Below are 144,179 nucleotides of genomic sequence, written 5' to 3'. Positions count from 1 at the left end.
TGGGAACAATTGTTAACTCCAGACTGGACTATGCAAATGCCCTCTACCTCGGACTCCCAAAGTACCAAATCACTCGTCTGCAAGTCGTTCAAAATACGGCTGCTAGACTGGTGACTGGGAAAAAAACACGGGAATCTATCTCCCCTTCACTGAGATCCCTTCATTGTTTACCAGTAAAAGACAGAATTACTTTTAAAGCACTCTGTCTGACGCATAAGTATATTCTGGGAAATGCCCCCCAATATCTATGCGAAAAACTAAAAGCTCACAACTCCAATCGCGTTCTGCGATCCACCAATGAAAATCTACTCCAAATACCCAAAGCCAGATACAAGTCCAAGGGGGAATGAAGATTTGCGCTCCAGGGCCCCAGACTATGGAACGCTTTACCAACCAGCATTCGGTTGGAGGAGCATCACTTGACCTTTAGGAGAAAGATCAAAACCCATCTCTTTTGAGTTCAAAGGAGAAATGGACAAACGAGCACCTAGAGGCGATTTATTTTGCATGTGCAGCGCTATATAAGTTTTTCACTCACTCACTCACTCCCTAGGGGCAGCCTCCGGATGCCCACTTGGGCTACACTCTCTGGGTAAGAGCGATGGAAGGCTTGTATCAGTCTCTGGGCATGGAGATTGGCCTCTGGTTCCCAGGAATTTTCTTCTGGGCCGAAGCCCTTCCACTTAATCAGATTTTGGTTGAGTCCTTGGGCTAGATTCAGAGAGGTAAGCGGATCTTTAGATCCGCGTAACCTATCTGATTTACGTTATGCCGCCGCAAGTTTTTGAGGCAAGTGCTTTATTCAGAAAGCACTTGCCTGTAAACTTGCGGCGGCATATCGTAAATCCCCCCGGCGGAATTCAAATTCCGTGGCTAGGGTGCGTGTAAAATTTAAATCAGGCGCATCCACGCGTCGAACGAACTGCGCATGCGCCGTCCGTAACATTTCCCAGCGTGCATTGCTCTAAATGACGTTGCTAGGACGTCATTGGTTTCAACGTGAACGTAAATTACGTCCATCCGTATTTGCGTACTTTCTGAATCTGCCCCCCTGTCTTTTCCAATGGCCCAGAATAAGAATTGCTTCAACCTCAAACTCTTCTTCCTCATCTATCATTATGGTCTCGGGGGGCCCAGTTTCACGATCCGGAAATGGGTTTGCAACGCCGGTTTTTAACAGCGAAACATGAAATACAGGATGTATCTTAAAGGAATCAGGAAGTTTGAGTTCATAAGTTCCACCGTTTTAAGCTTTTTCTTTGATTGGAGAGGGTCCCAAGTATCTGGGTTTCAAATTTTTTGGAGGGACAGGCAAGTTTCAGGTTTGCTGTAGACAGCCAGACATGGTCACCTACTTTTAGATCCAGTACCCCCGCTTCTCTTCCTATCGAAGAATGTTTATTGCTCTCTTGAGCCTTATGCCGCGTATAGACGGTAGTTTTTTGTAAAAAAAAAACGTAGTTTTTTGTGATAAAAAAAAACGTAGTTTTTTGTGATAAAAAAAAACGTTTTTGAAACTTAATTATAAAAAACACACCATCGTTTTTCAAAAATCTCTAGCAAAGCGCAGTTACGTACAGCACGTACAACGGCACTATAAAGGGTCATTTCCATGCGGAAGACGATTTTGCTGATATCGTGTTGCTGCGTGTTAGTAAAAGTTTGGTGAGAGACGATTCGCGCTTTTCAGTCTTCGTGCTTTAAATTTCCTTTTTTATTTTTCCCAACATCCACTTAGAGAAAATCGTAATTGGCAGACACCACCGCCATCAGCACAACGCTGATTCTATGAATCAGGCGCATAGATACGACCGGCCAGACTCAAAGATACGACTGCGTATCAGGAGATACGCCGTCGTATCTTCTCTCTGAATCTACCCCAATGTTTTTTTTCTTTGGTTAATTTATACAAATTTTTGTTTTGTTTTTGTTTTCCATTCAAAAATACAAATATAATCTGTTTTTTTTTTTTTTTTTTTTCCCAATATAATTTCTTTCCTGGTCGTCCTACGGCGGCACACAATGGGTTAAGCTTTCTCCTAACCCCAAAAGGAAGAAAGAGTTAAACTAGCAGTGAGACAAGTTAGATTTAATTGATTGCCCATAGTGGGACCACCTGTCCCTGCCCTATAAACTGCCCCCAATAACACCAACACACGTATTTTTTTTCTTTCTTCATACCTGGAAGAAGAAGAAGAAGTCGTGAGGCAAGTGCTCACCCCCGGTGCTTCCGGGTTCTTGAGCGGAGGGGAGGTTGTATACCGGGTGCTATCTCCGGTCCCTCAGCCTGTGCCCCATCATCCTCTGGTCCGGCAGCAGGAAGTATCTCCCGAGAGGCCGCCATACTTTCCCCGTCCAAACGGCTACATGGATACCAGAGGCTTGTTTGCGCTCCACAGGCCGGAAACGTCACAGTGGACCGCGCGTATTGATGACGCACTTCCGGGAGTTCCGGAGATCGCGTCTAGAGACCGGAGGGACGGTAAGGTAAGCGCCTGTGGCGACCGTTTACCTCTCTACACCCACTCGGGGACATACATTATCGGTCTCACTACTAGTTTAGCTATGGTATGGATAACAGAGGGGTCTCAGCTCTGGGGGGTTTCCCACATACCGCGGCCGCGTCACTTCCGGTCTGAGTGTCCACACTATTTCTGGCCGGCAGGGATCTGCTATGGCTACACTCAGCCTTAGGCAGCAGATCCCTTGGCCGGTCAGAGGTAAGCCAGTGTGGAGGCTTTGGCAGTTCTAAAGAGGGATTTCTCTATCTCTTGTCTTTTTCCCAGATGGCGTCCTCTGGTAAAGCCAAGAGAAAGTCCAAACACACCTTTTGTAGCAAATGTGAGCAGCCCATGCCGGAGTCTTATACAAGTGACACCTGTGCATCATGTTTAAACCCGTCTGACAATACCAACTCATTTCTATCGTGGTTTAAAGGGGAAATGTCCAATACCTTTAAAGAAATTAAGGACTCTTTGGTGCCCAGGAAAAGAAAGAGAAGTTCCAGGGGTATTTCCCCCACTGCAACTATCTCCTCTGGGGAATGTAGTGCTTCCTCTTCGGATCAGGAGATACTATTTGAGGACCTAGATGACGATTTGTATTTATTACCCAAAGACAAAGTTCCCAAGCTGCTGTCGGCGGTCAAGGACACTATAGAGTCATCCAAGGATGTGTCGGCTAGGCCGAAGAAAGACCAATTATATTACTTTCCTCAAATCCCAGATATGAAGTTTCCGTTTCACCCCATTCTTGCTGACTGGTTCAAGAAGGATTGGCCCAACCCTGACAAAAAAACTGATGCAGGAGCCCGCTTTAAAACCTCTTATAGGTTGGATTCTAAGGTTTCGTCCGAATGGGAAAATCCACCCAAGCTGGATCTGGCGGCTGCCCGGATGGTAAAAAAATCGCTGTTTCCCTCTGACGAATCCTCCAAATTGTCCGACCCTTTAGAACGCAAGGCGGATAGCTTAGCCAAAAAGAATTATCTGGCTGCAGCCTCCACCTCAAAAATTGCAGCCTCCTCAATTCCAGTAGCTAGAGCACTAAGGGTCTGGCTGAGTCAATTATCATTAGATATAGAAGAGGGGGTGTCTAGAGAATCTTTGCTAAAAGATGTTCATATGATGAAGTCTGCCGCGGAATTTTTATGTGATGCCCCGGTAGATGTTCTAAAGTTTTCATCCAGATCCCTCGCTTTATCTAATGCGACTAGAAGGGCGCTTTGGATAAAGCAATGGACGGGTGATTTATCCTCTAAATTCAGTTTTGTTAATATGCCTTTTCACCCTTCATCCATGTTTGGCCCTCATTTGAAAGACATCCTTAAATCTTACAATGAGGAGAAGGACGCATCTTTTCCCGTAGAGAGGAGGAGGCCTAATAGACCTTTTTATGGAAGATCCAGATACTCCCCAAAGAAGAATTTTTCCTTTCGGGGCAGAAGACCGTTCTATAAGAAAAAGCAGGATGCAACCGCGGCCAAAAAGCAGCCTTTCAACAAGCCCAAAGAAGCCTGACGCCACCAACGCATCTCCTCCTGTAGGAGGCAGGCTGAGGTTTTTTTCTCAGGTCTGGCAAAGGACATCATCGGACTCCTGGGTAACAGACATCGTCTCCAGAGGGTACTCCCTAGAGCTGAGTTCTTTTCCTCCGCAGAGGTTCACGCTCAACAAACCCTCCAACCCAGTAGTTCTAGAGTTAGTGGAGGATTTTATAAAAAAGCATGCTCTAGAAGAAGTTCCAGATCGGGAGAAATTCCAGGGCCTCTACTCCCCAATTTTTGCAGTTCCCAAAGCCTCCGGGGGATGGAGGCTAGTAATAGACCTCTCTTTCCTAAACCAGTTTTTCGTGAAACGCAAATTCAGGATGGAGTCGATTCGGTCTGCCATTGCAAACATAGAAGAGGGAGACTTCCTAGCGTCAGTCGACCTCCAGGACGCATACTTGCACATCCCTATCCTAAGATCTCACAGGAAGTATCTACGGTTAGCTCTGATTTGCAACCATCAGATTCTCCATTATCAGTTTACTTGCCTACCATTTGGCATCACCTCAGCACCTCGAGTCTTCACAAAAGTCGTGGTGGTCCTGACAGCAGCCCTTCGCCTACAGGGGATATATGTGACACCCTATCTGGACGATTGGCTAGTCAGGGCTCCCTCGAAAGTTGTGTTAAGACAACATCTTCTCGAGACCCTCCGAATGCTGGACTCTCACGGGTTCATCGTGAACATAAAGAAATCCTCTCTGATCCCTACTCCAGTCATTTCCTTCCTTGGGTTCACAATAGACACCCTTCAGATGAAGCTGTTCCTTTCTCCTCAGAGGGCTTCCAATGCCCAACAGGCAGTGCGGGATCTCCTACAATCCAATCACTGCTCAGTGAGGAAGGCAATGAAAGTCCTAGGTACGATGACTTCGTCCCTGGAAGCTGTTCCATGGGCCAGGGCCCACTTCAGGATGCTTCAGAACTGCATCCTGTCCCAATGGGACAGGAGCCAAGACTCTTTGGACAGGATTATCATCATTTCTCCCACAGTGAGGAAGGACCTCGTCTGGTGGATACACCCTCAACGTTTCCGGGGAGGCAGACTCCTCAGGACTCCGATTCAAACAGTCCTCACCTCGGATGCTTCAGGCTCAGCCTGGGGTGCCCATGTAGGGGACCACTGGGTGCAAGAGGCCTGGTCTCGGAGAGAGCTTCAGATGTCGTCGAACTTAAAAGAGCTTACTGCGATCAGGAAGGCACTCATTCACTTCAAGTCCGAACTTCTCCACAAGTCGGTTCAAGTACAGTCAGACAATTTGGCGTCAGTCTTTTACCTGAACAAACAGGGAGGAACACGGAGCCCCTCCATGCAGAAGGAGTGTGCCCGCATCATGCTCTGGGCGGAGGAAAACCTGTTTTCCCTGACGGCCACCCACATCAGGGGTGTAGACAATGTGAGAGCGGACTGGCTCAGCAGAAACTCGATCCTGCCAGGGGAGTGGGAATTAAACCCTCAGGTTTTCAGGAAGATCACCTCCAAGTGGGGTTTACCCGAGATGGATGCTATGGCGAATTCCCAGAACAAAAAGCTCCCCCGGTTCTGCTCCCTGTCCAGTATGGGGGGTCCGCTAGCAATAGATGCTCTCTCAATGAGCTGGAGGAAACTTTTTGTCTATGTCTTTCCCCCGACTCCGCTGATCCAGAAGGTACTGCAGAAGATTCGGGACGAGAAGGTGAGAGCAGTAGTAATCCTACCATTCTGGCCCAGGAGGGCATGGTTTCCGCTAGCCTTGAATATGGCAAGGAACCAGATCTGGAAACTACCCATCCAGAAGGACCTTCTTCTCCAATCAGGGATGCTACATCCGGACCTCGAGAAACTCCAGCTTGCGGCTTGGAATTTGAACGCAGATCCTTGACAGCTCAAGGCCTGTCGCAGGAGGTTATAGCTACCCTCATGGCTTCAAGGAAGCCCGCTACCTTGAAAGTCTACGGCAGGATATGGTCCCTCTACTCCGCCTGGTGCGCCAGGACTTCATCCTCTCCTGAACAGGTAGCATCTCTCTTACAATTCTTACAAGAGGGCTTCCAAAAGGGCCTGAAGCCAAACACCCTAAGGATCCAGCTGACTGCTATTAACTCCTGCCTGAACGGAATATTTTCAAAAACTCCTCTCGTCAGCAGGTTTTTCAAGGCAATTAATAAAATAAGACCAGTCTTCCAAGAACCATTGCCAGCTTGGAGCTTGCCCTTAGTACTAAGAAGGTTAACATTACCTCCCTTCGAACCTCTGGAGAGTTCATCCTTAAGGTTCCTCACATTCAAGTGCACTTTTCTGGTAGCAATTACGTCCGCCAGAAGAATAAGTGAACTGCAGGCCCTGTCATCCAAGGAGCCCTATCTCAGATTACTTTCGGACGCAGTAGTCCTTAGAACTATGCCGGGTTTCCTCCCCAAGGTTTCCACCTCCTCAAACATCAATCAGGAAATTGTGTTGCCTGTATTCAAAGATAGATCTGAAGATAACATACACCTTTTGGACGTAAAGAGGATCATCTCTGCTTACTTGCAGAGAACCTCGATGTTCAGACAGTCTGAGGCCCTGTTTCTACAGTTCCAAGGCCCAAACAAGGGGAAAAAAGCAAGTAAATCTTCACTGGCACGGTGGATAAGAGACACTATCAAACACTGTTACCTTTTGGAAGGCGAAGATTCCCCTCTTCTCCTTAAGGCTCACTCTACAAGATCTACAGCTGCGTCCTGGGCAGAGAGGTATCATATTCCAATGGACCAGATCTGTAAGGCGGCGACGTGGGCTTCTCCGAACACCTTCATAAAGCACTACAGAATAGATGTAGTATCGTCCGAGGGATCGGCCTTTGGCTCAAGAGTGCTTCAGGCGGCTTTAAACCATTGATCCCCCCCCCTTTTTTTCATTGCTTTGCAAATCCCATTGTGTGCCGCCGTAGGACGACCAGGAATAGGAAAATTTATTCTTACCTGAAATTTTCTTTTCCTGTAGTCCGTAGGCGGCACAGCTCTCCCTCCCATTAAATTTACTCTATTGCTGCATAAAATACGTGTGTTGGTGTTATTGGGGGCAGTTTATAGGGCAGGGACAGGTGGTCCCACTATGGGCAATCAATTAAATCTAACTTGTCTCACTGCTAGTTTAACTCTTTCTTCCTTTTGGGGTTAGGAGAAAGCTTAACCCATTGTGTGCCGCCTACGGACTACAGGAAAAGAAAATTTCAGGTAAGAATAAATTTTCCTATTTTATTTTTGTTTTGTTTTCTATTCAAAAATACAATCTTGTTTTTTTTTTTCAATTCAAAAATACAATCAAACCCTCCCCAGAACATCAATAATATTTTTTAACTTCATTTCCACCCTTCTGGTTCTCTGTATGATTTCTCTGCTGGCTATATTATCATCAATTTCTGCCCTGCACGCCAACACATCCAAAATCATCAGCTGGGCGCTGTAGCTATCAAATCCACCAACTGCTCCTGAAATGTGGGACAAAAGCATTTATTAAAATTATTCAGGCCTACATCTAGATTACCTGAAGCTGTGGTATATGATACTTTACCGGATGTGGTGGCAGGCTCATTTTCATCCAGCGGGGGTGTGGCTTGCCTGTTGTCTTGCTGCTCTGCTTCATGTCGCCCTACGAGAATGAAGAAAAGGTAAACATGCTTTAAATGCCTCGCTGGACAGGGCGGTCAGTGGTGAGGTGCATATTACCGCTGACTCATGGTCCAGCAGGCATGGACAGGGACGTTACCTATCTTTCACGGTGCATTGGGTAACTCTGCTGGCAGCTGGGAAGGATGCAGGACAAGCTACAGTAGTGTTGGAGGTTGTTCCGCCACCATGCCTCCAAAATGCTACTACTGGTGATTGTGACACACCTCTCTCTTCCACCCCTCCTCTTCTTCTTCCTATGTGGCCTCTTCCTGTGCTGATTTGTCCTCAGAACCAGCGGTGCTCCATAGGCATTCAAGGGGCTACGCAGGTACGCAGGCAAAAAGATGCCATGCGGTGCTTGAGCTGGTCCGCTTGGGGGACAGGAGCCACACTGGGGCAGAGGTTCTTTCAGCTCTGCAGGGGCAGGCTCAGAGGTGGTTGACGCCATGCCAGCTTCAGCCAGGAATGTTGGTTAGCGTCAATGACACCAACCTCCTCTCCGCCCTCCGACAGGGACAGCTGACCCATGTGCCCTGTTTTGCTCACGTCCTTAACTTGGTGGTGCAGCGGTTATTGGGCATGTACCCGTGTTTACAGCATTTCCTGAAGCAGGCCAGGAAACTCTGTGTGCATTTCCGACGGTCATATAATGCCATCGCTCGGCTGGCTGACCTCCAAAAGGGATACAACCTGCCCAAGAACCGTGTAATCTGTGGCATACCCACCAGATGGAAATCTAGGTTGGCCATGCTACAGCAGCTGCACATGCAGCAGAGGGCCATCAATGAGTATCTGTGCCAATATGGCACCAGGACAGGGTCAGGGGAGCTTGGGTTTTTTCCCCACGCCAGTGGGCCATGATCAGGGATGCATGCACTGTCCTATCACCATTTGAGGAAACCACGAGGATGGTGAGCAGTGACAGTGCATGCATCAGTGACACTGTCCCTCTTATCCGCCTGTTGGAGCACACGCTGTGTGGAATAATGGACAGGGCACTTGAGGCAGAACAGAGGGAGGAAGAGGAGGACTTCCTTACCTCTTAAGGCCCCCTTTATCCTGACAGTGTTCCTGCTTGCCCGCCTAACACACAGGAAGAGGACGGTTCCAGCAACCATAGCCAGCGTCTGTTTTACATGGTGCGGGAATACCTAGGGGCAAGATCAGACTTGGACACCTTTCCCACCGAAAATCATCTGGGTTACTGGGTCTTGAGGATGGATCACTGGCCAGAGCTTGCACAGTATGCAATTGAGCTACTGGCCTGTCCTGCATCCAACGTTCTATCGGAACGCACATTCAGTGCTGCTGGAGGCTTTGTAACCGATCACAGGGTGTGCCTCTCCACCGACTTGGTCGATCGACTAACCTTCATAAAAATGAATCAGGCTTGGATCACCACCAGCTACCAAGCACCTGATGCTGATGTAACAATCATTTTTTTGGAAATGTCAGATCCCTTCAAGACTGCCTATGCTGATGCTGAGTGACTATCCTGTCATGCTGAGTGACTATCCTGTTATGCTACGTGACTATCCTTTTCCTCCTCAACGATCATGCTGATAGCTTGTAGAACATTTTTGGCTCTGGGCACCGCCACCAGTGGCTTTTTCTGCCCCTGTTTAACAAGGGTGTGTAATTTAAATTTCTGATGCAATACTTTGCAGCAGGGCTCATTCCTGCGCTCTAACTAGAGTATCTGTTAGGGGTTGCAGTGTTGTGGCACCAGCACCAGTGCCTAAGGCCCAATTTGTTTGCCCCTGTTTAACAGGGGCGTGTAATTACAATGTTTGTGCAATACTTTGCAGCAGGGCTCATTCCTGTGCTCCAACTAGAGTATCTGTGAGGGGTTACTGTGTTGTGGAACCAGTGCCTAAGGCCTGATTTTTCTGCCCCTGTTCAACAAGGGCATGTTATTACAATTATTTATCTAATATTTCACAGCAAGGCCCATTCATGCGCCCACCAAGACTAACTGTGAGGGCTTTCAGTGTTGTGGCACCAGCACCACTACCAACAAAGGCCCAATTGTTCTGCCCCTGTTCAACAGGGGCATATAATTACAATTCTTGATCTAATATTTAACAGCAGGGCCTGTTCCTGCACCCACCAAGAGTAACTGTGAGGACTTAGAGTATTGTGGCACCAGCACCAAAGGCCCAATTTTTCAACCACTGTTCAACAATGGCATGTAATTACAATTCTTGATATAATAGTTCACAGCAGGGCGTTCCAGCACCCACCAAGACTAACTGTGAGGGCTTACAGTGTTGTGGCAACACCAACACCTAGGGCCCAAATGTCTGCAGAGTATATACGGCAGGCGCCTACTTTCAAACATCCAACTTACAAATGACTCCTACTTGCAAACGGAAGATGACAACATGAAGTGAGAAAAAAACTACCCCTAGGAAGGGAAATTCTCTTCTGTAAGAGGGGTTTTCTGTCCACTGATGCTTTATCACTAATCCTTGTTTCACTAAAAAAACACATTTGTCATTGGGACAGAAAGTGAGGTGAAATTTTCTGAACAGATGCACAGACAGCAAAACAAATGTTACAGGGATGATAACCCTTCCCTATGTTTTCCAAAAAGCTTAAAAATAGATTTTTTGGCTGGAGCTACACTTTAAAAATGGACCAGTTCAAAATTACAAACAGATTCTACTTAAGAACAAACCTACAGTCCCTGTCGTGTTTGCACCGCCTGTTTACTGCTGTTCAGAGTATATAGGGCCTGGGGGCCCCACACCCAGGGCAGGACTTAGGGTGGTGGGGGCCCCTGGGCTTGAGTGTTGAAGGGGCCCCCTGGAGCCGAGAATTGGGGGGGATCGAAGTTGTTGAGCGGGGGGGGGGGGCGAATTGAAGTTGTTGAGCGGGGGGGGAGCGCATTAAAGTTGTTGAGCGGGGGGGGATTTTGCAGTTGTTGAGGGGGGGAGTGCCTCTCACCTGTGCCAACAGCCGGGGCCACAGACTGTCATTAGCCCGGCTCTCGGCTTTCTTCCCTTCAGCAGCCACAGTCCTCCACACACCACTCCGGTTCCTCCTGCTTCCGTGCTGCCTCCTCTTGCAGTGCGGGAAAATTAACCCTTTTGCGGGACTGCGGGAAGAAGCTGTCTGTGCGGGAAAGTCCCACAGAATCCGTGCGTGTTGGGAGGTATGCGCAGGGCCGCCATCAGGAATTTTGGGGCCCCTTGCACAGCTTAAGGCATGGGCCCCCTGAAGCAGAGAACCTAGGGGGGGTGGGGGTGCTGCCGCCTGAAATTGAGAAGCGTGGGGGCTGCCGCAAATTGAGAAGCGGGGGGGCCTTTACAAAAAAAAGAAGAAATAAAGAAGAAAACAAATATATATAAATATATGTAGCCATCCGGGGCCCTGGGGACCTCTGGGCCTTTTAATAAAAAGAAAAAATAAACCTCTGGGCCCTTTAATAATAAAAAAAAAAACATTTATAAAAAATACATAAAAAAAGGGAGGTTGCCAAACCCGGGGGCCCTGGGGACCTCTGGGCCCCTGGGAACCTCTGGGCCTTTTAATAAAAAATAAAAAAATAAACAAAAATAAAAAAATAAACATTTATAAAAAAATAAAAAAGGGGGGGTTGCCACATGGGGCCCTGGGGACCTCTGAGTCCTTTAATAAAAAAAAAATATATATATATATATAAAAAAAATGTATTTTTTTTTATAAAAAAAATAAAAAAGGTGGGTTGCCATCCGGGGGCCCTGGAGACCCCTGGGCCCTTTAATAATAATAATAATAAAAATATATATATATATATATATATATATATATATATATATATATATATATATATATATATATATATATATATATATATATAATATAAAAATAAAAAATATATTAAAAAAAAACATTTTTTTACAAAAAATAAATAAAAAAAGGGGGGTTGCCGTCCGGGGCCCTGGGGGCCTCCGGGCCCCTGGGGACCTCCGGACCCCTAAAAAAAAAAAAAAAAAAAAAAAATTATTTTTTTTTTTTTTAAAGGGGGCCCCCTATTGGGTGGGGCCCCTGGGCTTGAGCCCAGTCAAGGCCAATGGTAAGTCCGGCCCTGCCCACACCTTTGCTTTTTTTTTATTTGGGTGCAGGGTTCCCCTTAATATCCATACAAGACCCAAAGGGGCTGGTAATGGGCTGGGGGGGGGTACCCATTCCATGTTTCTCAATGATTTTCATCCATATTGTAGGGACCAGACATCACATTAAAGCCGCAAGCAGTTTTAAATGTCTTTTTTCCTATAGAAATGTTATTTGTGCAGGGACTTCTAAACATGGGAACATGCACCACTTCACAGGCATACTATAGACACCCCCAGGTACAATATTTAAAGGAATATTTTTTTTTTCACTTTAAGCATCATTAATATCACTGCTCCGGAATAAACTGACGTTTTAAAACTTTTTTTGCATTGATACATGTTCCCTGGGGCAAGACTCTGGTCCCCAAACCCATTTTAGGATATAACTTGCATATTAGCCTTTAAAATGAGCACTTTTGATTTCAAACGTTCGAGTCCCATAGACTTCAATCGGGTTCTAAAGTTCACGCAAACATTTGGTCCGTTCGAAGGTTCTGATGCGAACCAAACCCGAGGGTTTTGGCTCATCCCTAATGGAGAGGATTAGTGTCGAATGAACCCCTTTCTGATGTTTTTGTTGATGTACTCTTTAACCACTTCCATACCGTAGGACGTCATATGACATCCTGGACTTCAGTGGGCGTATCTGAATGATGCCTGCAGCTACAGGCATCATTGAGATATGCTTTTTTCATGCGGCGGTTGTTCGTACCATAAGAACGATCATTGCTTGAGCTTGATCGTTCTTACAAGCGGCGGGAGGGGACTCCCCCCCCCTCCCGCCGCCATCCGGTGCTTCTCCGGATCTCCCGTGCCATCGGAGGCCTGGAGAACAAATCGGCCGCCACTGAATGAAGAGCATAGACACCCATAGACACCCATGTGAGAGCAAAATAGAATAAAAAACGTCTCACTTAACCACTTCCTTACTGCTGGACTTTAGGGGGGATATCTGAATGATTCCTGCAGCTATAGGCATCATTCAGATATTGCTAGCCTTCTTTTCATCCGGCGATTCTGTGCACCATAAGAACGATCATAGAGGCAGTTCCACCGCTTGATTGTTCTTATAGGCGGCGGGAGGGAACGTCCCCCCTCCCGCCGCCATCTGGTGCTCTCCCGCGCCATCGGGGGCCCAGAGAACGAATCAGCTGGTGCCGGATGACGAGGATAGGTCACCGGTCATCTCTATGACCGTCAGAGGCTCTGGCACGATGTTATGACATCACTCCCGGGTACATGGAAGTAAACAAAGCCGCAATCGTGGCTGAAAGCATGGGATCGTGAATTATTGACCCTGCATCTCTCCATAAAGAGGACCTGTCGCACACTATTCCTATTACAAGAGATGTTTACATTCCTTGTAATAGGAATAAAAGTGTAAAAGTGCTAAAAAATGTAAAAAAAAAATTGCAAAAAAAAAATTAAGTAAAAAAAAAATATATTAAAACGCCCCTGTCCCCAGTAGCTCAAGCTCAGAAGCAAACCCGCACATAAGTCCCGCCCACATTTGTAAACGCCGTTCAAACTACACATGTGAGGTATCGCCGCGTGCGTTAGAGTGAGAGCAATAATTCTAGCACTAGACCTCCTCTGTAACTCTAAAATATAATTAAAGTGACGCCTATGGAGATTTTTAAGTACCGAAGTTTGGCGCCATTCCATGAGTGTGCGCAATTTTAAAGCGTGACAAGTTAGGTATCTATTTACTCTGCGTAACATCATCTTTCACATTATACAAAAAAAATGGGCTATTTTTACTGTTTTGTTATTTTTTAATTCAATTAAACTGTTTTTTTTTCTCCAAAAAAAAGGCGTTTGAAAAATGATTGCGCAAATACCGTGTGAGATGACTGACACTTTATTCCCTAGGGTGTCTGCTAAAAATATATATATAATGTTTGGGGGTTCTGTGTAATTTTCTAGTAAAAAAAATATGATTTTTACATGAAGGAGAGAAGTGCCAGAATAGGTGCGGTATGGAAGTGGTTAAGGACGAGAAGTTCAGGAACCGAGAGAGGAAAAATCCTTCGATAAGGGATTTCCGCTCTTGGCAGAAATTCAATTGGGCAATCTTACACTGAATGCGGGGGAAGAGTGTCTGCTTTTGTTTATCAAATACATCCAAGAAGTCATGGTATGCTGGTGGAATGAGTTTCCGGGTCTCAGATACGGCCTTTAGGCAGCCGATGACCGGGGCTGTAAGATGGGAGGACTTGAGACAGTTCTGGAGGCAGTAGGCAGACTGGAAGGTCACCTGGCCAGTGGTCCAATCAATGTGGGTGTTGTGGACCTGTAACCATGGGATTCCCAGGATGATTGGGAATAACAGGGACAGAATAACATCCAAACGTAACAGTTCTTGGTGGTCTGGTTGAATACGTGCGGGTAGACAGGGCCGGCCTTTGTGGTGTGCGAGTTGTGCGACCGCACAGAGCGCCATGGGCAACAGGGGGCGCCATGCGGCCATCACAGCTCGCAGCAGAGATCCCCGCCACCAGCACAGCGCTGGTCACGAGTGAGAAAATTAGCAAGGGGATCGGAGCTCACCGAGAGCTCCAGACAGAGAGAGAGATGAGCTGGGCGTGTCACAGCCAGCTCTAACATTTCTCCCCTCCCCTTGCTGCCCATACAACCAGTTAAGAGGAGAGGAGCTGCTTCTACTCCTCCCCCTCCTCTCGTCCTTTGCTCCTGTGTCTGCCCCGCCCACTCTTCCCGACAGACATTGTTCTGCTGCCTAAGGGAATGTGGGCGGGAAGATTCAAGCCCAGCAAACAGAAGGGAAAGATGGAGGAGTCTGATATCCATCCATCCAGTCCCTCCTGGCAAGTGAGTACTGTACGCTGATGTAGGGGTGCCCTTCTTCATTCCCTTCTCTCTCTCTCTCTTCACCTTTCTTTCTCTCTCCCAATTATCTATCTATCTATCTATCTATCTATCTATCTATCTATCTATGTATGTATCTATCTATCTATCTATCTATCTTCCTTTGTTTATTATCTATATATCTATATTTCTATCTACCTCTATCTATCTTTATCTATCCATCTTTATCTATCCATCTTTATCTATCCATCTTTATCTACCCATCTATCTATCTTCATCTATCTATCTATCTATCTATCTATCTATCTATCTATCTATCTATCTATCTATCTATCCATCTTTATCTATTTTTCTATCTATCTATATTTATCTATCTGTCTATTTATCTATCAATCCATCTACCTGTATCTATATATCTATCTTTATCTATATATCTATCTATCTATCTATCTATCTATATTTCTATCTACCTCTATCTATCCATCTTTATCTATCCATCTTTATCTATCTATTTATTTATTTATCTATCTATCTATCTATCTATCTATCTATCTATCTATCTATCTATCTATCTATCTATCTATCTATCCATCTTTTTCTATTTTCTATCTATCTATATTTATCTATCTATCTATTTATCTATCAATCCATATATCTTTATCTATTTATCTATCTTCATCTATCTATCCATCTTTATCTATCTATCTATCTATCTATCTATCTATCTATCTATCTATCTATCTATCTATATATCTATCTATCTATCCATCCATCCTTATCTATTTTTCTATCTATCTATATTTATCTATCTATTTATCTATCAATCCATCTATCTATCTATCTATCTATCTATCTATCTATCTATCTATCTATCTATCTATCTATCTATCTATCTATCTATTCATCTTTACCTATTTTTCTATCTATCTATATTTATCTATTTATCTATCAATCCATCTATCTTTATCTATTTATCTATCTATCTTCATCTATCTATCTATCTATCTATCTATCTATCTATCTATCTATCCATCTTTATCTATTTTCATCTATCTATCAATCCATCTATCTTTATCTATCTATCTATCCATCTTTATCTATCTATCTATCCATCCATCCTTATCTATTTTTCTATCTATCTATATTTATCTATCTATTTATCTATCAATCCATCTATCTTTATCTATTTATCTATCTTCATCTATCTATATATCTTTATCTATCTATCTATCTATCTATCTATCTATCTATCTATCTATCTATCTATCTATCTTTACCTATTTTTCTATCTATCTATATTTATCTATCAATCCATCTATCTTTATCTATCTATCTATCTATCTTCATCTATTTATTTGTCTATCTATCTATCTTCATCTATTTATTTATTTGTCTATCTATCTTCATCTATCTATTTATCTATATCTATCTATCTATCTATCTATCTATCTATCTATCTATCTATCTATCTATCTATCTATCCAACTTTATTTATTTTTCTATCTATCTATATTTATCTATCTATCTATTTATCTATTAATACATCTATCTTTATCTATTTACCTATCTTCATCTATCTATCTATCTATCTATCTATCTATCTATCTATCTATCTATCTATCTATCCATCTTTCTTTCTTCCTTTGTTTCTATCTATCTATCTATCTTCCTTTGTTTCTATCTATCTTCCCTTGTTTCTATCTATCTATCTATCTATCTATCTATCTATCTATCTATCTCCCTCTCTCCCTCTTTCTGCCTCCTCTTTCTTTCTTTCTTTCTTTCTTTCTTTCTCACTCCCTCTTTCTTTCTTCCTCACTCCATCTTTCTTTCTTTCTTTCTTTCTTTCTTTCTTTCTCTTTCTTTCCTTCTTTCCTTCTTTCCTTCTTTCCTTCTTTCTTTCTTTCTTTCTTTTTCTTTCCTTCTTCCTCTTTCTTTCCTTCTTTCTTTCTTTCTTTCTTTTTCTTTCCTTCTTTCTCTTTCTTTCCTTCTTTCTTTCTTTCTTTCTTTCTTTCTTTCTTTCTTTCTTTCTTTCTTTCTTTCTTTCTTTCTTTCCTTCTTTCTTTCTTTCTTTCTTTCTTTCTTTCTTTCTTTCTTTCTTTCCTTCTTTCTTTCCTTCTTTCTTTCCTTCTTTCTTTCTTTCCTTCTTTCCTTCTTTCTTTCTTTCCTTCTTTCTTTCTTTCCTTCTTTCTTTCCTTCTTTCTTTCTTTCTTTTTCTTTCTTTCTTTCCTTCTTTCCTTCTTTCTTTCTTTCTTTCTTTCTCTCTTTCTTTCTTTCTTTCTTTCTTTCTTTCTTTCTTTCTTTCTTTCTTTCTTTCTTTCTTTCCTTCCTTCCTTTCTCTCTCCCCTGACCACGCCAGTTCTCCTTTACCCAATCCCCATCTCCTACCCATTCACCCCCTTTTTCAACCCTCCTCCTACTCCCCTACCCCATGGTTCCCAGCCCCTCACTCTCATTTTTGCAGGGGCTAAGAAAGAACCCCAAGGCAGAGCATCTTACTATTGCTACTGCTTGTGTGGGTGGGATATGTGCTGCACCAATCCCTGCTGACCCTCCTCTCCTATTCATCCCATGTGATTGGTGCAGTACACATCCCACCTACACAAGCAGCAGCAGTAATAAGATGTTCCAACTCGGGGTCCTTCCTTAAGCCTTGCGGCACTCGCAAGAGAGCAAAAAACTCTGGAGGGGAAAGTCATTCCAGTGTGGATCTAGCCTCTCTTTCCGTCGGAGGCTCCAGCATTCAGAGCGGAGGAGGGTTTACCTTCTTCCTCCTCCGTGCCTAGTGGATTTGGGATGGCCGGCTCCACCCACCTCCTCCTGTCCCCCCATCTTCTAATCTCATCTTCTTCTCCAGCCCGCAGCATGGTGTTGAGAAGGCCCGGGAAGACAGACAGTCAAGTGTTGGTGAACTTGTGTGCCAGTGAGTCAGTGCCAACTGCCGTGAAGTTAGATAGGTAGGTCACAACTGATTTGACAATTGTATTTGAATTTACACCTTTGTGACAGTGACATTCTGGTAGAAACATCAAATGTAAAAAAAACACATGTAATGCATAAACTAATGTATATTTAGGGCCGGTTCACACATATGCGATGTTTGACATTGGGACCAAAGTCACACAGGACCCTTTTTTTGGTCCGCAGCAGAATCGGATTTGCATGGGTGTTCAAACCTATGGATCCGATTCTTGTCCAATCTGACAGATCGCACTGCAAACTGATGTATTTTCCTCTATGTGTATGTTTAGGTGACCAGGGGGCGAGGAGTGAAGATGGGGGGGGCGCCACAGGATTAGCTAGCACAGGGCGCCTGAACACCTAAGGCCGGCCCTGCGGGTAGAGGTTGGGTTTCATGGGTAATAAGCCCTGATTTTAAGTTTGATCCATCAGCAAGTCGCACCGAGAGTCGCTGTTGCTAGGGTTGCATGTGGAATTTTATGTTGCTGGGCAAAGGCATGGACTATGAATCAGCTGCAGGTACCTGAGTCAGTTATGGCTTGGACCTGGAATGCCCCTTCTGGAAGCTGTAATGAAACAGGAACAGAAATGTGAGCAGATTTGGTTAAAGTCAGGGGACCAGAGTCATGAGGAGGAGGATCAAACTTACGGATCTTGTTAGGGCACATGCTGGCACATTGGCTCGAGGACTTCAGTGACGGCAAGACAGGAACCATCGGGTTGCTAGGTACTCTGGGTGCTGAATTGGCTGGTTCTCTCAGATCTATGTTCTCTTAAGCGGCGATCTATCTGGATGGATAACTGGATCAAGTCCTCCAAGGAACTGGGAACTCCAACTTGAGCTAATTCGTCAATAAGTGCCTCCGAGAGGCTTAGGCAAAATTGGTAGCAGAGGGCAGCATCGTTCCACTGTGTGTCTGAACTCCATCGTTTAAAGCATTAAAGTATGTTACATAGTCTTCCACTGGTCTACATCCCTGCTGGAGGGCACGAAGACTGGCCTCTGCTGTGGCGGTACGCTGGGGATCATCGTATAGTTTAGCCATCTCGTCCAAGAAAGAGTCCAAGGAATTCAAGCAGGGACTGGCCTGTTCCATCAAGTGATGAGCCTAGGTTTGGGGTTCCCCTGTTGAAGCGAGACAATGAATCCCACCTTGGTGCTTTCCAGGGAGAAGGTGTGTGGCTGAAGCAGGAAGTAAAGCTGGCAGGCGTTCTTAAATTCACAGAATTTGCTGCGGTCCCCTGAGAATCTCTCTGGAGAGGCGGCTCAGGGGGTGGCACCACTACTGCGGGTGCTGGTGCTGATGCTGTTGGTGCAGGGGATGCAGGTGCTGCAGTAGGTTGCTCTGAGGTACCCGGGGATAGGGACTCCACTCTTTGCTCGAGTCAGTGATAGCCCTCCCGAAGGCCCTGGACTGCCTGGGTGAGGCTTATGATTTGCTGGCACAGCGTGTCCAGAGACAAGGCCCCCGTCTCGGACTCCATATGGCTGGATTGTACTGTCAAGTACCTTACAGCGGAGCAAAGAGAGTGAGGGTGGCCTCTTGCACAATCCTGGTCCCAGCACCCCCTGGAGGTGGAGACCTCCAGGGTGCAGGTGCCTACAGGTTCAGGTAGAGTCTTGGAAGCACTGGGACTTCTTAGGTAGAGAAGATGCAGCAACCAGACACCAGATCCGTTCAGGGAGAACCAGGTAGGATAAACAGGTAAAGGCAGAAGTCGGCAGCAGGCTGGCAGAGAGGTACAAAATCTGAGTGCAAGATCGTAGTCAAAGTCAGAGCCGGGGTCAGTATAACAAGCAGAGGCAGGGGGAATCCAAAGAGTAGTCAAGCAAGCCGGATATCTCAGGAGCAGGTCAATCCAATAACAGGTAGCAGGAACACAGGAACTAGCTGAAGACAATCACTAAGCACTGACACTAAGCAAATCCGCGTTTAAATAGGGCACCATGCGCCGGTATTCGTAGAGGCACACGCATCTGCACGAGCAGGCACTCAGGAGTCTAGGAGCCTGTGCATGCGCATTAGCGCTAGTAGGCCGGGAATTCACAGCTGGCGCTTGGAAATGGGTGCTTGCTGCACGAGTTCTCTGACATTGTTCCTGAGGTACTGTTTCTAATATACTTCAGGTATGCGGTAGCAGGAACACAGGAACTAGCTGAAGACAATCACTAAGCACTGACACTAAGCAAATCCGCGTTTAAATAGGGCACCATGCGCCGGTATTCGTAGAGGCACACGCATCTGCACGAGCAGGCACTCAGGAGTCTAGGAGCCTGTGCATGCGCATTAGCGCTAGTAGGCCGGGAATTCACAGCTGGCGCTTGGAAATGGGTGCTTGCTGCACGAGTTCTCTGACATTGTTCCTGAGGTACAGTTTCTAATATACTTCAGGTAGGCGATTCAGTTAGCTGCAGTGTATTTAGTGTGTATATATATATATATATATATATATATATATATATATATATATATATATATACACACACACATCCCAGCTTTGTATGTATGTATATATATATATATATATATATATTGTGACAGGAAGTCAGGTAAATCTGTGGGTGTTGTCACAGACGGGACATACATTTCTGCCTCGTTTAGACAATACGCCAATTGTTATTAGGCGTCGGCTGCAAATGTAGCCAGAAAAAGGTCTAAGGGCGTTGGAAGACTTCAGCTGTTCAGAATGAGGCAATTAAGGCCTCTATAAGTAGTCCAGAGGATTACCACTGATTGGCTGCATGCTGAGGCTTTCTGAGTGAAAGAAAGCAGTACTGAAAGTCTTCTGAGGAGGTGAGGAGAGGATTGATTTTTCTGTGTGATAAAAATCAAAAGACTATTGTTTTTCTGCTGTATGACCAGCACTGTCTACCCAGCAGTAGGCTGTGCTAGACTCCATAGATAGGTTCCTGTGTGGAAGGTAGACAGCCAAAGTGGCCAGGGTTTATTTTATGTTTGATTTTGTTTATGCTGTTTGGATGCTTGCACTTGTTTCCAGCAAGATGGAAGAATAAATCAAAATCTTTGTTTTCAACCGTCTTCGACTGCCTGTCTGTATAAATTCAGTGTGTGGTGAACCTATCCAAGGGGTCACACAACCCGCTACCGAGCTAACCCCTTACAATATATATATATATATATATATTTATATATATATATATATATATATATATATATATACACTGTATCCAGTTTAGCTAGATCTCACTGCAGACCTTTCCTGGTGTACTGAATATAGACAAAAAAGTGTAGCGCTCTGATACAAAAAAGGTATGACAATAAAATCAAAAACCGTGCGTGGTCAATAAGCAACAATATGAAATGCACATGTGTAAGAAGATACAAATGTCATAAACAAATATGTAAATGTCCAAAATGAACCGAGTGATGAGTGGATACAAAGTTCAAAATTGGAATGTGAGATGAAATCTTCAAAAAATAAGTGAATATAAGTGAATTTCCAAATGAAGAAATATCCCGTCACCAGTGCGGATGCAGGCTTACCGGAACGTGTGGACTCTGCGAAATATATATTTCCAGAGTCGATCAGGATTGGCATAGACTGGAAACCACGGTGTGGAGTTGCTTCAGGAAGGGGTCCACGAATGATCTTAATACCATAACCTGGGGAGAACTGGAAGGTCTCTCGCTCAGGAAATGCAGGAGATGGTCATCCGTTAGTGAAGGTCACATGTGAACGTAAAAAAGAAAAGAGGGGACGCCATAGTGTAATACCGTCAAAAATCAGTTTAGGTTTAATTAAAGGTTGCACTTACATGTCAGTTGAGAATAAAGCGCACTTCAATAAAATGATGGCAACATTGGAGTCATCCCTGACGCGTTTCGTGTGAGTACACGTTGTCGAAAGGGTATCCCTCTCATGTGGCCAACAGACAAATTTATAGTGAGCCCCCAAACACATACAACTCACCATCTGGGAGGAGTCACTCAGAACAGCAACACTTCCGGGTGGGAATCAAATCTGAACAGAATGTGAATTTGGAATAACACTCTGAACGTGTGATGGGCGTATGGGTGGCGAAAAAAATAATAATGAAAGGAGAAAGATAAAAAATCAGAACGTGTGTAGTGAACAAGTGCTTAGAACAAGCACTTCCTGGATGTGGCAAGATGGCGGCGGGGCGTGCGCTCCAAGCCTCGTCTTGACACAGTATTCTGATAGGGTGTATAGGAGAGAGGAGGCGCTCTGAACGGGCGCTTCCTGGTTACAGCAAAATGGCGCCAGAGCGTGCGCTCCAAGCCTTGTTCTGACTGCATATACTAAGCAGGGAGTTCCGCAGCACGTAACGGCAAAGCCGATACAGACTGAGAACGTCAGAATGGGGGGCGGATCAAAATGCAAATCTATGCTGTTCAACCCTCGCTATGGTTACCGCTGTGCGTTTCAAGTGGACCGAAAGTAATGATTCTGGTCTGCATAATGCTGCACAGTAAATAAAAAGAATAAAAAAGGAAAGATATAAATGCAGTGGCGAACAGAGTGGCCGGGTGATTGTTTCATGGCTGAAGCACCAAACTATAATTGGAAGTGTGACTTCCAAATACATCGGAAAGCCAAAGTGCATTAATAGATAATGAGTCATTAATAGAATAACCTAAAGAAAGGAAAAATTCTGATTGAGAGTCTAAAAACATAAGTAAAAAATCATGTAAATGACATACATATAAAAACTGGCCTTTATTATTAAAAAAGGAACAGTGACAGAAATCAACTGTAATAAATGTTGCAGAGTGTGGAATCTGATAAGAGGAAATTCTGCAAACTGCAAAAGGTAATTAAAAATGTTTAAAAATCGGAATATGTCTGTAAAGCAATGCTGAGTGAGTCATCCAGATGGTAAGTTGGAAATACGGACAAAACATGCGTTAACAGATAAAATAATCCAATATATCGACTGTATGTTTAACAATAAATATAAAAATTGTTAAAAAATGTCAAGTGAATGAGCAATGTTTTGAATAACAAAAAAAAAAAAAAATATATACTTCAGGCAGGCAGGTGACTCCTCAGTGAGCTGCAGTGCATTAAATATATATATATATATATATATATATATATATATATATATATATATATATATACACACAGGCTTGTATATATTTATATCTCCGCTGCATTCTAGTCTAGCCAAGCCTGTACCTGACTGTAGGCCATTCCTGTTGTACATGTTCAAATACACTTTTATGGAAGGCAGGCATGTGACTCCGTGAGATGCAGTGCATTTAATATATATATATATATATATATATATATATATATATATATATACACACACACACATACATGCTTGTGTGTATATATATATATATATATATATATATATATATATATATCTCCACTGCTTGTCCTTTTTTCCAAAAGCTGGCCATATTGAGCAACAACATGCAGAAGAGTTGGTAGAGTGGATCACAAAGTTGTCCTCATCCTCTGTCACCCAGGCTCAGAGTACTTTGAGCCAATGAAATAGGCTGCTTTGGCAGCTGCATTGCCAGCCAATGTCATCAGTTACTCCTTCCCTAGCCCCACAAACATGCATGGAGGAGTACCCCGAACTGTTCGACCACAGTGTTGGGTACATGATGCAAGAGGATGTGCAGTGTTTTGAAGGCTCTGGTGATGGTACCCAGTTTGAGGAAGGCAGTAACGTGAGCCCAGAAAGAGGGGGTGCCCAAGAAGGACAAGAAACTGGCAGTCATGTTCCCCCAGCTGCAGCATACTGCCAGGTTTGCTCCAGTGACAAGGAGGGGGGATGATGAGGTCACTGACTCTACGTGAATGCCTGATAGGAGAGAGGAGGAGGAGGAGGCACATCTACAAAAAGGCAGGATGCCCTCCAGGGGCCAGCTTAAGGGCAGCCAACCGACTGTGTCACACCGCAGAGCTATGCATGTGCAGGGCGCATTTTCCAAAAGTTCTTTGGTGTGGGCCTTTTTTGAGACATGTGCAGCAGATCGCACCATTGCTGTTTGCAACATATGTCTGAAGCTTATCAAGCATGGCCAAAGCAGCAGCCGCTTGGGCACCACATGCTTGACCAGACATATGTCAAGCTCCCATGCAGTCCGTTGGCAACAGTACTTAAAAGAGCCACACCAAAGAACAAGGCGGACCTCTCCTTGCTCCTCATCATCTGGGATCTCCAACCCCACTATACCTTCAGTCCTCTCAGAAACCTGCACTGAGAGGAATGAAAGTGTAGATTTTGTGTCCCAAGCACTTGCGGGCAATCTACTAGGGGTACACCTAAATCCGATTGTAGTAGGCAAATTTCTCTACCCCAGTTGCTAAACTATCTAAAGAAATTCAGTTCCAGCCATCCACATGCCCAGCAGCTGAAAACTAGCTTGGCTAAATTGCTAGCACTCCAACTGCTGCCTTTTCAGCTGGTAGACTCTGCCCCCTTTCGAGAATGTGTGGAATGTGCGGTACCTCAGTGGCAAATACCATTTTTTTTTCGGAAGGCCATTCCGGCTCTCTACCGGCATGTGGAAGGCAATGTCTTGGCCTCGTTGGACAGGGCGGTCAGCTTAAAGGTGCATATTACCGCTTACTCATGGTCCAGCAGGCATGGACAGGGATGTTATCTTTCTTTCATGGCACACTTTGTAACTCTGCTGGCAGCTGGGAAGGATGCAGGACAGGGTGCAGTATTTTCTGGAGATTGTTCTGCCACCACGCCTCCAAAATGATAGAAGTGTTGATTCTACCACATCTCTCTCCTCCACACCCCCTCCTCTTTTTCTTCCTCTATGGCCTCTTCCTGTGCAGATTTGTCCTTGGAACCAGCAGTGCTCCATAGGCATTCAAGGGGCTACGCAAGCACTCAGGCAAAAAGATGCCATGCAGTGCTTGAGTTGGTCTGCTTAGGGGACAGGAGCCACACTGGGGCAGAGATTCTGTCAGCTCTGCAGGGGCAGGCTCAGAGGTGGTTGACGCAACGCCAGCTTCCGCCAGGAATGGTTGTTTGCGACAATGGCACCAACCTCCTCTCCGCCCTCCGACAGGGACACTTGACCCATGTTCACTGTTTGGCTCACTTCCTTAATTTGGTTGTGCAGCAGTTCTTGTGCAGGTACAGGGGCTTACAGGATCCCCTGAGGCAGGCCAGGAAAGTCTGTGTGCATTTCCACTGGTCACATAATGTCAGTGCTCGGCTTTCTGATCTCCAAAAGTAATGCAACCTGCCCAAGAACCGCCTCATCTGTGACATGCCCAGCAGGTGGAAATCAACGTTGGCTATGCTGCAGCGGCTGCACATGCAGCAGAGGGCCATCAATGAGTACCTGTGTGAGTATGGCACCAGGACAGGGTCAGGGGAGCTTGGCTTTTGGCTCGTGATCAAGGATGCATGCACTGTCCTGTCACCATTTGAGGAGGCAATGAGGATGGTGAGCAGTGACAGTGCATGCATCAGTGATACTGTCCCTCTTGTCTACCTGTTGGAGCACACCCTGCATGGAATAATAGACAGGGCACTTGAAGCAGAACAGAGGGAGGAAGAGGAGGGCTTCCTTACCTCTCGAGGCCCCTTTTATCCAGACAGTATTCCTGCGGGCCCGCCGATCGAGCATGTCGGGTCGGCCGATGTTGAGCCTAGCACTCAGCATCAGCAGTAGTCTTTAAGGGATCGTTTTCAGTCCTCAGAAACCCATGGACTTGTACGTGGCTGAGAGGAGGTGGCTGCGGATCATGTCGTCCTTAGTGACCTAGAGGACTCCAGACCGAATGCCTCAGAAAACCTATGTTGCATTGCCTCCCTGATACTGCAAAGCCTGCAAAAGGACCCTTGGATTCGTGGTATCAAGTAGAGGGAACAATCCTGGCTGGAAACCCTTCTTGATCCACCTTACAAGGGTAAGGTTGTGGAACTTATCCAGCCGTCGCAGAGGGAGCAGAGGATGAAACATCTTTGGTAGGCCTTGCAGAAAGGTTTGTGCAATGCGTTTCCAGAGCCTGGGAGGGTACAATATCCTGGTCCTCCTGGACAACGTGTTGCTGAGGCTTCAGTCAGTCACAGAAGGAGCAGTAGAGAAGGTGGCCATCTGACCGATGTGTTCAGACAATTTTTTAGTCCGCAGCCCCAAGGTCTGATCGATTCGAGCAACCATCGCCAGCATCTGATTTACATGGTGCAGGAATACCTAGGGGCAATATCAGACTTGGAGACCTTTCCAACAAAAAAACCACTGGGTTACTGGGTGTTGAGGATGGATCACTGGCCAGATCTTGCACAGTATGCAATTGAGCTACTGGCCTGTCCTGCATCCAGCGTTCTTTCGGAAACGCACATTCAGTGCTGATGGAGGCTTTGTAACTGATCACAGAGTGCGTCTGTCCACAGACTCGGTTGATCAGCTCACCTTCATAAAAATGAATCAGTCACCAGCTACCAAGCACCTAAAGCTGATGTAACTGATAATTTTTTTATGAATGTGAGATCCCTTGAAGACTGCCTATGCTGATGCTGAGTGACTATCCTATTCCTCCTCAATGTTCATGTTGATAGCTTCTAAGAACATTTTTGTTTCTGGGCACCACCACCAGTGGCTAAGGCCCAATTTTTTTGCCCCTGTTTAACATTGTAATTGCAAATTTTACTGTAATATTTTGCAGCAGGGCTCGTTCATGCGCTCAACTAGAGTATCTGTGAGGGGTTGCAGTGTTGTGGCAACAGCACCAATGCCTAAAGCCAAATTTTTCTGAACAGGGGTGTGTAATTACAATTTTTGCTGTAATATTTTGCAGCAGGGCTCATTCCTGTGCTCAACTAGAGTATCTGTGAGGGGCTGCAGTGTTGTGGCACCACCACCACCACCACCAAAGGCCCAATTTTTCTACTCCTGTTCAACAGGGGCATTTAATTACAATTCTTGATATATTTACAGCAGGGCCCGTTCCAGCGCCCACCAAGAGTTTGGCCCCATGTACACATGGACGCTGCTAAACGTACGTTCAGAGGCAGTTGGATGTTTTTTACAACTGCCCCTGAACTCATTCACAACCTTTTAGGGGTCACGTCTCCTATGGTCCACCCAATAGGGATAATTTTCAATATCAGAGTTTGGATACACGTGGGAGAAATAATGGATACCCAAGAGGGGAGGAATCATACTATGAGCCCCCCTCTGTGCCAGTTCAGAATCGCTTTGCTCCCTTATATGAAGACAATGATCAAAATGATGTTTTTTTTAGGATAGCGCCCGCTTCACTGGCAGGAACAGTGGGGCCAAACTCCAAAGGGGAACCAAAGGCAAAAGAAGACAAAAGAAGACAAAGAGAGGAAGAAGAGCAGGGAGAAGAATTCAAAAGGCAAAAACGGTAGTAGGAGCTGGCGTTTTTAACATTAGTGGTTCAGAACTATCTAGTGATGAACTGAAGGTTTTAGACAAGGGACTTAGGTTTGCTCCGGTCCGCAATTTTAACAAATTTCAAACATATATCAGTTTGCAAAAATTTGTTAGGACCTTAAACATTAGGCAGTATTTTTTGTCCAAACCCGGGGCTCCTCGTCCAGTTCCTATTTCTGTCCCTGGCCCAGTTGTTCCCCAGGAGGTTCACTCTAACCTGTCTAACAAGTCAATTTTTAACCCTCCTGAACATGACCATAGGCATATAGAAGTGTTTAAAAACATGGTTGCAAGCGATTTGAAATCCATGAAAATTAAAAAAAGTTAGGCCTTGTACACACGATCAGTCCAAACTGATGAAAACGGACTGAAGGCTGAAGTCTGATGGTCTGATGGACTGATGGTCTGATGGTCTGATGTGCCTACACACCATCAGTTCAAAATCTGATCAAGTCCAACACGGTGACGTAAAACACGACGACGTGCTAAAAAAACGAAGTTTAATGCTTCCAAGCAGGCGTCGACTTGATTCTGAGAATGCGCGGGTTTTGAACCAATGCTTTTGCGTACTAACCATCGGTTTCGACCGATTGGTCATCAGTCCATCATTCCGATTTTAAAGCAAGTTTTAAAACTTTAGTCTGAAGGACAAAAGTCTGATGGGCCATACACACGATAGGTTTGGACTGATGAAACTGAACTTCAGTCCGTTTTCATCAGTTTGGACTGATCGTGTGTACAGGGCCTTAGGGATCCACATTATTTAAAATTGGGAATCGCATCCCTGGATAAAAATAAAAATGTTGTGGTCAGACCCGCCTATAAGGGGGGGGGGGTTCTGGTGGTAATGAGCAAAACATATTATAATGAGGAAATTAACAGGTTGTTGTCAGATCGGTCCACTTACAAACTGCTGAGCAACGATCCTGTCCTTGTTTATAAGAGTGAGCTTCAGTCATTGACTAAGCAAGGTTTTACCAGAGGTGTACTAAATAAAAAGGAATCGCTATACTTGGATCCCAGTGCGTGCAGAAGGCCTATTATCTATTTTTTGCCTAAAGTGCAAAAAAATACCTTGGCCCCTCCGGGCCGACCCATTGTGAAGGGATGGATTTGGTCACTGCACGCCTGGGACAATATATCGATAATTTTCTTAAACCTCTGGTCTCTACCACTACTGCTTTTCTCAAGGACACTAGACATGCCATTCAAATAATTGAGTCTACGCTGGCCTGTTACAATAGTCTTCTTGTCACGGCTGACGTGGGCTCATTATACACCATCATATGACATCAGGATGCTATTAAATCTGTCAAATGGGCCCTAAGTTCCTCCAACTTACCTGTCTCATTGCAAAGCTTCCTCATTGAAGCCCTTGAGTTTTGTTTGTCTAGAAATTATTTTTGGTACGACCATAGATTTTTCCTACAAACACTCGGCGTTGCAATGGGTGCAAGGTTTGCACCCAGCGTAGCCAATCTATTCATGGCTTTGTGGGAAGAAGAAACTGTTTTCAAAGACAGACCAGCCCAATTGAAACTGTATTTTCGCTATATCGATGATCTTATCATCATTTGGGAGGGCAATCTGAGTAGTTTACAGCTCTTTATGTCCAGGTTAAATGGGAATGACAAAAACATCAGGCTAACTTGGAGCTTCGATGCCTCCAGTTTGTCGTTTCTTGATCTGGGGATCTTCAGAGCTGGTTCTGGCTACAAAACCAGGAATTTCTTTAAACAGCCCGACAGAAATGGTTTTAAACCCCTAGACAGCTGCCATCACAAATCTTGGTTGTGCAATATCCCCAGGGGCCAGTTTATTCGCCTGTGGCGTAACTGTACCCTGGGGTCAGATTTGTTTGCACAATCAGACATCCTTGCGGAACGTTTCCTGCAAAAGGGATATACAGTAATAAGGATGAGATTGCTAGCAGAATCAAAAAGGTTGGGGATATGGATCGTGTACCCTTGGTAGCCGGTCGGTGTCCTAGGTCACCACCAAAAACAGACAGTACTCAACTTCAGATCATTCTAGATTACAATGTTCAACATAAAAACATTGAAAAAATGTATTATGGAACATTGGAATATCTTACAGAAGGATCAGGTGTTGGGTACTATTATACCACCACACCCCAGGTTCATCTACCGTAGGGCACCTACACTGAGGGATGTCATAGCCCGGAGTGTTGTTGACCCCTCTGTGGTAAAAGTCAGGGGGATTTTCCCACTTCTAACTGGTTTCTATGCATGTGGGAGGTGTCCACCGTGCAAGAAATGCAGACAAACCGTTAAAAAACAGAAGGAATTTGTAGCCAATACCACAGGGAACACTTATCCTATCAAAAGGATCATCACTTGTAACACTGTAGGGGTTGTGTATGCTCTCCAGTGTGACTGCGGATTACAGTACATCTGGAGGACATCTAGACCTCTCCATGTGCGCATTGGAGAGCATGTTAACAACATTATTAAAGGACTAAGGACTCATAATGTATCTAAACACCTCCGATATTTTCATAATAAGGGTCCAAGGTGTTTGAAATTTTGGGGTCTAGAGAGGGTCCAGTCACACTGGAGAGGGGGGAACTTCATCCGCCAACTCAGCCAGCGTGAGTCATTTTGGATCCATGAGAGCCAAGTTTTGGTGCCGAGGGGGTTGAACGTTGAGTTTGATCTCAACTGCTTCATCTCCAATAAATGATTATATATGGTCTTTTATATTTTATTATTATGTATTTCTTCTGTTTGATTCAATGCTCTTTTTGCCATTTCCCTATGATCTCTTCTCAGTGTGTTCAAATGTGATGCATTATACATATGAACTTTTAGATTATTGTTTTATAGTTGTGATATACATCTAGGATGTGTTAGTATACATAGGAAAGGTCGCGGGAGTACGTTTATGCTTTATAATATAATGGCCGTGTATACTCCTAATTGGGGGTGTATTTTATAATGTTAAAAGTCGGCGCGGTGTATCCATGGGTGTTGTTACCTTATGGCTGGTTTGCCGAGTATCCATGGGTGTTGTCACCTTATGGCTGGTGTGCCGAGTTTCCTCTCACTCAGGCTTCCTGTTACGGCCGAGTTTCCTCTCACTCAGGCTTCCTGTCATGGCCTGTGCAAATGTTCGGGACTCTCACCATGGTTACCGCGTCTGTATATCTAGAAGGCGGGTGATGCCTTGGCTCCACCCACCGCTGACGAAGTCCAATCAGACGTAACATGCGTACAGGGGGAGGAGCTTTGTGACATCACCTGCGTCCTTTCCATTGCCGTTTGCGGCTGTACACCACGGCTACATGCCATGCTTTTTTATGGTTTTAATCTCATTTGCTATACCAGACGGTAGGCCTCAGTGGATTTCCCTGTGTCTATTGTCCAGTCCAGGATTTTTGCCGTATAGTGAACTTTTTTACCCTTGGAATAAAATACAAACAGTCTACACTGAGATCGTGTTTTCTGTTTTTTCATATCTGATCGGATTACTTACCACTCTGCTGGATCCATCCGCATCTTCTCTCCTATGGTGAGACCAAGCTGTTTTGACCAGTTGATAATGCTAATGGCCCATCCCATCTGATCGGATTACTTACCACTCTGCTGGATCCATCCGCATCTTCTCTCCTATGGTGAGACCAAGCTGTTTTGACCAGTTGTTAACGCTTATGGTCCATCCCATCTGGTAAGGAAGCATTTCTCTTTTTGGTGGAGGTTACATCACTTTCGTTTGAAGAGTTTTCGCTATATCACTGGGTGTCATCTTCAGTTATTTTTATACAGACTTTCATTGCGCTGCACTTACATCTTTTTTCAATGTTATCCTATGTGAGCATGTACACAGTCTTGTTTATTGCTGTTTTTAGGCATTTGCGTTTAACAGTGTTTCTCTGAAAGCAAAAAAATGGGTTCAGACTCAGACAAGGGTTCAGACAAGATTTGCACGTTTTAAATGTGACTAAACGTGACTAAGTGCGGTAACCCGCATTTAGCCGCGTTTTGTTTATAGGCGTTTTTTGTTTTTGGCCATTTAACCACTTAAGGGCCAAGCCTGTTTTTCAGATTTGGCGTTTACAAGATTAAAACATTATTTTTTGTTAGAAAATTACTTAAAACCCCCAAACATTATATATATTTTTTCTAACACCATAGGGAATAAAATGGCGGTCATTGCAATACTTTTTGTCACACCGTATTTGCGCAGCGGTCTTACAAGTGCACTTTTTTTGGAAATAATTCACTTTTTTGTATTAAAACAGTAAAGTTAGCTAATTTTTTTTATATATTGTGAAAGATAATGTTACGCCAACATGTCAAACTTTGCGCCCGCTCGTGGAATGGCGTCAAACTGGCGTCAAACTTTTACCCTTAAAAATCTCCATAGGCGACATTTAAAACATTCTATAGGTTGCATCTTTTGAGCTACAGAGGAGGTCTAATTATTGCTCTCACTCTAACGATCGCGGTGATACCTCACTTGTGTGGTTTGAACACCGTTTTCATATGCGGGTGCTACTCGCATATGCATTCGCTTCTGCGCGCAAGCTCGTCGGGACGATGTAAACATCCCTTGTAATAGAAAAAAGCATGACAGGTCCTCTTAAATATGAGATCTGGGGTCAAAAAGACCTCAGATCTCATATTTAGACTAAAATGCAAATAAATAAAAAAAGCAAGAAAATATTGATTTAAGAAGCATGGGCGGAAGTGAGGTTTTGACGTCGCTTTCGCCCTGCTATGCTATGGGCATGCCCTCACTCGTATTCCAGCCGAGCAGGGGAGAGGACCCGATCCCCTTCGACGCTGCTGGCGGAGGGCGCAGGAGAGCGGCAGGAGGGGGGGGGCCTCTCCCGCTGCCGATAACTGTAATCTTGCGGCGAATCCGCCGCAGAGACCACGGTTATCGTTGACAGGACCGCTCACTGAAATGAAAAGATGGATATCTCGGTTGTGGCTTACAGTATTCTGGTACCACCAACACCTAAGGCCCACATTTCTGCAGAGTATATAGGGCAGGCCATATAGTATGTACATGTGGTCCCCTACTTTCAAACATCCGACTTACAAACGACTCCTAATTACAAACGGAGGGAGACAACAGCAAGTGAGAGGAAATCTGCCCCTAGGAAGGTAAATTCTCTCCGTGTAGAGTTAATATGGGAAAAAGGTGTCTCCACTGATGCTTTATCACCAATCCTTGTTTCCCTAAAAAAAACAAATTTTCAAAATCCAATTGTCATTGGGACAGAAAGTGAGGTGAAATCTTCTGAACAGGGGCACAGACAGCAAAACAAATGTTACAGGGGTGATGATAACCTTTCCCTATGTTATCCAAAAAGCTTAAAAAATTATTTTTTGGCTGGAGCTCCACTTACAAAATGTACCTGTTCCAAATTACAAACAGGGCCCCGGATCCAGATAGAATTGTCTATCGGCAGGCGTAACGTATCGTAACGCAGATACGTTACGCCGCCGTAAATTAGGGCGCAAGTTCCGTATTCAGAAAGGACTTGTGCCCTATGTTACGGCGACGTAACGTATGTGTGTCGGCGTAAGCCTGCCTAATTCAAATGTGGATGATGTGGGTGTGTTTTATTTAAATTACATGTGACCCCGCGTATTTGACGTTTTTTTTACGAACGGCGCATGCGCCGTTCGTGAAAAAATCCCAGTGCGCATGCTCGAAATTACGCCGCAAATCGTCAATGCTTTAGACGTGAACGTAACTTACGTACAGCCATATTTGCGAACGTCTTACGCAAACGATGTAAAATTTTCAAAATTCGACGCGGGAACGACATCCATACTTAACATAGGATACCCCTCATATAGAAAAACAAACAATGCGTCTCTAAGTGCAGAAATATAAAACTTTTAATATCCCCTAAAGGGGTTAAAAGCACTTACAAGATGGTGGATGAAGCAGGCATGTAGCAGGTAAGTGTGTCCAGAAAATGTTCCAGTGGCAGGGCAGTCCCAGTCTCATGATAAAGCTTCCAGGGAAGTCCACAAAATAACAGCCAACTTGTGCTGTGAGTGTTTAGGGAACACAATGGTGCTGGAGCCTGGGGATGATGTCAGAGGAAGCGAGACAAGAACCAGCATGGAACACAAACAGGAAGAGGACAGGAAGTGTGTCATAGAGGCGGTGGAATATCTACGCCGGAAAAAGACTGGCCGCTGCTAGTATAGCGGCGGCCAGCCCTGAAGGAGAAGGCACCGGACAGCGGGAGGAAGAACCGGGGTCAACAGCAGAGAGCGGCGAAAATAGAAGAAATGATGGGGTGAGTATTACCGCGCTTACTAGTGTTGCTCACGAATATTCGCATTGCGAATATTCGACTCGAATATAGCATATTCGAGAAATCGCGCTATATTTCGAATTTCGCGGTGAATATTCGCAATTCCGAATATTCGCATTTTTTCAATTTGATTTTTAAAACAGATCACATCCTATCGACGTCTAAAAGCATTGCTGGTATGATTAGAGACCCTGGGCCGAGTAGCTAAGCTGAGGCGATCCTTTTATGTTGCCAAATTGAAAAAAAAAAATTGCGATTTTTCGCTATTGCGAATGCGAAAATGATTGCGAATTTTCGATAACTGTGGTAGGAGAACTCTGATTGTCTCTGATGCAAAAGGGGGGGGCTTTGTGTATGTGTATGTTATGAATATTTGTATGTTTGATATTATTATTTTTTGTAAGAAGGAAAAAATTGCGCATGCCTTAAAAAAGGGGAGAATACAGCAGCAACTCAAAAATGTTATACAACATAAATTAATACAAGACAGAAAATGGAATCGCTCTACAAGAATAAAAAATATGTCTAGTGACAAGACATGTGGGCAAATTATAAAATAAGCAAGCGCAAATAACTTATGAAATACACAGTGAAACAAATATATAAAGAAATATAGTCCCAATAATAGAAAAATAATCTTTCATAAAAATGTCTTTGATATGTGAAGTGAAAAAAAGTCCAAAGCATGCAGCATGAACGTGTTCAATCTTCAAGGTGTTTGATTGACAAACGGCTGTGACAGATGGATAGAGTAAAGAATCACCACCAATGCAAAACACTTTTTATTTTGCATTGTAAAATATCACGAATATTCTGAGCCAATCAGAGTGCTCCTTCCGCATTTGCCGAATATTCGCAATTATTTTGTATTGTAAAATATCAAGAATATTCTGAGCCAATCAGAGTGCTCCTTCCGCATTTGCCGAATATTCGCAATTATTTTGTATTGTAAAATATCAAGAATATTCTGAGCCAATCAGAGTGCTCCTTCCGCATTTGCCGAATATTCGCAATTATTTTGTATTGTAAAATATCAAGAATATTCTGAGCCAATCAGAGTGCTCCTTCCGCATTTGCCGAATATTCGCAATTATTTTGTATTGTAAAATATCACGAATATTCTGAGCCAATCAGAGTGCTCCTACAGCATTTGTCGAAATTGCGCAATAAATATCGCATTCGCATGTTGCGATATTTCGATAAAATATCACGAATATTCTGAGCCAATCAGAGCGCTCCTTCAGCATTTCTCTAAATTGCGCAATAAATATCGCATTCGCATGTTGCGATATTTCGATAAAATATCACAAATATTCTGAGCCAATCAGAGCGCTCCTCCAGCATTTCTCGAAATTGCGCAATAAATATCGCATTCGCATGTTGCGATATTTCGATAAAATATCAAGAATATTCTGAGCCAATCAGAGTGCTCCTACCGCAGTTATCAAAAAAATCGCAATTATTTTCGCATTCGCAATAGCGAAAAATCGCAATCATTTAATTTCGATAAAATATCACGAATATTCGAATTTAGCGAATATATCTCGAATATTCGAATATATATTCGAGATATATCGCGAAATCGAATATGGCATATTCTGCTCAACACTAGCGCTTACCACAAGAGTGGGGGAAGGGGAGAGAGAAGGGGTACAGCTGCTGCACTGGATGGTGTATCAAACCAGGAACAAATAAAGAATAAAGGGGTAGTGCTGCGCTATGAATGGGGAATGGGGTAACGTGCAAAGGAAGTGTGGCAAATCCTTATATATGGAAAAAAATATACTCTGACTAGTGATCATAAGTAACAATAATAAAGAATGGTAGTGGTAAATTCTAGTAAGTAAATAACATCAAAATAAATGTGCTACAATGCAGCCAAGGCTAGCTGCCAAAATGTGAAGTATTACAAAGTGACAGTGCAAGTGTCATATAAAGTAGTAAAAAATTTACTGATACACAATATGGTGTACAACGTGCCAAGTACAACACACAACGGTGATTGTAATAGACTAGATTATAAAAGTGTGGGGGTGCTCTCGCGCCTACCAAATAAAACTTGAGATGAGAAATAATATAATGAGATGAGTGATAATGCTTCTCAATCTAATAATGTATAAATAAATACAGTAGAGTAATGAAAGATGAGGTGATGAGCGCAATAATAGTGACTGTGTATCAAATGTGTTGGTCAGTGAATCAAACTGATGATTAACTAGGAATAAAACACAGTGCCAAAAACATAAATAATAAATGGTTAACCTAGCCAGCATGTGGCAAGTGAAAAAAACATGCACAAACAGCTATGATGCTGCGAAATGTCAGCAGACAAATATAATCTCAATAAGTCCTGAGAAACGTGGGCTAATTATGAAGCCTTTGAGTAACATGTGCATGAATAAACAAACAACATTCAATGTGATTGAAAAAGTTCCATAAAACAAAAGCTCTCCAAAAATAGTGATGTGGTGATTTCAGGGATCTTCCAATGTAGATCTTCAAATAATATGTGCTCACAAAGCGCTTACCTTCCCAAAGAAGTAATCAAGCCTTGATTATATGGATGTCCATAAGGGGTGCTATTAGATCTGCATCTGGCTATAGATGTCCAAGACGTCCTGTATAATCCTGTATTTGTGAGCTCCACACTTCTAGTGGGCAACGATGGTGCTCAGCATGGAAGAATAAAAGAAATAGCTTCCCATAGTGTAGTAAACAAGGGCTGGTTTATTTGTAAAAAACGCTACATTTGCATTTCAAAAACGAGGTAAAACGAAAGGAAAACAGCTGATCACAGCTTCCTGGTCAGACCAGGAACTGGGGGGGATGTGTCTATGTTCAAACCTAGCAGGGCCAACGCAGGTCCTGGCCGAGTAAGAACTCCAGAATAGAGGATATACACCTGAATACACTATTCCAGAAGCTTGTTAAGTGTTTGCACTTCCAAAATACATGCATAATGTTACCCACCTCACCACAGTCCCTCCAGCACAGAGGAGAGTTGTCTTGAGAGAACTTTGACATCCTGTATGGCGTAAGGTACCATCTTAGGGTAATCTTCTGGGCAAGTTCCCAGTGGTTAGTACATTTGGAAGCCTTATAAACAGAGTTAGGAGCAACTTGCCACTGAGGCTCTGTGAAGGTGGTGCCCAAATCCTCTTCCCATTTCAAGAACGGGGGGGACTTGACAAAGGAACGTCTGTGCTGGAGAAGACTGTAGAAAAGGGGGATCCCCTTGGCAGAGGGGGTAGTGGACTTGTAGAACTTCCAGACCTGGTCAGGGAGGAATACCCTATACTCACTGACAGATTTAAGAAAATGTGATACTTGGCGGAACTTGCACATATCTGCCTGAGTGAGGTTGTAAGTAGCTTGAAGGGCTTGGAAAGTGGAAATATGGTTTGCACTAAAAAGGTGGGAGACATGAGTAATACCCATGTCTCTCCTTCATCTTGAATTTTTGATATTTGTCTTATATATTAATACATTTGTAATTTTTTACGATTACTTTTTGTGCTCCGTTTAAAATCCCATCTTAAGGAACTTGTTTTTTACTCTACCATAGCAGGAAGTCAATAGTTTAATGGCAATAATACTAGGACCACTGAATTATAACTTCCCACTGCGCAGGCTGCACAGCATCATTGGTTTCTAGGATGCAGGCAAACTTCCATTGACTTTGTGCTGTTCTGAATATGTAGTTTTAAAATTTCATTATCACTATGTGAGTTCTTCTGAAAAACTGTAGGTGATAATGGTGTCCGTTTAATAAACTGTGAAGTTTTTTCTCCGTTCAGTTCACAGCAGTTCACGGCAGTTCTCATGAGGAGAATTATCTCCTCTGCAGCCGGTTTAATAAACTGAGAACTTCAGTTCTCAGATGGTGAACAGAGGTGAAGTTTTTTCTCTGAAAACAGCCGAGATCTGTGTAAAAGTGGGTGGACTGCCTGTAATCTCGTGAGATATTGTGAGATTATGGTGCAGCCGAATTCAAACAGTGAAACTAACGTTTAAAAGAACATGTAATTAATGTTTTCAGACATGTGATAATATATATATATATATATATATATATATATATATATAAAAAATTACATATATATATAAATACTGTATGTATATGCATGTGTGTGTGTATATATATATGTGTGTGTGTATATATATATATATATATATATATATATACACACATATATATATACCATATTTATCAGCCTATTGTGCGCACCCGCGTATAGAGTGCACCCCTACTCTGGACGTGAAATTCCTGAATTGTATTTATTTTTTATTACTTACAGTTTTGGTGTCTTGCCTGGCGTCCATCGGCGGCCTTGTCCGGTCTGGCGTCCGTCTGCGACCTTCGTGGTGTCCTCCCCGCTGCTCCTGCGCTGTCTCTGAGCCGATCCCTGCTTCCCGCGCTGTGTTTTAACGCCGCCGCCGCCGACATATACAGAGAGCAGTACACTCGGGCACGCTCAGCTCCTCTCGCATAACCTAGAAGGGAGCCGAGCCTGGCCGACTGTACCCGAGTATACTGCGCTCGGTATATGTCTGCGGCAGCGTTCAAACACAGCGCGGGAAGCAGGGATCGGCAGCAAAGTTCAAACACAGTGCGGGAAGCAAGTATTGGCGTATATCGCGCACCCACAATTTTGCCCTGATTTTAAGGGGAAAAAAGTGCGCGTTTACGCCGATAAATACGGTATATATGTGTGTGTGTGTGTATGTGTATATATATATATACACATACACACGTGTTATATAGATACTGTATGTGTGTATATATATATATATATATATATATATATATATATATATATATATATATATATATATATATATACACACATATACACACACACACACGTATATTGTTGTTAATATTAATTTTTAACCCACTGGTGTTGAAATTAGGAAGAAATAAGCCTTCTTCCTCTTATCACACCAGCTTCTCTCCCAGATTCTCCACCTCTGAGCTGGTGAATCTGGAAGGGATATATTTCAGGTGAAGAGCTGTGAAATCTTCAGATCACGGTTTATTAAACTGGCCGTTTGTGACAAAACATCCATGTGCTGTGATGTGAAGTGAAGAATGTGTTCTCTGCTCCTTATCACAGTTTATTAAACCGGCAATGCTCTGTGATAAGCAGTGATCAGCCGTGATCATCATGATCTCCGCTTATCACGGTTTATTAAACGTACACCATTGTGTGAAGTAGACAGCTTATGGGACTGTGATCATGACATGCTTATTGAGTTTGTCCTTGTACCCTTCCAGGCAGGAAGGGTACAAGGACAAACTCAATAAGCATTTTGGTGCCATGGATACTCAAGCTTAGAGGAGAAGTTACAAGCTATGTAATTAACTCCATCCCACAGTATGAACGGTTGATTCACAGACAGAACAAAATACATATTTACAATATTAACAAAGCCAACAATTATATACTGTATATTTTTATATTGATTACATTTTTTAAATTGAACCACCTGCATATTGTATTTCCATGTTCTAATGCGTTATTTTATAGACTACCACAAAAATGATTTTTTCATGTCATGATTATGTCTTTTCCCTTTTTCTTCTTCGTAGCAATGAATTTCCTTGCATGTCATTCCTCACACTGACCATGATGTTTGCCGAACATTGAACACAGTAAAATAATTGACATTACTAGCCCTCTAGCATTGTGAATGTGTCCCTTCAAAGTGATAAGATGACACATAGCACAAAAAGAAAAAAAGAGTGACCTCAGAGTAGACAGAGAGGTCCTGATGACAATGAGTCCTAGTGACACATCATTAGCCCAAAGCAATGTGACAGTACTAGTCCTGACATAAATTTTGATTGGCTTCTTACACTCCCTCTGATGTTCTTAAGCTAATCCGTAGGCTATAGTGACCTGCATGTCATATCTAAGGGTAAAGAATAGCAGGTTGTTAAGTCGTCTTATACTTTAAATCATAAACTCTTAAAATGAACTGCTGTATTATCGCTGATGATGAATACTTTGTAATAAGTTATTACATGATTTAAGCATCTTCAAAATATACCGCAAAGCTTAGAACACAAACAATGAAAAACCACATACTTGTAGGAATATTAAATGCCCTTATATTGATTCAACTGTGTAAAACTTAATTGAACATTTTTATTTTTTGAAATGGTGAAACTGCTAAATCCACCAGATATATACAGTACAGTATATAGTGAAAGTCTATGATATAAATTAAATGGTGCACAGGTTCAAACTCCTTACAAAAAACAAATACAAACTATAACAGTAGTTAGAACAAGAATATTAAATGGTGGGACTTTGTATGAGGCACACAACTAAGTAAATGGACCAATCAATATACACATTATATTTATTGCAAAAGGGGCGTACATACACATATGGGGAAACAGGTAAAAAGGTAAAAGGGTAAATTGTTATATTGCTGGGTCTCAATGGATATAATCTAGACATTTCGTTAAAGTACACAATTATCTCAACATATTATACAAAAAAAGGTAAAAACAATATATTGATGGGTTTCAATAGATACAGTCTAGACAATTCATGATGGTGGCAGTTGATCTCAGCATAATATACATATTGGTAAACCTAGGATATGCAAACCAAAATTGCACTTGTAGCATAAAAATATGACGTTTTTAGTTTACGCAGTGCATTGTGAGGCGTTCCGCTTCGCTCAAATTTGCCACAAACGCCCCATAATGTTAATTTTTTGACGAACGGGCGAACACCTGATGTTCGGGTCGGGGCCTATGTTTGACCCAAACATCGAGCTCATCAAGGAGCAGAGAATAACAAGTGCTCTACACAGATGGAAGTTCCCCAGTGGCTCAGGGAACCATCCAAAGAACACCAGGTCCCAGGATTGAATCCTAGACACGGCATGATAGTACCCCCACACAAAGATGCCCACCAACTTATTTTAGTTTGGATGAGTGCCTATGGAATATCTTGACTAGCTGTGGAGCATGAACATCACAAGCAGGCACTGCAATGGAGTAGCCCTTCCAGTCCACTAGATTCTGCGATTGTCTACCCCTAAGTTGGGAATCCAGAATTTTACTAACTTCGTACTCCCGATGGTCATTGTAACGGTCACCACCGTTTACGATATTCCCATTCCATCGCCCACGTCAGCTTATCTGACACTCCACAATCTAACAGACATGATCCATATGGATTTCCCCAGAATAAACGAGACAAGCTCCGTTCTCTGAGTCAAAATGTATGAATGAACTTTAATGGTATCTTAGCTCTCTTATATACAGTACAGGCATGTTTACAGTAATCAAAGGAACAAATGAACTCTCCACCCACACATCACACAATGGGGGGGCTTCAATCACATTCTTTTAGAGAATGACATTCAGAGAAGTTAATTATTCCCCAGACGTCCGGACTCTGATACTGAGTGATTCACCTGCATAATACACATTTCTATGTCAGACGTTTTGGCACCGATTTAACATGACCTAATAACTACAGCTGAGAAGTCACATTCCTTTACTAAACATAATTGACATGCTAATTCCCTATCCCTGAAAGGAGACATCTGACCCTTAGACTGCTAACTCACAACACATATCTATCATCAATAGCATCTTCACACAAACAGTGTTATTAGCATACATAATGAAAGGTCTTGGAGCAGACCCAATTAACACATCAAAAGCATGTGTTCTCACATTGAATGAAAACACTCCACTGACCTGGTGTGGGTCAGAATAACCACCTGTAATATCTCAAGATATCCTGCAATATGAACCATCAGTTATCAGTCACATCTCATGTAATTTATAATTAATCTTTCTCAGTCACCCTATGCCCAAAAGGGGCACATGATGACCCTAGACCCAAGAGTTATTAGTGACGCTGGCACAGGAGTACCCCTCATCCTTCAAAAGTCTCTAGGTGTCATGGGTCATTCTGTTACAGTCATCCACTGAGACAGGAGAAGGATGTCTAGAGCAGTGTTTCTCAACTCCAGCTTGGAAGGGAGAATATCTTAGTGCACAATTTGCAATGACATTCTTTTCTAATTCAGCTAGAGGTAACATCTCGCCACAATTGTCATGTTCAGCATTGATATAAGCCCGTAGATAGATCTCCAAATCTTGATTGACCCTTTCCGTCTGGCCATTAGATTGGGGGTGGTATCCTGAAGACGTTTGAAAACAGCCCTCCAGAATGAGGATATGAATTGAAGGACAGCAATATCGACAGGAAGGCAACGGATGACATTTTCAATAAAGGACAGTGCTAAGCTAGGGGCATAAGGTAGTGTGGGCATATGAATGAAGTGGGCTAACTTTAAAAATTGGTCTACTACAACCCAAATGACCGTATTGCCACTGGAGGTGGGTAAGTCCACAATAAAATTCATGCTAATATGAGTCCAGGGAGCACGAGGGACAGGTAACAGTTGTAGTAGACCTTGTGGAACAGATCGATGCATTTTAATGGCTGCACAAACTGAACAATCTCTAACAAAGTCCATCACATCTCTCTTTAGGGTAGGCCACCAAACCAGGGATTCCAAGCATAGGAAGGTTTGATTGATACCAGGGTTTCCGGATACCTTCTGCCCATGGGCCTATTGCAAAACGTCTTTCCATAATTCTTGGGGAACAAACAAAGTATTGGGCAGAACAGAAACATTAAAAGGTGCTCAAGATTGTGCAGCCAACAAGTTCCTTTGTAGAGTCAATGATTCTCTCAGGAGGAACAATATGATCTGGAGGCACTTGCAGATTCTCGCAAGGAAACTGCCAAGACAGGGCATTGGCCTTGGTGTTCTCGGTGTCTGAAATGTATGTTACCACAAAGTTAAACCGGGAGAAGAAAATTGCCCAGTGGGCTTGTCTGGAATTCAGTCTTTGGGCCTTCTCCAAGTAGGTCAGGTTCTTATGCAAATTAGTAATTTTTCTTCATATGTTTTTGCCAAAATTTATACTGCTAAATATCTTTGGTAAAAATAATCCAAATTGGTGTATATTATTTGGTCTTTGTGAGAGTTATAGAGTCCACAAGCTATGGTGCCAATCTCTGAAAATTTATCACACCTGAAATACTGATGGCCTATCTCATTTTCTTGAGACCCTAACATGCCAGGAAAGTACAAATACCCCCCAAATTACCCCTTTTTTGGAATAGAAATTTCAAGGTAATTAGTAAGAGGCATGGTGAGTTTTTTTAAGTTGTAATTTTTTCCCACAATTCTTTGTAAAATCAAGATTTTTTTTATTTTTTTCACAAAATTGTCATATTAGCAGGTTATTTTTCACACACAGCATATGCATACCACAAATTACACTCCAAAACACATTCTGCTGTTCCTCCTAAGTATGGCGATACCACATGTATGACACTTTGTATGTGGCCACGCTGTGTAAGAGGACCAACATGCAGGGAGCACATTGAGGCATTCTAGGAGCATAAATTACACATCTAATTTCCTGACTACCTCTTGCACTTTTGAAGGTTCTGGAGCACTAGGACAATAGAAACGCCCCAAAAATTACCCAATTTTGGAAAGAAAACACCCCAACGTATAATCTATGAGACATTATGAACATGTTATTTTTTTTCCAGAAGTTTTTGGAAAATGTGGAAAGAAAATGAAAACGCTTTTTTTTTACACAAAGTTGTCCATTCATACAACATTTCTAACACATAGCATGTACATAACAAAAATTACACCCCAAAATACATTCTCCTACTCCACCTGAGTATGGTGATACCACATGTGGGAGACTTCCACAGCCTGACCACATACAGAGGCTGGGTACTGCTGGGTACTGCCGAGTATGGTTGGGTACTGCAAAGTATGGCTGGGTACTGCTGAATACGGCTGGGTGTCGGCGAGTATGGCTGGGTACTGCTGAGTATGGCTGGGTATGGCTGGGTACAGCTGAGTATGGCTGGGTATCACCAAGTATGGCTGGGTATGGCTAAGTATGGCTGGGTATCACAGAGTATGGCTGGGTATCACAGAGTATGGCCGAGTGTGGCTGGGTATCAAAGAGTATGGCCAAGTGTGGCTGGGTATCGCCGAGTATGGCTGGGTATCACCGAGTATGGCTGGGTATGGCTGAGTATAGCTGAGTATGGCTGGGTATAGCCGAGAATAGCTGGGTATGGTTGAGGATGGCTGAGTATGGCTGGGGGTGGATGGGATGGATGGCAGAGTATGGAGGGATGGCAGAGTATGGTGGAGGGATGGTGGTGGAGGGATGGTAGGGATGGCAGAGTATAATGGCGGAGGGATGGCATGGTGGAGGGATGGCAGAGTATAATGGTGGAGGGATGGCAGAGGCTGCAATGGGCACAGAGCAGCACTGTGGGCACTATACATCCAGCCCACAGCCCACTGCTCCAGGAGGGAGTACACATACTAGATATGTGCATTCCCGTTCGTATGAATGTTATTTTCGTACGAAAATGTTCATTTTCGTACCCGCAGAATAATGTGTACATACGAAAAAATGTAAGCACCAAAATACGAAAACAACGGGATTACGAATGAGTCGCATAACGAACAACCGCAAATACGAACTAACGATCCAACGAAAATACGACAAAACGAAAACGGCAAAAGAACGAATATGACATCTATAACAAAAGACTTGCATTCTGTATTTTGTTTGAATCCTTGTTCTGTTCATATTTTGATTTTCAGTCATATGTTCATATGACATCTAACAAAAGATTTTCATTCCGTATTTTGTTTGAATCCTTTTTCTGTTTGTATGTTCATATGACATCTTATAACAAAAGATTTGCATTCTGTATTCTGAATTCCTTTTTTCTGTTCGTAATTTGGTTTCAAAATACAGAATGCAAATCTTTTGTTATAAGATGTCATTTTCGTTTTTTTGAATGGGCAGTGAGTGTAGTTAGTTAGTGAAGCAGCTTCTCTTTTGTGCTGAGTACAGTAGTACAGTAAAGCCTAATAAACTTTTCTGTGGATTTTCGTCTGAAGGGAGATCAGTTGGCCAGACTTTTGAACCTGGAACCCAAAAATGGTTTTCTGATGGAGTTTAAAAATGGACCGTTTCGAGCGAGATCCCCTCGTGTGTACGGGGCCTTACACTCTCACCATACGCTTCATTAGTTGTATAAGACACAACCAACCACTACTACTCTCTCCAAAAGCATCATTTTGTGATTATGTGTATCTAGAAGCCAAACATGGCTTTTAATAGTAGCAGACATTTGCAATATTAAGACAAAATAAAAACAATTAATACTATACCAATACAACCTTAAAATATATATATATATATATATATATATATATATATATATATATATATATATATATATATAAATTATATAGTAGTACCCGTGTCTGAGAGATTTAATTAACTTTGATCAAATACTTTTAAAGTAAAAATTAATTAATTAATAATCTGAGATGAAACAGTTTAGGTCAAACTCAACGTTCAACCCATTCGGTGTTAAAGATCTCATTTTGTGTATCCATCTAGATTCATTTTTACCAAGTTCACGCACCTTGTGACTACCCCTCCAATGAGGTGTGTATTTGGCAATAGCCCAAAACTTTAAATCTTTGGGATTCTTTTGATGGTATAGCTCAAAATGTCGCGATACATTGTGTTTCGGGAATCCCTTTTCAATGTTTTGTACATTCTCCCTTAAACGCTTCCACATCGGTCTCTTTGTGCGTCCAATGTATTGGAGGGAACATGAGCACTGAAGGGCATACACTACTCCCTCCGATAATCAATGGAATTCAGTCCATTAATTCTAGAATAGGGCAATATGTGGATAAATTCATTCATCCACTAGTCCCGCAAACATGGGCATATCTGAGGGATACTAAGCATCTAATTCAAATATTGAATACGGTGAGGATTGACACAGCGGGGGGCTACTTGTTAGTATACAATGAGGCTACATCAGCAGTAGCTAACATCAACCATTTGGAGGCTATTCATGCCTCCAAATGGGCTCTGAATGAATTTGGTTCATTGGTACCCAAACAAAATCGGTTTGTACTCAGATGCCTGGCCTATGGACTTCAACATAATTACTTCTGGCACAACCAGGAATATTACAGGCAGCTGAATGGCATAGGCATGGTGGCCAAGTATGCCCCAAGTGTGGCTAATGTTTTTATGTCAGAATGGGAGGAAACAGCTATCTATTCTGACATACCTGATCAATTAATTCTTTACAAAAGATTTATTGATGACTGTATCTTGATCTGGAGGGGTGTTAATCAATCACTGACCCAGTTCCTTGACAAATTGAATGAGAACCAGAGAAATATCAAACTTACATATACTATCAGTGACAAAATGATTCAGTTCCTGGATTTGGAAATTACACTAGAAGCACAACGATTAACAACCAAAACTTTCTTTAAACCAATGGAGAGAAATAGCTATGTACCGGTTGATAGCTGCCATTTTGACCCTTGGTTAATTAACATCCCTAAAGGGCAAATGGTGAGAATTCGCAGGAATTGTACTGATCCACATACATTCCTTGAGCAGGCCAATATGATTGGAACCAAGTTTGTGAATAAAGGCTATAATAGCAAGTTCATCCAAACACAAATACAAAATGTACTAGAGATGCAGAGGGATTCTCTTATACAGGATAAAGTGAAAAGTAAGGGTCTAGATGATCAAGTACCCATTATCCTTGATTTCAATGTTCAACACAAGCAATTGGAGACTATCTTTAAGAGGCATTGGCCTATACTACAAGCAGATAGACAGCTCCAAGGCATATTACCGAGTATGCCACGAATAGTCTACAGGCGTGCACCCACTTTAAGGGACCTGGTAGCAAAGAACATACCTGATCCGCCAACTAAATCCAATATGCTAACCTTCCATCAGGGAAACGGTTTCTTCCCATGCAGTCGATGTCTAGCATGTAGGAGAACAAATTTTGGGGGTCAAAAATGCTCAAAGTTTATCTCCAATGTCACACAGAAGGAATACGAAATTAAGGACCTAATTACCTGCAGGACTGAGAGAGTAGTGTATGCCCTTCAGTGCTCATGTTCCCTCCAATACATTGGACTCACAAAGAGACCGATGTGGAAGCATTTAAGGGAGCATGTAGAAAACATTGAAAAGGGATTCCCGGAACACAATGTATCGCGACATTTTGAGCTATGCCATCAAAAGAATCCCAAAGATTTAAAGTTTTGGGCTATTGCCAAATACACACCTCATTGGAGGGGTAGTCACAAGGTGCGTGAACTTAGTAAAAATGAATCTAGATGGATACACGAAATGAGATCTTTAACACCGAATGGGTTGAACGTTGAGTTTGACCTAAACTGTTTCATCTCATATTATTAACTAATTAATTTTTACTTTAAAAGTATTTGATCAAAATTAATTAAATCTCTCAGACACGGGTATTACTATATCATTTTATAATTTTATATATTTATATACATATATACACATATACAGTTGTATTCAAAATTATTCAACCCACACTGAAATTGATTGTTTTGCCCAGTTTGACACTGATTTTCATCCTGTCATCCTGCTTACAATTAAATCAAAGAGGCACGTGTAGGTCAGACAAATATAACATAACATTTATAATGAAATAACCACAAATGTCTTTTCTGTGCTCACATCATAATCAGTTTTATCCAACCCCCAATTGACATTCAATCTTAGTACTTAGTACAACATCCTTTTACAGTTATAACAGCTTTTAAACTTGAAGCATAGCTTGACACAATTGTCTTGCAGCGATCTACGGGTATCTTCGCCCATTCGTCATGGGCAAAAGCCTCCAGCTCAGTCACATTCTTAGGCTTGCGCACTGCAACTGCTTTCTTTAAGTCCCACCAGAGGTTCTGAATCAGATTTAAGTCTGGTGACTGCGATGGCCACTCCAAAATATTCCAGCCTTTAATCTGCAACCATGCTCTAGTGGACTTGGAGGTATGCTTGGGATCATTGTCCTGTTGAAAGGTCCAACGTCTCCCAAGCCTCAGGTTTGTGACTGACTGCATCACATTGTTATCCACTATCTCCTGTTACTGAAGAGAATTCATGGTACCTTGCAGACGCTGAAGCTTCCCTGTACCTGCAGAAGCAAAACAGCCCCAAAGCATGATTGACCCCCCGCCATGCTTCACAGTAGGCAAGGTGTTCTTTTCATCATAGGCCTTGTTCTTCCTCCTCCAAACATAGCGTTGATCCATGGGCCCAAACACTTCTAATTTTGTTTCATCAGTCCAGAGAACACAATCCCAAAACTTCTGAGGTTTGTCCACGTGATTTTTGCATACTGCAGTTGAATCTTCTTATTCTTTGGAGACAGCAAGGGTGTGCGCCTGGGAGTTCTGTAATGGAGGCCTTCATTATGCAGTGCGAGCCGTATTGTCTTAGCAGAAACTTCAGTACCCACATCTGACAAATCTTTTCTCAGTTCCTCAGCAGTCACAAGGGGACTTTTCTCCACTCTACGCTTCAGGTAGCTCACAGCAGTCGAAGTCAGCATCTACTTTCTGCCACGACCAGGTAGCGTTTCAACAGTGCCCTTTGCCTTTAATTTGCAAATGATGCTTCCTATGGTGTCTCTTGGTATGTTTAACATCTTTGCAATCTTCTTATAGCCATTGCCCTTCATGTGAAGAGTAAGCACCTCTTCTCTTGACTTCCCGGACCATTCCCTTGACTTCACCATGTTTGTAACCACACTAGTAAATGTCTAGAAGGAGCCGAGTATCAAAGTCATTTGAAAGCTGCCTGATTGGTGCTTATTAGGCTTTATTGCAGCTCCCTGACATCCACAGGTGTTTTCAAGACCTGATTGAAAACACTTCAATGAACCTCTGTTCTTCAGAGAAGTAGTCTTTAAGGGCTTGAATAATTGTGTAAATGAAGAATTCACAAAATAAACATTTACTGCTGTATTACAAAACCAATTGATGTCATTTTAGTTGCATATGGTTCTTTAAGAAGTCCTTGTAGGATTTCATTCTGAATACAATTACAAATGTACACTAAATTCACTTACACCCTTTACAGCATTGGGGGGTTGAATAATTTTCAACACAACTGTATATATTTTTTAAGGTTGTATTGGTATAGTATTAATTGTTTTTATTTTGTCTTAACCTCCCTGGTGGTATGATTCTTTCAGAAAAAAGATGCTGAAAGCGGTACCATTATTTGCAAGGAAATTTGGCGTTTTATACTGTAGGCCTGTAATTCTTAGGAATAACTCACTTAAATCTGACCAAACCAGAGGGAGGACGTGTGGAAGCTGAGCTCCACACAGGCAGAGCGAATCCACTGCCATCCTCGCCTCAATTAATGTCCAAATCCGCAGATTCTTGCAGCACCTACCTCTAACAGCTGTCGGTGGTCGGCCCAGCACATTTGGCCTACACCGCCAGCCGAGGTGCCCCCGGAGGTCGCGGCCTGCCCGCTCTGCCGGTGGTAAACCCCCGAAGTTCCGGCCTTGGATTGCGGAGCCCCGCGGCGCCATCTTGCGGCCTACGCCTGGGCCCCTTCTTCCATCAGGACACAGTGAGTAGCTAGGCCTCGGCCTTGCCCTATCTAAGTGTCTTCCCGAGCTGTCACCAATTTGCAGCATGATCGCAACCTGAGGGGGAGTTACCAGGCCCACGCGAACTCTGAGAATTACCAGCCGGCCCCCCCTCTCAGGAAAGTCCGCGGCTTCAGCCTACTCCTGGAGGTCGGCGGCCATCTTGCTGCTCCAGGCACCCCCGGCCTTCTCAATCAACCAAATTTCCCCTCATCTCTGATCAGTGCCTTGTTGGAGTCACCTGTACACTGCTGGGCTCATACATTCATACACTGCTGCCTCACTTAGCTGCAGAAACGCTTGCATCTAGACCAACTGCTATGTAGTATGCCGCCTTAATGGGCTCAGGGGGAGCGTTAATGCCACACAACTAATGGCTTTGTGACCCCGCTGCCCTGCTCCAGACGCAGGAACCGCTGACAACTGTAGCGACATCGCCGCTTAATAAGTGACCCTCTCATCTCAGGTGTGCTTGTGGGCTTTTGGAGAATGACCCGCAAACGTAAAGAGACGCCAAACCCAAAGAAGTTAGATGACTTCTACCCGCCGAAGAACAGAGGACTACTCCAAACTGTTGCCGGCTCCAAGATGCCTTCACCTACTTCCTCAGATGGCTCCCAGTCCAGCTCATCTAGCCCCTCAACTCTGACTGGCCCTGCTCAAGGTTCTCCTGGGATCTCCACCCCGACAACCCGCAGCCCAGCCAAATCCAAACCTCGCCTGGAAACAGATGTAGAACGGGCAGGTGAGGGCCGCGATTCCCTGGAAGACACGAGAGAGCTGGTGGATCCTTTCACTGCGTTTCCTACCACGGGTAAGGCTGTCTCTGACACCACTCTTAAAGACATGCTTGTGTCCCTCCGTAGTTCAATGCACACAGACCTAATGCAATGCATGCAGAACTTTAAGTCAGATATAGGAGAATTGGGAGGACGGGTATCCCACATCGAGGAGAAAATGGGGGACTTTGCAACATCTCACAATACTCTCATAGATGCCCATGCTGACCACTCCGATGAGATAGCCTGGCTAAGAGCAAAAGTCGCTGATTTGGAGGACAGGTCGAGGAGGAACAATGTAAAAATTAGGGGAGTTCCTGAGACTGTGCTCCCCGCACAACTCCAGCAGTATGCTAGAGACCTTCTACAACAAATCCTCCCGTCTGTTTCCGAATCTGAGCTTCAGATTGACCGTATCTATAGGCTACCCAAGCCGTCTCATCTCCCTGACAATATCCCTCGAGATGTACTGATGAGGATACACTTTTACCAGGTGAAAGAACAACTAATGCTTACCTTTCGAAGAACCCAACAACTTCCGGAGAAATTCTCACATATCCAGCTTTTCGCTGACCTGTCGCAATTTACCATGCAGAAGTGCAAATCGTTGGTTCCAGTGACAAAGGCTCTCCGTAACTACAACATCCCGTACCGCTGGGGCTATCCGGTGAAAATCACCGTCACTCACGATGGTAAAAACACAGTCATCACCGACCTAGAGGCTGGGCTTCAGCTACTCCGCTCCCTGGACATCATCCCAGAACAGCCCTTCGAGGACCCATCCCCCCCTGCGAATGGCAAACAGTGAAGAACAAGAAAGGGCCCAAGAAGCGATCGTCGTGACTAATCTCACAATTCAACGAGTTTTGCTATGTTCAAAGTTCCTTGTGTTCTGGGGCAATTGCTCTGAAGTTTGATTCCCCCCCTAAGAATGGGCAAAGATTCTGCCCTCTGGTCCTTGTCTGAACAAGCTTTTTTATTACGTTTTTTGTTTCTCCCCCTGTTATTTTTTTCCCTGCCTGAATCCATACTGACTTTGCTTTTACTACCCACTTCTTCATTCTCTTGTGCATGCTGCTCTGACCGCCCTTCGGGGTCCCGTGCCCCTTCTACTGTGATGAAGAGTTACCCTGCCTTGTACGCCCGACGCCATGAGGATGGATGGACTGTCCGCCGAGTCGTCTCTGCAAGGTACTATTATCTTTTTTACCTTCTGACTGTGCTATGGCGCTGAAAATAGTATCCTTTAACGTTAATGGTTTAAACCACCCTGCTAAACGGGCTTCGGTTTGGAGAGAGGCTAAGACTCTCCAGACGGACATCCTTTGTATCCAGGAAACACATTTTTTGGTGGATAGCCCGCCCAGGTTCCAGAACAAGCACTTCCCACACATCTTCATGGCCTCTGCCCCTATTAAGCGCAAGGGAGTCTTGATTGCTATAAGAGATTCGGTTGCATTCAAGCTAACGCAAGCTCTCACAGACCCAGAAGGGAGGTATATTATTCTGGTAGGAGAATTCAACAACAAGCCCTTCACCATTGCCAACTTATATGCACCGAACTCCCACCAACTTCGTTTTTTGAGGAAGTTGTACTGCAAAATTACTTCCCTTCGGCAAGGCTCCTTAGTGATTTGTGGTGATCATAACCTGACGGTGGATCACTCCTTGGACTCCTCGTCTGTGTCGAGGCGCCCAGTTTCCCAACTTCAACACTTGCTGCATTCCGAGGACGTTTATGATGTATGGAGATGCCAACATGCTGTGGAAAGGGACTATACCTTTCACTCTGCCAGACATAATTCTTATTCAAGGATTGATTTTGTTTTTGTTGACAAAGGTTTGCTTCAGGCGGTGTCATCCTCCACCATCCATAATATCTCATGGTCTGACCATGTTCCTGTGTCAATTGTGGTGATGGAGGGTCACACCCCCAGTCCCGCCTATATATGGAGGGCAAACTCCCGTGTGTTCCATATGCCTCCACATGCTGCTACTATTAATGATTCCTTATCAAACTTTTTTGCTGAGAATGTGGGCTCGGTCTCCGACCCTGCCATGTTATGGTGTGCCCATAAGGCATTTATTAGAGGTATTATCCTACAAATTTGTGCAAGGGAGAAGAGGCGGAGGACACAAAAAATTGATCGGCTACTTGACGACATCAAAGCACTAGAAGCTCAAAACAAGGCCAATCCTACTACACTCCTAGCTCAGAAACTTTCTAAGTGTCGTTTTGATCTCAGGCTCCTGCTGATTGAGCAGCACGATAAGTATATCCAAAATCTGAAGCTCACCCACTATTCTGCGGGAAACAGAGCAGGTACATTTTTGGCCCAAAGACTCAAATCTGCTAGAATTAAGTCCAAGATCCCCTATCTCCTTCACCCTGTAGATAAGCACAAAATTATTAATCCTAAAGAAATAGCTGATTCCTTTGCCCACTATTACTCAGACTTATACAACTTGAAAACAGATGCCAACACGCCTCAGCCCTCTGAGGAAAGTATTCAGGCGTTCTTGTCCCACATTAAGCTCCCGTCTCTATCACAATCCCAATTAGACTTGCTAAATGCACCCATATCGGAGTCAGAGATCAGACGAGTAATTAAGCTATTACCAGTGGTTAAGTCCCCGGGACCTGATGGTCTACCTAATGACTACTACAAGTTCTTTCAAGACAAATTAATACCAGCTCTAGGGGATGTGTTCAAAACCGCGGTGTCCTCTGCCTCATTTCCCTCCGAAATGCTCAAGGCCTATGTAGTTACTATCCCCAAGCCGGGTAAGACTCCTGATAGTCCAGCAAATTTCCGGCCAATATCGCTGTTGAATTCTGATGTAAAGTTGTATGCGAAGATATTGGCCCACAGGCTTCTGCCTATTCTGCCCTCTCTTGTTCGTGCGGATCAGTCTGGCTTTACTCCTGGGAGGCAGGCCTCAGATGCTACGAGACAAGTGATTGGGGTGATGCAGCAGGCTAGGGCCTCTCGGACGCCTTCTCTGCTCCTGTCCCTGGATGCAGAGAAGGCGTTCGACAGGGTACATTGGGGCTACATGAAGAACACTCTTCAGAAATTTGGGTTTACCGGGCCTATCCTCTCTGCCGTGCTAGCTCTTTATTCCTCCCCTTGTGCTCAAGTCTTTACCTCCAATCTACTGTCTAGTACGTTCACAATATCGAATGGCACCAGGCAGGGGTGTCCCTTGTCCCCCTCTATTTTCAATCTATTAATAGAGCCTCTGGCGGAGAGGATCAGGTCCCACCCGGGTATTGAGGGATTTAACATTCAAGGCGAGGCCCACTCTGTCAACCTGTTTGCGGATGACATAATTATTTTTTTGACCTCCCCAGAAACCTCCTTACGTAATGCCCACCTCACCCTGACGGAATTCAGCCAGGTGTCATATTATGAAGCTAACTTCTCAAAGTCTATTATCTTAGACCTGGGGATCCCACCCTCATTGAAATCCCAGCTACAGGCGGCCTTTCCATACTCGTGGAGTAAATCCACCATCACATATTTAGGACTGAAACTTACGAGCGACCCCAATTGCTTAGCTGACGTTAACTACCCCCCACTGATTGACAAGCTGCGCAAGGATGTTGCTAGATATACCAATGTGGAGCTTTCTTGGTCCGGCCACCTGGCTACCTTTAAAATGTTACTCCTCCCGCAGATCCTTTATGTCTTTAGGACCCTCCCAGTCCCCGTCCCGCCTATTCACATTAAAACCCTGAAGTCACTATTCACTAAATTTATTTTGAAAACTAGTAGGCCTAGATGTTCCAGAATATTGCTACTTAAACATAGGCGGGCAGGGGGTATGGGTTTAGTGGACATTCAGAACTACCTGCGTGCCTCCATTCTAACACAACTGAAGTGCTGGCTAGACCCAGGGTCCAACCCGATATGAAAGGGAATTGAGCAGGAATTGTGCCCTACACCTAACCTTAGCAACTTTCTACTTTTGGACGTCTGGAAGCCCTTTCCCTTGCGAGACTTACCTCCCACTCTCCGGGCCTCCATCCTTGCATGGAGAGACCTTCATAAAGCAATGTCCCCTTGTTCTGACCTTGTGGAGATTCCAGTTCCTATTAACATCCTTTCCCAGGCCGTCCCCGACCTCTCCACTACCAATTGGAAGGGTAAAGGAATACGCCTAGTTAGTGATTTGTTTAACCTCTTGACCACCGCCCCATGTCAAAAAGACGTCCTCCTTTTTAAAGTTGAATATCTCGATAACGGCAGCAGCTGCTGCCACAACCGAGATATTCATCTTTGCAGGGGGCGGTGGTGTACACGATAACGGCGGTCTCCGCGGCGGATTCGCCGCGAGATCGCCGTTATCGGTGGCGGGAGAGGGGCCCCCCCCCCTCCCGCCGCTCTCCCGCGCTCTCCGCCGCTTACCGGAGCCGTCGGTAGCGGCGGAGGGGATCCGATGTGTCCGGCAGCTGAGCGGGGACGGGACTGAAGGAGAAATCTCCTTCACCCGTCCTCATAGCTCTGCTGGGCGGAAGTGACGTCAAAACGTCAGTCCCGCCCAGCCTCTTAAAGAAACATTTTTTTTTTTGTCATTTGAAAAAATGACATTTTTTTTTTTTTATTTATTTTTTTGCATTTAAGTCTAATTATGAGATCTGAGGTCTTTTTGACCCCAGATCTCATATTTAAGAGGACCTGTCATGCTTTTTTCTATTACAAGGGATGTTTACATTCCTTGTAATAGGAATAAAAGTGATCAATTTTTTTTATTTTATTTTTTTCAGTGTAAAAAATTATAAAACTAAATAAAAATAAATAAGAAAACCAAAAAAATTTTTTTTAAAGTGCCCCGTCCCGACGAGCTCGCGCGCAGAAGTAAACGCATACGCGAGTAGCGCCCGCATATGAAAACGGTATTCAAACCACACAAGTGAGGTATCGCCGCGATCGTTAGAGCGAGAGCAATAATTATAGCCCTAGACCTACTCTGCAACTCAAAAAATGCAACCTGTAGAATTTTTTAAACGTCGCCTATCGAGATTTTTAAGGGTAAAAGTTTGACGCCATGCCACGAGCGGGCGCAATTTTTAAGCGTGACATGTTGGGTATCATTTTACTCGGCGTAACATTATCTTTCACAATATATAAAAAAATTGGGCAAAATGTATTGTTGTCTTATTTTTTAATTCAAAAAAGTGATTTTTATCCAAAAAAAGTGCGCTTGTAAGACCGCTGCGCAAATACGGTGTGACAAAAAGTATTGCAATGACTGCCATTTTATTCCCTAGGATGTCTGCTAAAAAAAAATATATAATGTTTGGGGGTTCTGATAAATTTTCTAGCAAAAAAATTGTGATTTTCACATGAAGGAGAGAAGTGCCAGAATTTACCTGGTGGGCAAGTGGTTAAGGATGGTTCAATTTACCCCTTCAAATCCCTTCAGGAAAAGTTTGCTCTAACTTCCTCCGAACATTTTAACTACCTGAGAATTTCTCATTTCCTCAGCTCTCTCGCTACATATCGCATTTTTCTACCAAAAGCTATTTGGTGTTTTTATTCGACTACCCCCTCCCCCCAGAAAGGCATCGCCCTTTTCTACAACTTTTTTCAAGATAAAATGACATTCGTGAAATCTCGACCCTTTATTAAATGGGAGAGGGATCTGGAGACTACCTATACTGAGGACCAGTGGGTGCGGGCGTTTCGGGCGATTTGTGGGGCCTCTAGGTGTGTTAACCACTGGGAGCTGTCTCAGAAGATAGCTCTCAGATGGTACCTCACGCCCTATAGAATCTCGAAGTTCGGGTCCGACGGCTCCCCTCTATGCTGGAGACAATGTGGTGCGGTGGGGAACCTACTACATATGTTCTGGTCGTGCAAAAATTTGACCAGTTTTTGGAATTCAGTGTTCTCTTGCATCTCAGGGATGACTGGTATTCTGGTATGACCTAACCCTGGATTAGCAGTCCTACATATTGGCATTGATGTGTTCCCCCCTGACCTCAGGGTAGTTATCACACATGTTCTCCTAGCGGCCAGGACACTCATTGCACAGCAATGGAAAGCTGATAGGGCTCCTAACGTGTCTGAGGTTTTACGAATGACTCCTTACTGGCCTATCGTCGTGGTGGTGGAGACAGGTTTCACTCTGTTTGGAAAATTTGGACCAATTGGTATAAAGTGTAAAATAGCTTCATTTATTGATATAAAGTGTAAAATAGCTTCATTTATTGATGATTGATTTGCTTAGAAATGGTTACTTAGCATGCACACCTCCTCCTTCTTCTTCTTCTTCTTCTTCTTCTTCTTCTTCTTCTTCTTCTTCCCCCCCCCCCCCCCTTTTTTTTTTTTTCTCTCTTTCCCTTCCCGCCTTGTCTTTCTTCCCCGTCCCCCCTCTCCGTCCCCCCTACTTCTTTCCCCTATAAATTTCCCACGAACAAACGGTGCAATAATACAGGTTGATTGATGCCTAATGATGTTTCAAGGATTGATTCCCTGTTTTGGTATTGTATTTTCTCATCGGGTATGTGTGAAGGTTAAGTGTTTGAAGTACTTTCACGGTAACGCCTGTTTTCTCATGTTTGTTTTCTTTTTATACACTTCTGTATAAAGTTTGTATACAAACATTTTCCTAATAAAAACTAATTTAAAAAAAATAAAAAATCTGACCAAACCAGAGTCTAATAGGCATCCCGGGTATGACATTTTTTTAAAAACAAAATTATAAATTATAATATAATAAATAATTATAAATAATTATAACAAATAATATAATTCTAATACAAATTATTCAATAATGTAATCAACTCAAAATCACTGAAATTTGCTCAGTTGCAGAATTGTCGCTGTCATTATTTTTTTATGACAAATTTCCCCATAAATCGCTATCGCACAATTCTGCAAGTGATTATAATTTATTATCACTGTTTTATAGCTGATCTAAAACCATTTTTGACATAAAGGGACACTTTTGGTTGCTATGGACAATATACAGTTTGCAGGGAGAAAGAACCGTTTTTATTATATAAAAGAACATGTAGGACACTGGGCAGACCACTAGGGACAAGGGGGGTGTGTATTTTTTACATACAGTACTGCAATCTATAAGATTACAGTATACTGTATGTATAGTGTTTGTTTACCTTTTTGAATTTGGCGCCGATCTCCGCCCCCGTGCGTCATAACGTCGCAGGGAACGGAGATCGGCGGCACAGGAGGACACTGTGTGAATCGAGCGAGGTTCCGCTTGCTCACACAGCGCGGTGGCATCGCTGGATCCAGGAACAAGGTAAGCCAGTGTGCGCTGCAGGCTCTGCATAGCTACCCAGAGCGTGACGATTTTGGCACAAAAAATCCATCCCGAGTCACGCTTGGGAATACCGCCAGGAGGGTTAATATTGCAAATGTCTGCTACTATTAAAAGCCATGTTTGGCTTCTAGATACACATAATCACAAAATTATGGAGAGAGAGAGTAGTAGTGGTTGGTTGTGTCTTATACAACTAATGAAGCGTATGGTGAGAGTGTAAGTGGCCGGTCATGTTATGTGCCACCTTGGCCACTGGGGGCTGCTATGCATTTGCATATCCCCTATAACACTCGGTATAATGACATGCTAAAATTGATTGTCTTAAACTATTAAACATTAATGTTAAATGTGGTTTTATGTAATTGCTATTACAACCCCTTTCAATCAGCCAGTAATGATGTAAGATGTTCATACTGCTTGTGCTGCATTCCTCGTTAGTTTGGTCATCTCACTTGGCTATAAATAATGTCAGCTGAGCTCTGACCTGCAGTAACCCATGACTAAGTCACGTTTCTAGTGACGTAATGCGTGGGGGAGGAGCTACGAACAGGAATGACAGACTACACGTATGAATGAGGAGAACATCCTGAGCGGCTTGGTTGTTGCCTGTCTTTGTCCAGGGATTAGAACCTTGTGCATCATTTGCCACTGGTGGTTATAGTATTGCGCAATCAGGTTCTTTCTGCTTGTTTTACATGAGCTGTGTCAGCGGGGAAGATCTCGTTACCTGCCAGTGATAAGTGCCTGGGAATCAGGGAGGCGCATCCCACACAAGTCTCTGTTTGCAATTTTCCACACATGGAGTGTATAGGTCTCTGTAACTACTGAGTCACTAATTGGGACTAATTTATTAATACACTGTGTATTGCACTATTGTTGCACTATTGCAATAGGTTTTCACATTATCAGAATTTATTTTCTGCGCATTGTCATTTATATCAATGTTCATAGGGAGTTATTCCGCGTACACACAGTCGTTTTTTGTGATGAAATAAAACAACGTTTTTAAAAACGTCATTTAAAATGATCGTGTGTGGGCTTAACATCAGTTTTTTGTCTTCTAAAAAACGACCAAAAAAAAATTCGAACATGCTTCAATTTTTGATGTCGTTTTTCAAAATGTCGTTTTTTTGTGTCATAAAAAAATGATCGTGTGTGGGCTAAAGATGACGTTTTTAAACCCGCGCATGCTCAGAAGCAGGTTATGACGCGAGCTTGAATGGAACAGAGTGCCGTCGTACGTAACCACGTTTTGCAAGAGCATTTTCAGAAAACGATGGCGTGTGGGCAACGTCGTTTTTAAAAATGAAGTTTGAAAAACTTCGGGTTTTTTTCATGATAAAAAACAAAGTTTTTTTCCAAGACAAAAAACGACCGTATCCGAATCAGTACCCCCAATATAGTTGGGGGTACTGATTTATCTGTCCAGATGGAATGTAGGAAGTGGGAGATTTGGGAAAATCGAAAGAGTTCGGAATCAGGCATGTCTAGTTTTTTCCTGCAATGTGATAGGGAAAGCGTGCCCGCTGGATAGAGAAAGTGCCATATCCTGTAGAGGCCCCTATCCATCCACCACCGAAGTGCCTCGATATTCAACCCTGGTGGGAAATCAGGATTATGAAATAAATGTGTTAGTGGCTTCAGGGAGTATATCGGGGTGCATAGAGCAGAAAGTTTGGAACAGAGGGCTACTAAGTGGGAGAGTGTGGGTGACATTATGGCTGGTCTACATTTGGGGTCACACCCCAGAAGATAATCAATGGTATTTAAAGGAGTGGCTTGTCGTTCCATAGCGAGCCAATCAGGTTTCGGGCCCCTAGAAAAGGCCGTCGACAGTTGTGCCAGTTGCGCTGCTTAATAGTAACCCCATAGGTGAGGAAGCCCCAGACCGCCCTGTGTTTTTAGGCGGAAAAGTATACCCGAGGGACATCTATATCCTTATTTACTCCAAACAAAGCGGACAATATCCGATTGGAATTTGCTGAGGAATTGTTTCTTTACCAGGATTGGGAGAGAGCCGAATAAGTACAAAAGACATGAGAGAAGGGTCATTTTAACCGCATGAACTCTGCCCAACCAGAACAAACCACATCTGGACCAGCGTTCAATGTCTCCTTTAAATCTAAGGACCATAGGGGGGTAGTTTGCTTTGAAAAGGTCATTGATATCAGGCATTAATTTGATTCCCAGGTATGGAATTTACGAGGGAGCCCAAGCGAAGGTGAAATTACTGGAAAGTTGTTTAAGCAGAACCGGGGGGAAATATTCATAGCTAATGATTTGCCCATATTAACCTGCAGTTCAGAAATCTCACTGAAAACCTGTAGCGTCTTAAGTATGATCGGGGTGGAAGTTAGGGGAGAGGTGACAAAGAGAAGTAAGTCATCGGCGTAAAGCGCACATTTGTGTTCCTGAGGCCCGCAGGTCACACCCTTAATGTCAGGATTCGATCTCAGTGCTACTACCAAAGTCTCGATGGCCACCACAAAGAGGAGAGGGGAGAGCGGACATCCCTGTCTCGTCCCCCTGCCTATGGGGAAGGAGTCAGAGTATCTGCCCATTAAGCGTACCTGTGCAGAGGGGCTCGAGTAAAGCCACTTGATAAGGCTAAGGAAGCTAGGGCCAAAGCCCCATCTCCCCAGGACACCAGACAGGTATGACCAATCTAATGAATCAAAAGGCTCTATTGAATCAAAGGGCTTGTGTAGGTCTATGGACAGCAAGAAACCTTTCTGTGGAGTTTCCCCATCCCATTGTGATTTAAGTAGGGAGATAACATCAATGGCACGTTGAATCTGATCCGTACCCTGTCTCCCAGGGATGAAGCCCACCTGATCTTTGTGAACATATGATGAGATGAAACTCGATAATCTGTTTGCTAGAATTTTGGTCATAATTTTAATGTCATTGTTAATCAGGGAAATAGGGCGATAATTGCATACCTCGCTAATATCCTTATCCGGTTTCGGAATCACTGAGATATACACAAAATTTAAGTCCGCACCTAAAAGGGCTCCATCCCTGAGAGAGTTAAACATCCATGTTAAATAAGGGGCCAGACATACACCAAATTTCCTATAGTAACCAGTGGAGAAGCCATCTGGTCCTGGGGAGGAACCTAGTTTAAGGGTTTTAATGGTATCTAGAACCTCCTCCTGTGAGAACAGGCTCTCTAGGAGATCCCTATGGTCCTTAGACAATGAGGGTAATGGGAGATCGTCCAAAAAAAATTCCTGTGTTGACTTGGCGAGAGTACTGTTTGGTTTGTATAAGTCAGAGTAGAACCGTAAGAAGGCGTCCATAATCTTAGTTGGATTCTGCGTCAGTTCCCCCATGGCTGCCCGGATTTTAGGGAAGGCTAGCGAGCGCTGTTTGGGACTCAGCTTTGCAGCTTAGCCCCAGTCCACCGAAGGTGTTGTTCGGCAGCTGTCGTCAGGGAGGGGTTAAGGAGGGCATGGGCTTTGTCTAGATGAGCGAGAGATTTGGTCGTGGGGTGGCGTTTGTGAGTTTTTGTTAACGTGCGAAATTCCTCTGTAAGTTTAAGTGTGTCTGCCCTATGTTCCGCCCTGAGTTTAGCTGCTAACTGTATCAGTTTCCCCCTGACAACCGACTTATACACCGTCCAGACCATAGATGGGGAAACTTCGCTCGTTGCATTAATAAGAAAGTATTCTTTGATGGCCTCCTCCAGTATGGAGCATTGTATCAGGTCGCTCAAGATAGACTCCTGTAGACGCCAGCGAGGAGGGTCTCTAGGTCCCGTGGATCTCTGTGTTGTCAAGGTAACCATAGAGTGGTCTGAAAGGGGGGAATCTACAATCCTGGAGCTACTGATAAGAGGGATCGTCGTGGCGTGGGTGAAAATTTGATCGATCCTAGCAAAGGAGTTGTGGGGCGCGGAAAAGTGTGTGTAATCCTTCGTGTGTGGATTGGCCTCTCTCCAGATATCTATCAACCCTGCAGAGTTAAGTGAGAAGTCAAAAGCTGTGTTAGAAACTCCGCCTAGAAAGACCGTGAGCTTGCAGCTTGCATAGTAAGGTGAGCTTGCAGCTTGCATAGTAATGAGTCAAAAAGGGGTCTCTGTCCCTTGTTGGGGGTGTAGTAAGAAACAAATGTGTACAGCTCCCCGTTTATATGGCCAGACACCAGGATATAGCGTCCCTGGGGATCAACTATTGTCTCCAAAGGAGAGAGGTTAATGTGTTTAGCAAAACATATAGCCACCCCTTTTATTTTGTTATCTGCCGACGTTAGAAAAAATTAGGGATAACGCTGATGGAGGAATGTGGGTTCATACGGACGGGAAGTGGGTCTCCTGCAGCAAGAGGATATCTGCGTGCATGGAGTTTAGACCCTGAGCGTTATAGGAGATAATTTTGAGGAAAGGTGAGGGGGGTGTGTGTGTCAGTCATGGATCAGAGGGGAGAAATCTATACCAGGTAACCATAGCCTACCTTGGTCTTGTGGGAAGTACTCCCTGGTAAACTTGAAGAACCGGAGAAGCCTGGACCCGGGATGGTAGACTGGAACCCGCCGCAGAACCTATGAACACTCCAAGGAACATGAGTAGAAAAAAGAGAAAAATAAATGAAAAAGGAGAAGAGAGAAGACACAATATTATGAATGTAAATCCGAAACAAAATCAATATATACAAAAATAAAAACAATGCATACTCAGAACCCAGGGGGCCCCCGACCCCTCCCACCCCTGAGGTGAAGTGGACAGGCCTACCCCAACCCCAAAACCTTAGGCCGAGTACTCACGAGCATACATGTCCGATGAAACCGGTCCGCGGACCGTTTTCATCTGACATGTCTGCCCGGGGACTTCTTTTTGATGGCCGTACACACCATCGAACAGAGGTCCGCGCGTAAACAATACGCGGGGCGTGTCCGCGGTGTCGCCGCGACAATGACGCGGCGATGTGGGCGGCCTGCCTTTAAAAGGCTTCCACGCATGCGTCAAAGTCATTCGACGCATGCGAGGGATGGCGGGCGGCAGGACATGTATGGTAGGTCTGTACAGACGACCGTACATGTCCGGGCGGACAGGTTTCCAGCGGACTGTTTTAAAGCAAGTCCAGGAAACAGTTGTCCGCTGGAAACCTGTCCGATCCGCCCGAAAATGGTCCGATCGGGCCTACACACGGCCAAACATGTCTGCTGAAACTGGTCCGCGGACCAGTTTCAGCAGACATGTTTGGTCGTGAGTACGGGGCCTTAGAGCGCCGGAATATCTCTATAACAGGGAAACCGGAAATGGATCTAGATGCACCAAAAGTGCTTCCGATCCTATGGAGGTGCACTGGGTCCACCACAGCCCCACCACCTCAGAACATTCATAACTTAGGGCTAACAAAGAGCCTATGATATCCAAATAACTGAACGCCCCAATGGGAAAGGGAATTCCAAACTAAACTATCTCACTGAGTGCCCCATGCAGGCCCTGCCTACCCCCCCCCCACCCCAAGTGCAGAAGGGTCAGGAGGGCAAGCAGGTCCCTCCTGGGGATTTAACTGCTAACAGTTACAAATGACTGGGAATGTCACCCCATCATCTATAAATTTTCTTCAGTGTAACCTGAGATGATCACTATGGGCCAGATTCAGGTACAAATACGTTACGCTGCAGCGGCGTAACATATCCCATTTACGTTACACCGCCGCAGGTTTACAGCGTAAGTGCCTGATTCACAAAGCTCTTACCTGCGGTGTAACGTAAATCCGCTTGGCGCAAGCCCGCCTAATTCAAATGGGGCGGGCACCATTTAAATTAGGCGCGTTCCCACGCCGAACGTACTGCGCATGCTCTGTCCGTCAAATTACCCGACGTGCATTGCGCTAAATGACGTCGCAAGGACGTCATTGGTTTCGACGTTAACGTAAATGGCGTCCAGCGCCATTCACGGACGACTTACGCAAACAACGTGAATTTTAAAATTTTGACGCGGGAACGATGGCCATACTTAACATTGGCTAGGCCACCTAGAGGGCAGCCTTAGTTTTATGCGGCGTATCTCGACGGAAACAACGTAAATTTAGAGCGACGGGTAAAGCGTACGTTCGTGAATCGCCGTAACTATTCATTTGCATATTCTACGCCAACCGCAATGGAATCGCCACCTAGCGGCCAGCCTAGAATTGCATCCTAAGATCTGACGGTGAAGGTCAATTACACCTGTCGGATCTTAGGGCTATCTATGCGTAACTGATTCTATGAATCAGCCGCATAGTTGCGACGGGCGGATCACAGAGATACGACGGCGTATCAGGAGATACGCCGTCGTATCTCTTTTGTGAATCTGGCCCTATGTCGGCTATGCCGAGGAGTAAGCTAGAGAATTTGCAATAAAAAAAAGGGAAACATACATAACTAAAGGGCCATTGAGGCTACTGTAACAAACTGTCCACCAGGTAGGGCATAGCAACAAGATCCCAAACTAGGGTTGGAATGATAAACTGGTAAACATACCGAAACCAGGTAGAACACCTGCCATAAAGACTCCAGCAGGAGTGCAGGGGCTAATGATACCCACCTCCCCTCAAGTACGAGTCAATTGCCCCAAACCAACAAAACAAGAGAGCAAACAGTTGTTGAAACAATGCAACATTTAATTAGGTCCATTTCAGGCAATCAAAGGAGAGAAGGAAGGGGGGATCCCCCAATCCACTCAGGAAAGGTAAAGCCATCCAGGGTCGGGGCCCTGATCCAAGAAGAACAGGAGTGCTCGATCCTCAGGGCAGAAAGTTTTCTTTGGATCGCTTATAACTTTGTTTCAGCCAGGTTTGTTGCAGCGGGCTTGCAGGCGACGGTCTCTTCGCGGAAGCGGGGGTTCCTCTGCTGGCCTGTGAAGCTGGAGGATCCAGGGAGATCAGCCCAAGGTGTATCAGCAGGCGCTCCCCTTCCGCAAAAAAGGTGAATCCAAAGCTTTTGTTTTTGTAGGAAAAGTTCAGGCGGAGCGGGAAGGACCATCTATATGTGATTTCCTTTTCCATAAGGAACTGCAGTAATGGTTTGAGATCATGCCGTTTTTGGACCGTATATGGAGAAAGAGTACCTAGACCTTTTAATCACCTCTTCCTTGACTGAATAGTAGTGCGGTTTCACAATGATGTCTCTGGGCAGGCCATCTGATCGGGGAGATTGAAGGGCTCTGTGAGCTCTGTCTAGATCAAGGCGGTGCTCGGCAATATCAGGGATAAGACTTTTTATGAGGGATTTCACCACCACTTGTACCTCTTTGTCAGATTCTGGGAGCCCCCGTATCCTAAAGTTGTAGCATCTCGATCTGTTCTCGAGATCGTCGATCTTTGCAAAAGCTGTTTCCAATTGATCCTGTACATCTTGTAGCCTGGCGGAATTCTGAATAATCCATACCACCGCTTGATCAGCTTTCTGCTGAATTGTGTCCATCCTCATCCCCAATTGCTGCAAATCCGCATTGATGGATGATGTAATTTGCATAGCATTCAGTGCAAGGCTTTTAGACAGCATTTTGGAGAAAGCAGCCATCATGGAAGGAAAGTCCGTGGGGATGGGGGCCTCTTCATGTGCCTCACTGACCGACAGAAGCAGGCCTGTATGTGGATCCATCATGGGAGTAGTGAGGAGGTCGGCTCCCACCCTGCCTAGCAAGGACTCAGTGGAGGAAGGAAAGGCGGCCAGGGCTAAAGAGGGATAGTCAGTACCTGGGGATTGCGGGGGGAGCAGGTCCTGGTCTGCTATGGAATCCTCCGTTCGATCCGAGGCAGGCGGGCCTCGTGGAGCCACCGCCATCTTGGCATAATTGAGGGGGCTGGGAGACGCTGACATCTGGCCAGATGGATCCCTCCAGGCCAGCGGTGATGACATCTGCGTGTTCGGGAGGGCTTCCCCGATGCAATGATCCTGGTAAGAGGGCTGGGGGAGCGCTCAGTCAGCTCCGGTGGTCAGCGTTAGGCCGTGGTGGAGCCAATGTAAGTGTTTCTACCTACATTAAGCACCCTTTGCCTACAATATTACGCTATGTGCTTCTCCTTTTTCCTCTTTTCAAAACCAACCGGTTCTGTTGTTTGACCTCTGGTGGGTCATCACCCATAAGCACTCATATCTGCTCAACTGATCGGTGTGTCGGATGCCGTATGTCTATTGCATTTGAAGATTTGGTCTTACAGCGATTATACCAAGCTTTGTTGACCCTTTTGAACATATGTTCCTCAGGGTTCAACACTTCTGATAAGCCTCTTTCCATTTGGTGGCTGGCCTTTCAGTGTGTGTCACGTTCAGATTGTGGGAACATCAGCACTTTTTGCCTTCATTGGACTGTCCACCAGTTTATTGGAATTTATATAGAATTATTTTCAATTTATATAATTTTTTTTACACGTTTATTGATTGTTCACCATTCACATTGGAGTTTGTGTAATTTTCATATATTCATTGTTATATGTCATATATCAACTTCCATTTAGGATACACAGTGTTTTCACATCACTTGGTGTATTATTATTTAGCGCTACAATTTTTATGTTTTGACATACACGAGAATAGACCATATTCTTACCCCTACTCCCATTTATAGTTAGCGCTCACATTAAAGATACAGCCCTTTCAGATCACTTGATAGTAATTATATCTTTATGCTCCAGTACTGTATATTAGGTAGAAACCAGGCTTATTGGAAACTTAACAAGTCCATTCTTTGGAATCCAGCTTCAATTGAGATAATCAATAAGGTACTTCAGGAATTTTTCTCTCAATGACACGGGGGACACCTCTGGGTAGCCCATAAGGTCTTCATTTGGGGCAAAATCATTAAAATGTTTACCCAAACCAAACTGCATCGCAAAGCTGAAACAGAATACACAGCTCTACGAGCTCATCATAAACAAGATCCCTCCAAGGTCCCCATAGCCCTAATAAATAGAGCCAGATTGGATCTCAATCTAGCCCTTACTACGCAGGCAAATAAAGCAATCCGATGAAGTGGTAATAAATTGTATATACTTGCAAATCAAATGGGGTAGTTACTTGCTGCGAAACTCTCTCCTAGAGTCAGGATTCATACTATGCCTAAAATCAGGGTATCAGGCCAACCCCCTACAGCCAATCCTGTCAAAATCCTGTAAGTATTTCAAGATTTTTACTCTGACCTATATAACTCTCATTCTCAGCCTGACAAAGACTCAATGTCTAGGTACTTAGATGATCTTCCCATCCCAACTCTAAACATCACACACAAAAATTTACTTGAAGCTGCTTTTACGGTAGAGGAGGTTTTGGAGGTCATTAAAAGCCTCAAAAACGGGTCAGCACCGGGCCCTGATGGTTTATCTATACCCTATTATAAGGCCTTTGCAGGCACCCTAGCACCTTATTTATCCAAATTCTTTAATGCTAAAACGCAAGACACACCCCAATACAGCATTTATCACAGTCATCCGCAAACCAGACAAAAACCCCAAAGAAATTAGGGCCAGATTCACCAAAGAGATACGCCGGCGTTTCTCCTGATACGCCGTCGTATCTCTGTTTCTATCTATGCGACTGATTCATAGAATCAGTTACGCATAGATAGCCAGAAGATCCGACAGGTGTAATTGTTTTACACTGTCGGATCTTAGGATGCAGCACCGCGGCCGCCGATGGGGGGAGTTCGCGTCGTAAACCAGCATCGGGTATGCAAATTAGGAGTTACGGCAATCCACGAAGATTTTTCCCGTCGTTACGGCGTCGCAAGTGTTCGATTTTCGTCGCAAAGATAATGCATGTCGGCGCAAAGCACGTCGGGAAATTTGCGACAGGAGCATGCGCAGTACGTCCGGCGCAGGAGCGCACCTAATTTAAATGGTACCCGCCCCATTTGAATTGGACCGCCTTGCGCCGGTACCTTCTTACGATACACTGCCGCAAATTTCCAGGTAAGTGCTTTGTGGATCGGGCACTAAATCGGAAAAATTGCGGCGGTGTAACGTAAACCGGTTACGTTATGCTGCGCCCGCTGTACGTGAATCTGGCCCTTAGTAACTATGGGCCAGATTCACGTACAGCGGGTGCAGCGTAACGTAACTGGTTTACGTTACACCTCCGCAATTTTTCCGATTTAGTGCCCGATCCACAAAGCACTTAACTGGAAATTTGCGGCGGTGTATCGTAAACAGGTCCGGCGCAAGGCGGTCCAATTCAAATGGGGCGGGTACCATTTAAATTAGGCGCGCTCCCTCGCCAGACGTACTGCGCATGCTCCCGTCGCAATTTTCCCGACGTGCTTTGCACGAAATTACGACGCGCCGACGTTTTGTGAATCGCGACGTGAAAAAAGATTTACGCCGGGAAAAATAAAAGATTTAAAAAAAATTCAAAAGCGACGTGGGAAAGACAGGCATACTTTAACATGGTGGAGTACTTTTACACCATGTTAAAGGTGCACTATCTTTGCGACGGAAATCTAACACTTGCGACGCCGTAACGACTGGAAAAATCTTTGTGGATCGCCGTAACTCCTAATTTGCATACCCGACGCTGGTTTACGACGCAAACTCCCCCCAGCGGCGGCCGCGGTACTGCATCCTAAGATCCGACAGTGTAAAACAATTACACCTGTCGGATCTTCTGGCTATCTATGCGTAACTGATTCTATGAATCAGTCGCATAGATAGAAACAAAGATACAACGGCGTATCAGGAGAAACGCCGTCGTATCTCTTTGGTGAATCTGGCCCTTACATCCTATTTCCCTCATAATGATAATAAAAGATGCTAAATCATTGGCCATTATTTTTAAAACACCTACATACATAAAGACCAAGTGGGCTTCATCCCGGGCAGACAAGGCCCAGACCTAATAAGACGAGAGATAAATATAGTATCAATACTGCAGTCTAACTGGGAGGGAGGAGCGAAGCAGCATGGGCTTCTCTTGTCATTGGATCTGCAGAAAGCCTTTGACACAGTGTCTTGGCCATATCTATTCTCCCTCATAGAACATTGGGATTTGGAGAGCGAGTTACGGGTCTTCTACATTCCCTCTACTCTCATCCTACGGCACTAATTTGATTACTGGGATATACTCTAAACCAATTGATATAGCATGAGGAACTAGGCAGGGGTGCCTGCTTTCCCCTCTCATATTTGCTATCGCCATAGAAGCTTTGGCGATAGCTATTCGAAAAAAATCCTAACATTAAAGGGGTAACCTGTGGAGATTGAACCCATAAATGTGGACTTTTCGTGGATGATATCCTCCTATTTGTGACTTCTCCATTGATTTTTCTTCCCAGCATCTGCCAAGTTCTAAAAAACGTCTCTAAGGCCTAGTACACACGAGAGGATTTATCCGCGGATACGGTCCACCGGACCGTTTCCGCGGATAAATCCTCTCGAGGATTTGCGAGGATTTTGATCCGATGGAGTGTACTCACCATCGGATCGAAATCCGCGCCGAAATCCCATCGCGATGACGTGTCGCGCCGTCGCCGCGATGATGACGCGGCGACGTGCGCGACGCTGTCATATAAGGAATTCCACGCATGCGTCGAATCATTACGACGAATGCTGGGGATTCATTCCGACGGATTGATCCGGTGAGTCTGTACAGACCAGAGGATCAATCCGTTGGGATGGATTCAAGCGGATAGATTTGAAATCATGTCTTCAAATTTTTATCTGCTTGAAATCCATCCCAGGGGATAAAAATCAGCGGAAACAGATCCGCTGGATTGTACACAACAGGGGATCTATCCGCTGGAGCCGGTCCGCGGATCAATTCCAGCGGATGGATCCTCTCGTGTGTACGGGGCCTAAGGCTTCGGGCCTTAAAAGGTCACTAAAGGAAAAAACATTTTTAGCTAAATAGCTTCCTTTACCTTACTGCAGTACTGGTTTCATGTTCTCATTGCTCGTTTTTGCTTTGAAGTAGCTGTAATTCTGCTGTGATCTCCACACTTCCTGGTTGTCTGGCTCCTTATGAAAAATCTCATGGGAGCTTCTCACAGTGGTCTAAGCTGTGTGTCTAAAACTCCTCAGAACCAATCAGATTCATTTTAAAAACAAAACACTGCCCTGGATTTGTTTGTTTTTGTTCTGTGGGTCTATTTACTTCACATAAACATTAAACCAGGTTAAAACCGAAAGTGAAACTACAGGCACATTATATGATAGAATTTAATCTATTTTTAATCATTTTTAAAAGGAATCAGTTAACTTTTATGTCTCTATACCCTGTAAACAGTCATTTCAGCAAAAACATGTTTTCCTTTAGTGACCCTTTAAAGTCAATTACACAAAATCACAGGCCCTTAATGTCTCGCTCCCCCTCCCAAGTGTCTCGCTGTTAAAACATTCTTTCAAATTTGAATGGACTGACACCTCAAGCAGATATCTGGGCATCACACTAACAGCCCGCACTGAGACTCTCTATATACATAATTACTCACCACTGTTCAAAAAACTGAGAAAATTATCGTTTGACCTGGTCCAAACATGAACTATCCTGGTTGGGTAGGATCAACTCAATCAAAATGACATTGCTCCCAAGAATCTTATATTCTTTTAGGTGTCTTTCTATCCTCATCAATAAAAAACATTTTTGAAAAACTTCAAAGTAAAATAATCAAATACACTTGGGGTTCCTCTGGCTATTGAATACCCCAAAACACCCTATTCCTTCACATAAGTAAGGGATGACTAGGTCTTCCTGATTTATATAAATATTACATAGCAGCTAGACTAGCACAGATTTCAATGAACTACTCCAAAAAAGAAAAATTGGACTGGCTCAATATTGAAAAGCAGGCAGTACCCCGCTTCACTTAAGATTATCTATTGTGGTGCCCACAAAAAAAAAAGATCTTCCATACTTCCCCCATTCCTATCTCAATCCTTTGCGTCTCTGGGATAGCCTCAGAAATCACCCGGCCCTTGTCTCCACTGGAAGACCACTTGCACACATGTTCCATAACCCCGACTTTCCCCCTGGATTAGAAGTAGAAGCATTTAAATGGTAAGTGGACAAGGAACTATACTGTATAGGACATTTCTTCAGCTCTGGAGGACCTATAACCCTTAATCACTGCATCAAAAACCTGGAGCTTCCAGATTCTGAAAGACTTTGGTTTGGACAAATCTCACAACTTTTACACCAAGTTTGGAAGGAAAACCTGTTACCCCCAAATTCATGAAATATGAAATATGGTGTGGCCAGGCAGGAGGAAAAAGGGAGGCATATCCATGATATATTCGTGCCTCACTCACCCTGTAGCAAAATCTTCCTATATAGAAGCGTAGGAGAAGTAGTTGGGACCTGGATACCTGGCATTCAGCCTTTTCAAAGTCCTTCAAAAGAATTCTGAATGTCTCGCTGATGGAGCCTAATATTAAGGTCTTAACCAGGTGGTATTTAACCCCCTCTAAACTTGAAACTATATACCCTGCAGCGGATCTGACTTGTTTCAGAGGTTGCCAACTCTTAGGGTCTATGTTCCATATTTGGTGGGAATGCCCTAGAATCCACCCCTTTTGGAGCAAAGTGTTTAATATCATTTTCAAGTTAACCAGGTTCCTAGGTCCATATCAATCACTCTCCTGAATGCTCATATACCTCAAATACCAAAGGCTATACAAAAACGAATTCACTTTATCTTCACAGGAGCTAAGCTCACAATAGCCAAAGCATGGAAGAAACCTTTTCTTCTCGGAAACCAAATCAAAAATATCCTGGATAATGACTCAAGAAAAATTGGCCAGAATTCTGACTTATACAACTCCGAGATTCAAAAAAATCTGGGAACCTTGGGCTAAATTTGTAGGGATCTCGCTTGTCCATGGTGCTTCATTGACTCCTACACAACCTTAGGATAGGCACGTACCCCTCCTTCTTCCCCCTTACCCCTTTCTCTCCTTTTTTTTCCTTGTCCTCACCTCTTTCTCTTCTCCCCTACTATAGGGGTTCCTGGAGATGACTTTAGGGAATTCTATTTCCCTTCTATCTTTTTCTTGAAATAGAAATAATAGACAAGTTAACCCTATATAATGTTCACATGGTTTGTCTCTTCTGACCTGGTGGCTTTGGAAGCCCTGAGACAATACCATGGGGTTGGTGGGAGGTCTCCTTCCCTGGTTCAGTTAGATCCCGATAGGAGCACCAGGCGGTCAAGAGTATCTTCATCTCTCAGTTGGCCTAATTAGGGGGACTTCTCCTGTTTAAATGCATTATATTTGTTTTTCTTTCTTTTTTGTTTAACATATAGAGACCACAACCATTGATATATTAATTTGTCTTTGTTTACAAGGTAAACATGAATATCTGAAGCTGTCATTTCTCAGGATTTATTATTAACAACATTTAATTTAATAAAATAAATTGTACTGTTTATTTATTAAAAATAAAATATCTTGAAAGGAAATACAAATCCTTTGGCAGGTAAAATATCTCCAATGTATGTATACAGCTGTCTATTTAGTTTTATACCTGTAGTTTGGTTTTAAGAAAAGGTACTGCCATTCCGTTGACCAAGAGAATCATGACACAATGGGGTTGATTTACTAAAACTGGAGCGTTCAAAATGTGGTGCAGCTGTGCAATGGTATCCAATCAGCTCCTAACTTTAGCTTGTTCAAATAAACTTTGACAAAAAAAATGGAAGCTGATTGGTTTCTATTAGGGATGAGCCGAACACCCCCGTGTTCGGTTTGCACCAGAACCTTCGAACGGACCTAACGTTCGCGCGAATGTATCGAACCCCATTGACGTCTATGGGACTCGGACGTTTGAATTCAAAAGTGCTAATTTTAAAGCCCAATATACAAGTTATTGTCGGAAAACGTGTTTGGGGACCTGGGTCTTGCCCCAGGGAACATGTATCAATGAAAAAAAAAGTTTAAAAAACTATCGTTTTTTCTGGAGCAGCGATTTTAATGATGCTTAAAGTGAGAAAAAAAAAGAAAAATTCCTTTAAATATCGTACCTGCTGGGTGTCTATAGTAGTGGCATGTGTTTAGAACTGTCCCTGCACAAAATAAGATTACTATAATAAAAAAGTAATTTAAGACTGCTTGCGGCTTTAATGTAATGTTTGGTCCCTGCAATATCGATGAAAATCAGTGAGAAAAATAGCATGGGTTTCCTCGCCCCCTCCCCCCAGGTCATTAAAAAGCCCCTTTGGCCCTATATACTTTGAACAGAAGTATACAGGTGTTGCAAACAAGACAGGGACTGTAGGTTTGTTGTTAAGTGGAATCTATTTGTAATTTTTAACTGGTACTTCTTTAAAGTGTAGCTTCAACCATAAAATCTTTTTTTAAGCTTTTCTGAAAACATAGAGAAGGGTTATCATATCACCCCTGTAACATTGGTTTTGCTGTCTGTGTGCATCTGTTCAGTAGATTGCCCCTCACTTTATGTCCCCTTAGATGCCTAAGATGTGGCATTGTGGGCATGCGCAAGCTCCATGAGTGTAACCGTGGGTCCCGTGGACTTGATGTCTGCCGGGAGTCCCGCGATCGTCTCATATAGAGGAAGAACGGGGAAATGCTGAATGCTGGTCTAAACAAGCATTTCCCCCGTTCTGCCTAGTGACAAGGACACTGATCACTGCTCCCTGTAATCAGGAGTGGTTTCATACGTAGCTCATCCCCCCTACAGTTAGAACACATCCCTAGGACACACTTAACACCTTCAGCGTCTCTACAGGTTAACCCCTTCACTGCCAGTGTCATTTACACAGTAATCAATGCACTTGTATAGCACTGATCGCTGTATAAATGACAATGGTCCCAAAATGGCATCAAAAGTGTCTGATGATTCTTCAATATTTTAATAAAGTCCATATTTTAAGAGGTAACGCACAATGATTGTATTTTTTTTTCATTGAGCTAAGCCTAATAACAAGTTTTGGAGAAAGCAGGTGGATTGATGAGACAGAGACACATTAAGTAGACAATTGAGACCTCTTAAAGGGAAAAGTAAATTTTGACCTATATATTTCTTAGGTCAATTTTTTAAGGTGAACATATTCAGTAAAAGGTGGTGGAACTCTTGTAGGAATTATAATGCACTAGCACAGAATGGAGTCATATTCATTATAGACATGGACTTTTAAGAAGACTCTTTAGATTGTATATAATTATTATATCATGGATAATGTGGATTATGCACACGTCAATTTATACCGTGTTTGTTTTTTCTGCTAGTATCATTTTTGTAAAGGCACATTTATATATTTTGTGATAGTGAGATTTCCCTGCCTCTGCAAAAATGGGTTTAAAAAGAACACAGGGTTTGCATGTGCAGGACTATAGAGCATTTATTTTAAGGGGAGAAAACCACTCTTTCTTTGGATTTTGCTATTTCCAAATGGGACTCTGTAGTTTGGAGATTCCAAAGAGTTTTGGGCGGGACAGACTCTCCAATCCTGTGTCTGGATGTTGTAGATAACCAGCAGGGTGCGTGCACAGGTGCACACAGTCCTTATACCGATAGGCTTGTGAGAGCAGTAGGTAGTGGGAGCTGGAGTTGGAGCTGTTTGAAGACAAAGGCCTGTCAGGGGAGCTGGGACTTCCTGGTGGAGACTACAGCCTGTGTGAAGGGATTCTGGGCCCAAGGACTGGGAAAATCTGGCCAGTTCAGAGAGTCTAGGAGACCAAGAGAAAGTTTGGGGACTGAGGAAGCTTTGGAGGCCAATGAGTTCAGGGGGGCTGAAGAAGATCCAAAAGTCTCTGGGGGGTGCAAGCTGGAGATACTGGGAAACCCATATTATCAAGAGGCCATGAGAGCTTAAACAGCAAGGTGATGTCACCTTGGTTGAGAGAATGCCTGAATAGCAAGTGGTTTGGGAGGCCAAAGCATGCAGAGGTACTGCTGAATAGAGAGCCATGTGGCTCAGTTTTTTTCATTTGTGTGAAGTTGACTGAAGTTGAAACCCTTTTGTGGGAATCCTGGATAGACTTTTGTTTTGTCTATCAGGTCCTTAATTATACTGTCTGTGTGACATGGACTCATTGTACAAAAATAGCATCCACCACTGACATCACCCATAGCACAATATGTACTAAAAGAAGTACCGTAAATCTTTTTAGTTGAGACACTCTGTCTTGAGATATATCAGTGAAGGGATTCCCATAAAATATTCAGGAGGATTCTATTATGAAGAAGATTTAGGAACTAGCATAAAGTTTAAGAATACATTGTGTTGGTATTAGGCCTCAAAATAAATTAGACATCATATTATCCTAACATAAAAAATTCAGCTGCTAAATCATTCTTTTATTTGCAGCTCGCACAGCTCTGAGAGTTTCTAGCTCTGGTGCTTTGCTCTGCATGATTAATAGTGAATTAGTGGTTTAGTAGATTTTTGTTGGGACAAATACTTCAATTTAAACTATAGGTCTCGAGACAGCATATGAGGTGTGAGAAGACATGCAATTAAGTAGTCTCCTTTAACTGCCTTTACTTTATTATCCTATCAAAAATATATTACTTTAGTCTAACTGTACATTGAGCAGGAAGAAATAATTTCCCATCCCTCTTAAATAGAGCTTATCTAACTTACTCAGTTTCTCTGTCTAGCTTAGAAAGATGTGCTGCCTTCTTATTTCCTAGGCAACAGCCTTATATACTGCTACTTTGTGCAATGTGTGTAAAATAATGTGCTGTGTTTATGGAATACAAACTCCCTTCCTTACCTAATAGTAAATATAAACCAAAAATTACTCAGGTGCAACGAAATGAACATAATATGCTTCCAAATGAATAAAAAGCCAGTGAATAAATATGCATCAAAAACAAATACATTCATCCAATAAAGAGTTATGGTGAATAAATATGCATCAGATACAAAGTGAATTGTATATATTTCATGAGACCATAACTGTGGAGTACTTATAACATAAACAGAAAAAAACAAAAAACAAAGTGTGTATATAATGTTCCCCAATTTATAAATACTTGCATAGAAAAAATGTCCATGATCCTTTTAGCTACTTTGGAATTTTGCACAATGAAGATTTTGGTGTAGCCACCGCCATTCCCCAATGGACACACTCCCATTTTGAGAGGCCATTCACACCAGAATGAGATGTGAAAACGGTGTAATTGTTAATGGCACCCCAAATGAATCTAGCTAATTCACCACATTTGCAGCCACCAAACTGCATGGTACCGCAGCATGATTTGTGAAAGTAACGTCTGCACTACTTTTTGCGCATTCCCATGTGTTTGGCAGCCCATTGAAATGAAACTGGAACATATGGGAATGAGCAAAAATTGCAAGTTTTATAGTGTGAATTGGCCCTGAAGTCTATCTTTTCTTTCCAAAGTGTTGAATATATAAGAGATAAGAAACACTACATAGTGCTCTTTGTTACTAAAACACTTTGTTTTAAAACAATCAATAAAACTTACATACAACTGTGCACTCATATCGTAGATTGGATATATCTGCTCAAAAAAATTAGGGTGTACTGTTTATAAATGAGCGCCATCACTGTCACTCTCTTGGTGTGCACTCAATGACCTGATCAAATAAGATGTAGAGAAATACTTCCAGGTAATACATTACTCTAAGTGCCGGTTGACACTGGGGCAACCTATCAGGCAACTTAGCCACCTGGCAGTGCAATGGAACCGTCTAATGGGAGTGTCTCAAGTCACTCTGACTTATAAAAAAGGTTCCTGTACTACTTGGTGGTGACTTTGGAACAGCTTGCATTGACTTCTATTAAAGAAGTAGTTTGCAAGCCGCCCTGAGGTCACGCTGTTCGGGGTGGCTGCAGAGTTGGACAACTTTGAAGCTGCCCCAGTGTGAATGGATTTATAGAGATAAAAGTCATCCAATGATGGTTCTCTTGTCACAAACCCTGAAGATTTAGATTTCAAGGACTCACTTCATGTGAGCTAGTTATATCCATATAGCATATTTTTCATTTGTCTGTGTTTCTGTTGGGAATATTATGTCTGTCTATACCAGGGGGGAGGGGGGATGTGGCACTATCTCTACCCAGAGGGCCCTATATTATAAGGTAGTATGTAAAATGTTCTTAATGCAACTTTGCTTAGGCAAACCTAGGATACCGGGTAGTGACTCATATTTCGGGATGCACACATTTATTTTATTTTTTTGTTTAGACATTTCCCTAAATGTTCACATTATCAGTGGTCATCACTGCATTAATGCCTGGAAGTTCACTGGGCCTTGACGTCTCTGGGCGGAGCTTTGCACCATGCCTCTTCCCTCAGAAAACATTGGGCTTACATGCTCACTCCAATTAAGGTACCTTTCTAGCATACCCCAGTGTCAAAAGTTTTGGTTATTTCTTTGTCAGTTACCCAAGTAGTAATTATCCTTATGTTGGACGATGATTATCCCCCCCCCCTTTTTTTTCCTCATATAGCTTATACGGCACAATAGATCCCCTTCAGGGATATATGTAAGGGAACAATATTCATAGGGGTTTTTGGTTTCTATTTCAGGAATGTTTCTTATACCTTAAACTCAAGTTGAGGGTATTTCATTCAATGATTGGGATAAAGCTTTTGTAACTTACTGTCTTTACTTAAAGTGACAAGTGCTTTTGCGCTAAAATGGATCCTAAATGAGTGAATCCACCAAAAATATATAGTGCAGCAAAACCTAATTATGTTTACATGACATAAAACAGGAATATAAATAAATGGTGATTCTGCGCAACATATCACACTAATGGAACAGTGATATCACATAAGCAAGATAAATGTAAGAGCTGACAAATAATCAGCATATAGTATTAAATGCAAAGAGAATAGTGAGTCCAAATATAAATATATATATACTCAAATAATGAATAGTGAGTCCAAAATATATAATACTCATAAGGCGAATGTGCAAAAATATATAAAGAATATTGTGCAAAAAAAAAAAAAAAAAACGGAATGGAAGTTCAATCCCAATAGTAAACACAAATCAGCTGTCAGGGCAGATATTCTGAATGCACTGGATGAAGGTGAGCACCAGCTCTATGGTGTGAGTGCACGGCCGTGCGATAGAAGATAAACCAGATCCCTGGCTGAGCTCCCGGGACTCTTACCTCTCAGCCCTCCTAAATGGGCATTGATGTACAGGTCACTCGCAGCCTTCTATGGATGGTCCCTGATGTTTCCTCTCTTGATCTGATGGATCCTTCCTTAGTTGGGACAGATGCTCCTCGAAACCAGATGGATGATGTGGGTTATAAGAGAGAGAGAGAGGGGACTCCCATAGTGAGGTAACGTTTGGTGCAGGTAAAATATGTTTATTGAGGAAAAACCTGCACTTACATTAAAAGAAAAATAAAAGTGCAACGAGGAAACAAACAAGCGGCGTTTGAATCGCCAGCTTACGTCACTCCGGGTGTACGTCCTCCAATTCCAATACGAAGACACGTGGTGTCGTAACGCGTAGGAATTGGAGGACGTACACCCGGAGTGACGTAAGCTGGCGATTCAAACGCCGCTTGTTTGTTTCCTCGTTGCACTTTTATTTTTCTTTTAATGTAAGTGCAGGTTTTTCCTCAATAAACATATTTTACCTGCACCAAACGTTACCTCACTATGGGAGTCCCCTCTCTCTCTCTCTTATAACCCACATCATCCATCTGGTTTCGAGGAGCATCTGTCCCAACTAAGGAAGGATCCATCAGATCAAGAGAGGAAACATCAGGGACCATCCATAGAAGGCTGCGAGTGACCTGTACATCAATGCCCATTTAGGAGGGCTGAGAGGTAAGAGTCCCGGGAGCTCAGCCAGGGATCTGGTTTATCTTCTATCGCACGGCCGTGCACTCACACCATAGAGCTGGTGCTCACCTTCATCCAGTGCATTCAGAATATCTGCCCTGACAGCTGATTTGTGTTTACTATTGGGATTGAACTTCCATTCCGTTTTTTTTTTTTTTTTTTTTTTTTGCACAATATTCTTTATATATTTTTGCACATTCGCCTTATGAGTATTATATATTTTGGACTCACTATTCATTATTTGAGTATATATATATTTATATTTGGACTCACTATTCTCTTTGCATTTAATACTATATGCTGATTATTTGTCAGCTCTTACATTTATCTTGCTTATGTGATATCACTGTTCCATTAGTGTGATATGTTGCGCAGAATCACCATTTATTTATATTACTGTCTTTACTGTCTTACATAGACTAGCGTTTTTTTACCTTATTATCCTGAAGTTCAGGCTAGCCGGACATTTTGTTTTGTCTTTCCTCCCCTTCGCCCTCTTGCCTTCCCCACTCTTCCCCCCTCCTGTCTGGGGTGCCCGACGCGTCTCTGTTCCCCCCTTCACCCCTTGACCGATCCTCTACAGAGGCTTGGAAACTCTTTTCCTTCTTGCTCATTGATTTGACAGACTATCTTAGCTAGCCGCCTCAGTGATCCATGCAGAAGGTCCCTAAAAAACAAACGCCCCTTTTATTGAAATGTGTGTCCCTCAATGTGAAAGGGTTAAATATCCCAGAGAAAGGGTTGTAGGTTTTGTCCACACTCTCCAAGCATTAAGCTAAGTTTCTCTTCCTCCAAGAGACCCATTTTAGATCAGATTAAATTCCTAAGCTTACTAACCGTTTGTACCAGACAGCAATCCACTAGACTAATGCCTCCATGAAAACTAAGGGAGTGTCCATTTTAATTTCTAAACACGCCCAGTTTAGTATGAAGGATTCTCTTATAGATCCAGAGGGTAGATTCCTATTTATCAAGGGTCAATATGCCTTCAAACCGGTAATGTTAGCTAACATTTATTGTCCTAATGAACATCAGGTTGCTTTCTTGAGAAAGATATGTAATCTGCTGTCTACCTTTAAAGAGGGAGTTCTCATTTTAGGAGGGGCCTTTAATGTCCCATTGAACCCTGACATAGACACCTGTTCAGGTACTTCCACTTTGACGTATAGAGCCCTGCGTCAGATCAAACTGAAACTCCAGGATCTAACTTTGCATGATACATGGCGCACGTTATTCCCCACAGACAAAGACTATACGTTTTATTCCAGCCTGTTTCAGAAATACTCTAGAATAGAATATTTCTTTATTTCCCAGAGAGACCTGACCTATCTCACACAGGAAACAATAGAACCAATGTTCTTATCGGACCACCACCCGATTTTGTGCACTCTGACCTTCCCTGAATCAGTAAGAAAAAATAAGATCTGGAGACTGAATCCCTCCTTACTGAAGGACCCTGACAATATCACTAGGCTGCAATTGCAATTCAACTTTCAGAAAATTATACGCCTGGTATCTCCCCAACCGCTCTTTGTGAAGCTCACAAGTGCATGATCAGGGGAGAACTCATAGCTCTAGCAGCGGAGGCCAAGCAAAAACAACAGGAAACAGTACAGAAATGAAAAGATAAGATCCATAGATTAGAAACTCATCACAAACATTCACACTCTCAGAAAACATTACAAGACTTACTTCACACCAGCTCTGTCTTGCTAGACAAATTGGGGAAACATACAAAGCATCATTATGTGCTTCAGGAGAAGGTTTTCTACGAGCACGGTAATAAAAGTGGTAGACTCCTGGCAAGGGCGATGCAAGTCTCAAGAGCGTCCCTGACAATTCACCACATACGCGATCGACAGGGCATATTACACGCAACTAATGAGAATATAGCCAAAAGTTTTGAACGTTACTACTCTGGACTTTATAACTTAAATTCAGGGACCACAAATCTGATGTCCCCGGAATCAAGAAAGGCAGACATTGCAGAATTTTTAACCCAATTTGACCCTAAAGCAATTACTATACAACAGGCTGAGGATATGGAGAGCCCTCTTACCAAGCAGGAATTACAGGCCGCCATGAAACAGATGAAGCCAGGCAAGAGTCCAGGCCCTTATGGACTCTCATTACAATATTATAAATGTTTTGCGGGTGTCCTGTCTTCCAAGATGCTCTCAACCTTTAATGCCCTCTCAGCACCTAATGCTCTTATAGGACACATGTTAGAAGCACATACAACAGGCCTTCCTAAGGAAGGTAAAGATGTGACACAAGTAGCCAACTATAGGCCCATTTCATTGCTCAATGTGGACATCAAACTGTATGTGAAGATCCTGGCCAATAGATTACTACCCCTTCTTCCTGGTCTCATCTCTCTGGACCAAGGGAGCTTTGTTCCTGGTAGAGAGGCCAGGGACAATACTATACGGGCATTAAACGTTCACCATTGGATGACAACTTCTAAAACTCCAGGTTTCTTTCTGTCTTTGGACGCGGAGAAGGCGTTTGACAGAGTGGCCTGGGATTACATGTGCAAGGTCCTGAAAAAGATAGGCCTCCGGTCCCACATGTTGTCCTATATTCTTGCACTGTATTCCAACCTGATCGCGCGTGTGCGGGTAAATGGCCATCTGTCAGACGCCTTCTCCATTGGAAACGGCACCCGTCAGGGTTGCCCCTTGTCCCCTCTGATTTATGTCCTCACCTTAGAACCTTTCCTAAAACAAATTGAGAGCAAACAATGACATCAAAGGGCTCCAGATAGGGGGCAGAGAATTTAAAGTGGAGGTTCACCCAAAAAACAAGAATATAACATTACATTCTGTACACCTCAAACATGTACAGTATGCTGTTTTTTTGGGGGGGGTGTACATACGGTATTATCAATATTTTTCACCTGGCTTCCGGGTACTAGCTCCCGCGGGAGTAGGCATTCCTACTCCCGGCTCTATACGGCGCCCTTGCGCAGTCAGCTCTACACCGATCCTAGTCGGTGCGCAGGCGCCGTATAGCGCCGTATAGAGCTGACTCGCAGTTCGACTAGTTTCGGAAACTCGTGACGCGCCTTATCCGCCGGGGGAAGTTTTTGTCAGGCACGTCAATCATCTGGGCGAAGTCCCAGATGACATTGCACCACTGCATAGGAACGCCTACTCCCGCGGGAGCTAGTACCCAGAAGCCAGGTGGAAAATAGCGATAATATCGTATGTACACCCCCCCCCCCAAAAAAAAAACAGCATACTGTACATGTTTGAGGTATACAGAATGTAATGTTATATACTTGTTTTTTGGGTGAACCTCCGCTTTAAGGTAGTCACCTACGCGGATGATATCTTTTTGTCATTGAGGTCTCCTTTTGTTTCTCTGCCAAACCTCCTAAAAGATATAGAACATTTTGGTACCCTGTCAAATTTTAAGGTTAATTATTCGAAATCTCTTGCACTGAATGTTTCCCTTCCCTTGCAAAACGCTGATCGATGTCGGGTTTTCTTTCCCATTCCAATGGAGGAGTGATGCGATTACATACCTAGACATCCAGATCACAATCAAACTGTCATGCCGCATACACACGATCATTTTTTGGGTTGTAAAAAACTACATTTTTCAGCCTCTAGAAAAAAAAAGTTTTTTTCAACTTCATCATTAAAAGGACGTTGACTACACACAATAGTGAAAAAAAAACTCTAGCAAAGAGCGGTGACGTACAACACGTACGATGGCACTATAAAGGGCAAGTTCCATTCGGATGGCGCCACCCTTTGGGCTGCTTTAGCTGATTTTGTGTTAGTAGAAGACGATTCGGGCTTTTCTGTCTGTTACAGCGTGATGAATGTGCTTACCCCATTACGAACGGTAGTTTTACTAGAACGAGCCCTCCCGTCTCATAACCTGCTTCTGAGCATGCACACTTTTTCACGTCGTTAAAGCCCACACACGATCATTTTTTACAACCCGAAAAACGACATTGTTTAAAACGTTGTGAAAAAATAGAGCATGTTTGATTTTTTTTGTTTTTGTTTTTCAGAACCCGAAAAATGCTCTGAAGCCCACACACGATCGTTTTAAATGACATTTTTAAAAAACGTTGTTTTTTACAACCCGAAAAATGATCGTGTGTATGCTGTATCAGAGTTGGACAAATACAATTTTCAGGTGATTTTGAACAAAACTAAGTCAGATCTGAAGGATTGGGCAGGCTTAAATGTCTCCTGGTTTGGCCGGTCGGCCTTGCTCAAAATGTCTGTTCTCCCACGCTTTCTTTACTTGATGCAGACCATTCCAATATATCTCCCACCAACCTTTTTCTTGGCATACATACAGGCCTGTTCGACATTTATTTGGAAAAATTCTCCACCACGTATCAAGTATGCTCGACTAACTCGTACTAAGGCTAATGGGGGAATAGGCTTACCCAAACCTTATAAATATTATCTGGCTAGCCATTTTACCAGAATAGTGGACTGAAACATTCACGATGACTGAAAATTATGGGTATGCATAGAGAATTATTTTACGCAATTTCCTATCCGTAATCTTCCTTGGATTTCACCTAAGCACTGGCCAATAGGGTGGAGACAGTGGGGTGTACCGTTCTTACTTTATATCCAGCAGGCTTCCCCTCCCTCCCCTCCCTGAGAGGCCTGGTACACACGATAGGATTGATCCGTGGATACGGTCCGCCGGACCGTATCCGCGGATAAATCCTCTGAGGAATTTGATCCGATGGAGTGTACACACCATCGGATCGAAATCCGCGCCGAATTCCCATCGCGGTGACGTGTCGCGCCGTCGCCGCGATGATGATGCGGCGACGTGCGCGACGCTGTCATATAAGGATATCCACGCATGCGTCGAATCATTACGACGCATGCGAGGGATGGGTTCGGACGGATCGATCCGGTCAGTCTGTACAGACCACCGGATCGATCCGCTGGAGCCGATTCCAGCAGATAGATTTGTTAGCATGTCTACAAATTTTTATCTGCTGGAAATCGGAAATATCCACGGATAAATATCCGCTGGAACGTACACACCAGGGGATCTATCCGCTGAAACCGATCCGCTGAGATTTTTCAGCGGATGGATCCTCTCGTGTGTACGGGGCCTTACTTTTCAATCCCTTTCCTCCCTCCCCCCTTTTTATGCACATAAAGTTATGGTTTGATATGTTACATGTGCGATAAATGGAGTTTATACCCTTGGAATCCCCTGATTTTTGTACATTTGTTGTATTTTTCTGGTACACAAAACTGATTGTAGAGCATGTATGCCTTACAATTCCTTTTGTTTTCTGCCTGTATGTTGTACATGCTGTCCACCTGTACTCATTTAGCTGTTTATGGAAAAAAAAAAGAAATGGGACAAGGAGAAGTAAATAGATCCTGGTAACATGAAGAAAGGGACATGAGGAACTTGAATCCGGACAATCAAAAAGTAAGGATAGGTACTCTTCTCGTGTGATGTGGACCCATACACCGTTCAGGGGTTGGTCAAAACAGCAAAGGCAAGAGTAATGATGCCACGTCTTCCTCAGATAATCGTCTCTGATCATTTGATGTTAGCTGTAAGTAAAAACCACATACGGGAAAGATAAAAACACTTAATTTCAAGAGAGCAAATTTTCCAAGGATGGGGGCTGCTCTCCAGGACTTAGACTGGGAGAGAATATTATCATCAATGTGCACAGAACAGAAATGGGAATTCCTCAAAAAGACTGTTTGTGAACTCACTGCAGGTGCTAGAAAGCGTTTCTCTTTCTTATTCAGTACTCTCCAAAAGAAAAAACATAGTCAACTAGATTGTTCAAATCCATCCTATAACCTAAAGTTGGATCACAATCCAATTCTTCATAAGTTACATTATCAGATAACATACTGTATATACAGTGACGTATCCAGGGTATGGCAGATATGGCAAGTACCATGGGCGCCATTTGAAGGGGGCGCTCGTGAGTGGCTGGGCAGCAAGACACTTATTACATACTTGCCAGCAACAGTTGCAATTTTGTTGGGACATTCCCGGGTTTTGAACCTGTGGCCGTCCCATGTAGTTTCCAGAAAAATCGTTTTTGGGCATGGATGAACTGGGCTGAGGTGTCTGATCCCCCCTAAAAAACTTGAACCTCTCTGCTTTCACCCGGCGCTTCCCACACAGTATGCTGGGAGTTAGCTATGACTAAGCATTGAAGTTCAATGCGAAACGCGTCAGCTGTTTTTCCCACTGTATGCTGGTTCCTGTAGTGCATTTTTCTTTTTTTACCCAATAAAGGGCATGTCTTTTTAAGACTTTGGAGTGCGGCTGTCCATATATTCCTTTCTCTGCATATGCTGGGAGTTATGTAGCAGCCAGCTACTAGCTAAGTAGATAGCAGGGACCTCCTAGTCAATCAGCGCCCTCCGAAGTGTCAGCTGACTGCCATCACATGACAAGAGAGATGGCTGCATGCTGCTGATGGTGTTGGTTCCCTCAGTCTTGGGGGCGCAGAGCTTAGAGGTGTCTGGCACCCACTCTCTGGGAGCCTCAGAACCGTGCCTGGGAGGAGGGGGGACAATGTGGCCTGGGCTGCCCTGAAAGACACCATCAAGCATAACAGGTGAGTGATACAGGCTGACTGGGGGAGGAAGGGAGATCATAGATAAGGTGAGAACAGGAGAAAGTGGGAGTTTATTACAGAGCTGATACCAGGAGGAGTGCCTATTGTTTGTGACATGTAATGAGGATAAAGTGCAAAGGTGATACCAGGAGGTGGGTCTCTCTCTCACACTGTCACAGCTGCAGAAGACTAAGCAGCAGCAGCTCACCCATCCTGTATACAGGTCAGCCAGCACTCATAGTGGTTAGGAAATGATTCCCTGCTCTTCTCTTTATCTATTTACACTGCACACAGGATGGGGGAGCATGCTGATGATCAGACTTCTGGAAGACGCTGCAAGAGTATGGCACAGTATTCCTGGTGATTTGCAGCTGTTTCTGGAGAGCTCTTAGTGCCAGAATCCTGGGTGCTCTGCATGAATTGTTTGTTTTTTATGGTCTTTCTGGATTTAGGCTGGTCAGGCTTGGATCTTCACAGGCTTTTTAACCATGTATTGTCTTACTGACTGTGCTTTGGAAAATAGACTGTTGGTAAGCCAGAAACTGCAATATTTGAGCTCTTGTATCATGTCTGAAGTCTGACCATCTCCTGTACCATGCCCGCAGTCTGACCATTTCCTGTAGCATGTCCGCAGGCCATGACCATCTCCTGTACTATAATATATATATATATATATATATATATATATATATATATATATGTATGTATATATATATATATATATATATATATATATATATATATATATATATATATATATATGTGTGTGTGTATATATATATATATATATATATATATATATATATTATACACAAAGACATACAGTTACACTGACATCATACAGGAATGTATGTCAGTGTATGCTAACGATTAGGTGTGTGCATTGAGTGTGTGTTATATTGTTTTTGTATGAGTTACTGTGCGCACCAATGTATTTTAACCGCTTCAATACAGTGCACTTAAACCCCCTTCTTACCCAAACCAATTTTCAGCTTTTGGTGCTCTCACACTTTGAATGACAATTACTCAGTCATGCAACACTGTACCCAAATAAAATTTGCGTCCTTTTTTTCACACAAATAAAGCTTTCTTTTGGTGGTATTTAATCACTCATGGGTTTTTTATTTTTTGCGCTATAAATAAAAAAAGACGGTAAATTTCGTGAAAAATTGCCTTTTTCTTTGTTTCTGTCATAAAATGTAGCAAATTAGTAATTTTGTTTCATACATTTTGGCCAAAATTTATACTGCTACATATCTTTGGTAAAAATAACCCAAATTGGTGTGTATTATTTGGTCTTTGTGAAAGTTATAGAGTCTACAAACTATGGTACCAATCCCTGAAAATTGATCAATCTGATCACACTTGAAGTACTGACGGCCTATCTAATTTCTTGAGATACTAACAAGTCAGAAAAGTACAAATACCCCCCAAATGACCCCTTTTTAGAAAGTAGACATTCCAAGGTATCAAATAAGTAGCATGGCGAGTTTTTTTAAGTTGTAATTTTTTTCCACAATTCTTTGCAAAATTAAGATTTTTTTTTTTACTAAATTGTCATATTAACTGGTTATTTCTCTCACAGGGCATATGCATACAACAAATTACACCCCAAAATACATTATGCTGCTCCTCCTGAATATGGAGATACCAAATGTGTGGGACTTTTATACAGCCTGGCCACATACAAAGGCCCAACATTGAAGTAGCGCCATCAGGTGATCTACGAGCATAACTTGCACATCTCATTTCTCAACCACCTATTACACTTTTGAAGGCCCTGGAGCACCAGGACAATGGAATCTATAAGGCATAATGAGTCTTTTGAGCGGTTATTTTTTTTCCAGAAGTTTTTGGAAAATGTGTAAAAAAATGAAAACACATTTTATTTACACAAAGTTGTCCATTTATAAGATATTTCGAACATATAGCAAATGCATAGCAACAATTACACCCCAAAATACATTCTGCTACTCCTCCTGAGTATGGGGATACCAAATGTGTGGGACTTTTACACAGCCTGGCCACATACAAAGGCCCAACATTGAAGTAGCGCCATCAGGCGATCTACGAGCATAAATTGCACATCTCATTTCTCAACCACCTATTACACTTTTGAAGGCCCTGGAGCACCAGGACAATGGAATTGCCCACAAAATGACACTATTTTGGAAAGCAAACACCCATACGTATAATATATGAGGCATAATGAGTCTTTTGAGCGGTTATTTTTTTCCCAGAAGTTTTGGGAAAACGTGGAAAAAAATGAAAACGCCATTTTTTTTACACAAAGTTGTCAATTTATAAGATATTTCCAACACATAGCATGTACATAGCAAAAATGACACCCTAAAATACATTCTGCTACTCCTTCTGAGTTTGGGGATGCCACATGTGTGAGACTTTTACACAGCTTGGCCACATACAGATGCCCAACATCCAAGTAGCACCATCAGGCGTTCTAGGAGCATACATTACATATATAATTTCCTGGCAACCTATCATTTTTGAAGGCTCTTCATATTTCTTACACATAGCATGTACATACCAAGAATTACAATCCAAAATAAATTCTATTGCGGAAAGGGTAAAAAAAAGTATTACCTGTGCTTTTAGTAGTGTCCACAGAAGAGAGCACTGGTCCAGGCAACAGTCAGGGATGTGCTTAGCGACAGCTATAGTAATTCTCCAGGCAGCATATTTGCATAGTCCAGGTAGCAGTGGTGTGACCTCGTTCATGCCGCAGGCAAAGATGATGGCAGGCATGATGGCAGTAAGTAAGATCGGGTAAGACCTGTGCACAGGGGTAGAGGCTTCGACCCACCCAAATCTCTATGAATATGTGCGGTAAGTGAATTGCGCTCCCCCTTTTTTTCTTATCTATCACCACCTATTTCTAGGTACTGATTAGGTTATTAATCACCAATACACAACACCTCTATTTAAATCAACAAATGTGCTAATATTCTTCTAATTGGGTATACAAGTGCGCCCAGTAAGGGCGTGAACCTATATGCAACTTGCGTGAATCTATACGATTAACATAGTACTCATATGGTGCTATATGCCTATACGCGTTTCGCAATCAGTGTCGCATCCTCAGTAAGCTCACTGAGGATGCAACACTGATTGCGAAACGCGTATAGGCTGCTGATACCCACAAAAACTGCACGCTAATCGTGAGATTGACACTGGGGAAATTTGAGAGGAGCAACTTTTACCTTCCATCTTGGCTAGGCTTTGCATACATGGTTGGAGAAGCTTGGTGCCGGCATACGGCACATTTAAATGTGAGTGCAATATCTATTTGATTTTAAGTAGCCAGTACTTTTTTTATGTATTACACCATGAGGGGCTATTGTAGGAGAGATAGAGTCCCCTATTGGCACATTCAAGGCATCTGGAGATTGGTGAACATACGTGTAAAAGGAGTGGTTATCCTGGGAATGAACCAAAGACATTTTGATTGATTGAGATCTGGTGAGTGGCCATTTCTAGCGGTGATGGGAATATCACAGAAATTGGTGTCATTATCGTTGTATTATAAATCCACGGGAGAAGCACTTAAATGAATATTTAACCAGCACATTGGGACATTAATGAATAGAGGATCTACTTTGAAATCCTCCATCGAATTGTCATCTACATGTGTTGTTTAACATTATAATAATTGTTTTATATATATATATATATTTTTTGGTTTTTGTATAACACTTGTTTGCCTTCGGATGGGCAGTCACTTTTATTATATTGGATTATAGCACCATATGAGTACTATGTTAATCGCATAGATTCACGCAAGTTGCATATAGGTTCACACCCTTACTGGGCGCACTTGTATTCCCAATTAGAAGAATATTAGCACATTTGTTGATTTAAATAGAGATGTTGTGTATTGGTGATTAATAACCTAATCAGTACCTAGAAATAGGTGGTGATAGATAAGAAAAAAAGGGGGAGCGCAATTCACTTACCACACATATTTTTTAAAAAGGTCCAGACACCAAACAGGTGTCTTGACCCTTTCTTCATTGATTGCAGCAAACCCACTATAAATATATAAAAAATATATTTTTCACTTGCGCCAGCATTATTTCTACTATCCAAATCTCTATGAAGCCTCCGGACTCCAGACCCTAATCCGGAAATTACAAAACCCGGAGAAAACAAATAAAATGTTTTCTCCATCCGGAAAAACTATTCTGGAGCCCCTCACATATGTGAGACCCCTGTGTACTACAATAGCAGGGCAACAGATCAGTCCAAGCGGTAGGCAAAAGCATAGTCCATAAAACAGGCCAGGGTCAGTTCACGTGGAAGCAGTCCAAACGGTAGGCAGAGGCATAGTCAAAAAACAGGCCAGGGTCAGTTTACATGGAAGCAGTCCAAGCGGTAGGCAAAAGCATAGTCCATAAAACAGGCCAGGGTCAATTTACGTGGAAGCAGTCCTAACGGTAGGCAGAGGCATAGTGAAAAACCAGGCCAGGGTCAGTTTAAGTGGAAGGCAGTAGCATGAAAATGGTCAGAAAATGGTCAGATGGGGGAAATGGTTAAAAATATGGGCTAATATTTTAGGGATGAATAATAAGATTCAAAGCATTCTCCAATGCAAAGGCCAGGTTGGGAGGGACACCGGGGACAATGGTAGCTGGTATCTTTTCGACATCCTCCTTTGCTGCACATGCGACATCTTTTTTGCCGTCTTCGGCCTCCTTCGGATGGTGGGATGTTGTACGGGTAGTGGCGTGCTTGAAGTCGGCTAACGACATCAGAGCAAAGGGTTTCTGAGGGGGGTCTTTGTGGATAGATGAGGGCCATGACTACTTCTTCTGTGAAGTGTAGGAAGGGGGCAGGGTTTTCAGTGGATTTGGAGTAGACTACGTAAGAATTATAAATGGTCAAATGGATAAGATAAATTGCTACCTTCTTGTACCAGAACCGGGACCTCCTTATTGATAAATAGGGCTGAATCATTTGGTCATTGAAATCCACCCCCCCATGTACAGATTGTAATCTTGGACACATGTCGGCTTTTCAATGGGACCTCTTCTTTGTTGAACAACAACTGTAGTGTCATTGTGAATGGTGAACATCATGTGCACGTCTCAGTTATCCTTCTACCTCAATGCCAGCACTTTGTTGCACCTCAGTGTTGCTCTTTGCCCCCTTCACAGCTTTTTGTTCACAATGGATTGTGGGAAGCCCTTCCTATTTTTTCTGGAGGTTCTGCAGGCCAGGTTTTTTTCAATATACAAGTGTCGGAAAAGGGGCAGGCTGGTGTAAAAGTTATCAAGATAAAGATGATATCCTTTTTTCAGGAGTGGGTAAGCCAGGTCCCTTACAATTTTCCAGCTGTGCCCATGTAGGCCGGGCACTCAGGGGGCTGGAGCTGGCAATCTCTTCCTTCATATATGCGGAACGCATAAAGATATCCCGTGGCTCTCTCACACAGTTTGTAAAATTTCACTTCATATTTAGCCTTTTTACTAGGAATGTATTGCTTTATTCCTAGATGACCTGAAAAGGGTACCAGGGACTCATCCACACAAATATGTTTCTTGGGGACATAGAGTTCTGCAAATTGATGGGAAAGGAAATTTATCAGGGGGCAAATTTTGTACAGCTTATCGGAATCTGGATGATTACGGGGAGGGCACTGGGTGTTGTCATTAAAATGAAAGAATCTCATAATCATCTCGTATCGGGACATGGGCATTGTGGCAGAATAAATGGGCTGGTGGTAGATGGGTTTGGTGGACCAATAGGAATGTCCTTGAATTTTTTTGTTAAGCCCCATGTTTATGGTGAGGCCAATAAACAATTTGAACTCCAAATTTACATCTCTCCACTCAAATGGACGGGCATAAGATGATTGGGGGTTGTTGGCAATATACGACTGGGCATACAAATTTGTCTGGTCGATAATGAACTGCAGAAAAGTGTCGGGCAAAAAGAGATGAAGGAAATCAATTTCTGAGAAATTTTGGGTGTTGGCCTGCACTCCTGGCTGTGCTGTGAAAAGGGGAATAATTGGTGATCCCGAGCCGGAAGGCAGCCATGTTGGGTTGGCAAGAACATCTGGCATGAATGTAGTGGCCCTGGCTCCTAGGGGACATGACACTCCAGTAGTTGGGGGGGTTGAATTTCTTGTGCTGGTACTTAGGTGTGATGTGGCAGCACTGATACTGGGCCTGGGCATTTGTTCGCAAGGGGTTTTGCTGGTGGCAGCACTGGTACTGGGCCTTTGTTCCCGGGGCCTATTGCTGGCGGCAGCGCCGGTACTGGGCCTATTGCTGGTGACAGCACTGGTACTGAGCCTAGGAATATAATCCTAGTTGCTGGCGGCTGCCTGGTTTTCAGAGTGCTGTGCCCTTTTAGGAGGGACCCATTCTTCATCCAAATCGTTGCTATATTCAATCGGTTCACATTCTGATTCGGAATCAGAAAAGGAATCTGATGAGAACTCCACGGTGCTCTCATCGTTCATTGAGAGGATCTGGAATGCTAGTATACAATTTTTTGGACATTTTGGCTGTGTGGCGGGTATCTGTATATGATGGGTTGTGCGATGGGTGGCTGGTGATGTTCACTGATGGGTTGTGCGATGGGTGGCAGGTGACGTTCACTGATGGGTGATGGTGTGATGGGATATGGTCACTGATGGGTGACAGGCAATGGTTACTGATAGGTGACAGGCCACGGTCGGTGACGGGTGATGGTCACAGATGGGTGACAGTTGATGGTCACTGATGGGTGACAGGCCACGGACGGTGACGGGTGATGGTCCCAGATGGTTGACAGGCCACAGACGGTGACGGGTGATGGTCACTGATGGGTGCCTTGCTGATGGTCACTGATGGGTGATGGGTGATGGGTGACAGGGCACGGTCACTGATGGGTGACGGGTGATGGGTGACAGGTTCACCACTGATGGTCACAGATGAGTGACAGGACAGGTCACTGATGAGTGACGGGTGACAGGGCAGGTCACTGATGGGTGACGGGTGACAGGGCAGGTCACTGATGGGTGACGGGTGACAGGGCAGGTCACTGATGGGTGACAGGGCAGGTCACTGATGGGTGACAGGGCAGGTCACTGATGGGTGACAGGGCAGGTCACTGATGGGTGACGGGTGACAGGGCAGGTCAATGATGGGCGACAGGTGACAGGGCAGGTCACTGATGGGTGACAGGGCAGGTCACTGATGGGTGACAGGGCAGGTCACTGATGGGTGACGGGTGACAGGGCAGGTCAATGATGGGCGACAGGTGACAGGGCAGGTCACTGATGGGTGACGGTGACAGGGCACGGTCACTGATGGGTGACGGTTGCACCGCTGATGGCAGTCTCTTTATGTGACAGGTGCACTTTATGGGTGACTTTTGGGTGACAGGTGACAATTGGGGGGCAAAGGGACAGGTGTGGTGCTTGTGCATACAGTACAGAACATAGATCTGTAACACACTGCTTCTAGCTCTTCTCTCCTCACACTGGAAACGATGTGTGAGGAGAGAAGAGCTGGTAACAGTTAGTTACAGCTCCTTTGTTTACACTTAGTGATCAGGCTGTGAATGGATTACAGCCGATCACGTGGTACACAGCCCTGACCAATGGCTGTGTACCATTGTCGGTGACGAGCAGTGTTCCCGGGAACACGCTGCCACCGACGGGCACGTGCAGCGCGCTCACGATCGCACGCATGCGCCGTGCACAATGGAGTGTTGCCATTCGTGATCAGCCGTGACCTCATAACGGCCGATCACGTGGTAAATGGTGCATCCGCGTAGCTGTTCACCCCTGTCGGTGACGAGCGGTGTCTCGGTGACACGCCGCCACCAACAGTACAGGGATGCGCGCACGCGATCACGTGCATTCCCTATTTAAATGACAGGACGTCATATGACGTCCTGTCAGAACAATGGAGTCTTCCGCCCGCCGTCATTTGACGGGTGGTTGACAAGTGGTTAATGACTGTGAGGGCCAGTGTTGGCATCATCAATGATTTTTGTATCAGTGTGTGCCTGCGAACCATTGTATGTGTGTGTGTGTGTGTGTGCTGAGTAGAAACAGACAAAAATGACTTTGAGCACATCATAGACCAGTTTTCATTAGTGAAAGCAAGGAAGGTGCAGTTGTAATTTTTATGTAGTGCCAATCCATAATTTGTTAATTGAAAGATTAAAGAGCTTGACTTGTCGTTTTTGTTAGCTGTATTTTCTGTTATGCCGCGTACACACTATCATTTTATGCGATCTAAAAAATCGACATTTTCTGTGATGGAAAAAAACTACGTTTTTGAAACTTCAATTTGAACAACGACGTAGCATACACACCATCGCTTTTTCCAAATGCTCTAGCAAAGCGCAGTTCCGTAAAGCACGTACAACGTCCCTATAAAGGGTCGTTTCCATGCGGAAGATGGCCTCTTTTGCTGATATCGTGTTGCTGCGTGTTAGTAAAAGTTTGGTGAGAGACGATTCGCGCTTTTCAGTGTTTGTGCTTTAAATTTCGTTTTCTGTTGTACAGTTTGTGTATTTGTTGTCTGATCTGTGATACAGTGCTTGTATTCAGGACGTATTTGTTTTGGCATTGCGTTTTGGTGTGCACGGTGCTGTTTAGCAGGTTGTTCTTCAGAGGCTATTCTGTACTTCAGGGCGTAATTTTTAGTCTGATCTGATTTGACGACCGTTTTCTAGCCATGTTGCGGATACGAACTCGTCGCCGAGATCGTGCTGTGCTTGTTGTTAGGATGTGTGCTGCATCCCGGCAACGGTCCATGAACAGGGTGAGGAGGAGGTTGTGGACCAATAATTGGTTGCTACGCAGGGACCAGTTCTCTCAAATGCCTCTGCTGCGGGAGATCCGAGAAAATAACCCTGATGATTTCAGGAATATTCTTAGGATGTCTGACCCCGTATTTCAGCAGCTTTTGGCTTCGGTGTCGCCATATATCACCAGGCAGGACACTGTTATGCGGGAAGCTATCACTGCTGAGCAGAGGCTAGTTGCTATGTTGCGCTACCTTGCAACAGGGAGAAGTCTGCAGGACTTGAAGTTCTCGACGGGCATCTCCCCCCAGGCTCTGGGCCTCATAATCCCGGATACCTGTTCGGCCAGCATTCAGGTTCTTCAGGAGGACTATGTTAAGGTAAGTGGTGTCCTTTCAATGCCCAAACTATGCCCAAAAACACTCCCTAATTAACCTGTTTGTAATATGCTGAGAATGTTCACTTTGTCTCTATGTATGCTGGTTTCCTAAATTTTTTAAGCCCTACATGTTTATTTTAGTTAGCCAACCTGAGTGTCCAGCATTCTATTTTGTGGCCAAACCCACCTAGCCTAGTCTCTATAGCCCCCTTTATTTGTGGCCTCCACTGTAGTGCTGCATTTTGTGTGTCCCTATATCCCCCTTTATTTGTGGCCTCCATTGTAGTGCTGAATTTTGTGTGTCCCTATATCCCCCTTTATTTGTGGCCTCCATTGTAGAAACCCCCCCCCCCCACACATTTTTTGGGATTACATTTTAATATTTTGACAAAATATATTTTAAGGTTATTATTTTTGGGGGTTGTTTGTCAGGTCACAAACTCATCTTGGGCCCCCTCCCCCTAATGTTTTTTATTGCACATCAGAGGGGGTGATTATTATGCTTAGTGATCCCATATTATTTTGTAATATTAACAGATTTTTTTTTTTTTTTGGGGGATCCCTTGAATGTTTTGAGATATTCTGTTCACAATGTTTGTTTGAATGTATTTTTTCTTATATTTCTATACAGTTCCCCACCACGCCACAGGAATGGCAGACTGTGGCAGCGGACTTTTCCCAGCGTTGGAACTTTCCGAACTGCGGAGGAGCCATTGATGGCAAGCACGTCCGCATCGTGCCCCCACCCCATTGTGGATCCCATTTTTACAACTACAAGGGGTTCCACAGCGTTGTTTTGATGGCGGTGGTGTCTGCCAACTATGATTTCTTGTACGTGGATGTTGGGAAAAATGGTCGGATGTCGGATGGCGGTGTCATTTGCGGAGACGGAGTTCGCCCAACGGCTTCAGTCGGAGGACCTAGGATTGCCACCTACGGAGGAGAATGAAGAGGGTCTGCCCTTCGTGTTTATTGCAGATGAGGCTTTTGGTTTGGGTCCCCACCTCATGAGGCCATTTCCCCAACGCACCCTCACCCCTGAGAGGAGGGTTTTTAATTATCGGCTGGCCAGGGCAAGACGTGTGGTAGAGAATGCCTTTGGAATCATGGCCAGCCGATTCAGATTGTTTTTAACTGCAATGAACCTTGCGGAATACAAATGGAATCACATCATCTTATGTTGTTGCATTCTACACAATTGCAGTGCACGTGCAGTGCGTCAATCCTATGTGGATTTTTTTATGGGGAGGGGGGCCATTGCAATGCCCGATCTTGTGTAAAAAATAAATAAAAAATGTTTCTGGAATAAACAGTGTAATTATTTAGATTATAATTGGTTTTTCTAATTTTGGGGAATGGTTATTTTTCGTAGGTTCTCATCGAGCCATGTGTTTGGGATGTACAAAATTCCCATCAGTGTCAATCTTAACAAACAAAATATACCTGAGGCCCCGTACACACGGCCGAGGAACTCGACGTGCCAAACACATCGAGTTCCTCGGTCAGTTCAGCCCTGAAGCCGACGAGGAGCTCGGCGGGCCGAGAGCTCCCATAGAACAACGAGGAAATAGAGAACATGTTCTCTATTTCCTCATCGAGCTCCTCGTCGGCTTCCTCGGCCGAAAGTGTACACACGGCCGGGTTTCTCGGCAGAATTCAGCCAGAAACTCGGTCGGAAGCTGAATTCTGCCGAGGAAACTGGTCGTGTGTACGGGGCCTGAGTTATTTAATGAGTCAGCATTGATACAAATAACTAGCCACACATTTTTTAGAGTACAAATATGTTTATTTTTTTTCCAAAATTATGGCAAAATATAATCACTTTTTTTTTTTTGTTATTATTATTTTCATTATGACAAAATATAATCACTTTTTTTTTTCATTATGACAAAATATAATCACTTTTTGTTTATTTATTTTTTTCATTATGACAAAATATAATCAATTTTTGTTTATTTTTTTGTTTTTTTTTTTCATTATGACAAAATATAATCATTTTTTGTTTATTTTTTTTTATTTTTTTTTCATTATGACAAAATATAATCATTTTTTTTTGTTTTTGTTTTTTTAATTATAAAATCAAGTTTTTTGACCAAAAAAAAAAAAGGCCCACAAGAAATTAAACCATCCCCAAAACATTGATAACAGTTTTCTTTTTTTGTTTACAAAAGTTTTTATTGTGAGAATAAAAATTAGAGTACAAGCATAGGTCGAAAAAACATAACCCTCTTTAGAGGAATATTAATGACATGGTAATACATAAGGCACATTTTAGTGTTTGGTCCCTGGGTGAGTATAGGGTAATCCAGCAGCATATCACCAAAGTTTAATGCGTATATATATAAAAAAAAGAATAATAAGATATAAAACATAGGCATCACATATTGACCTACCAATATAACCATTTGGCCTCAAAGATGTGAAGACTATCATGTATTGTGTGGTAAATTTTCTCCGATAGTTTTAATAACTCCATTCTATCGAGTACCTGTGACCATATAACTTTGTCAGTTCTCCAGTTGAATGCGATCATCCACTGCACTGAACTGCATAGTGAATGGAGGAGTTTGGTGCATGGTGGGGGAATATCTGGAACATTGCCGTATAGAAGGCAAATTAATGGGGTGAGGGAGACTTTGTGTTTGGAAGAGTCTTCGAATTTGCGAGCTGCTTCATGCCAGATATGTGATAGACGTGGGCAGCTCCAGAAGGTGTGAAGCAGAGTACCCTCAGCACGGCAACCCCTGAAACAGTCAGGGGAAACCGACGGGTAGAAAGTATGTATTTTGGAGGGTGTGAGGTACCACCTTGTAAATAATTTTGTTGGGGTTTCTCTAAAGGAAACTGCTTTGTTGCTTTTTCTGAGGTTTTCTGACATAGTATACCATATGTCCGGGGGAAGGTTAATGTCTAGATCTGTTTCCCAGTGTAGCATGGGTTGGGTTTTTTCGGGGGTAGAGAAGTCATTGAGATAATTATAGAGTCTCGAGATTGTACCTTTGTCTCTGGAGGAAGATTTGCATATCCTCTCAAAGATTGTAATATTAGGGTTCGTGGAGAGTGAAAAATGTGTTTGGAAAAATGATTTAATTAAGGAGAATCTCTCCTTTTCTGAAGAGGGGAGATTAAAGTCTTTCTGGAGGGACTCAAAACTTCTAAAAGCCCATTTAGACTGTAGTGATCCTAAGGAAATTAGTCCACTAGCTATCCAGATGGTGAATGAATGTTTGTTTTTATACGCAAGAGGTAGTCTAGGATCGCCTAGGTATGATGTGAATGGGGAGATGGTTGATGCAAGCGAGAAAGTGTCTTGTATATTTTGCCAAAGTTTAAATGCGTGAGCAACTATTATGTTGCGTTTGATGAGGTCTTTATAAAGGACGTATTTGGACCAAAGTATCCCTTGTAGGTATAATGGGTATATAGATGAGGACTCAAAGCTTATCCAAGGAATATTTCTATTTGGGGAATACCATTGAGTTATCTGTGACAGGCGTGCTGCTAAAAAGTACTTAAATAAGTTGGGAAGACCAAGACCACCACTGGGTTGTGATTTATATTGCAGGGCGTAACTATATCTTGGGCGCTTGTCAGCCCATATGAATTTATTAATGAGTCTTTGAAGTGCCTCAAGTTTAGATTTGGGAACGTTGATTGGTATAGTGCGAAAGTAATATAAAAGTTTGGGGAGAATGTTCATTTTAATTGCACAGATTCTGCCCAAAAAAGAGATATGGTAGGAGGACCAAGTTTTTAAAAGAGAGGTGATGCGTGCGAATAATGGGGTATAATTGGCTTTAAATAAACCATTGTAGAGGGGAGTGATGTTTACACCGAGATATTTGAATGAGGAAGAAATCCACGTAAAGGGGAAGTTGGATTGAAGAAGGCCGAGTTCCTGTGAGGGGATGTTAATGGGTAATACTGAACATTTGCTTAAATTAATTTTAAGTCCTGAAACTTTATGGAAGAGGTCTAGTTGTCTGAGAAGTACAGGTAGAGAGGTATGTGGGTTTGTGATATATATCAGTGCATCGTCAGCATATAAGCTAACTTTGTATTCTTGATGTTCTTTGGTATACCCCTTTATAGCAATAAAGTGGAGTTCTGCGCACCCTAACACGCAGACAAGGTGAAAGAAAATAAAAAGATATAAAAAAAATACTAATCTGTGAAGGCGTGAAAGAGAGCACATAAACGCTCAAAATATCAAGTGTCCAGGATCAAATAAATAAAATATTCAAACTTCAAGGAAAATAAATAACAATCCAAGACGGGTCAATACCCGTGATGCATGTCCCAAGTGAGATGGAAATTATGTGAATAATATTAATAAACAAGTGCTAATGTTCATATACGCTGCCAGAGAGATGTCACTCATGTGTTCTCAAGACAATCCAATAAAAGTGTTGCCAGACGAGTGTAGTAATCCCTCCCCGGGCTCCCGGGACTCTTACCTCCGCGTAAATAATAAAAAAAAAACCTTTTTTTCCCCAGATGAAGACACGTGATACGTGTCGTAACGCGTAGGGATTGGACGGGAGGACGTACACCTGGAGTGACGTATACAGGCGCTTGAAACGCCGCTCGTTTTAAAAGTTTTCCTTGCTGTTATTTGTCAGATCGCATGTAAGCGCAGTTTTTTCCTTTATTAAATACTTTTGGTGCTTACTACTTCACGATTGGAGTCCCCTCCTTTGTTTTTATGTTTCCCCTCCTCCTGGACATACCCATTATCTGGAGATACTGAGGACCTGGCCATGGCTATCTAAAGAGGATCGGTGGAGCCTGCATACAGAGGACCGGGAGTGACACCTATAGTGGAGGCACTTTATTATTTACGCGGAGGTAAGAGTCCCGGGAGCCCGGGGAGGGATTACTACACTCGTCTGGCAACACTTTTATTGGATTGTCTTGAGAACACATGAGTGACATCTCTCTGGCAGCGTATATGAACATTAGCACTTGTTTATTAATATTATTCACATAATTTCCATCTCACTTGGGACATGCATCACGGGTATTGACCCGTCTTGGATTGTTATTTATTTTCCTTGAAGTTTGAATATTTTATTTATTTGATCCTGGACACTTGATATTTTGAGCGTTTATGTGCTCTCTTTCACGCCTTCACAGATTAGTATTTTTTTTATATCTTTTTATTTTCTTTCACCTTGTCTGCGTGTTAGGGTGCGCAGAACTCCACTTTATTGCAATTACTTATTTTGTGTACTGTAAACACTTTAGGTTTTGCAGCACCTTTTGCTACACAATTTTGTTTAGTGTTTTTTCATTGAAGATCTATATTAGCGCAAAAGCACTGTCACTTTATACCCCTTTATATCCGGGTTATCTCTGATAGCCTGGGCTAAGGGCTCTATTGCTAAAGCAAAGAGGAGTGGGGATAGGGGGCAGCCCTGTCTGGTACCCTTACCTAGTGGAAAGAAATCAGAGTTAATGCCAGGCAATCGGATGCGGGTCTGTGGGGAGTTATATAGGGCATTAAATCCCTGTAGAAATGCCCCAGTGATTCCAAATTTGGGGAGTAAGTAATTCAGGTAGGGCCAGCTGACGCTGTCAAACGCCTTGTGGATGTCAAGACTAAGGAGACAGGTTTGTCGTTTATGAAGGTTAGCGTCCTGGATCACGTTAGCCACTAGTCTGATGTTGTCTGTAATTTGTCTGTTGGGTATAAAACCGGATTGGTCTATGTGTACAAGGGGGGAAATTACTTTGGCGAGTCTGTCTGCTAGGATCCTACCGAAAATTTTAAGGTCGTTATTTAGGACTGATATGGGGCGGAAATTTTGGGGTAGTGAATGATCTTTGTTGGGCTTGGGAATCAGGGATAGGTTAGCTAATAGCATTTCTTTTGGGAATGAATTTCCTTCTAGGATGTGATTGAAAAGGTTTTTTAGATGTGGGGCAAGAAGGGGGGCATATTTCTTATAGTACAAGGAGGTGTAACCATCAGGGCCTGGAGCTGTAGAGGATTTGAGTGATTTGATAATACGTAAGATTTCATCTACTGTGCAGGGTGAGTTAAGAGAGTCAGCATGTTCTCGATTGAGGGAGGGAAGGTTAAGGTTTTCAAGCCAGGATTTTGCAGCCTCGTTTGGAGGGGAGTTGGGATTTGACATAAGGTCCCGATAAAACGAGGTGAAAATTTCCATAACTTTTTGTGGATGGGAGACCAGTTCACCGTTATTGTTTCTAAGTTTGTATGTGTGTGTGGGGTTGTTGTCTTGTCTAAGTTTCCTTGCAAACATGGCTGAGTGGGAATTGCAATGAAGCATGTATTTAGCTTTGGAGAATCTGAGGGATTTTTCAACATTAATTGAGAGGAGGGTGTCTAAGGCTTTGCGTTTTTCTTGTATTTGCGCAGTAGTAGCAGGATCCACTGCATGGTGCAATTTGATGTATAGATGATGAAGCTCATTAGTGAGGCGCTTGATATCTGCCTGTCTTTCTTTATTTTTGGATGCCGCTAAGCTAATTATATGTCCCCTCAAAACTGCTTTGTGGGCCACCCATATTGATGTAGGTGGAGTTTCCTGATTGATGTTGTCTGTAAAGTAGTTTTCTATGTGTGTGGATATGGTAGCCTTGCTGTTGGTGTTTGTTAGGAGGGTGTCATTGAGACGCCAGTTGTGGGGAGAGGGAGATAGGCCTATGTATGATGTAGTGAATGTGCATATGTTGTGGTCTGACCAAGGGCAAGGGTGAATCTGTGCTTGAGTGGAGTTGGCTAGGAGGACAGGAGTGGAGAGTATGTAGTCGAGCCTAGCATAGCAGTCATGTGGATGTGAGTAGTGGGTATATGCTTTGATCCCTGTGTTGTGAGCTCTCCATGTGTCTAATAATTGTGCTTTGTTGATTAGTCTGTTTATAGTCTTAGAGAAGGATTTTGTATGGGGGGATATGGAACTTCTATCGAGGGTTGGGTGGGCAGCTAGGTTAAAGTCCCCACCAATTAGTATGTGAGGTGAGTGGTATTTATCCAGTGTCTCAAAAAATTTGAGAAAAAAGGATGTATGGGTATCATTTGGGGCGTATACAGAGGCTATGGTGATTTCCCTATTATTAATAGTGCCCTTAAGAATTATGTATCTACTCTCAGGATCTCTGAATACATGCTGAACATCAAAGATAATTGAGTTTCGTATAAGAATGGCAACACCTTTTGTTTTATTATCATAGGTGGTGAAGTATACTTGATTATAAGATTTGTGAAAATATTTGGGGTGATTAGAGGAGGCAAAGTGGGTCTCTTGGAGAAGGATAATGTCTGCCCCAAGTTTTTTGTATTGTTGAAAGGCTTTTTTCCGTTTATTGGGTGAATTAAACCCGTTTGTGTTGTGGGAAATAATTTTAATACCCATGATCAGAACTGTGGTCAACTATCAACAAAACATCCGATACTATCAAAAGCCAGCCATATAGAGGGAGGTCTAACTGGGTTGTGTAGCTGTGAACCCTGCAAGACCTATCCCCATGGTGTAGAAAACATTGTGAATGCGAGAGGGAGCTGTGTAGACTTAGCATCTCTGAAATACATGTCAATAACTGGAAATTACATAGATACAAAAAATATAGGTTATGTATACCTGTGGGGAGAAAGGAACAATAGAACTTATACTCTATGCTTGTGTAAAATAAATTCGAATTTTTCAGTATTGATTTATAGGAGATATAACTCCTGGTGTGGACCAGTTTCAGTAAAAGGGGTGGAAACCCCTTTGAACTGGTTTTAGTCAAAAAAGATATACTAAAGAGAAAAAGAAAAAAAAACAATATGAAGGATAATAAAAAAAAATTATCCTTATCCTGCGTCAGATCCAGCCAGGCCATCGCAGAAGTGACCTAGATATGGGTCGAGGCAGGAGTGGGGTCAAACTAGCATCGGCGGACACACCCGGGCAAAAGAACAGGTTAAACTGTAATAGATTCCGCATGTCAATGCTGGCAACTAAAAACTGCATTGCAGCAACAATAACACTCTAATAATAGAGAACAGAGAACAGGTCCAAAACAACTGACTATAGCATTAAATTGTTTAGGAGGGAGTAGAAGAGAGATGTGATCCTGAGGATAGAATTATGTTCATTTCAGCCAGAATGGTGAGGCCCAGGATGAATGTGTGGCAGTCTCGTGTAGTACCCTGGGAATCAGGTTTTAGGAAGTACAATATGATTCTCCTTTTTGTGCATGAATTGCACATGGTTGCAGTATAGAAATAGTCTGTATGGCTGTGTATATTGTACAGAAAAAGGTAAAATATTTGATGGATGGAGGTAGAACAGTGCAAAAAGCACTGGCTCTTGAAGTGACTGTTGCAGCATCTTTTGAGACAGCTGTGTAGCTCAGTGAGGAGAGTTGAAATTCTTCCAGTAGGGGGGAGTGGAGCTTTCGTGGGGGATATGTAAATCCCAGGTTTTCAAGTTGAGCTGAAGTGGGGAAGTCCTGGCAGCCCCCTGTCTACTCTGCAGAATGTGTGGCAGTCTCGTGTAGTACCCTGGGAATCAGGTTTTAGGAAAAACAAAATGATTCTCCTTTTTGTGCATAAATTGCACATGTTTGCAGTATAGAAATAACCTGTATGGCTGTGTATATTGTACAGAAAAAGGTAAAGCATTTGTTGGATGGATGTAGAACAGTGCAAAAAGCACTGGCTCTTGAAGTGACTGTTGCAGCATCTTCTGAAACAGCTGTGTAGCTCAGTGAGGAGAGTTGAAATTCTTCCAGTAGGGGGGAGTGGAGCTTTCGTGGGGGATATGTAAATCCCAGGTTTTCAGGGTGAACTGAAGTAGGGAAGTCCTGGCAGCCTCCTGTCTACTCTGCAGAAACTGCAAATATGATTTACTTTGGCTGCATGTGTACATTGTTATGTAGGTGAGCCGTAGTATCTTGGGTTGCAGGATCTTTTAGTAGGGATAGTGCAAAGACATGATGAGACAGTTGAAGATTTGGAATGGGTTAATTTTGATGTGGGTTGAATAATCTTCTCTGGTCTCTCTGGCTGCGCCTGTTGGAAGGTGTAGACCAAATGGGAGAGGGTCGTGGAGTGACTGGAAGTCTTGGGTGGGGTTCATTGGGCAAAAGACCCAATTTAATCAACAGCTCTTTACCTTCTATCACATTGTAAACTGTATATGTGGATCCATTATGTGGGATTGTCAGTTTAAAGGGAAAACCCCAGCGGTATCTTATCCTGGCTGATTGTAGGACAGAAGTGACCTCCTTCATCCTGCGTCTTCTGTCTAAGGTGGCTGGGGAGATGTCAGGAAAGATTTGTACACGTTTCCCTTCATAGGAGATATTGTGGCTGTTTCTGGAAGCGCGCATAATGTCTTCCTTTACCAGGAAATCCTTCATGCACATGATAATATCCCTGGGGGGGTTTTCAGGGGGGGGTTTTGGACGGAGGGCCCTATGTATCCTGTCACAGGCAAAGGCTGATAATGGTTTCTCTGGGAGGAGACCATGAAATATTTTGGACACTGCTGGTAATAAATCTGTGATGGTTTCAGGTATGCCGCGCAATCTAATATTCTGGCGGCGATTGCGATTGTCCAAATCCTCAACCTGGGCTTGCATAAAGGCAAAGTTATCAGCCAGATTTTCATAGTCTTTTCTCAGGTCATTATGTGCTAAGGAGAGTTCATCATGTTTTGTCTCTAGGAGATCAGTGCGTCCTCCTATATTAGCAATTTCCTGGGAAAGTGCAGCGGTGGATTTATGCACTTCTTTTTCTATCTTTTCCACCAATTTATTAAAGATTAATGTGAGACTCTCATCTAGGTCAGCTTTTGAGAGGGGGGTGTTGTACTCACGATTATCCATGCTTTTAGGAGGATGTGAGATGATTTCTTCCTCTCCCCACATGCTGCTGCTGGCGCCATTTTGGGACATCCTCCCTGCTCTCTGCTCCACGCTCAGAAGAAAGTTGGTCAGCGTGTGTTGCTGGCTCCGATTTTTTTTCTTTTTTGTGCCAGGCATGCACCTCGAGTTCCCACAGGGGTGCTGATGATTTTTGTCCAAAAACGAGCGTTATAGCCCTGGGGAATCGGCCGTTATGTGCCCGGGTGTGGAGGAGAAGAGACTAGGCACTTCCCATCAGCGTCGCGCCGCGCATGCGCCCCCTTGATAACAGTTTTCAGCTGGCGTTCCAGCGTTTTGGCTTTGTGCCGAATTTCGCGGCAGGCAAGACGGATGTCCTCGACTTGGGCCCTGCATGACAAGACCTCTGCGATGAGGAGCTGGGCACTATAGGTCCCTCACCAGCCCGATTTCTTCCTGAAATGTGGGACCAAAACATGTATTAAAATTATGTAGGCCTACATCTACATTACCTGAAGCTGTGGTATATGTTACTTTACCCGATGTTGTGGCAGGTTCCCCTTCGTCTACATCCCTTGGGGGTGTGGCTTGGTTTGCTTGTGCCTCCCGCCTTGCTGCTTCATTGTGCCCTACGAGATTGAAGAAAGGGAAAACATGAGCTTAAAACATTATAGCGGCCTGAAAGTCAAAGAACATATATTTTGAAAAATAAAAGATGGCAATATTGTTGTTTTTAAAAACCATTCAAATAAGATAGACCAGTATTTTATCCATTCACAAAGTAATTCAAAATCTTGGTACATTTGGTCTCGTTTTCTACATGGAAGCTAACCAAGTATCCACTGGATCTGCTCACCCCTGTGTGACACCCGACATAGGTTGTGATTGTGACAAACAATTGTGCTACTGAGTCCACATGTGTAATAAAGAACTGCTGAGCAAACCCTCCTTTTTCTGTATATTAAGGTATTTTTTATCCCAAAAATCTAGTTAGAAACACATCTACATCAAAACCACAATTGATGACACCTCAAACCAAAAAGATGTCACAACTTTCATGTTTCTGGGTCGAATAATTGGTCCTAGGAGTCGTCGTTCATTCGCCACAAATTACGAAAATTACGCTCTTTTTGTCTGATACAGTGATTCAACTCCCCTTTGCACATGCAAAATAGGCATGATGCCATTTCTCACAAATATGGTATTTTATGACTGAAAGTCAGCGAATGAACGACGACTCCGACAACAGAATCATGCGCCCACAATCATAAGAACAATTCTGGTCAACCTGAAAGAAAAACTACATGGCACAAAGAACACACCCAAATAATTAATACACATGAAAAATACTTACTTCTTCTTCGAATCACCCTATTTATTTTTGCTAGTTGCTGGGGTTCTCTCTTCTTCAAGTCTGACCATCTTTTGCGCACTTGCTCTCTGCTCCTGCGTTTTCCAAACTTTCGCTGGAGCCTCCGGATAACCTTCTCCATTATTGTGGCCTTTACTTTGTTCGGATGCCTGTAGGGGCCATGCTTGGCATCATAGTCCTCCCTCCTGAAAATGGTGACCATCTCCACCATTTCGTTGAAGGACATGTTGGAGGCTCTGCACCTGTATCTTCTGCATGGTTGGGCCTGGCCTGCCTCCTGGCTTGAGCTTGAATTGTCATCCATGTCGTCCATCATTTCTCCCTCACAAAACGACAGAGAAGGGGCGGGGAAAGGACGATTCCGAACGTCAGGGGCGGGGTGTCGTGCGGAGCGTCTCACGTGCGTAGTGTAAAAAGGGATCGGAAGTGTTTGTAAGCGGCGTGCAGAGTCTGGTAAAGAAGGCGGAAGTCACGATCTTTGCAAACGACGGTACGTAACTTAATTTTTTGACTTTATTATAGTGAACAGGGAATGAGTTTGTGGGCTATATATGGTAAGAAAGCTAGTGGCTTTACTGACATTTTAGGTTTTTGATTATATGTTTCATTTGCAGAAATCATGGATCCCTTTAAGGATGCGGAGTTCATGACTGAATTCATTCAGAAATGGAAGGAACATCCTGTTCTGTGGCAAACCAAAAAAACAATCAATAAAAACAAAGATGCCAGGGAAAAAGCAAAGGAGAGCATGCTGGAGTTTGTTAAAACAAGGGTCCCCCACGCCACAAGAGACACAGTCAAGAACAAAATAAATTCCATCAGGGGCACCTACAGGGCCCAACGGGTCCAAGTCCTGGTCTCAATGAGGTCTGGGGCTGCAGCTGACTCCATCTACAAACCTAGCCTGTGGTACTACAGTCAGCTGCAGTTCCTGGACGGCCATATTGAGACCAGGGCATCCCTGTCTACCCTTCCCCCAAGAGGGAGCTCACAGCTTCCCAGCAGCCAATCCTCCAGTCTTCCCTGCAGACAAGAGCAGGCAAGCTCGGAGGAAGATCAAGAGTTCCTGGAGGACCCCAATTGTGACCCATGGAGCCAGGTATGTAATTTGTATAGGAAATTTTTATATGACAAGTATAATAATGATGTCAAATTGAGGTTACTAGTGTTCTAAATTCAAAGGGAATGTAAATTTTTTTGTTTAAATAGCAATAGACAGTAGTGTCAAAACAGGATGCGGACAAGATAGAAAAATGAACGGGTCAGAATGATTGTGTGTCATTTTCTGGTAGGCCAGTAGGGGGGGGGGGGGACGCAATACACATGCAAGGGGTCCCAGATGACAAACACACTTTTTGGGTAAAATCTAGTTGACACCAAATATACTAGTTTGCTTTTTGGTGTAAAGGCACCCTAATTCAAAATGTCAGCCTGCAACAACCCCCACAACTCCAGGGGGACCATGTCTGAAGGTGTGTAAGGGGCTACATAATTAGGGATGGCGACCCTGTGGGTAATATATATTGGCATTCAATTTGCATCTCTCATGATTGTAAAAATGTGTGTGCTTAATGAAAAAGAAACCTAAACTATGTCCCTTTTTTGGATACACAGGCAGAGCAAAGCCAGGAGGAGGCAGGCCCCACAGGGAGCCAGGGAGAGCCAGGCCCCACAGGGAGCCAGGGGGAGCCAGGCCCCACAGGGAGCCAGGGGGAGCCAGGGCCCACAGGGAGCCAGGGGGAGCCAGGGCCAACTGCAAGGCAGGAGGTGGCAGAACCCACTGGGAGCCAGGAGGTGGCAGGCCCCAGTGGGACCCAGGAGGCACGCCGGCGGGATACCATCTCCCGGATCCCTCCACTCCGCACTCCCGCAAAAAGGCACAGAAGTCTGCGACAAATGGAGGAGGAGACCCAGGCCCTGCTTCGCCAAGCTACTGCGGCCATCCGAGAGCCACCCAGTGAAGTAGAGGGGTTCGCAGCGCTCATTGCAGCCAAGCTCCATAATCTGGAGCAGAGCCAGCGTGTACGCTGCAAACTCATCTTCAAAGCCATAAGCATGGCATCCCTGGGGCAGCTCGATGACGACACCGACATTGTGCGGATTGCTCCTCCTGTCCTTGCTGCTCCTCCTGCTCCTCCTCTTCCTGAGGCTGCTCTGGCTCCTGGCACTACATCGCCTCCAGGAACCCAGCCCACAAGGACTCAGGCTGCAGGGAAGACTGCAGGGAAGGCTGCTGGGAAGAGAAAGCCCAAAAAATTACACGGTGCCCCTGATGGAATTTATATTTGACTCACAGCCTGGATTGGTGGCTTGGGGGACACTTGTTTTAATTAAGTTCAAGCACGCTCTCTAGTGCTGGCTTACTTGGCATCTTTGTTTTTAGGAAGTTGTGTTTTTGGTTTGCCACCATTTTATTATTTCATATTTATGCATAATAAATGCAATTTTGATTTATCAGCCAAATTTGAACATGTGTATTTTTTAGGAAGTTGAGAGATCATTAGTGAGTGGGCAGACCCATTTGCCCAAAATTTAAGAAAAAATGTACAAGGTTGAAAAACCTCCTTGTGGGTAACTTAAAAAACAAATATGTTGTTGCAGCCACTTCACACACTCCAAAATAAAAAATAAAAAAAATATTTCAACAAAAGTTTAGGCCAAAAGAAAAACACACAAATAAAATGTTGGCCAATATATATATATATATATATATATATATATATATATATATATATATATTAAATTTATAAGATGGAACATACACCTAAATAACACAACACAAACCAAAACATTAGCTAACAAGAAATAATGAAGTTAAAAGCTTGACATAACTATGTAACAAGATCAGCCGCAAAAAACGACAATTTTTGAGTAGCATTTAAAAGCAGGGTGTAAAGAAGCGCATTCTTTTCTTCTTTACAAGTTTAAAACGACCTAACGAATGTGCTTAATCCATTCTGAACAGTAGTTTTACCAGAACGAGCGCTGACGTCTCCTAACTTGCTTCTGAGCATGCGCGGGCCAAAAACAACGTTTTTACCTACACACAGTCAATGTTTTGGACACAAAAAACGACGTTGGGCAAAAACGACACATAAAATTTAAGCATGCTTCAATTTTTTTCTGTCGTTTTTTACAAGACATAAAGCGACGTTTTCCCCCACACACGGTCAATGAAATTGACGTTTTTAAAAACGTAGTTTTTTTACATCGCATAAAACGACCGTGTGTACGCGGCATTAAGGTTATCTGAAAGATGGGTTTCAAATATTTTGACAGGGGCGCAGTTTCAGTGCTTGCCATAGGCGCCATTTTCACTAGATATGCCGACCCGAATATAAGCCGAGGCACCTAATTTTACCACAAAAAAACAAGGGTGACTTGAGTATAAGCCTAGGGTGGGAAATGCAGCAGCTACTGGTATGGTAAACTTCAAAAATAAAAATCGATACCAATAAAATTACATTAATTGAGGCATCAGTAGGTTAGATGTTGTTGAAATATTTATTTCAAAGACAAACAGTAAACTAGCTCTGTAAGTGCAAAAGAGGGTCAACAAAAAGAATATGGTAGCTCAATCAGCAACCAAGCTAAAAGCAAAAACACAAGTTAAAATCCTTCAAAACTGGATTCCTCCTCATCATCTGTATGTCCAAAGAGAGCTTCAGCGTTAGCTGGTGTGAGGTTATCAGCATAGACATTGTCATCATCACTGAGTTCACAGTCATCACCATCACTGTCGTTCTCATACAAAACGCTGTCTTCACTACCATCCATAGCATTACTAATGCCACATTTCTTGAAGGTGCGTTGCACCATGTCCTCTGGAATCTCTTCCCATGCATCACAAACCCACTTCGCTATCAATTCTATGTCAGGGTTCACCAGATTTCCAACTTTTGTCAGTCGGGCTTGACCAGATGACATCCATTCATGCCACATCTTTCGCACACAGTCTTTTAAAGGTTTATTTAACCACTTACCCCCCGGACCATATTGCTGCCCAAAGACCAGAGTACTTTTTGCGATTCGGGACTGCGTCGCTTTAACAGACAATTGCGCGGTCGTGCGACGTGGCTCCCAAACAAAATTGGTGTCCTTTTTTTCCCACAAATAGAGCTTACTTTTGGTGGTATTTGATCACCTCTGCGGTTTTTAGTTTTTGCGCTATAAACAAAAATAGAGAGCCAATTTAAAAAAAAATGAATATTTTTTACATTTTGCTATAATAAATATCCCCCAAAAATATATAAAAAAACATTTTTTTTTCCTCAGTTTAGGCCGATACGTTTTCTTCTACATATTTTTCGTAAAAAAAAATCGCAATAAGCGTTTATTGATTGGTTTGCGCAAAAGTTATAGCGTTTACAAAATAGGGGGTATTTTTATGTCATTTTTATTATATTTTTTTTACTAGTAATGGCGGCGATCAGCGATTTTTTTTTCGGTATTGCGACATTATGGCGGACACTTCGGACACTTTTGACACATTTTTGGGACCATTGGCATTTTTATAGCGATCAGTGCTATAAAAATGCATTGGATTACTATAAAAATGCCACTGGCAGTGAAGGGGTTAACACTAGGGGGCTGGGAAGGGGTTAAGTATGCCTGGGTGTGTTCTTACTGTGGGGGGGGGGTGGCCTCACTAGGGGAAACACTGATCCTCGGTTCATACATTGTATGAACCGAAGATTAGCATTTCCCCTGCTGACAGGACCGGGAGCTGTGTGTTTACACACACAGCTCTCGGTCCCCGCTCTGTAACGAGCGATCGCGTGTGCCCGGCGGCGATCGCGCCCGCCGGGCACACGCACGGCTGGCGGCTGGCGGCTGGGAGAGAGGACGTCATATTACGTGCTCTCGCCCAGCAGAGCCACCTTGTGGACGTATAACGACGGTGCGCGGTCGGCAAGTGGTTAAACACACATCTAGGGGCTGCAATACAGATGTAAGCCCACCTGGAATAATGGCCAAAGTAACTTGAGAAGACTTTGCCATTTTTTTTATGTCATCAGACGTGTGGGCTCTGAACATATCCCAAACTAGCAATGATGTTTTTTTCTTTAAGGCTGTTCCTGGTCGTCCGTTCCAAATTTCTTCCAGCCATTTTTTTGTTCGGTCTTCTTCCATCCAGCTTTTAATATGTGCGCTCACTGTAATTCGTGGTGGGTTAAAAATAATGACAGGCTGCAGCTTAGTTCCATTAGCCAAACATGACAGAACGATTGTGAAATGTTTTTCCTGTGGTTCTGAGAAAAATAGTTTTTTCTCTCAAACTTGCCACAATTCTGTTGCTTGGAAGATCAAAGGTCATAAGTGTTTTATCCATATTCCCAATATCTCCCAGGTCATAGTTATGGATCCTTCTTTGTTTTATGATGAATGAATGGAATGACATCACTTTTTCAGCAAGGTCTTTGGGCACCTTTTGTGAAATCTTTGGGCCAGATCCACAAAAACCCGCCGTAACTTAACTTTTGCCATTTAAGTTACACCGCCGCAAAATCTCTACCTAAGTGCCCGATCCACAAAGCACTTACCTAGAAATTTTGAGCGGTGTAACTTAAATCCGTCCGGCGCAAGGCGTTCCTAATCTAATGGGGCGAGTCCCATTTAAATTAGGCGCGCTCCCGCGCCGGACGTACTGCGCATGCTCCCGACGCGATTTTCCCGACGTGCATTGCTCAAAATTACGTTACGCCGAGTTTTGTGAATCGCGCCAGGTAAAAAAAGTTGCGTCGGGAAAAAAAAGAGATGCGGCGGGAAAAAAAAAATTAAAAAAACATTTGACAGCGGCGTGGGAAAGAAGGGTCTACTTTTACATGATGTACTAACTTTACACTATGTAAAAGCAGCCCTAATTTTGCGTTTGCAAACTAACAACTTACGGAGACTTCACGAAGGGAAACGCTTCGTGGATCTCCGTAAGTGCTAATTTGCATACCCGACGCGGCATTTCGACGAGAAATGCCCCCAGCAGCGGCCGAGGTACTGCATCCTAAGATCCGACAGTGTAAGTCCCTTACACATGTCGGATCTTCTGCCTATCTATGAGAAACTGATTCTGTGGATCAGTTCCATAGATAGAAACTGGGATACGACGGCGTATCAGTAGATACGGCGTATCCCTTTTGTGGATCTGGCCCTTTGTTCTTAGGCAAACCTATTCATAAAGCGGGTACACCATCCTGCTGACGCAAAAAAATGTTCAATGCCTGGTGCTTTTAATTTATCATCTTTAGCCATTTGAAGGGCGTGTAAGCGAATACCTATGCGTGTTACGCAGTAACCATTTTGACAACACTCCATAACCCATTCATGCAATTCAGTCTCTAGAGCTTCATTTAAAGTCGTTAAACCTCGTCAAGCTTTTTTTTTGCCTTCGGAATCTTTCCCAAGTCAGCTTTCACTTTCTGCCACTCCCTCACTTGTTTTTCATCAACACAAAATTACCTATTTGCAATACTGTTATTGCGTTCTTCTGCTCTGGACACAACCTTAAGTTTGAAACCAGCTTCATATGACCTCCGTTTTTGTTTTGGTCCAGGACTAGAAGTACCGGTATTGGGATCCATTTCTAACAGGATATTTGTCCCCATCAGAGCCCTTGCACACCTCTCCCACAATCTCCCCATCAGCCGTGTCCCTTATCTGAGTGTCCCCATCAGAGTGTCCCCATCAGAGTCTTATCAGAGTGTCCCCATCAGAGTCTTATCAGACTGTCCCTATCAGAGTCTTATCAGAGTGTCCCCATCAGAGTCTTATCAGAGTGTCCCCATCAGTGTCTTTTCAGCATGTCCCCATCACCTTCCTCAATATATTTGGGGTTTATATTCTTTTTTACTGGTACATTTTCCACATCTTTCAAGACCATTTGTTTAAAAACTTCAATATGGTTGTTAGAGGGTTGCGGTGGATTGAATAAAGAGCGATTTTCAAGCCACTGTCTATTCCAATTGATGTATCACCTTTTCTTTTTATGGGGTTCGATTTTATCCCCCAAAAATATCTTTAAATATTTATTTTCCAAAAACACGACAGCATCTCCGTTTTGGAGTGCACCCGCACGCTCACGTGAGGATGTGAGGTTGCACCGTGCTCTCGGGTGAGGAGGGAGAGGCATAGCAGACATAGGAGGAAGGACGGAGGAAGGACGGATTGAGAGCGAGGCTTCCCCCATGCTTGTGTGAACGCCGTATAGCCTCCTTTTTCGGCTTACCAGGGAGCCGCCGAGACCGTCCGAATTCCACTGTCATGCGAGCCGGAGACAGCCGGAGATAGCTGCAGACCGGCGCCGCACCACGCAGAGGCATATGCCAGACAGAGCCTATGCAGTCGCTTGGGGAAAGGCATAGGAGGACGAGCGGGGTAAGCCCAGGGGGGGTCGGCATCTGCGGATCACACGTTCCCCAGCTTGGCTACAAACGTGAGTATGGTGAGTCAGTGACACGTTGAGCTTGGATGAAATGCCTATACTCCGTACAGTGGATTCAGAAGACATGAGGTAATCTTTTAAAGACCGGTTTAAAGTTTCATCACAGAAGTTTGGAAGAGTGGTATATTTATGTGAACACTGCTGTTAAACTAAGTGAACACTGTTACAAAAAGAGATACATCAGATCCGATGGGAGAATTTAGTCCTTGATGCCTTATATGTTGGCACACTGCATGTCGTTTATTCTCTCCCTCCCTTTGTATGAGAAGATACCCCCAATAGGACATAAAAAACACAGGTTATTGTATTGGGGAAAGGCATTTTTACAGAGCCTGAAGGGACATAGAATTATCCCCCATACGTGAACAGGGGGATCCACATTGCAGAGAGAGTGGGAGTCTAGAGATCGGCAGCAACGGCCGGCCCCGAATAAATGGGTAGATAAGGACAACGGACGGACCAGGGGAGATTGAAGAAAAAAAAAAGGGGAAAAAAAAATCTCAACAGGAGAAACACAGAGCAGGCAAACCTGCAATTCCATATAAACATAGATTTTCTCCTTATCCTTATATTACCATGGAGCTCGGGGGGGCCGTCCCTGTGCTTTTGGGTCATTGAGAACCGAGGGGCGACTTTGAGGACTCGGGGACCTCCGGTGGTGCGGGATTCTCCCTCCTCCTTTTCTGTGGTCTTGTACTCTTTTAGGTCATGTAACTAGGCAGAAAAGAGACTGAGAGGAAACTTAAAGTGGCTTTATTACCACCTTCCAACTGCCCTTACAGTAAACACTTAACAGGGAAATCACTGGCTAAAAAATCCCTCTAGTAAAAAGGGACATTATTTCCCCTGGAAGCAGATCTGGTGATAACCAAAACTATTAATAAGCATATGTAACACATGTGAAACAGGGGAGGAACCCTATGGGAAGAGGAGAGGGGCGGTAAGGTAAAAGGGAGGCTAATACATACCCTTGCTGCTGTTCTTCTTTTGGCCTCTATTTTATTTCTTTCTTTTTTCCTTTCCCTCCCTACTTTATAAATTGGGGGGGGAGAGGGGAAGGAAGGGAAGGGAAAATACCTCGAAGCCCCCAGTACTCGACAGAGTACCCCCGTCCATATTAAGTCTGCTCTTTTTTTTTCTTTTCTTTCTCTCCGTTTAAATAAAAAAAAAAAAAAAAGGGAAAGATTATTATTATTATTTATTTTTTCCTGCTGGAAATAAAAAGTCAAGCTGGGGAAGAGAATTAGAAGGAAGGCAATTAATATGAGCAGAATGATAAGTAGATCAACAAAGGGAGGAACTCACACCACCCCAAGCAACACGACAGCAACAAGCTCAATAAGACCCTTCGTGACCAGAGGAGAAAGCCCAAGATCGCTTGGCTCCCAGGGGGAAACAAAGCTGCAACAACAAGCACATAAAGCGAAAAAGACTGAAAATAAGAAGCCTCAAAGTGAAACGTCTAGAGAAACATCTATGGAATCAAGGGATGAAGGGTCCTCAATAGGGGCAATGGAAAGCAGTAGGATGGACGAACAAAGAACAGACGCCCAGCCCCTTTTAAAGGGTGAAATGGCAGAGATGCTGAAAAAAATGGAAAACACGATAATGGGCGAAATACAGAACCTACGGACTGACTTGGGCCATATACTCTCCAGACTTGAATCAGTAGAGGAACAAGTAGAGAAACAAGAACAAGAGTCAAATTCACTAAAAAATCAGATTGATCAGATTCAACTCCAACAGAGGCAAATTCTCTATAAACTAGAAGATCAGGAAAACAGAAATCGGAGACAAAACCTGAGGATAAGGTTAATACCAGAGAAGAAGGGGGAAGACCTCAGGATGATAACACAGATGATATTCAATTCACTACTGGAAAGATCGGTGGATAACCCAGTTATGACTGAAAGGGTGCATCGAGTAGGAAACCCGAAAAGAATGTCCTCGGAGCGACCCAGAGATGTCATAATAAGGTTTAGATTCTTTGTAGACAGGGAAGAAATCTGGAAGAAGCTCAGGGGAAAACCCCCAATAGTTTTTGAAGGGGTGAACCTACAGATTTTCACCGATGTTGCCCCAGAAACTCTGTCCAGGAGATGGCTGTTAAAACCTCTCCTAAAACAGATGACGGATTTGAATATCAAATACACCTGGGGGTTTCCGGCCTGCTTGATCGGGACAAGAGAGGGAAGATCTGCAACATTGAGATTTCCCGAGGACCTAAACGAGTTCTGCAGGAAACTTGACATTCGGGTGCCGGATCTGCCGGGCTGGAGCTAGAGGGGGAGGGGAGAACGAGAGGGGGGCTCTATCTGGAGACCCCCCATCCTCTCCTTCCCTCTCTGGCCGGACCGGTTTGTGGGCACACCATGTCTTTTCCAGATCACCTCTCCTTGTTCTTTTTTCTTTTTTCTTTTTTTTCTCTTTGTTACTCTCTTTTCTCTCCTTTTTCTTTTTTTTTTTTTTTGTTCTTCCTCCCTCCCCCCATCTGCCTCTGGGACCCGAGAGGGCCCCACGGGGGACATGGGGGGAGATAAGTGAAGTTTCCCCTCCACCTCCTCTGTCCAAAAGAAGGGGGAGGGGGAGGAAAATCTCAAACCTCACCCAGAGAGATTTGGACCAAGATATGGTAGTTGGTTCAGGGGTCTTTAGGAGGCCAATCGGGAGGGGGGGAGGAGGGGGGGAGGGGGGAAAGGGGAGGTTAGAGGGAGGGAGGGGGGAGGGAGGGCAGATACCCAGTCTCATTGGGGAAGGGGGGGGAGGGGTAGAGGTGGGGAGGGAGGGGAGGGTCGATACCCTGTCTCACCCAGACAACCAGGGGTGGGGGGGGGATGGAGGGGGGAGGGAAGATGCCCTGTCTCACCAGGACAATTAGTTGCGAGCGTGCACCATAGAAAGGAAAATTGTAGATCTAGTCGAGGATTAAAAAACAAAAAAAAACGAGGATGCCAGTAATTAAATGTCTATCATACAATGTTAAGGGACTGAATAGCCCATACAAGAGACATAAGGTGTTGAAGGAATTGAAATATTATAGGGCAGATATCGCATTCCTACAAGAGACCCATCTGACAATAGGATCAAATGTTAGGATGTACTCGCCAGACTTTCCCACTTGGTATTACGGAGATACCATTTCCAAGAGGGCTAGAGGGGTCGCAATTGGGGTAGCCAAGGGTACAAGGTTTGTGCTCACAGATAGACTAACTGACCCAGAAGGGAGATTCCTCTTCCTGAGAGGAAAACTGGAGGAGGAAGACTATACCCTTGTAAACGTATACGCACCTAACACTTCCCCAATGAAATACATTGTGGGAATTTTGGGGAAATTAAAAGACTTCAGCAGGGGAAAGATAATACTAGGAGGAGACCTAAACTTCTGTATGGATCCGAAAGTGGATAAATCACACCGGACATTAGAAACTCAGGACACACAATTAAGAAAGGCCAAAGCTAGCTTATACAGAAGTCAGTCAGTGGATACATGGAGGATTTTTAACCCTAGTCAACGAGATTATACTTTTTACTCCCAGGTGCATGGTAGCTATTCTCGGATCGACCACATCTTTGTTGATCACAGAATGCTGGAGGGTGTGGTTGAGACGAGAATAGAGCCCATGACGATCTCTGATCACGCGCCCATTAGTATTTCTATAAAAATCTCGGGAAATCAAAGGCCCTATCAAAGCTGGAGATTAAATGAGGAACTACTGATTGAGGAGAGAAGCGCAACAAGGGTCAATAAAGAACTAGAAGAATATTTTAAGATCAATGAAACGGAGGAAATCTCGGCGGCTACCCTATGGGATGCCCATAAGGCAGTAATAAGAGGGGTCCTGATCTCCGAAGGGGCAAGGAGAAAAAAGGAAGCGATCAGCAAAAAAGTTAAATTAATAGACGAGATTTACATTCTAGAACAAATACACAAAAAAGAAAGTAAACAACGAGACGTATACCTAACTCTTGTTAACAAACGTAATCAACTTAAAGATCTCATGGATCAGGATACAAGAAAAGAATTCAACTTAATAGCAGGGGAAAGATATAGGTGGGGAAATAAAACAAGCAAACATCTGGCTCGGTTGGTGAAAAAAAAAAAATCAAGAAATTATATTGACAAAATTAAAAACGATAAAGGAGAGGTTGCCCATACAACAAAAGAAATTGCCGAAACATTTAGATCATACTATGAAAAATTATACTCAGTTGAACAAAAGATTTGGCAGATAGGAGAAAAAGAAAATAAGATCACAACCTTCTTAAAAGAGGCAAGACTCCCAAAAATTAGTCAATTCGACGCAGAGGGGATGGACAGGCCAATCACCGAGAATGAAATTAAGTTAGCATTAACAAACTCAGCCTCAGGTAAAAGCCCAGGCCCAGATGGCTTTACAGTAATGTACTACAAAAAATGTAAAGAGATACTACTACCAAGGCTATGTAAGTACTTCAACGGCCTTGGGAAGGGGTACAAATTAAGTAAGGAGGCCTCAGAAGCAATTATCACTGTCATCCCGAAGGAAGGCAAAGACCTGAAAGGATGCCCGGGGTACCGGCCAATATCCTTGCTAAACACGGATATAAAACTGTTCGCAAGGATCTTGGCCGGGAGAGTTAAGCAGGAAATGAATAAATTGGTGCATCCAGACCAGACGGGGTTCATCCAGGGGCGAGAGGGGAGAGACAATGGCGTCAGAACACTTTTGATTATCAGGAAAATTAGGAAAATGGGGTCCCCAGGTCTACTCCTGTCAATAGACGCAGAAAAAGCGTTTGACAGGGTAGACTGGGGACTCATGCTCTCTACCTTAAAGGAAATGGGGTTTGGCCAGGGGATGATGAACTGGGTGGCTGCCCTTTATCAGTCCCCTATGGCCAAAATTAAAATAAACGGCAGCTTTTCGCAAACATTCCAAATGAAAAATGGAACACGGCAGGGGTGTCCATTGTCCCCACTGCTGTTTGTGTTGTCAATGGAACCCCTGCTAGCCAAGATTCGTATTAGCCAAAAAATAAAAGGGATCAAAATAGGAGAGGAGGAACACAAACTTGCAGCTTTTGCAGACGACGTCCTCTTCTATCTAACTGATCCTAAAATATCAATTCCAAACCTATTAAGCCTTTGCTATGAATATGGAGAAATTTCTAATTTTAAATTAAATATCACCAAAACGAAGATCATGAGCATAAATGTTAGTAAGATAGAAGAAAAATCCCTGAAAAAAAACTATCGTTTCGACTGGGTCAGTGAACTTAAATACCTCGGGATTATGTTAGCCAAATCAATTAAAAAAATGTACGAGATAAATTTTATCCCATTACTAAACGAAATTAAGAAAGAGACAAAAAGGGTGGAAAATAGAGCAATATCATGGATAGGACGAATCAATTATTGCAAAATGGTCATTATGCCAAAGGTCCTATATAAATTTCAGATGATCCCCATAGCCCTCCCGAGATCTCTACTCTCAGCCCTTAATAAATTAATTATGAACTTTATATGGAAGAATAAGAAACATAGGATATCTTCTCAAACATTAATGCAACCAAAAAAAAAGGGAGGACTCGCCGTTCCGGATGTAAAGAGTTATTACGATGCGGTTATATTGACAAGGGTGGTGGAGTGGGCCAGACTCAATAAAGAAAAAAGATGGGTAAGTTTAGAAAATGAATTATCACAGGCAAGGTTAGACAAGATAATTTGGAACCCCCCCAAATTTAGGACACTGGATATAAACCTACACGAGATAACAAAAAAGGCACTGAAAACATGGGATATAGTATATAAAAAAATCGAGAAAGAATATAACTCACCTCTCATAGCACTGAAAAACAATGATTTTTTTGCACCAGGTAAGATACAAGTAGGGGGGCATTGGATTAAAAAAGACACGGCACAATTAAGAGACATAATGAGTGAGGGCCACATTAGAACACTGCAGGAGTTAAAACTTAATAAAAATTTAATGGAAATCAATGAGTGGAGGTATCAGCAGCTTAACCATTTTATCCAAGGCCTCCCTCACCCTTTGAGGTCAGGAGACCAGTTGTCAGACTTGGAAAAAATCTGCACCACCGAAAGATCCAAAGGTATTGTTTCAAAACTTTATAGGATCCTAATGAAGATGGGGGAGCCGGGTATACCCCCATTCATTGAAAAATGGGAAAGGGAATTGGGCACAAAGCGGGATAGGACTAAAATAGAGAGAATGTTGACTCTGACCCACTCCTCCGCGGTGGATAGCCGCACGGCGGAAATGTGCTTTAAATGCATTTCCGGTTGGTATATGACGCCGGATAAATTAAAACAATTTAAAGAGGGACAGACAGGGAACTGCTGGAGGGGGTGTAGCACACTAGGAAATATGGCACATCTTTGGTGGGGATGCCCTAAGATAAAAGAGTACTGGGAAAAAATATTGAGATGCGTTGAGGAGATCACAAAGGAAAAGATAAAGATGGACCCATGGGTTGTTTTATTTCATGGGGGAGAAGAAGGTATAAAAAGGTATAGGGAATCACTGATACCGCACTTCCTAAACGCCGCCAAGAGATTAATCCCTAGAAGGTGGCAAGATCCAGACCCCCCGCTGATTTGGGAATGGATCGACGCAGTCGAAGAAACATACAAAATGGAAGAACTGAAAGAGGGATTAGAGGGCAATAATATTTTATTAAGCACAAAATGGGAAAACTGGAGGCTCTTCAAGAAAACTTGGAGCTACGCACAAAAGCTAAGGGAAGAATTATAAACGCTCTCCTAGAAGAATATTAGAAAGGTCTGAAGAAAATGTCTAAGGTGAGACAGGGGAGGGGGGGGGAGGGTAGAGGCTAGGGGGGGTAAAAATTTGAAATGGCCAACCTTTGGGTATTTTTATGTGCTCTTTTGCAAGAGGGACATATATGGGTTTATATGGGTTTATTGTGTATGCGCATGTTACAATAGCATATGTATAATAATAATAAAAAAAAAAAAAAAAATCATAATAAAAAGGAAACAACTAAATAAATAAACAATATATCAAATTAAAAAAAAAAAAAAAAAGAGAAACCTTTATAAAGAAAAGCGACACTAATGATGCAAAACCAAATTAGAGATGCAATGGGCTGGTATGTAGAACATGAGCATAAAATACGCACTCTATGAGGTAGAGTCTGAAGTGAAAAAAAAAAAAAAAAAAAAAAAAAAAAATATTTATTTTCCTGATGTATTTGTGCACATCTATATAAACACTGAACTTATTGATGGATTTCTTTGCTGCACACTTCAGACCGGCATTCAATATATTCAGAGCTTTTTTTCTCAGAAAATAGGTGCAGGAACTCAACCACGACCCTGTTCAGATTTCAAAAACAGTAGAAGGGTCTTAAAGGGGCATTAAATACCAGGACTGCATTACATACAGTTTAGAGTTCAGGGGGTTACACACAGAGTGTAGAGCTGTGACTTGTACACACAGAAACCGGACTTCTGTGTTTACAAGTGATTGTGGTGAGCGGGCACCAAAGGGTCTGAGCCAGAGGTGGTGGAACTGAGTTCCCCCAAGTTCCCCCTGAAAAAAAGCCCTGAATATATTTATTTCTTTACTAGTCAAGTCTACTTTTGCCAAATTATAGATACCCGCTAATCTATCTCCCTTCTCCTTTTTTATTGGACTCTTCCTCCACTTTAACAACCTCCTATTTTTTTCCTGTTGTTTCCAAAGGGCTGCGGGGTCTTCCCCTTTGAGGGGGATTCCACCACGCTTGCTCCATGGGTTGCTGTGAGGTGAGTGGAGAACGGCCTCTCCAGTTGTTGCCACCTTTTTGTCTTGATCCTCCCCTCCCCCCTCTCCCTAAAAAATATCTAGTTTGTTTGGGGGTTCCTGAGTTATATAATGCCTCATATCGATTGGCAATAGGAATTGGGTAAGGACGCCACTGGTCCCTATCCTAATTTCCCTGATAGTTACCAACTGGCGACTCACAGTATTGTTGATCATATCCTGGACCAAGGTATGGGATAAAACAATCTCTGTCTGTCTCTCGTTGGTTCTTTTGTGGCATACTATATTTATGCTGAACTACATCCTGTTGATGCCATTGACTCATTTGGGTATTAGGTCTCTCATTTTTTTCTGCCTCTTTTACCCCTCTGCCCACCCCTACCCCTTTGCGGCAGGGGCTGGGGTACCTGAACCCATCCAGATGTTTCACTCCGACCTCCAGGTATATTCTCAACCTGCACAGGGAAATTCCTAATCGGTGGCAATTGGACATTGATAGGAAGTTGATGACTTGGCAATGATGTATGTTACAGGATGAGTTTAGGCTTAGGTGCCTTCGTAACCATATTGTGACAGTGTGCTCAGTGATGCAATGGATGTAGGAAGTAATTCCCTGCCCGCACGCATACTCTAAGTGTAGAGCATATTTTGTTGTGTGATGGAGGATGGGTTAAATTCCCATGCCCGCACCAGTGTATATTGGATGTGATGTGCTGTGTGGCCACGCCCTTTGACAAAGCGAGTACGAAACATGCGTGACCACGCAGCCATCCAGACTTTCAGCCCAACCCGGGTACGGCGCCTTGAGAGTGATCCATCTGGTGATGAGAGCTGAAACCCGATTGTGACTGGAATGTTTACATTGAAACGCTTGTTTGAAACATTTTCTTGTGAGTGCAACTTGTATGGGGAGGATGGTGTTTTAAACTAATGCATTTTAGTGTTTATGGAATTACACTATGTATATGTGTTTTCTTGTCATGAGTGACACATAGATGGAAGGACCAGTGCCTGCTGCTCCATGCAAGGATTATTATACAGGCTTATATCTACCTTTTATTTGGTGAGTACATGACCATAGGGGTGATAAAGTGGTTGTAAACCCTCCACTACAACTTCATTGTAGAATCTATGTAGAACAGGCAGATAATCGCTGCCTGTGAAAGTTTACTCACTTTTTCTGTTGCCTTAGAAACCGTCCTGCAATCTTTGGTGACAGCAGCCACTCTTGCGCATTCCTTAGATTTTTTAACCGCACACTATCTGTGCTGTTCACTATCCTCTGCATGCCATTCAATTTCATTGGAAACGGCACAGAGAAATAAGCCTCGAGATGCTGTGATCTCATCCTCTCCTTCCTGGTTCTCCCCCTTGTGACTGTATACGATGTCACACAGGGGGAGTGAACCAGAGCAGCACAGAGAGGGATTTGCTGTCGTTGATGGCTTAGCTCAGTTGCCGTAGTAATGGCAATCGAGATAGAGGCTTGGTTTCGTCTTGGAAAGGAAAGCAAAGTAAGTTACGTCAACAAAAGATTCAGGCCCGGATTCACGTAGAAGCGCATATCTTTGTGCGGGCGCAACATATCCTATTTACTTTACGCCTCCGCAACTTTGACAGGCAAGTGCCCTATTCTCAAACCAAAGTTGCGGCGGCGTAGCGTAAATAGGCTGGCGTAAGCCCGCCTAATTCAAATGTGGAAGATGTGGGCGTGTGTTATGTAAATTTAATGTGACCCCACGTAAATTACGCTTTTTAAGAACGGCGCATGTGCCATCCGTGAAAGTATCCGAGTGCGCATGCTCCAAATTAACCCGCAAGAAGCCAATGCTTTCGACGTGAACGTAAATGACTCCCAGCCCTATTCGCGAACAACTTACACAAAAAATGTAAAACGTGAACAATTTGACGCTGACCCGACGTCCATACTTAACATTGGTACGTCTCATCTACACCTCATATAGCAGGGGTAACTTTACGCCGGGAAAAGCCTAACATAAACGGCGTATCTGTACTGCGTCGGCCGGACATACGTTCGTGAATTGGCGTATCTAGCTGATTTACATATTTCTAGGCGTAAATCAGCATACACGCCCCTAGCAGCCAGCTTAAATATGCAGTTAAGATACGACGGCATAAGAGACTTACACCGGTCGGATCTAATACAAATCTATGCGTAACTGATTCTAAGAATCAGGCGCATAGATACGACGGCTCGGACTCAGAGTTACGACGGCGTATCTGGAGATACGCCGGCGTAACTCGTACGAGAATCCGGGCCTCATTGATCAGTAGTAATGATGGTGCGGCCAATACCCGGAAGAAACAAAATTAATAAAAAGTGAAATAAGGTATTTTAAAATCGTATTTTTGTCCAATACATTGCAGGTTCAATATATATATATATATATTGTGAGGGATTAGCTCGTGGGGATCACCTTTTCTGAAATCACAGTCTGTAAGCAGGCACTTTCTTTTAAGTCTGGCGGATGCCAGATTTTATTTATAAACGGTTTGCAGATTAAAATAAACAAAACAGTAAATTAAATCCTTGCCGTCCGGCGCTAAACTAAACAAACAGGATCTCCTCTCTATACAGTGTGGGGCTAGTCCCTGACACCCACAAAACATGCAGTAAAGCAAACCTTTTCAGTCCAGCACTCAGCGCTCCCCTCACTCAGGTCCCTTCCTGAGTTTCAAGCCAGAGCCCTGTTGTGCTCTCTTCCTGGACATTTAAAGTCCAGCTGGTTGTGGACTCCAGTGGACCCAAACATCCGGACCGGAACCCTAGCCAGGCCCAGAGGCTGTAAAACCCGGAATGGATTCCGGTTCAGTCTCTCATGATAGAACGTATGCGAGGTGAAATGTACCTATGATCATGTATCGCACCTCGCATAGCGTCACAATATATATATATATATATATATATATATATACTGTATGTATGTATATATATATATATATATATATATATATATATATATATATATATATATATATAAAAAAGGAAAAACATATTGATGAATTCTAACTTCACATAAGATTGAATTATATGATCATTTGGACGGTTCTTGATAGAGACCTTTTTCCTATTGGATTTTGTGCACAGCTAATGCTGGATTGTTCTTCAGTATAATTTTTGTTTGATGTTTAATGTCATTATAGTGGCTGCTGGATTATTTACAATTTTTTTTTTTTTCTTCCATAAGTGCTAGGAGTGGTTTGGTACGCTTACTTTGTTTTCTTATTATTCCACACAATTTCCACACAAATTATATAGTGGTAAACACTTTAGGACCATCAAGTCATATTATATCATGCAATGATTTTAACTATTGTAATATCATGTGCATATGTTGATTTTTTCTAAAAAAAAAAAATAATCAATTGACCATGTTTAAAAAACTTTTTTTTTATATAAATCAAATTTTCTTTAAAAAATATTCTCTGTTTAAATTACCTTAAAAATTCCAAACTAGAGGTTCAAACACTGTTTTTAAGACATACACACCCACGGACCAATTTTTCCACACCCATTTGACAGGCGTTTATCATTTAAATTTTTGACAGCAAGGCAAATTTTTGCTTTCATTACGAGTACCTCTATAGGGTTACAGTATGAAGGCACCCCCAACACTCAAAGCCCAATTTTTCTGCACCTGTTACTTCTATCCAAAGTTGCGAATAAGACACCAGAATTTATCAAAATCCCTAATCTTGTTCCAAGTGCACTAAATTGTGGCCTCATACAGACTGGCTCCCCAAGTGCACTATAGGCAGGTTAAGGGAACCCCCCAGGCAGTATATTTAAAGGGATTTTTATTTTTTATTATTTCAAATTGTTATGGTTTCACTTTAAGCATCAGTAAATCACTGCTCATTTAAAAATTATATATTTTTTTATATTTTTGTATTGACACATGTCCCCCAGGCCAGTACCCATACCCCCATAACCATTGTATGCCCAATTACTTGCATATAAGCCTTAAAAATGGGCACTTGATTTTTCCAGTTTGGGTCTCATACACTTCAATGGGGTTCATTATTCGATTCCGACGTTTGAAAGGTCTTCTGCGACTGAACAGCGGGTCATTCACCCCATCTCTAATAAATACATGTATATATGGTGAGGCTATAGTTTTTATTTAAAGTACTAATTTATTAGTCTACTTAAATACTATACATGTAAGGGACAACATAAGGTACATAGAACACCAAGCATATGTCTTGCATATGTCTTGCATATAATGCATTATCATTCCTTGGATCTGGGTCCACCTTTCAAAGTAGATTGCTGAGCAGTCACATTAAATGATTTATTTGCATTTTAATTACAATTGATGCACTAGATTTGTATGACACGTTTCATAAGTGACACAGGCAATTACAAAAAAACATATTCATTTACTAGTGCTAGTAATTCAATCTTCTTGGGGAATTTGTAGTCGTCGTAAAGGGTAACATTTAGAGTTCCTATTTTTTTTTGCAGATGAATATTCTTTGACTTTTTAGCCAATGGGAGAAGCTCTTGGTCCTTTTTCTTCAATAATTTTTATTGAAAAATACAATACAAGAAGAAGACATACACTGAAAATGTCTTCATAGACAAACAATTATCAACAAATCAAAAATAACATATATTAGCATATGTGCGCTAATTACAATTATGATAATAATAAGTAATCAAACACAAGTCCGTTTTACACCCACCTGCCAGTAAGGATTAATGGACAAGAAGACCTGATCAGAACGCCCATCTAATTGGGGCCAACTAATATTTATGATAAAAGGTAAATATTTGTATGGTTATTTGATTTATCTAAGAATGGATTTAAGTCTCATTAAAAACAACTAAAATTATGTGACAAAAAGAGCAGAAACCATAACCAGTTAAATAAGAGTAGATAGAAAAAAAGAGAAGACTTACATAAAAAGAAAATATTTAGTTTTAGGAAGGGGTGTTAATCAACATTATTGTTCAATCCTGCCCACAGATTAAAAAAACGAAATGGTGAGTATTGGGGTATGATTCTGTAGATGAAGGAGAGACATACCAACAGAAATTTACTTTGTACAAGTCCTCTGTGGTAAAATATTGAACAAAGCTTTTGCCATAGAGGCCAACACCTCCTCCCAATCCCCTCTGGTAGATTTTATTATAAACTGCACTGGATAAAGCATCGACAGGTTTGCCCATTATTGATTGGTACACTGTGTCTGTGACTTGGGATCATTGTGATTGGTCATAAAGAGAGCAAAAAAAATGGTCACTTTGGGATATTTACTTTCCAAAAAGTGGTCATTTGTGAAGTGCTCATCCTGTCCTGGCATTTTTAGGTTAACAGATAGTAAGGGATTTTTTTTTTTTTTTGGGGTTTCAAAATTTGTGGCCTTTTTTCTTTATTTAGTAACAAATATAAAAGTGGTATTTGAATACCATTAAATGCCAGGGAGCAGTGTGTTAGTAAGCTGCATGCGGGGCATCCTATGCTGAGCTGCGGCCTGGTGCCTGGATGCCGACACCCTCTGAAAGATGCAGGTGCTGGCCACTACAGAAGAGGCAGAGCTGCAAAAACAAGACTGGGTGGCTGCTGAGAGGTGAGCAAATGAGAACAGTGGAGTGGAGGTGGGGGCTGTGTGTTCAAAGGTGAGGGTTGTGGAGAAGTTAGAGCTAAAGAGTGACAGCTATTGAGGAGGGAGGTTGAGGGGATTACAGAGATAAGCTTTGGGTGGGCCTGCAGAGGTGCACTCTCTGCATAACGCACTCCTGATTCTACGTTCTGTGTGTAACACATTTCTAAAGATTGCATTCAATGTATTACATACTCCTGAATCCTGCATCCCAGTGTGTAGCACACTCCGGAAAACTGCATTTTATTTGTAACCTGCTCCTGAACGTTGCATTCTGTGTGCAATGCAACTTGAAACCTGCATTATGTGTGTAAGGCATCCCTAAACCCTGCATTCTGTGCATTGCGCACTCCAGAACCCTGCATGTGAAGTTTTATTTAACAAAACCCCTTTAAAAGACTCCCGCTATTAGGGAAATTTGGCCACATCCACCCTATGTATAAGAATAAAGTATTCAGTGCAAATTAATAACCTTAAGATTTCCAGCTGACACTAAGGTTAATTCATAAAATACCTCATGAGATCAGAAAATAAGAACAGTGCAGCGCAAACAAATTAAACTAAAATAACTGTCAATAAGAAGTCCATAAAATTCATCCACTAATGTCATTAATCATAACAGTCCATATAAGATCCTATCCAGGAGTGACACGTCATGCAGATGAAAATAAAACTTCTCCCCGCGATCTTACAGACAAGACAAATACCAAATCCATATCTTATGGATAAGACCTGAATCAGGTCACACAGCCTTAAACCCACTCCTGGGGTGATGAGTGAATAGATGAAACCATGGATCTTGTGCAACATATGATGGAAAAAAGCAGAAAGGACAAAAATAGTGTTCTCCGTAATAAAAGATTTATTGTTCCCAGGAAAATAAATTAAAACTACTCACAAAATAAGCACTCAAAACGAGTGTTGGTTAAGATAGCGTGCAGGTTGTTTCAAACCCAAACGATGGGCGCTGGTGATGTCCAGTGTGACTCCTCCCCCCAGAATTGAGTGATTTTTTTTGTTTGTAAAGGCCTGGAGCTGTTGAGATATCTACTCTCTCGCAAGCAAAGGAAAAAGATATGGTTAGAGAATCAAATCAAGGAAATTACTGATCGAATTGAGCCGTTTAAAGACACAGAATTTATCCAATTATCAGGTGAATTTAAAATTAAACTTATCAAATGGGATAAGGAAACACAGGATAAAAAGAGAAAAAAAGTTTTTGAGGGATCTCAATGACTTTGGGAGAAAGAAAGTTTTTAAATGGCAATCCCTCAATGCTGTGAAACCTAACCCTGAGGTAGTGGGAAGCAAATTAAGTATTAATTTGAATAATTCGGGATGGGAAGTCCCTTGGAGTAGTGATGTTCAACCCTATTACACCCAGGTTAGGAATCCCACTCCTAAGAACCAAGGACGTGGTAGTATAACATAGAGGAAGAGGTCGGGGTAGAGGTAATCAGTACCAAATTCCCTCTAAAGGAGGGTATGTACAATATCCATCTACCCATGATAATACTTCATGGAGACCAGCACCCGGTAGAGGGAGGGGTCAGCAGAGGGGACGAGGTTACCATCAGCCAAGGGCGGCTCCTGTTCCCACCTACAATAGCTATACCCCCCTACAAGATAACTGGGAAGAACAACCATTTAATAATTTTTTTTAGGACAAGAGAGGATCCCTTAGAGGGGACCTCCTCCTCATACCCCAGTGTGGGCGGAGCAGTGGAAAGACCATCCGGGCCCGCAAGGCCCAGTACAAAATGGTCATTTCAGCCTAAAAAGAAAAAACAAAGAGGACCCCTATAGGAGCTGGGATCTTTAACTTGAGTGGTATTCCCCTTACAGATGATGAGACCCGTGTTCTAGATAAAGGTCTTAAGTTTGCCCCCATACAAAAACCTGAACAAGTTTCAGACTTATATGAATGTTCAAAAATTCATTTGTGGATTGAACATGAAAAAATACTTTCTTGCTAATCCAATATAGAGGAATTCTTCCCAAATTGAAACTGTACATTCTAACCTTAGAAATAAATTGTTTTTGAATCCACAATGTGATGATAATAGACATCTTAATGTCTTTTAAGAATATGGTGTGTAGTGATCTGGACACTTTGAAGCTTAAGAGAGTCACAGCACATTAAAAGGGGTATTCTATCATTAGAAAAGAGAAATTATATTATAATTCGATTATAATTGTATTATAGATTCTGTAACATCCAGGTTAGGCCAATATTTGTTTTATTTACTTCAACCTTTAGGTATCAAAATAGAAGCCTATTTGAGAGACACCAAGCAGGTTTTTTTAGATTTTGGATACCATCATCTGCACCTCGGCCAGTATATTAATTACGGTGGATGTAGGATCGTTATACACGATCATTGATCATGACTTAGCTCTAGCTTCAGTTGAATGGGCATTGAGAGCTATTTTTGGTTTGACAAACAATTATTTTTGCAGACTAGTGGTGTGGCGATGGGCGCACGTTTTTCTCCCAGTGTGGCCAATTTGTTTATGGCCCACTGGGAGGATCATGTAGTGTAGTGTTGCTCATGAATATTCGTATTGCGAATATTCGGCTCGAATATGGCATATTCGAGTATTCGCAAATATTTCAAATTTTGCGGTCAATATTCGCTATTCCGAATATTCGATTCAATTTTATTTTTAGAACAGATCACATCCTAGAGATCTCCATCGACGTCTAAAAGCATTGCTGGTATGATTAGAGACCTTGGGCCGAGTAGCTGAAGCCATCATTTTATATTGCCGAAAATTCGCATTGCGATTATTCGGCAATAGGAATATCGCGCGATTATTTTCTCCGCCCTTCTTTTGCATCAGAGCCAGCAGTTGTCGAAATTCCGCAATCAATATCGCATTCGCATTTTGCGAAATTTCGATACAATATCACGAATATTCTGAGCCAATCAGAGTGCAAAATATCACGAATATTCTGAGCCAATCAGAGTGCTCCTAGCGCTGTTGTAGAAATTCCGCCATCAATATCGCATTCGCATTTTGCGAAATTTCGATACAATATCAGGAATATTCTGAGCCAATCAGAGTGCAAAATATCACGAATATTCGGAGCCAATCAGAGTGCTCCTTCCGCTGTTGTCGAAATTTCGCCATCAATATCGCATTCGCATTTTACGCAATTTCGATACAATATCACGAATATTCTGAGCCAATCAGAGTGCTCCTTCCGCTGTTGTCGAAATTTCGCAATTATTTTCGCATTCGCAATAGCGAAATTTCGCAAAAATTTCATTTCGATAAAATATCACGAATATTCGAATTTAGCGAATATTTCTCGAATATTCGGCTATATATTCGTGATATATCGCGAAATCGAATATGGCGTATTCTGCTCAACACTAATGTAGTGTTCCGAGATCACCCACCCCAATTGTCTAGCTATAAAAGGTACATAAATTACTTGATGATGATATGGGAGGGTGATATGTCCAGTTTACAGTCATTTATGGACAAATTGAATAATAATAACAAAAATATTTAACTTTCTTGGTTCATTGAGATTACATTTTTAGATCTGAAAATTTTTAAGAAAGACAATCACTTTCATACCAGAAACCATTTTAACCACTTGCCGTCGCCGCACCGTCGAAATACGTCCACAAGGTGGCTCTCCTAGGCGAGATCACGTTATATGACGTCCTGCCTATTAGCCGCCACTAGGGGCGCACGCGCGCCGCCGGAGGCGCGCACGCACGCCCCCCGCTCGCCCCCGACTCCCGTGCGTGTGCCCGGCGGGCGCGATCGCCGCCGGGCACACGCGATCGCTCGGTACAGAGCGGGGAACGGGAGCTGTGTGTGTAAACACACAGCTCTCGTTCCTGTCAGCAGGGGAAATGCTGATTTTCTGTTCATACAATGTATGAACAGAAGATCAGTGTTTCCCCTAGTGAGGCCACCCCCCCCCACAGTAAGAACACACCCAGGCATACTTAACCCCTTCCCCGCCCCCTAGTGTTAACCCCTTCACTGCCAGTGGCATTTTTATAGTAATCTAATGCATTTTTATAGCACTGATCGCTATAAAAATGCCAATGGTCCCAAAAATGTGTCAAAAATGTCCGAAGTGTCCGCCATAATGTCGCAATACCGAAAATCGCCGCCATTACTAGTAAAAAAAAATATCAATAAACGCTTATTGCGATTTTTTTTTTACGAAAAATATGTAGAAAAATACGTATCGGCCTAAACTGAGGAAAAAAAATGTTTTTTTATATATTTTTGGGGGGTATTTATTACAGCAAAAAGTAAAAAATATTCCTTTTTTTCAAAATTGTCGTTCTATTTTTGTTTATAGCGCAAAAAATAAAAAACGCAGAGGTGATCAAATACCACCAAAAGAAAGCTCTATTTGTGGGAAAAAAAGGACGCCAATTTTGTTTGGGAGCCACGTCGCACGACCGCGCAATTGTCTGTTAAAGCGACGCAGTCCCGAATCGCAAAAAGTACTCTGGTCTTTGGGCAGCAATATGGTCCGGGGGGTAAGTGGTTAAAGCTACTGATCATAATGCTTACATCCCCTTAAATAGCTGCCACCATCAGTTGTGGTTGTGTAATATTCCAAGAGGGCAATTCATTAGGCTTTGACACAATTGTACATCAGAAGAAGAGTTTTTGTCACAGTCCAAGGTTTTAGCGACAAGATTTAAACAGAAAGATTATACCCACTCAGTGATTAATAAAGAAATTGAAAAAGTGAGAGCTACTGAGAGAAATACTATCGTAGCTGATAAGGCCGTTCAGTTAGCTGATGCGGTGAACACCAGTCAATTCAGGATGGTTGTGGATTACAGTATACAGCATAAAAGATTTGAAAAAATTGTGGCCAAGTATTGGCCTATTTTAAAATATGACTATATACTGGGTCCTCACCTCCCTATTCATCCTGAATTTATTTACAGTGAGGCACCCTCCCTTCGAGACAGTTTGGCACCAGGGGTTATCGACCCGCCAAGGATTCTTGAGAATAAACGTTTTAGTTTTCTTTCTGGATTTTATGCGTGTGGCAGATATGCCACTTGTAAGCACGCTATAAATAATGTTAAAAAACGTAAAGTGTTTAGTTCTTCGGTCACAAACAAACAGTATCAGATCAAAGATCTCATCACATGTGCGACTGTTGGTGTAGTTTATATGCTCGCGTGTGACTGCGGATTGAAGTATATTGTACAAGTTGGGGAGCATATAAGCAACATCAAAAGGGGTGTTAAGACCCACAGTGTATCTAGACACTTTCGGAAAGATTTTTGAGACTAAGGTGATGGCACCAGCTGGCATGAACGTGGACTTTGACCTTAATTGCTTTATTTCTTTTTTTTTTTACAAGAAAAAATGTTCCTTTATTCCTTTATTGAGGCAAAAAGATACAAGCATGATACAACATTGTCCAAAATGGACCAAATCTTAACAAGGGAAAAAGGAAGAATACAGTACATGTGGGAGTCAAATAAAGCAGGCATACTGAAGGAGCCCATAGATCACTCTAACAATCGTAGCTGCAATACTGTAGAATACCCTCCAAACTTATCATATCAGGAGCTCAAGCCGGTTACGTGCCCACACCCCCCATACTCCCGCTACTAGAAGGCCAGCCCCCCTACGCCGTCCACGGCTGCCAGATTTTTTCGAACTTTTGGGGACAGTTCCTGTTGATATACGTTAATTTGTACAGTGGTAACACAGCATTGATAGATTTCTCCCAAGACTCCACCGCCGGGGCGGAGGAGGCGTTCCAGCGTAAGACAATATCCCTTCTGGCATAGAAGAAGAGGTAAGTGAGAAGTAATTTGGTGTAGCGAGGCCTCTGATCGTCGTCCTGAATACCCAGGAGTACCAGCTCAGGGGACACAGGAAGCATCAGCTGGAGGCGACCATTAACGGTGTCCACTACCTTCACCCAGTATCTCGCAATTTTAGGACAACTCCAGAACATATGGAAATAGGTTCCCACCTCAATTTGGCAGCGGGTTCAATCCTGTGTGCGTTGTGGGAACACCCTATGGAGCCTCTGGGGAGTATAATATACCCTGTGCAGGAACTTGACCTGTATCAACCTCTCTCTAGTGGATATCAATAAGGCAGAATTGTCAGCTAAGCAGTCATCCCAATCCTCCCTGTCAAGACCCGGTATATCAGCCTTCCACTGATCCCAAAGCCTGTCCACCCTAGTAAAGTCTTTCTTCAGCAGGTCTAAATATAAGGCAGATAAGTCGCTCCTGGGCCAACAACCCCTCAATAGGGTCCATAGATAATCTAGGTGGCGATGTGAATTGAGCACGAATGGCATGGCGCAGCTGAAGGTACCGGAAATGCATCCACCCAGGCAACTGGTACTTGGCCCGGAGGGCTGCAAACGGCATCAGGGCTCCCGCTGAAAAAATATCCCCAAGCGTCTTGATCCCGTACCTAGCCCAGACCTGGGGATCGGGGATCGTCCTAAGGTGTGGAAGGCTGGGGTTCCCCCAAAGTGGACAGAAGGGGGACCAGCTCTGTGAGTGAAGAAGCCCCCGCCTGGCCACCGTCCAGGCCCTCAAGGTTGTACGAGTCGGCTGCGGAAGAGTCACATATGCCCTATGTCCCCTGTAAACTAGGTTACCCAGCTCACGGAGCGAACCAAGAACTGCCGCCTCTAGGCACACCGCCGCATTCCCCTTAGAGAGAACAAACCACCACCAGACCGTGACCAGTACCGCCGCCCAGAAGTAAGTTCGGTAGTTTGGCAACGCCAGGCCCCCGCTTCGGGCAGGCAGCATCAGGGTCGATTTAGCCAGTCTCTGGGTCGCGCCACCCCATATAAAGGAGCCCACTCTACATCAGCAAAGAAGGAGGTGGGACTGTTCCGAAAAACATACAGAAACCTGGGGAGAAACAGCATTTTCAAAAGGTTTATACGCCCCATGAGGTTCAGTGGCAGGGAGGCCCATGAGGCACACCTGGCCATAAGCTGAGACAGAACCGGGAGCAGATTGAGGTCCCCAAAGCTTGATATGTCCCTCCTCACCTGTATACCCAAGTATTTGAACTGGTCCACCCAGAGCAAAGGTGCCACCAAGTTTGGATCGCGAGTCTGTGGGTGAAGGGGGAAAATAATTGATTTGGACCAGTTGATACGCACCGCCGAGAACCTACCAAAGATGTCAAATAACTCCAATGCCGCCGTCAGCGACTCACCCGCATCCTGCAAAAACAATAAGGCGTCATCGGCATAAAGGGAAAGTTTTTCCTCCAGGGAGCCCACCATCAATCCCCTCACCCTATCCGATTTCCTGATGGAGACGGCGAGGGGCTCGAGTGCAAGCACAAACAGTGCCGGAGATAAGGGACACCCCTGTCGCGTACCCCTCTGCAAGGAAAAGGATGCCGATAGTCAGTTATTGGTTCGGATACGAGCCGAGGACCCCCGATAGAGCATCTGCAGCCACCGGAGGAACCTAGGCCCAAACCCAAACCGACGCAGCACCTCCCATAGAAAGACCCACTCGACCGAGTCGAACGCCTTTTCGGCGTCTAACGAGGCGATGACCCGCTTACCACTATTATGGTGAGTTACTGACATGTTAAGAAAGAGGCGACGGAGGTTGATGTCAGTCCCCTTCCCAGGCATAAACCCAGTCTGATCCGGATGGACCACCTCCTCCAGGACCGGGGACAACCTGTTTGCCAGGACTTTCGCCAAGATCTTGGCGTCCACATTAAGGAGTGAAATCGGTCTGTAAGAGGAGCAGTCCTCCGGATCCTTGCCTGGTTTGGGGACCAACCCCACAACCGCCTCTGACATGGAAGCAGGGAGGGCCTCCAGCTGAAATGATTGGGCAAACAGGGACACGAGTCGAGGAGCCAGCAGGTCCTGGTGTTGGGAGTAAAATTCCGTCGGCAAACTGTCCGCCCCAGGGGTCTTCCCCGCCTGAAGCTGGGAAAGGGCAATCTGCACCTCCTCCAGGCTGACATCCGCCTCCAAGGCAGCACACGCCCCATCCCCTAGCGTGGGAAGGGGAATCCCGTCCAGAAACTCCGAAAGTTCCAGAGGGGAGTAATCCACCCTGGAAGAGTACAGACACCTATAATATTGGGCAAACCTAAGGTTGATCTCGTCAGGTGAGTGCAACATGACCCCCTCCGAATCTCTGATCCCGCCTATGTGAGTGACAGCGAACTGTCCCTTAGCCAACCATGCCATCAGACGCCCACTCTTATTGCCATATTCAAATATTTTTTGCGCAGTGGATAGAAGGGACTTCTGTGTCCCTTCCACTCTACACAAAGACAGCCGGTGCAGGGCAAACTGCCAAGCCCCATACGCCACCTGATCCGGGCGTGCTACGTAGGCGGCCTCCGCCACCCTGGCCTCCTCCTCCAATTCCTCCAAAGAGCGGGCAGCCTCTCTCCTAGCGGCGGAGATACGCGCCATGTACTCCCCTCTGGTCCAGGCCTTAAAGGCATCCCAGGTGACCAGAGGAGAAGCAGCATTGGCGTTATCCAGCCAATAGTGACACATCCCTTCCTGGACCTCCTCCCTGATTCCTACCTCCTCAATCCAGTATCTGGACAGCCTCCATAACCTCTCCCCAGGGAACCCGAGGGACAGCTTGAGGACTAAGGGGGCGTGGTCCGATATGCCCCTGGATAGGATATCCACCCCGGCAACCTTCCTGAGCATAGTCTGAGATGCATAGATCATATCAATGCGGGACAGCATTTTAAACGTGTTAGAGTGGCAGGTAAACTGCCGAGACCTGGGGTTAAAGTGGCGCCAGGTGTCTGTCAAGGTAAAGGTGTGAGCCCACTCCGCCAAACCAGGAACCCACCGGGAAACAGTATGCAGTCTGTCCATGTCAGCAGTCAAATTAAAGTCGCCCAGAACCAAAACATCCTCCACTCCATAATCAATCGCCCTCCTAATTACCGTATACAGTAAAGCCGGGTCAGCCGGCGGAGGGAGGTACAGCCCCACCAATATACACAGACTATTTGCGATCAGTGCATGGAGGATAATGTACCTACCCCCGGGGTCAGTCCTAACATCCAAGAGCCGAAAAGGCAGCTGCTTGTGCACCAGGATGCTGACACCCCTAGAGTAGGTGGAGTACGTTGCGTGGTAATGATGGCCCACCCAAGCCTTTTTAAGGCCCAAAATTCTAGAGCCCATCAGGTGAGTCTCCTGCAATACACAAATATGTGGAGAATGCCTTCTAATATAATTGAGGACCAGAGATCTCTTATGGGCGGAGTTAAGCCCCCTCACATTCCATGAGATTATAGATATCTGAGCCATTGCGGTGTGAATTTACCAATGGGAGACGCACAATATGTTGGGGGCATTAGCACTCCACCACTCTCGGGGTCCTGCTGGCCAGCTTCAACCCCCCCAAACCCCCCCACACTGCATTCATAGACATTAAAAAGGTGATCATGCCATATAGGAACAAACAAAAAACAGAACAATAGAAACTTAAAACTGTAAATCTTACTCAGCAGAGCAAATAAACCCAGGTCAGCAACGGCCAACCTTCCCTTCCCCCCACCCCGCAGATCCCACTCAAGGCAAGACTGCATGAATCCCAATAAACCGGCCCGAAGGCAACTAACGTCTGGGAGGCGTGCGTTAATTCTCCAAGAGACAGTGGGTCAGCATCACCTGTGCTTCCAGCAACAAACTCAGAAAGGGAGGGGTAAGTCTCAAAAGACAGATAAGTTGAGGGAGCAACACAGGGAGCAGGAGATGCTGCTATGATGTTCTAACCGGGTTGTAGATATCACCTGGTCTACACCAGGGGCACAGTACTTAAAAGTTGCAGTTCCAACTGGGCAACAGTGACCTATAAACAAGAGAACAGGGTTTATCAGCCTGTACCGGACGGAGGGGGAACAGACCAGAATGCCAGCCAGGTATAGGAATGGGGGGAGTGGAGCAGTCCAGTCCGAGGCAACCTGGAAATCCAGGTCTCCCCCATATCAGGCATACAGTACTCCCCCCCATAGGGCAATAGTCAATCAGTATTAGGGTGCAGTCAGCTGGAAACCAACAATGGCACATACCGTATCAAAGCCAACAATTAGCAAGGCACAGTGTCATGTGAAGGGGGATAACCGATCTCCAGCCGGTGAAGTAAAGTCGGTCAGTCAGTCGGTAATAGCTTGAGGTAGTGCAAGAAAACTTTGTAATCCAGGAAACAAAGCACCGAGCGAAACAAAAGCAGGAGCTCCGCGGGTCTCATCCCAGGGGGGGGACAGTTTCAAGCCATCTTGCAGCTTCCCTTGGAGATGTAAAGAAACGGAGTGTCTCTCCGTCGATCACTCTCAGCTTAGTCGGAAAGAGCACGCTATATTTTATTCCCTTGGAACGGAGGCCGGCCTTAACCGCATCAAAGGAGCGCCGGAGCTTCTGGGTTTCAATCGAGAAATCCGGGAATAGCATCAGGCGATTATTACCGTGTGTCAGTTCTCCGGCCTCTCTCGCTGCCCTGAGCAGCTCATCCCGATCCCTGAAGTTGAGGAGCCGTAGGATGAAGGTGCAGGGAGGGGAACCTTGCGGACCAGGCTGTGGAGGCAATCTGTGTGCCCTCTCCACCGCGAAGTAGGGGGACAGGTGAGCCGCCGGGAGGAGGGAACGCAGCAGTTCCTCAGCAAACACGGAGGGATTCTTCCCCTCGGCACCCTCCGCAAGTCCCACGATGCGGATGTTGTTCCTTCGGCATCTGTTCTCGGAATCCTCCGCGCGGTGCTCCAGCAGCTTCACCCGAGAAGTCAGTGAATGGATGGCGCTGGAGTGTTCTCTGATCACATCCTCCACCTGGCCCACCCGAGCCTCCGCCTCGGTAAGCCTGGATCGGACCTTGTCCATGTCCTGGCGGATCAGACCCACGTCCATCTGCACCTTCTCGATTTTGTTCGTCAGGGCCGCCTGGCAAGAGGCCACGGCAGCCTGGCAGGCAGCGACGGCAGCCATAACCTCCGGTATACCGGGTGTAGACACGGCGGGGCCCTCCATAGCATCCGTCTGCGACGCCATATTAGCACGAGGCGTCTGCTCACTAGGCCTCAGGACAGCCGAGCTCGTCTCCGGCGGTATTTCAAGGGGAAACTTGAGTCTCTTGCCCCCCTTACCACGGCCGGACTGTCTTCCAGGCATTCACCATCGTCTGGGTCAATATGCCGCAGGGAAAGACCCGGTTAGATATGGTGCAGGATCAATAGAGCAGCAGAGCTCTGTAGAATGCGTCCTTTCACTCCGCCATCTTGGCCACCCCCAATTGCTTTATTTCTAATAGATAATTTAAGTTTGAGTATTATTTTTTAGTTTAATGTGGATTATGCATTGGATTGTAATATGTTTGATAATGTTCTTTATTGTATTATTAATTGTATTTTGTCTACTAGGATTGTATACAAATTGTATCATATTTTGCTCTATGAGTAGAGTGTTCTTTTAATGAGGGGATATTTCCCTTTAAACCCTCAGACCTTGGTGTCTCTTTATAATTATAAAAGAAGAAAAGTGCAGCGCAAAATTTACAAAATAATAAAAAATTACTAGAGTGTACAAAATGTCCAAGTGCAAAATAAAGTGTCCTTTATATAAACAAATAAATCCAGCAGGGGTGAGAGTGAAGAGGAGACACCAGAGGGAAATCCACCACCAAGGTAAAGATGGACTCTCACCTCATTGCTTCGACCCATAAAGAGTCACAAAGCATATCAGCATCCAAAGCATCCAAAGTTAGGACCAGCCTCCAATCTCCAGCATAACACCAAATCGCATAGATATCCAAGGGTTACCATAAAAGAAAGACACAGGATCTAAGTGCTCTCTGTATGAACCAGCAATATTTAATAGGAAACAGTAGTGCACTTACATTTAAAAGCACTCTAGGCCGAGTGCGAGCAAAGCAGCATGTACAGGCATTAATCCAAACACAGCGGCGATGATCGAGGGTGACGTCCGTGCGTAACTCCTCCCCCTTCGTACGCGTTACGTCCCGTGGGCGGGACTTCCTCAGCGTCGGGTGAGAGAGAACGCCGGACGTCCATAGTAACATAGAATATATAGTGAGAGCACGAGTGGGCGGCCAATCAGGAAGCTCCCGGTTTTAACCAATGAACGCATTCAATGGCCAACAACATCCGGGGCAAAGGGCGCTGCCTGTCAGATTAATCAGAGATGCGGCCAATAGAAAAGCTAAACGGCCGATAAATTCCATTACAGAAGTCATAACTCGATTAAGATTCAACAGCCACTCAAGAAAAGTCTCAGGATGTGGCCAGGAAAGGGAAAAACTAAACTGGAAACACATCGTGGACTGGGCACAAAGTCAATATAAAACAATTTAAAAAATTTATATAAAATGGAGAGGCATAATTAATTAATTAATACCGGACTAACACTGAATGGAAGGAAAACAAAAAAACCAAACAGTGGTGTCCAATGGCTCTCATAAATAATTTAATTAGCTGGATATAGAGTCTATATAGAATCCCCATAAAATTTAAAAAACATAGTTTTATAAAAAATTATACAGAGACGCCAACTATATATATTAAAAATATATTAAAAATTCCCATAAAAATTTATAATGTACATATAAATTTAAATACAAAAACGGACGTCAACCTCAATCATCGTCACTTTAACAGTAACAAATACCTATAAATAAGATACAATAATACAGACAAAAATTAAAATTAAAATTAAATAAAATAATTCAATTAATTATCGGTTAGAAATGAAACAATTTAAATCAAACTCAACGTTGAGACCCCCAGGCGAGGCAACCTTGAGCTCATAGATCCAATAGGATTCACGTCTACTTAACTGGCGGATAAAGTGCCCCCCCCCTCCAATGCCGAGACACTCTCTCAATACCCCAGAATTTCAAACATTTAGGATCACGGTTGTGAAAGCGTCTAAAGTGTTTCGACACACTATGTGTCTTCACACCTCGTTTAATGCAACTGATATGTTCGCCAACGCGGACATGTAGGGCACGTGAGGTACGACCTACGTATTGAAGCCCACAGTCACATTGTAACATGTCACGGCTGATGTTGGCTCACTTTACACCATAATCGATCATGAAGCAGCTATGGCTTCGACCATTTGGGCCTTGAATGGCACTGATTTGAACAGACAACAGATTCATTTTCTTTTGGATAGTTTAAATTTTTGTCTTCTTAAAAATTATTTTTGGTACAATAGGAATTTTTATTTGCAGCAACGAGGCGTTGCTATGGGCGCTCGGTTTGCTCCCAGTGTGGCCAATCTTTTTATGGCCCACTGGGAGGAAGATACGGTGTTTAAAAATCGCCCCCCTCAGCTTCTGTGTTATAAACGATACATAGACGATCTGATTATGATTTGGGAGGGTGATATGGCTAGTTTACAGCAATTTATGAGTTTACTTAATGCCAACACCAAAAATATTATTTTGACCTGGAATATTTCATGTGACAAAATTACTTTTCTAGATTTGGAGATTTTCAAAAATGAATCCAGGTTGAGAACTAGGAATTATTTTAAGACTACGGATCGTAATGGGTATATACCCCTGACCAGTTGCCATCATAGGTTATGGCTATGCAATATACCCAGGGGACAGTTTGTCCGGTTACGCAGAAACTGCACAACAGAAATTGATTATGTCACACAATCTCAGGTACTTGCTAAAAGATTTATCCAGAAAGGCTACTCTTCCTCAGATATTAATTCAGAGATTGAAAAGGTGCGCATAATGAATAGGGAGGTTATTGTTTCAGATAAACCGCCATCAGCTGTTGAGCAGACTATCAATCACAAAATGGTGTTGGATTATAATATACAATACAAGAAATTTGAACGGATTGTTGCAAGACACTGGGCAGTGTTGAAAGGAGATTCTGTTTTGGGACCTACCTTACCAGATCGACCGCAATTTGTCTATAAGAAAGCTCCTGCTTTGCGTGATTTGATTGCACCCGGGGTCATTGACCCGCCTATTGTACCAAGACCGAGATTGTTTAATTTTCTTTCTGGTTTTTATGCATGTGGCAGATGTGCCACGTGCAAACACGTGAGAAACAATGTTAAGAAACGCAAAACCTTCAGTTCCACTGTCACCAGTAATGAGTACACTATTAAAGAGCTTGTTACTTGTGACACTGAAGGAGTCATATACATGTTACAATGTGACTGTGGGCTTCAATACGTAGGTCGTACCTCACGTGCCCTACATGTCCGCGTTGGCGAACATATCAGTTGCATTAAACGAGGTGTGAAGACACATAGTGTGTCGAAACACTTTAGACGCTTTCACAACCGTGATCCTAAATGTTTGAAATTCTGGGGTATTGAGAGAGTGTCTCGGCATTGGAGGGGGGGGCACTTTATCCGCCAGTTAAGTAGACGTGAATCCTATTGGATCTATGAGCTCAAGGTTGCCTCGCCTGGGGGTCTCAACGTTGAGTTTGATTTAAATTGTTTCATTTCTAACCGATAATTAATTGAATTATTTTATTTAATTTTAATTTTAATTTTTGTCTGTATTATTGTATCTTATTTATAGGTATTTGTTACTGTTAAAGTGACGATGATTGAGGTTGACGTCCGTTTTTGTATTTAAATTTATATGTACATTATAAATTTTTATGGGAATTTTTAATATATTTTTAATATATATAGTTGGCGTCTCTGTATAATTTTTTATAAAACTATGTTTTTTAAATTTTATGGGGATTCTATATAGACTCTATATCCAGCTAATTAAATTATTTATGAGAGCCATTGGACACCACTGTTTGGTTTTTTTGTTTTCCTTCCATTCAGTGTTAGTCCGGTATTAATTAATTAATTATGCCTCTCCATTTTATATAAATTTTTTAAATTGTTTTATATTGACTTTGTGCCCAGTCCACGATGTGTTTCCAGTTTAGTTTTTCCCTTTCCTGGCCACATCCTGAGACTTTTCTTGAGTGGCTGTTGAATCTTAATCGAGTTATGACTTCTGTAATGGAATTTATCGGCCGTTTAGCTTTTCTATTGGCCGCATTTCTGATTAATCTGACAGGCAGCGCCCTTTGCCCCGGATGTTGTTGGCCATTGAATGCGTTCATTGGTTAAAACCGGGAGCTTCCTGATTGGCCGCCCACTCGTGCTCTCACTATATATTCTATGTTACTATGGACGTCCGGCGTTCTCTCTCACCCGACGCTGAGGAAGTCCCGCCCACGGGACGTAACGCGTACGAAGGGGGAGGAGTTACGCACGGACGTCACCCTCGATCATCGCCGCTGTGTTTGGATTAATGCCTGTACATGCTGCTTTGCTCGCACTCGGCCTAGAGTGCTTTTAAATGTAAGTGCACTACTGTTTCCTATTAAATATTGCTGGTTCATACAGAGAGCACTTAGATCCTGTGTCTTTCTTTTATGGTAACCCTTGGATATCTATGCGATTTGGTGTTATGCTGGAGATTGGAGGCTGGTCCTAACTTTGGATGCTTTGGATGCTGATATGCTTTGTGACTCTTTATGGGTCGAAGCAATGAGGTGAGAGTCCATCTTTACCTTGGTGGTGGATTTCCCTCTGGTGTCTCCTCTTCACTCTCACCCCTGCTGGATTTATTTGTTTATATAAAGGACACTTTATTTTGCACTTGGACATTTTGTACACTCTAGTAATTTTTTATTATTTTGTAAATTTTGCGCTGCACTTTTCTTCTTTTATACTTTGGGAATTGTTTTATGAATACATTCACAGTGCTGGCTTGCATATTATTTTATTGATTATTATTTCCCAGCGCTGAATTTTTCTATTTTCACTTTTGTCTCTTTATAATTAAAAATAATGTATTGGGGGCTATTCCCCCTTTTTTTTTACATTTTATATGTCACTACCGGTCAGGGATTTTTTAGTAGTTTTTAAGCATATGATTTTGCTTTAGCGATCCATCCTTTTGAGACGGCTTTCCTTGCACTGATTGTATATCATAGGAATTGATTGCAGTTGTTTCCCCCCCCTGTTCCAGAGCATGATTGGATGAAGGAGGGTCGCTATGGTAATATAAACAAGTTGGCGGGCCGCCGTCGTGCATCTGTCCCCATGCTGAAGAAGTCCCCGCCTACAGGACGTAACGCGTCAAAAAAACGGGGGGAGAGGTCACGTTAGATGTCGCCCGCAGCCATCTTTTGGGTTTGAAACAACCTACACGCTATCTTAACTCGTTTTGAGTGCTTATTTTGTGAGTAGTTTTGATTTATTTTTGCTGGAAACAATACATCTTTTATTACGGAGAGCACTATTTTTGTCCTTTCTGCTTTTTTCCATCATATGTTGTGCGAGATCCATGGTTCCAACTATTCACTCATAATCACCCCAGGAGTGGGTTTAAGGCTGTGTGACCTGATTCAAGTCTTATCCATAAGTTGAGAGGCTGGAAATATCTGTGGTGGAGGGATCTCACTCACCTGGTATTAAGTTTTATTTTCATCTGCATGGAGTGTCACTCTTGGATGATCTCATACGGACTGTTACAGTATGATTAATGACATTCATTCTTATTGATAGCTATTTTAGTTAAAAAAATTTGCACTGCACTGTTCTTCTTTTTTTCTGCTCACATTCACCCTATGCACAAAGTATCACATCTCTATTTTCCTCTATGTGGCGGGAGGAGGGCTCTCATGCATCTATTCTCTAAGAAAGTAAAAGCCCTGGCTATTGGGGCTATCTAATAATTATTTTAATAATTGTATACATGTATATCCAAGATGCTACATGATCTTGATGTGTTTAATTATATTTATACTTTCAGATATTATAGAGTTTTATGTGTAACATTTATGTCCCCCTTCCAATTTTTTTTTTCAATGTTAAACATTATTAAGACTGGGGTGGTGATTTTAATATTAGCCATACTTGAAGAAAGGCGTAACCAATAACTCATACTGTTAAGCTCTGCTTCCTCATAGAGCATTTTTTCAGAGGCTGAAAAAGCAAGCTGTTTCACTTGGAGTTCACCACCTAGTGGTTTAAAGTGCTGAATGTGATATTTTTATATGCAATCTTTTATATTTACCTGATGAAGAAGATATTAGGAATATAAATTATTTATATTCTTTAGTACTGAACACAGCAAAGAGAGGTGAAAATACATATTTGTAATATAATGAGCACTGAAAGCTGGCTATAGCTGCTTCACCTGATGTATAATTTAATTGCAGTCTGAAGTATAGAAATCACGGCATGGTATGGCAGACAGCAGCTTACCTTATGATAATTACCTTTTCAATGAAGTGCAGAATAATTACATAAGAACACTGAGAAATCAATGGTCAGGCTCTAGATAAGATGAACCCTGACAAGGTCATGCTGTGACTTTAGTAAATGGTTTTTAGTCCCCTTTTCTTCCCCATTTCTCTACCATTTCATTTTTAAATAGATTTAATTGCCTTTATCCTGGTGTCAAAAGCATTCATTTTATTGTAATGTCTAGTGCCTTAATCTAGCACATTGAAAAGTTACATGGGGATAGTCAAACCCTTTAATGGAAGTTAAGAAGCTATTACTTCTATCTGCTTTGTGTAGACATTTCAAACACATTTTATTGCAGTAGGTGATTTTCATGACCACTTATCTTAATCTTTTCTTTACAAATCTCACTGTACTTTCTATATTAAAAGACAGGTTTAAAATAAGATTTATTGAGACATTCTCCAGATCTTCTAAAGTGTACAGTTTGCCCCTTAAGTTAAATCTGAACTGCAGGAAAACAGCTAAATGCACAGTTGAAATACATATAAGGAGGAATACATAGTTATGAATAAATGTATATTCCAGTCCATCCAGTTCTTAGTCCTACTATACAGCTCAAGCAGCCTTGTAAATTAATTATAGCATTGTGATAGCATATTTACTTAAAGCGGTGGTTCCCCCTTAAAAACAACTTTTTTTTATTCCACTGCCCCCCCACATTCCATCACGATTAAGGCACATATTTTTTTTTTCATGCTGTACATACCTTACTACAGCATATTCACCCGTGCATCCGGGTTGCGAGTCCCGCGGGAGTGGGCGTTCCTCACATGCTGTTGATTGACGTTTTGCCCAAAAACGAGCTCTCCCCCCGTCGCGTAAGCCGCGTCACGATTGGCGAAAGGAGCCGTACGGCAATGCGCATGCGCAGTATAGCGCCGACTCGCCGTTCGGCTCCTTTCGCCAACCGTGACGCGGCTTACGCGACGGGGGAGAGCTCGTTTTTGGGCAAAACGTCAATCAACAGCATGTGAGGAACGCCCACTCCCGCGGGACTCGCAACCCGGATGCACGGGTGAATATGCTATAGTAAGGTATGTACAGCAGGAAAAAAAATATGTGCCTTAATCGTAATGGAATGTGGGGGGGCAGTGGAATAAAAAAAAGTTGTTTTTAAGGGGGAACCACCGCTTTAAGTAAATATGCTATCACAATGCTATAATTGGACAGTGAAGGAGCAGCAAGAGACTAAAGCCAGCCATGCATGGATTGATTTTTTTTTTTTTACTTCACAATCTTTATTAAACCATTTTCCATTTTACACCTGAACATTCAATCCCTCCTTTCCTCCCTCCCCTGGAACATACAGTACAAAAATGATAATATATTTAAAAACCACAGGGAGTTCCCAGTCCCCGCCCCGTCCTTCCAGCAACCCCTCCATTTCCTTCCCTCTAACTAGACTTCCCTTCACTATCAATCACAGGTATCCCTCACTCTCAT

Source organism: Rana temporaria, chromosome 2 (genome assembly GCF_905171775.1).
Source record: "Rana temporaria chromosome 2, aRanTem1.1, whole genome shotgun sequence".
NCBI classification, from domain to species: Eukaryota; Metazoa; Chordata; class Amphibia; order Anura; family Ranidae; genus Rana; species Rana temporaria.
This window is presented reverse-complemented; position numbering follows the sequence as displayed.